This window comes from Cricetulus griseus (assembly GCF_003668045.3).
Source record: "Cricetulus griseus strain 17A/GY chromosome 1 unlocalized genomic scaffold, alternate assembly CriGri-PICRH-1.0 chr1_0, whole genome shotgun sequence".
Lineage (NCBI taxonomy): Eukaryota > Metazoa > Chordata > Mammalia > Rodentia > Cricetidae > Cricetulus > Cricetulus griseus.
Window position 1 is genome coordinate 233,744,849 of NW_023276806.1, and position 141,638 is coordinate 233,886,486.

A 141,638-nucleotide genomic window follows, 5' to 3' on the forward strand; every position below is an offset into this window, starting at 1 on the left:
CGAGTCACCATGTGGAGACCGGGAAAATAGGACACACGGGACCCTTCTCTGCTAAGATAAGACTGAAGGAACCAGCTCCCCTTTTGGCAGCCATAATGGCTGAACACATGCTTCTATGACCTTGTCCCAGACACTAGAAAGTCAGATGCCTGTCTAGTGACAAGGAACCAATCAGAAGTTAGCTGGTGGCGCTATGCTTTACGACCCTGGGTGTGCTTTACAGACAAGCGCACAGCAATGACGTAGAGAGCATAGCAACCACCCTGGGAGGGCCTATGAGCCATAACAACCAGTTGACCAATCAACACAGGGCAAACCCTCCAAGCCTGGAGGCACACCAATCGTGTGCCTGTGTGTACCCCTAGACACGCCCCTTACGCTGCCCTATAAGATCTCTCGGGAGCCCCTAGGAGCCGTCTTTTCTGGCCATCCGCCATGGCGGGTGGGTGAAAGACCCGAGCTAACATGGGGTTAGCTCGTTAAATTACAATAAAGCCTCGTGCAGTTTGCAGCAAGCTCTCGAATCCGCCTGGTGATTGGGGTGACCGCGAACGTGGCCTGGGACCCCGGATACTTGAGTTTTCGGGGGTCTAACAAGACCACGTGGAAATACTTACATTAATAGAAATGGGTTAATAATTAAGACAGAGCTAGCCAATAAGAAGCCCTAGTCACTGGCCAACAATTTCATAATTAATATAGTGTCTGTGTGTTTACTTGGCATGAAATGGCTGTGGGAACCTCATGTTACAAAATGGCACCCAACATGGGGCCCAAAACCATGACCCTGAGATAAAGAGTCTCATGCTCTACTAATTGAGCTAGCCAGGCAAGAACCTTTCATAATATCTATGTATCTCCACATGGTCTTGGCTTACCAGTAGAGCCCAGGCCTCTTTCTTCCTTGGCAGCTACATGGTGTCTCCCTTGCAACTCACTCTCCTTGTTCCTCTTCCCCGAATTCTCCTTATTCTGGTAGCCCTGCCAATACTTCCTGCCTGGCTACATCCTGCCTGTCTATTCATCAACCAATAAGAGAAACAGCTTTATTCATCAACCAATAAGAGAAACATATATTCACAGCATATTACAGAAGGACACCCCCCATCATGCAATATTGGATTTATTCTTCTTTCTTATTTTCCAATCCTTTCTGCCTTGTGTCAAATACTTATACTCCAGGCATTGAACTAAGGGCTGTGAGCAGCTGAGAAGAAAATCTCTGTGGCAGGCTGGGTGGTGGTGGCACACCCCTTTAATTCCAGCACTCAGGAGGCAGAGGCAGGCAGATCTCCAAGTTCTGAGCCAGCCTGGTCTACAGAACAACCAGGGCTACACAGAGAAACCTTGTCTGGAAAAACCAAAAAAAGCAAAAAATGATGGTTTGGCTCTGTGCTCCCCCAAGAGTTGGCTCATCTGTAATAATTGCCTTTTTCTAAACACTGTTGCTCAGCATTCAGTTGACCTTGTTGGGTAGGGACTGTCACCATCAACTGTATTTGCAGATGAGGCATGATGAAAATCACAGGAGCTCAACAAGGCAAGGCTTGAATCTGGGCAGCTGGGTGTGATGGTGTACTGTTTATCATCTAATAAAACTTGCCTGGAGGTAAGAATGCAAGCTTTTTTTCTTAATGTTTGTACATGTGTTCCGAGGGCAGTTTGTGGGAATCAGTTGCCTTTTCTACCATGTGGGTCCTGAGGATTGAACTCAGATCTTCAGCCTTGGCAGCAAGCTTTTTCACCCACTGAACCATCTTGCCAGCCCCTGTTCCCAGTTCTTTCAGGACTCTATTCAGGTCAGATGACCCAAGTCACACTCAGCCCAAACCCATTTTAATGATGATCAGCTGACAGCTCTGAGAGACCCTTGTTGAATTCGGTCGAAAAATCCATGGCCAGAAACCACTGGATGGGTGTTTTCTGGTAGCTGCCTATGTGCACTGGGCCACAGGAAGAAGACATATAGGCACCTGCACACTTATTTGGGATGGGAAATGGTTCAGTCAGTAACATGCCTTGAAAACAGAAGGACCTGTGTTCAATGCCCAGAAACCATTTTTTTTTTTTTTTTTTAAGGTTGAAGAGATACCTCAGTGGTTAAGATTGTGACTGCTTGGCCGGGTGGTAGTGGAGCATCCCTTTAATCCCAGCACTCGGGAGGTGGAGGCAGGAGGATCTCTGTGAGTTTGAGGCCAGCCTGGTCTCCAGAGTGAGTTTCAGGACAGCCAGAGCTACACAGAGAAACCCTGTCTCAAAAAACAAAAACAAGAGTGTGGCTGCTCTCCCAGGAGACCTGGAGCACCCACACCTCTGCTGACAACCATCTGCAGCTCCAGTTCCAGGGAATCTAATGCCCTCTTCTGGTCCCCATGGGTACCAGGCACACATGTGATGCAGCCAAAAGACCCACATGCATAAAATAAGAATGAGGAGCAGAAGGAGGAGGAAGGCTGTAAGTGATCCTTGTAATCCCAGCTCTAGCAAGGCAGGGACCAGTGGATCCTGGGACCCATTACCCAGCCAGCTTCACCTACTTTTTTTTTTTTTTTTTGGTTTTTTGAGACAGGGTTTCTGTGTGGCTTTGGAGCCTGTCCTGGCACTCGCTCTGGAGACCAGGCTGGCCTCGAACTCACAGAGATCTGCCTGCCTCTGTCTCCCGAGTGCTGGGATTAAAGACATGCGCCACCAAGCTTTCAGCTTCACCCACCAGGCCAGTGGGAAAGCCTGCCTCCAACCAATAAGGCGGCAGCCACCTGTGTCCCGAGGGGTCAAAGGGAGCAGTGCTGTAATGGCTGGAGTCCAGCCTGGGTGTGGATTCTCACAGTGACATCTGGACACGGTCCTGTCTGAGATGCCTCCTGTGGATAAAGGTCCAGTCACCCCCATCCCAGTGACAGGCAGTGGGCAGTGAGCATACAGTGTTCATACAGAGTCTATGCATCCTACCCAAACGGGATGTTTCTTTAGTGCCAGCCCCTCCCCCTTTGGTAACACATCCTTCCTCCTCCTCCTCCTCCTCCTCCTCCTCCTCCTCCTCCTCCTTCTCTTCTTCTTTTTTAATAAGACAGGGTTTCTCTGTATTGCATTGGAGCCTGTCCTGGCACTCGCTCTGTAGACTAGGCTGGCCTCAAACTCACAGAGATCCTCCTGCCTCTACCTCACGAATGCTGGGATTACAGGTGTGAGCCACCCATGCCTGGCTAGCCCTTCCTTCTTATCTGCCCAGGAATTTGCAGACACTAAACAATGGATCAAATGGCAGACTTGAGAGGCCTCGGGTAGAACCCGGGGCTGTTTGCTCCTGAGAACGAAGACTAACTCATTGGAATCTTGTATGCATTGCTCTTAGTTTTGGAAAGTGTCTAGACTAGAGCTGGCATGTGGCAAAGGGCCAGCAAATAAGGGCCATTGTTTTGGCCCTGCTGGAAGCCACTAGTGAAGACATAGCCTTACGTTCCTTGGGAGAGAGGGTAACAAGGTAAACCAGTGGACCCGTGGAATGGGGTCTTTTCAGACACTCTGTCATGTGCATCCTTTAGAACAGGTGCCAGGGTGTCACAGAGAGAACCACTGAGCAAGAATGAAAACCAATGGCTGCATCTCAGTGGATGGAACCTTGAAGGACATCACAGGCCCCCAAACCACATTAGCCGTAAGCCCGTTATAAGGAGACTTCTCCAGCGTGGTAGAGTCCTGTCCTATCTCCCCAGTCCTCACTCCCATCCTCTATGACACTTGTCAAAGGTCCAGGCATCCAGCAGTCTAGTCCCTGTGGTATGTTGCCCTCCTCCAGATGACGCTCTCCTCCCCAGAAAGGGGTCCTCCAGGGAGACCCCAGCAAAGTGTAAGGCTCAGCACTGGCACCCCCTTGAGTGAAGGCACCTGGAGGTAGAAGCCTGATACCACAGCTTGACCAAGAACAGCCTTCCCTGGGCCAGGAGGGAAGATGTACCCTGGCGGGGATTGGGGGGGAGTCCTAAGAAGCTGGAGAGGGTGAGAGGATGACCACGGTTTAGTTCACCAGCTGAAGACAGGATTGCCGGGGAATCTGCTGACCTGGGAAATGCAGAGGGGGCTTGTGGTCAGTCCAGCAGGGCCGGCAGGAAGGTGTCCCAGGATGCTTTTCTTAATCACATGAGACAGAAGTGTGCAGGGTGGGAAACATGTCTAATTGTGTGTGTGCTCGCCTATGTGTGTATATGTGCACATGTGTACAGGTACCCTCGGAGACCAGAAGAGGGTGTGGGTGCAAGAACCCTGTCTGCTTAGGAGGACAGAGCTCCAGGCCTGAAGCCCGACTTTGACCTGACCCCATCTGGATGGCAGAAATACCATGCATGTCACCTCCAAATGCTACCTGGTTTTTTTTTTTTTTTTTTTTTTTCTGGCTTCCTTCTGGAGTCCCTCCCACCTGACATTTCCTCAGCGTTGTGGGATACAGAGACAAGCTGGAGAGGTCTGAATGTTAAGTAGAGTCACATATTTTATTTGAGCCTCATTTCTTTGAAGAGAAGGGAGCAGAGAGGAGAGGAGCTGGTCAGCGACAATCTGGCCCAGCTCCCAGAGGCGTGGAGTATGTGCAGGGAGCCAAACACCGGAAGCCTGCTGGGGGTGACGCCTGCAGACAGGCTGCGGAGACAACTGTCAACCTGGAGTCATGCAGCCTGCGAGTCCAGCACCCAGTAAGAAGGAAGTCAGCAGGTGGAGGGTCACAGAGCCAGGACGGATGGCTGGTACCCAGTCTAGGTCTCACGCCCAAGAGATGCCTTTTGGACAGGGAGAATTTGCCAAGATAATCTGCCTGCTATCTATTTCCAGTTCACCTACCAAGTGTCTTCATCGAACTGGGGCGAGTTTGGATGACCATGTGTCTGTTTCTTCTCCGACGAACGTGAATGAGGTGGAACCTGAGACTGGGAGGGGGAAGACCCAAAGCGATAGGCGGTGAAGTAGTTCCGCCAGGGGCTGTGAGACCTTGTCCTCGGCTGGGGCCTCCTCTCTCTCTCTGACACCAGCTCTGGCTCTTCTTCTGTCTCTGGCTCTGTCTGGGCATCTGTGTCAAACTCTGTGTCTATCTCCAGATCAGATTTGGCTTGGATCTCAGACTCCAACTCAGACTCAGGTTCCAGCTCTGACTCCTGGTCCAAGTCCAGGTTCAGGTTTGGGTTGAGACCCAGCCCACTGTTCTTTTCAGAATTCAGCATGGCATCCAGGTCCAGGTCAAACTCCAAGTCATCCTTAATGGGCTTGTGGATATTGATGTAGTTTTGACTTGTACGCTGGGGAGCTTCTATGATGCTACTACCGGTTTTATGTCTTAGATTGCTCAGGTTGCCGTTCTGAAACAACACACATTTTCGGGGGTTAAGACTTAACCAGTGGGGGACTGGAGAGATGGCTCAGTGGTTAAGAGCACTGGCAGCTCTTCCAGAGGACCTGGGTTCAATTCCCAGCACCTACATGGCAGCTCACAATAGTCTGTAACTCCAGTTTCAGGGGATCTGACACCTTTATACAAATGCAGGTAAAATAAAGTTAAATAAATTATAGAAAAAAGACTTAGCCAGTGAATTTCACTTCCAAGCACTCAAGGGATTTCAAAACATATCCAGGACTTAAGTCCTAGAACCAGGGTTTGTTTGTTGCCCAGATCTGCTTCAGATCTGAGCGTTTCTTAGTTCTTCACTATTCTTTGGGTCAACCCCTGACATCTGCTCTTTGGCTTTTCTAGCTAGACGGGATTTCACAAGACCTCTCTCTCTCTCTCTCTCTCTCTCTCTCTCTCTCTCTCTCTCTCTCTCAGTTGCCAACCCTAACACAGTCCAGACATCTAAGGGTCTTTAAGGCTGTGTGCCTCTCACCTTCAAACTTTGGTACCCCTCCCTTAACCCTAGCCATACTAATACCAGGAGTTGCCTGACTCTACCTGCCTCATCCATCTCCATGTGGACATTCTTCATTCCAGATGCAGATCAATGATGCCAGGCCAGGCTCCCAGCTTCCTCTGTGACCCAACTGCCCTCTCGAGCACACTTCTGCTTTATTTACAAACCCATCCCTAGCCAGACTCTAAGCTCCCTGTTGTAGAACAGGGCCAGGTTCTAGACGTCCCCAGTATCAAGATACTTGTGGAACATTCCACAGCACTCACCCCTTCTCTCCTGAAAGAGCTTTCCTTCTTCCTTCCTGGCCTATTATTTCAGGGTGTCTTTTGCTGTCTCCTCAGCCCTAACCTGATGGCACTGTCACTGCTTACTCTATCCTAGCCTATTAGTGACACTTCCCCCAGAGTGCTCAGACATGTGTAATAATTGACACCTAACTCCCCTGCGATGTACAAGGATGCCTGAGGCCTCTGCTGGGCTGAGGCAGGGGTCCTGGATGGACACCCAGGAGCTGTGGCCGTGGAGGTCCTTGAAAGCTCAGGTGCTGGCACAGGGGCAGCCCAGCCTTTCTTGGGACATCTTCACCTCTGACCAGGCAACCCCCTTCCCCACACTTCACCCCCGGCCCTGAGGCTCCAAGTCATCCAACCTTGTCTGACTCTGAGTAGTTTTCCTGTATCACTGTATCAGTTGCATCCATGCTTAACTCTGAGGGCTCAGGCATCTTCCTTGATAAGGCGAACAGCACGGCGTCGTGGAGGCTGAGGAAGAGCTGGGCCTTCCTAATGCCTTCATCAAAGAAATCGTTCTTCTCAAATGACTTGACCACAGAGGCTGCAAACCAAACCCAAACACACAGGCATCATCAGCACCCAGAAGCAGAGCCCCTGGGGGTACAAGACACACATGCTCTCTTCACAGGGCGGAGGGTACTCACTGTGACAGCCTGAGATGAGCACCAAGATGTTGGCATTGTAGAAAGCATTACACATCTGCAGAGAACAAGTGAGCCGGAGTCAGAGAGTCGCATGCCCACCAAAAATGGCCCACCGACCGACTACCTAGGGTCTAGCTCCTCATCAGCCATTCACTTGCTGGGGGAGCCTGTCCCTCTTCCTTCCAATCTCCTAAGCATTTTGTGAGTGGGCCTCTGAGTAGTGTGTCTGGGAACACAGAAACCAACCAGTGCATCTCATGGTGGGTGGAGAGTGATGGGAGGGCTTGCTCAACTCCCAAGCAGGAAATCTATGCCCGTGGTAATGTTTACAGGAGGAAAGCCTCAGGATACATGGGGTGACGATGCTCCTGGGAACTTTCTAGATAGTGGCTACAAAGAGTCACCCTCATTTATAAGTAGACAGATTTTTATTCATGAACGTGTGTGTGAGTCTGTACAACGTGTGCCTGGTGCTCATAAACACCAGAGACGGCAGTAAATCCCCCCGGAACTGGAGTTACAAACGGTTGTTAGCTGCCATGTGGGTGCTGGGAATTGAACCTGCAACCTCTGGAGGAGCGGTCAGTGCTTTCAACTTCTGAGTCATCTCTCCTGCTTCATGCTCTTTATTTTAGGGTAAGTGGAACATAAGAAAGCCCTCTAGCCAGAGATGCACAAAGAAATTACAGGAGAATGAGGAAGCCTAGACTTTGGGATGCAGATGTGGACCGCGGTCTCACAGCTGTAAGGCAAAGGGTCCCTCGCTTGCCTGGATCAGAAAGCTTTCTGGGTAAGTCAGGTGTGGATGCCAGGATAATGAGTGCCTCTGTAAGAATGGGGGGGGCAAGGGGGGTGATGGGGGATGTCCTTCTGTTTGCTGTGAATATATGTTTCTCTTATTGGTTGGTGAATAAAACTGTTTCAGCCAATGGACAGGCAGGATGTAGCCAGGCTAGGAATCCAAACAGGGATGGAGAAAGGTAGCAGGAGGAGTCAGGGAGACGCCATGCAGTTACTGGGAAGTTAGGATGTCTGGGCATTCTCCAGTAAGTCAAGACCATGTGGAGACACACAGATCAATAGAAATGGGTTAAAAATTAAGAGAGAGCCAGCCAATAAGAAGCCTGAGCCACTGGCCAAACAGTTTATAATTAATATAAGTCTCTGTGTGTTTATGTGGGACTGACTTGCTTCAGGACCGGATGGGACAGAAAAACTCTGTCTATAGAGGGAGGTCAGAAGAGCCAGGAAAAGCTGGATGCTCGGAGCTATGAAGCACCAAATCTTGCATTTTTGAAAACAGTGCTGTTATGGGGGCTGCTGGGAGAATGGATGGCAACAGTGTGCCAACCATCAGGCAGACGGCATCTGACAGTGTGGGGTTGAGCTACTCTAAAGTAGCCAGCACAGCACAAGACTAGAGGCAGGCAGCCTGGCCTGCCACAAAGGCCTGTGGTGAGAAGGGTTGAAAAGGAGACCACATCAATACATTTGGATCTTAACAGGTGGTGGGGGCTGGACCTGGTGGAGCACACACTTAACCCCAGCACATGGAACACAGAAGCGGGAAGATCTCTGTTTGCCCAGGTCAGCCTGGTAGGTCTAGACAGCAAGTTCCAGGGTTCCAGACCAGCCAGCGCTACATAGTATGAGGCATAAAAAAAAAAATTAAAAGAGAGGGGGAGGGAGGGAGAGAGAAGAGAGAGAGAGAGAGAGAGAGAGAGAGAGAGAGAGAGAGAGAGAGAGAGATATCTCTGTGAGAGTTCAAGACCAGCCTGGTCTATGACACAAGTTCCAGGACAGCCAGGTGCTACATAGAGAATCCCTGTCTCAAAAAGCAAACAAACAAAAATAGATAAAAATAAAGAAGGGTCTCGGGCCTAAACTCACTAAGAGAGTGATAATGACCTTAGGCCCCCGAATGACCCCAACCGGCCTCTCTGGTGCTGGGATGGAACCCAGAGCTTCCTGCATGCTGGACAAAGGCTCTGCCAGGGAAGCCTTGTCTCCAGCCTTAGGGTGCTCAGTGTTAACTCTCTAGGTAGTGCTGATAAGGACACAGGTGATGGGTAGCGGCCGGGAGCCCACTTCTCTGCACAGCCAGTCACGGGTTTTCCTGCTTTAAAAGGCCTCTCACAGCCTCGGCTTACAGAGGAGCCAGACTCCCTTAAGAGAGAAGGGAACTTCTTCAGGGGTGTGAAGGTTCCGTGAAACAGGACCCAAGTCAGAAGAGGACATGCCCACAACGCTGCCTGTTCTGTGAGGAAGGAGAAGCCTCTCTGAGAGTTAGGGGAGAGAGACCCTGCTGCTACCCCATAGGCGGGGCCAGGAGCAGCGGAAAGGTGGGGCGGGGTGGGGGTGGGGCGTTAGTCCTCCACAGCTGTCCTGGAGTCCCACAGCAGGTGGGACACAGACACTGCCTCAGTGATATCAAGAAGCACCACCCCTCCTCCCCTCGACCCCATTTCTTGGGAAATGATGAATGATTCATGCCTAGGGAATTAACTGCTTGAGTTCAACAAAGGGAGCCTGGCTCATTTCCTTTTTATTTTGACTGACTTTAAACCACTTCAGTGTCCCCATCACTAGTCACCATGACTCACAGAGTTACACTGGGATGGGGGTATGTGTGGCAGGGGATCAGAACCTAGAACCAGGGGGCTGGAGAGATGGCTCAGAGGTTAAGAGCACTGGTTGCTCTTCCAGAGGTCCTGAGTTCAATTCCCAGCAACCACATGGTGGCTCACAACCATCTGTAATGAGATCTGGTGCCCTCTGCTGGCCTGCAGGCAGAAGACTGTATACATAACAAATAAATAAATAAATAAATAAATAAATAAATAAATAAATAAATCTTTAGGGGAAAAAATCCAACCTCACATATTATTATTAAAAAAAAAAAAGAGAGACCCAGAGGCCAGGCCTCTTTGTTACTTACCTGCCTTAGTACAACTGAAGCCTCGTTATCTACATAGTGCACCATGGAGAAATCCAGAATGATGGTGTGGATGCTGGGTGCCATACTCGTGTCTGAGTAAGGGATGATGATGGACCTGGATCTACTCTGTGCTAAGCTTTCGGAGCCTTCAGGCGGTGGGAGGGAACTGTTTCTTGAGGGGTTGCTGGACAGCCAGATTTTGTCCGTGTCCTCGTAGCTCTGCCCTAGATTTTTTTGCGATGTTGAAGACACTGTGTGGGGGACCTGTTCCTCGGATGTGCTTTCTTCAGTCATGGTCCCATTGCCCAGATAGGAGCATCGGATCAGGTTGACGGACGATTGGTCATGCTCCTGTTTGTTTTCGAATCGCTCTATGTAGACAATCTGGGATGACAGAGAAAGGCGGGCCCCGATGAGACTCAACCAGAGCTGAAGTCCCTGCAAAGGCAGTGTGTCCCCGGCTCCCCGGCTCTCCTCGGAAGTTCTACCCCATTACGCATCTTTTAAATTCGGTCATCCCACTATCGCTTCAAGCCTTCAACCAAAGCCATATCATAGCTTGTCACCTCAGTGGTCCCCAGACTCTTCCTCCCAACTGTTTGTATCCATTAGTGACATTCATTAGTCTGTGACGAAGTCACCTTCAGTTCATTCCTAGTGTTATCACAACTTCCTGTAAAGTGCTTTCTTTCTTCCTTCTTTCTTTTCAAATGTCTGTATGTGTGTATGTATGTTTGTATGTGTGTATGCATGTATGTATGTGCCTGTGTGTATTGTACAGCCCATACATGAGGCCGAATTCGTCACATGCACACAGGAGGTCAAAAGAGGGTTACAGACCCCCTAGAAGTGCAGTTACAGGCAGTTGTGAGCACCGAAACCAGGTCCTCAGGAAGAGCAGTAGGTGATGTCACCCACTGAGCCATTTCTTCTCCGTCAGGTTTTTCCTCGGCACCTGCTTGCACCCATGCAAGTCTTTCACCCAGCCTTCTTAGGAATACAGTGGTTCATTTCTGGGTTTAACCTCCAACTGCCTCCCGTCTCCTGAGAGACCCCAACGGCTGATATACACATGCATGGACAGCACCGAGAGTTGGAAATGCCGTGTCGTGCAAGGCCCTAGTGTGGCCTCTGCATGTGGACTTCGATGGTTGCTCTTGTCATTGTGACTGCATTCACGGTCACCATCCTGTCCCTTCTTCCTCACCCCCACAGTGTTGTGCCTGCCTGACAATGTCAGCCTCAGGGTCCTTGCCAAGTCTACTGCTATACAGGACCCTCTGTCTTCCAACCCAACACCAATGCCAGTGTCTCTTGCAGCAGCACAAATCCATTTGCCATGCGGTACCTCTGGATTTCTGAGTTCATGCCACTCTGTTTACCAAAGTTGTCTGAGTTGTTAGGAGCTAAACATGTTCAGAAGATGGACAACTCATACAGTGCTGTGTGTCACTGTTCCTAGTGTACATTTCAAGGTAGGCTGGAGAGCCGGCTCAACACCCAAGAGCGTCTGCTGCTCTTGCAGAGGATTAGGGTTCGGTTCCCAGCATCCATTTCAGGTGGCTCACAATCACCTATAACTCCAGCTCCAGGACATCTGATGCCTTTCTGACCTGTGTAAGAACCTGCATATATACACACACCATACACACACACACATACCATACACACACACACATACACCACATACACACACACACACACCACATACACACACACACACCACATACACACACATACACACACACACCATACACACACACACACACCACATACACACACATACACACTACACACTCACACACACACACCATACACACACACCATACACACACACACCATACACACATACACCATACACACACACACACCACATACACACACATACACACACACACACCACATACACACACATACACACTACACACACACACCATACACACACACTCACACACACACACACACACACCATACACATATATACACCACACACCATACACACACACTCACACACACACACACACACCATACACATATATACACCACACACACTCTCACACATACACACACCATACACACACACACATATATATACACACAATATATATGCATATACACACACATACCACATACACACACACACACACATATATATATATATACAATATATATGCACACACACACACCATACACACACACACACATATATATACACACAATATATATGCATATACACACACATACCACATACACACACATATATATACACACAATATATATGCATATACACACACATACCACACACACACACATATATATATACAATATATATGCACACACACACACACCATACACACACACATATATATATACACACAATATATATGCATATACACACACATACCACATACACACACACATATATATACACACAATATATATGCATATACACACACATACCACATACACACACACACACATATATATATACAATATATATGCACACACACACACCATACACACACACATATATGCATACACACAATATATGTACATACACACCCATACATACATACACACACAAACATATGTATAATCACATAACCATACACATCCATATATATAGATCCATATACACAACCACATACATACACCACACACCATATACACACACCACACACACCATATACACATACATACACACATGCATATACACACACCATAAACATATACACACATACACATACATTCACAAACATATATACCAGTGTGCATGCACATATACACATATATAAATTAAAAAATAAAATATTGCAAATTGTACCATTATTTATCATCTAGAAAGAAAAAATATTAAATTATATGCTTCAATTATACAAATATCAGAAATGTGAAAGATGTTTACTTTGTGATTGAAAAATACACTATATTTATGTCACGTGAATGGAGAGGTGACTCCCTAATTTAATTTTACAAGCTTAGCTATGGACTGCTAAACCTTACAGCCATTCAGTGTGGTATGGTAGCACACATCTGTAATTCCAGGATTTGGGACATCATGGGATGATTATGGTGAGCTTGAGGCCAGCCTGGACCACACAGTGACACCCTATGTCAACAACAACAAGCTGGGTGTGGTGGCATCCCAGCATTTAAGAGGCAGAGACAGTAAGGTCAAGAGTTCAAGATCAGAAAGATATGGAATGGAGTGCATGCCTTTAATTCCACCACTTGGGGGGAGACAGCAGATGGATCTTGGTGAGTTCAAGGCCAGCTTGCTTTACTTAGTGAGTTTCAAGCCAGCCAGGACTACATATTGAGACCCTGCCTGTGTGTGTGTGTGTGTGTGTGTGTGTGTGTGTTGTATGTGTATGCATATATATATGTGTGTGTGTGTTCACATTTACATGTGAGTGTGTGTGTGTGTGTGGTGTATGTGTATGTGTGTGTGTGTGTGTGTGTTCACATTTACATGTGAGTGTGTGTGTGTGTGTTCACATTTACATGTGAGTGTGTGTGTGTGTTCACATTTACATGTGAGTGTGTGTGTGTGTGTGTGTGTGTGTGTGTGTGTGTGTGTGTAATTCAGGGTTATATATATATTTAAAGAATAGCAAGGCAGTGGTGGCGCACACCTTTAATCTGAGTACTTGGGAGGCAGAAGCAAGGAGATCTCTCTGAGTTCAAGGCAGCCTGGTCTACATAGTGAGTTCTAGGACAGCCAGGGCTGCACAAATAAACCCTGCTTTGAAAAATGAGAGTGAGTGGGGGGGGGGGTTGGAAGAAAGGAAGAAAAAGGAAACACACACATATGTGAAACACTTGCCACGCTAACTCTTCTCTGCCCACCTTCACTCCCACCTTCACACGGCACTCTCTCTGCCTCTGTCTGTCTCTCTCGATATCCAGAGTCTACTTATTGCATTCTGTGTGTACATTCATGTGTGTGGAATGGGCTGTGTCCCTGTAAAGGGAATGGCCGTCTATCTTTAGAGGAAGAGGGCGGAGAAGCAGGAGGGCAGGAGAGGCTCACCCTGGTCTCCGGCTCCAGCTCTTCACAGTCACAGAAGCACCGACAAATTTTGTTTTCCGATAAGCTGGTGTAACTTTCATTAAACAGGGTGAAAATTTCTTCTTCCTTAAGAGGTATCTTTACCATACTGACCTGGGGGACACAAGAGGGGTCACACCGGGGACAGGTGGTGGAGAGGGGGCCCCAGGGTGTGAGGGGTGCCTGGCGGACCCTCACCTCTTTCAGCAACTTGTGCTTTAGACTGTACACATTGACAAACGTGATGGAGTTGCAACACTGCAAGATTTTCACCCCGGGGATGAGCAGCACCTGCAGGACAAGGTGAGGCGGTTGACAGGGAGTAAGGACCACACAGCTTCAATGGCTCCTCAGCAACCTCTGGCCTCAGTGGGCTGAGGCGGGAAAATTCCCATACCAATTAATTCCCAGCATGTCTTGCTTCCCCCGCCCTGTCTCTCTTCACTCACCCCCCAGGGTCTCACTGTGTACCTCTTGCTAGCTCAGAGCTAGAACTGCTCTCTGCTTGCCACTGCCTCTGGAGTACTGAGGTCAAAAGCAAGCCAGCACCTCCATACCTGTGACCCCTGCTATGTTGTGTGGACTCTGGCATTTCTCAGTCTTTTACCTAGCTTTCTTCTCCCAGAAGTCCACAGTGAGAGGGCTCTCTGCTGGCTGTCGGGGTGAAAGGACACTGCCTGTCCCCTGGAGCCCCATGCCCCCCATTGCCTGGGAGTGGGCTGCAGTGCCTTGGTGAAGGGCTGGGGCTGAGTTGGCTATTCTTTCTATACCCCCTTCTCTGTGTGTATGTGTGTGTGCATGCCTGTCTGTCTGTGTGTGTGTCTGTCTGTGTCTCTGTGTCTGCGTGTCTTTGTGTCTGTCTGTCTGTCTGTGTCTGTTTGTCTGTGTGTGTCTCTGTGTCTGTGTGTGTGTGTCTCTGTGTCTCTGTGTGTGTGTCTTTGTGTCTGTCTGTGTGTCTCTCTGTGTGTGTCTGTATGTCTGTCTGTGTCTGTCTGTGTCTCTGTGTCTGTGTGTGTCTGTCTCTGTGTCTCTGTGTCTGTGTCTCTGTGTGTATGTCTTTGTGTCTGTCTGTGTGTGTGTCTCTGTGTCTGTGTGTGTGTGTCTCTGTGTCTGTGTGTCTCTGTGTCTGTGTGTGTGTCTCTGTGTCTGTCTGTGTGTCTCTGTGTCTGTGTGTCTCTGTGTCTGTGTGTGTGTCTCTGTGTCTGTGTGTGTCTCTGTGTCTGTGTGTTTGTGTCTGTCTGTCTGTGTCTCTGTATGTGTGTGTGTCTGTGTCTGTGTCTCTGTGTCTGTGTCTCTGTGTGTCTTTGTGTCTGTCTGTGTGTCTCTGTGTGTGTGTCTGTATGTCTGTCTGTGTCTGTCTGTCTGCTGTGTCTCTGTGTGTGTGTGTGTCTGTGCCTCTGTGTCTGTGTGTTTGAGTCTGTCTGTCTGTCTGTCTGTCTGTCTGTGTCTCTGTCTGTGTGTGTGTGTGTCTCTGTGTCTCTGTGTCTGTGTCTGTGTGTCTTTGTGTCCGTCTGTGTGTCTCTGTGTGTGTGTCTGTGTGTCTGTCTGTGTATGTGCAAGTACACTGGGCTATAGGAGGTGCATGTGTGGAGACCAGAGGTCCAGAGGTAAGGTCAGTGTCTTCCTCAGTTGGGGTCCACTGTTTACTGAGGCAGGGTCTCTCACAGAAATCCAGAGCTCCAGGACTCATTTAGTCTAGACACCTAGCTTGTCCCGGGGATGTCCTTTCCTGCCTCCTGAGCACTGAGGTGAGCTCCTCACACATGCGTGGCGCCTGGGCCGGCTCCTTACCTCCCGGTAGTCGTTGACGTTTCTGTAAATGTTGGTATTGGGGATCTGACCCAAGACGAGGATCTTCGTTCTGGAAAGAAATGCACTTGCCTTAGGTCCCCGGGCCCTGTCCTTGCCATGGCTGCCCTCCACTTAACAGAGGCTGGGTACCTGTGCGAGCGGACAGTGATGATGAAGAAAGCAAACGCTAGTGAGATAAGGAGTCCAACGTCTAGTCCCAGAAAGATCACGGAGGAGAACGTCACCATCCAAACAACCTTGTAGGAAACGGATGCAGAGGAGGAGACTGTGAGAAAGAGCAGCACGGAGGCCAGGCCTATCCCAGAGGACTCGGCCCCAGAGGCCGTCTACATGTGCTCTGACAGACTCCCCCTCCTGGCTCCCTTCACTTCTTTCCTGAAATGCCAGTGTCCCTGCATACAAAATGGAGACAATGTTATCTACCTGCCTGCGGATGGTAGCATGGGTTGACACGAGAAATCCCACTGGGAAAGCCAACCAGAACTCATGGAATGACAGTTAAATGTCTGTAATAGTTATTAGGCATATGTGTCTTATTTTTATTTATTTTGTGTAGTGTGTGAACACTCACGTGTATGTGGATAGCTGAGTGTACATGTGTGTGCCTGCATGTGAAGACCAGAGGAACTATACACTTTTGTGTTTTTCAGACTGGCCTAGAGCTCCCCATAGGCTAGTGAGGATCCCCAGGGATCCCCGCTGCCTCTGCCTCCTGAGTGCTGGGATTAAAGGCGTGTGCCACCACGCCTGGCTTTCTTATGTGGGTCCTAGGGTCTTGAGTGGCAAGCACTTACTGATGGAGCCTGGCTGGTTCTGTTCCTTCTGCAGGCTCCAACTCCATCCATCCTCCCCCACCCTCTTCACCCCCGTGGCATCTGTACTCACACAGTCATACTGATCCTGCCTCCACAGATTGGGCAAGTTGTAAATGGTTTGAAGGTAGGGTATCACATTGCTCAAGACGATCCCTGCCAGCACTGCCTGTTGGGCAAAGATAAACCACCTTAACTGCCTTGTTCTCCTTTCAGGGACAACATTTACAATGGAACCACAGAAACAGGGCCTTGCCTCTAGAAACGCCACGTGGACTGTTTTGTTTTTAATGAATAGCACACCCAAGCTCTGACTCCTGGTTCAAATAAAAACCTTTTCCATTTTTCTCTCCTTTCATCTATAGTGTGTCAAGTCCGATGGGCAAGGCCACGCCAACGTCAGACCTGACTGATGCAGCCAGAACAGGGTCCACTGTTGTGCTTTCTGAGCAGGCTCAATGAGGACAATATCAGAAGAAGAAGGCACAGCAGGAGGAGAGTCAGGTTTGGCTTCTTCCCCTCTGCCTTATTTATCTATCTATTTATTTATTTAGACTTATTTATTGCTTTTTTTCCCCCTAAGACAGGGTTTCTCTGTGGCTTTGGAGGCTGTCCTGGAACTCGATCTGTAGACTAGGTTGGTCTTGAACTCACAAAGATCCACCTGCCTCTGTCTCCCGAATGCTGGGATTACAGGTGTGTGCCACCACTGCCTGGCACTTTTTTTAAACCTAATTTTAAAGATTATTTATTCTAATACTTTATGTATATGAGTGCTCTGTCTTCATGAACACCAGAAGGAATCAGATCCCATTACAGATGGTTGCTGGGAATTGAACTCAGGACCTCTGGAAGGGCAGCCAGTGCTCTTAACTGTAGAGCTATCTCTGCAGAGAGCCTGCTACCAAGCTTTTTACAATATCAGATAGGGAAAGCATGTGGTGGCCACGCCTTTAATTCCAGCACTCAGGAGGCAGAGGCAGATGGATCTCTGTGAGTTCGAGGCCAGCCTGGTCTCCAGAGTGAGTTACAGGACAGCCAGGGCTGTTATACAGAGAAACCGTGTCTTCAAAAACCAAAACATTAAATTAAATAAACCAAAACCCAAAACCCAAAACTCAAAAAACAATGTCAGAAATTGCGTGGAAGCATCTTAACTTCACAGGGGTTTGTAGAATTTCTTTTTCCGATGGCCTTGCCCATCGGACTTGACACACTATAGATGAAAGGAGAGAAAAATGGAAAAGGTTTTTATTTGAACCAGGAGTCAGAGCTTGGGTGTGCTATTCATTAAAAACAAAACAGTCCACGTGGCATTTCTAGAGGCAAGGCCCGTTTCTGTGGTTCCGTTGTAACTTTTGGAGACAGGGTTCCTCTGTGTAGCTCTGGCCAACCTGGGACTCACTCTGTAGACCAGGCTGGCCCCAAACTCACAGATCAGTCTGCCTCTGCCTCCCCAGTGCTAGGACTAAAAGTGTTTGCCACCACTACCTGGCTGAATTCTTTTTCTTTTAACCTGAGGCAAGGAATAGCTCCAGGAAATAAGTCTCTCGTCATAAAGCCATGTACAGCCAAGTTGGGTCCTTGCTGACTATTACGGGGAAAACAGTCACTTCATTAAAATTAATTACATTCCTACACAATTTCATTTAAAAATACTTTTTTGTTTCATTGAGACAAGGTCTCTCTATGTAGCTCTGGCTACCCTGAAACTCACTGCAAAGACCAGGCAGGCCAGCAGTCTTCCTGCCTCTGTATACTGGGTGCTAGAATTACAAGTGTATGTCACCATGCCTGATCTGTATAATTTCCATCATTGAAGAGACAGCCACTGCTAAGCTTCTGGTATGTTCTGTGTATTCGGGCATGAACCTGTATTATTACTTAGAGTCACTTGGTTACAGCTGTAATAAATACACATAGTAGAGCTAAGGGTCAGGCCATCTCTCAAACACAGGGAAGAAGACAGACATTGAAGTGGAGACACCCAGCAGAACACAGAGCCAGGAGTCAGTCTGCGGGCCCATCTTCCCATGCTGTGGATGACCAAGAGGCTGCATGACAGCAGACATACAAGGCAGGCAGGCCAAACCTTCTGGAAAGAGCTGAGTGTCTGAGTCGAACTGGCCGTGGAGCTCATGCCTCTGATTCTGGTTCCCTCATTCCTCTCTGAGTCCCCGAGTCAGCTGAGCATACAGCTCAATGAGACGTCATGACTGTGTTTGACCACTTGCTACGAGTTTGGCATGATCTTCTTTCACGTGAATGTATACATGCATTACATACATACATGGATCCCACATAGCCTTATGATGGAGACACTGCTGTGAGTTTGGCTGTCTTGAGTTGGTCCATGAGTTTAAGGGTGCTTGTGCACCTAAGCACAGGCACAGAGGACAGAGACCTCAGAGGTCCTGCCCTATCGCCCTTCTCCACATTACACAGTCTCCTTGGACAAGGCCTCTCACCGAACCGCAAGCTCACCGTTTTCTTTTTAAAAGCTAGGCTGGCTAGTCATCAAGTCTCAGCAATCCTCCTGTCTCTGCCCACCTCCTTCCAGCACTGGGCTTAGAGGTGCATTAGGCCACACCTGGCTTTTCCATGGGTGCTGACTATCTGAAACCAGGTCCTCGTGCTTTTACAGCAGGTACCCTTACCCACCTCCCTGGCTGCAAGATGTTGTTATTGTAAGAAGCAAGACTGGAGCCACCACTGGAGACCAGGAAAAGGCAACTGTTGGCATGAATGCTCTACCAAGATTCCATCTTTCAAGATGTATTTATATGTGAATGTGTGATTGCCTGTGTGTATGTATGAGCCACACGTACATGAAGTGCCTGAGGAGACCAGAAGAGCACAATGAACCCCTGGGGACTGGAGTTATAGAAAGCTGTGAGCTGGCCAGGCATTGCTGGCGCCCGCCTTTAGTCCCAGCAATCGGGAGGCAGAGGCAGGCGGATCTCTGTGAGTTCGAGACCAGCCTGGTCTACAAGAGCGAGTTCCAGGACAGCCTCCAAAGCCACAGAGAAACCCTGTCTCGAAAACCCAAAAATAAAACAAAACGAACAAACAAAAAAGCAAAACCAAACCAAACCAAACAAAACCATGTGGGTGCTGGTGTCAACCCCCTGGCCTCCTTAGCCACGGAGCCACCTCTCCAGCCCCCAGCCCCCACCATTCCTGACTTACTCGAGTCACCCAGTCCCACTTACGTTGGGCATATTGTGGAAGAAGCTTCCCATCTTCACCATCAGGAGCACCATCACACCTGCGCCTACCAGAGATGCAAACTGAGGAGATAGAGCCAGTTGGAGAGAAACCATCAGGAGCAGTGCTGGTCCTTGCCTGCAACTGAGGCCTTCTGTTTGCTGGGAAGTGTGCCGCTTTTTTTTTTTGTTGTTGTTTTCTTAAGAGGAGTTGGGGGTTTTAGGATCTTAATGAAGCATTTAGCACATAGTAGGTGCTTTGTAAGTCACTTTCAGGATCTTAGAAAAGCATTTGACACATAGTAAGTCCTTTGTAACTGTCAGCAAATGCTGCCTGCAAAGTTTTAGTCTTCCCTGGAACCCTTGTCATCGCTTGGAAGTATGGATCTCCTGAGATATATGGCTATATTCCTTCAAAACTTTAGCCTCTCCTCACACAACTTAGAAACCCCACTCCCGAGCAGACACCTTACTGACAGCCCCCAGTTCCACCCATTCTACTTCCTGTGTAAATAAATGCCCCGTCCGTCCCTGTGTTGTTGGGAGCTTTGACAACTTCCCATCTGCAATGGTGTTTCATCTTTGCTTTGCTTTGTACTTGAGACAGGATCTCATGATGTAGCCCTGGCTGTCTTGGAACTCACTCTGGAGACTAGTTTGGTCTTGAACTCACAGAGATCCTCTAGTCTCTGCTTCCTGAGTGCTGGGGTTAAAGGTGTGCGCCCCCATGCCCGGTGTGTTTCATCATTTAAGGCCATTTTGATTTCACGAGGGTGAGAATCTGCCTGCGTGCATCTATTTGCACCATGTGTATGCCTGGTGCTTGAGGAGCCCACAAGAACATACTGGATATTCCAGTGCTGGATGCTTGCGAGTCGCCTGATGTGGGTGCTGGGAATCGAACCTAGGTCGTCTTTAAGAGCAGACATACTCTTAACCACTGAGTCATCTCTCTAGAACCCCAGTAGAGTTGGAAAGGAGTGCTGGGATTACAGGCATATGCTACCATGTGCCCCCTCACAATGACTTTTAAGACAAAGTCTGAGCAAAAATGAAAATGAGCATGAGGTCCAAACCCTTCCCACAGAGTATCTCCACTGACTAGAACATTACAAAGAAGTCAACCCAGACGAAGCCCTTCTACAGACAGCCATGCAGACAGACACACATCTCTTTCCTTATCGGGAAGCACTAGGGATGGGAACCCTTTCCAACACACCTGCTGTCTTCCTCCAGATTTGTCTTGGATAATAGTCCTGGCCATGGCACCGGTAAACACACAACATCTGAAAAAGGAGCTGACCACGTTGCAAAGGCCGATGGCTATCAAATCCTGTGAACAAACAGCAGAGCCTTTGAGCCCACACTTGTGGAGGAATCTGACTTTGAGCTAGAGGTACACTGCTTGGTGAGGCCCTTCCAACAACACTGGGTTGTAGCCTCAGGAAGCACACGGGGAGGACCGATCCAATCTTTTGTCGACCTTACACTGTGTCTCTGCCCTAGCCTCTGACCATAGGGAAGCACTTTCTGACTCCTGCCTTTCCTCTTTCTCGTGACCCCTGGGACTTGCACACGCAGAGAGAGCTCAGTGCTGGCTCTCTCCCTCTACACTAACCTACATGTCTGCCTGGGACACCACTTGCTTCTGTGTCCCTCTTGACATTTCAGGAAAGTACCACTTTCAGAGTAGTTGGAGACTTTTCCTAAAAAAAGTCAAAGCAGAGGCCAAAGGCAGGGCACTGTCATCATGTGCAAGCAGCCTGGTTCTGTGTGTGCTATCTGAGGCACTGGCACCCCAGCCACACGGAAGCCAAAGTCTGCAGGCTCAGCGGCAACAAGCCATAGGTTATCTGCCACTCTCTGTCATCACTGTTTCAACACAGGGTCTCATGTAGCCCAGGCTGGCTTCACTCGCTACGAAGCTAAGGCTGGCCTTTAACTCCTGATCCTGCCTGTGCCTCCTGAGCACCACCCACCTGGTTTAATTCCTTTGCCTCCCTCCATGGTGTCCACACCAGGGACTAATGCTTATATGAGTTCAAGGGGGTTCAAAGTCACACATCCTCTGCTTCTCAGACACCACGTATGATGACAATCCAAATTATGGTCCAAGTGATTCTGGTTAATGGGGAATGTAACCCTCAAGTTGGTAGAGGGCTTGCATGGGAGAACAATCATATCGGAGAACAGGGGCACATGGTCCCCCTCACCTGGTTGGAATTGATTCTGTAGTTGTGCAAGTTGGCAATCTTCTTGCCCAGAGATACGATCAAAAAGGAGCTCACTAAAGATAAAGATATGGCTTGTAAAATAATAGTGGGAAGAATGCCGAAGTCTGGAGTCTCCGGGAACACGAAGCTGAAACACAAGAGTGGAGTTATGGCTGGGTGGCAAGGAATCCCTTACCTCACCTTTTCCTCTCCTTGTGCTAGGCAGGCCTCATGTCCGTCCATCCCCCCCCCCCCCCCGCCTCCCATTTTTCCTTCTTAACAATGAAGGACAGCTGGGCGGTGGTGGCGCACACCTTTAATCCCAGCATATGGGAGGCAGAGGCAGGCTGATCTCTGTGAGTTTCGAGGCCAGCCTGGTCTATAAGAGTTAGTTCAGGACAGCTCCAAAGCCACAGAGAAGAAACCCTGTCTCGAAAACCAAAACCAAAACCAAAAAACCCCCAAAACAAAGCACAAACAAACAAACAAACAAAAACAATGAAGGACAAACAGAGCAATGGAGGCAGCAGGTTGTCCAGACAGCCAACGAACTGAGCCAGGTTACAAAGGTCAGCATCCTCTGTGGTTCTCTGGTCCTAACTTTACCATGAGAGCAAGCAGCAGGTGTGATTGGGGGAAATGTCTCTGCTGTTGAGAGAGTTCTGGGGGTATACTGAAGGTTGCCCCTGCATCCAGGATGCTTTAGAGCTAAGAGGCTCCATGAGTCCTTTCTGTCCACACTCACTGCCCTTCATTCAGGTATATACAAATTCCACCCACACCTTCTCTCCTGCAGGGTTTTGTTTGTTTTGCTTTTAATTTTGAGTCAGAATCTCAGGTATCCCAGGCTGATCTGGAGTTCCTAGTCCACCATCTGTACCTCTGCAGCACTGGAGTTCCATACAGTTGGGCACCGTCAATGCCTGGCTCATTGAACTGTGCACTTTAAAGAATGAATCTTCCCGTATGTCAACAAGGTGGTTAAAGAGCAGTGCAAATGGCTTTATACCAATATTTGATAGTTCAGAATAAATGAATGAAAACTTTGAATGACCCAAATCCACGATGTGTTCTCCGGGAGAGACAGATAACCCAAAGCAGATGTAAGGATCACACAGTATTACCGTTGGTAGCTACTGTCAACTTGAATGATCCAGTCACCTGGGAGATGCAACTGTGGGCATGTCTGGGGGATTCCCTCCATTGCTTTAATTAAGGTGGGAAGATTTGCCCACGGTGGATGGAGCCAGGACCTGCAAAGTCTTGTGATCGCCCACTTTAAGCTCTGCCACCCTGACCTCCCCCAGCATGAGAGGCTGTACACTTGCAGTATACACCGCACTGAACCCTTTCTCCCTCAAGTTGCTTTTGTCAGAGAGTATTTTACCAGAAGAAAGTGACGGAGATGCAATAAGAGTTTGTTTTAATGACAAACAAACTGGGCACGAGCATTTGCCTGTAAAAAACCCAGAACCTGGGAAGAGGAGTTCAGAGGATCAAGAGTTCAACACCAGACTTCAAGGTTAGGCTGCCTAAGATCCTATCTCAAAAATGAACTTTAAAAATAGCACACTTAGGGGCTGGAGAGGCGGCTCAGAGGTTGAGAGCACTGACTGTTCTTTCAGAGGACCTGAGCTCAATTCTCAGCAACCACATGGTGGCTCACAACCATCTGTAATGAGATCTGTGCCCTCTTCTGGGTGCAGACATACATATAGGCAGAACACTGTGTGCATAATAAATAAATCTTCAAAAAATAGCACACTTAAAACTGAATTATAATTAAAACCTTCCTACAGTGAAACCTTCAGACCTACATAGCTTCACTGGTGGATTCTACCAAGTGTGTAGGAAGAAATCATGCCAGTTTTATAGAAACTTTGAGAAATTGAAGACATTATAAGGAAAAGACAATCCCAGCCAATGTTTTTGATGACTATAACAGAAGAGATCTGACCAATGTATAAAATGATAATATAACAGGACCACACGGGGCATGAGAGGGTTAACCTTCAAATGTGCTTAACATTCATGATAGGAAAAGACAAAAAAGGAAGAGAAATCCTGATGGTTTTGGAGCAAGCATATACACACACACACACACACACACACACACACACACACGGTGACACAATCCTTTAAACCTATTTAGGAGCATGGATATGTACCGTCTTTCATTTCTCTATATTTGTGGTAGACTTTTTGTTTTTTGGTGAGCAAATAATAGCTTATCTAATTAAAACTTCTTAGTTCATGCTTAAAGCCTACTTCTCCCTTTCTGTTCATTTATGAAGTTGTGTAAGAAAGTGACGATTCTAAAGAGGTAAATAATAAAAACAGTCTCCAACAATACAGGCCACTCTTTTTCCCTCCTGCTGTTGTCTGTGTCCTCAATTCTTTTTTTTTCCCCCCTTGGTTTTTCGAGACAGGGTTTCCCTGTGTAGCCCTGGGTGTCCTGGAACTCACTCTGTAGACCAGGCTGGCCTCCAACTCACAGAGATCCGCCTGCCTCTGCCTCTCAAGTGCTGGGACTAAAGGTGTGCACCACCACTGCCCTGTGCTCAGTTCCTATCACCAAGTCAGGATTAAATGGACGCAAAAGCTGGGTGTGACGGCACATTTGTAGTCCCAGCACTCGGGATGTGCACGCTGGAGGAGCAGGGATTCAAGGCTGGCCTGAATTACCTGTATATCAAGAGCCAAAACCACCACCAAAAGCAACAAGACAGAAAACAGAAGCATGAACCATGAGTTAAGTTATAGTGTCCAATTTGACCAGTTCCTGCCAGCCATGGACTGAAAAACAAGGAGGGGTGGCTCGGATAAAGAATTTTCAAAGCAATGTTTGAATTTGGTTTTTGAGATGCTTTCTTCTCTGCACGTGAATCCCATGGCGGAAGATAAGCTGACGTGGGGGGCTGTGTGCTCTGGAGGCCATTAAGAATACAGACCAGGGGGAGCCAGAGAGACGGCTCAGAGGTTAAGAGCGCTGACTGTTCCTCTACAGGTCCTGAGTTCAATTCCCAACAACCACATGGTGGCTCACAACCATCCGTAATGGCTCACTGTCATCCGGTACCTTCTTCTGGCATGTAGGCCTACAAGCAGGCAGAACACTGTACACATAATAAATAGATAAATCTTTAAGAAAAAAATCCAAACCGGGCCGAGAGATAGCTCAGTGGGTAATGCTCACTGATGCTCTTCACCAAGCTGACATCCTGAGTGTGACTCCTGGGACAAACGTGGCATAAGGAGGAGAGAACCAGTTCCCACAAGTTGTCCTCTGACCTCCACATGCATGCTGTGGTGTGCACGCCTCCCCCCCCCCCCATGTAAGGAAAAAAACACAAACAAAAAACTCTTTAAAAAGAACGCAAGTTGCTGGGCATGGTGGGACACACACCTTTGATCCCAGCATGCTGCTGGAAGGCAGAGGCAGGCTAGCCTGGTCTACAGAGTGAGTTTCAGGACAGCCAGAGCTGTTACACGGAGAAACCTTGTCTCAAAAAAAAAAAAAAAAAAGAATGTAAACTCACTGAGGATTGGGATAGTCAAATAATTATCATCATAGACTTTAGGATTATACAGAAAGGAGTTTAAAAGTAGGTGTGCCACTGTGTGGGTATATGTCATCTAAATGTGACGAGCCTCAGTTTCCCCCACAAGAAGGCAGAATCCTCTTGCACTACTAAGGGAGGAAGATGACGTCAATATGCTAATGTCCATTCCTTCACTGTCCTTGTCACCGGACTGTCCCTTGTCCTCCTTCCCGTGGTGCATAGGTGGTGTCTCTTCTTAGGATTTCAAATGCAGTTGGCCACCACTGCATTTCACAGGGCCGGCTTCACCATGACTGTAGAAGACACCCTGCCTCTGTTGTCCTGGAGTTCAGCCAGTGACCCCCGTGCCTTGGGATTCCCCTTCTGCCTGTGGGTCAGGACGCTGCAGTCTAGTCCTTTCTCGTCAATTCAAAACGGTCACTGTCTACTCTTAGCAAGAGTCTGCCCTATCGTCATTCGAGAGATGAAACCAAACCCAAGGATTCGTGAGTCCCTCAGAGCTGCCGGCTTATTCAAAGATTACCTACCCGATGGAAACAGAAACGTTCAATGGCAGAGCGGTTGCTGTGCCTGTGAAGAGGTCCTAGCTTCCATCGCAGCACAAGAGAGAGACAGGGACAGGAAGGGAGAGCTGCTGCAACCCACAATTCCCAAGTGTGTGTTGGTGAAGCGGCACTTCTCCCCCAGCACGGACTCTGTCAGAGACGCTACAAAAGGGCTCTCTTGTTACAAGTGCTCTTTCCTGTCAGCCTGGTACCACAGCCGTGTCAGCCCCAAATGAACACACAAACGCTATATTAATTATGAAACTGCTGGCCAGTGACTTGGGCTTCTCATTGGCTAGCTCTGTCTTAATTATTAACCCATGTCTATTAATCTCAGTATTTCCTCTTGGTCTTATCTTACCCGAGAAGGGTCGGGTCCTCTCACCCCTTTTCGGTCTCACATGGCATCTGACTCTGACTTCATTTCCCAGAATTCTCCTCGTCTGGTAGCCCCTCTTATCCTTCCTGCCTGGCCACTAGCCAATCAGTGCTTTATTCAGTAAGAGAAACGTGTGTACAGAAGACACCCCCATCATCCTCTCATTCCAGCTTTTTGGTGATTTTTTTTAGGGGGGAGGGTGGGGGTTTCATGCAGACCAGGCTACCCTTGTGGTTGATGTATAGCCAAGGCTAGCCTTTAACTCCTGATCCTCCTGCCTCCACCTCCAAAATGCTGGAATTACACTATGTGCCTGGCTTTCTTGTTAGGCTCTTGAAAGTTAATCAGACAAGGGTGGGGCTCTGTGAGGCTCATATGGCTTCAGAAAAAGGGCTCAAGTCTCTGGTGTTCTGGGCATCCGGCAGGTGTCTTAGTAAGCTGACAGGCTCTCTTATGAGAAAAGTGAGCAAAGAAGAAACAGAAGACGTGCTGGCCCGTTTATTCACAACCTCTGTTCTACACTTGATATTGGCTGTAAGGGTGAGAACTGACCCTGTGTTCTAGGTAGACTTAGCTGTAGCCAAGTACCCCTAGGGAAGTCTTGAGCCAGGCTGTGTGGAGAGAGGCCTAGAGAGGGCGATGACATGGGAGAGCAGCTGGCCAAGAAGGTGCGCCTATCATCCCAGCACTTTCGAGTTTGTAGCAGGAGGACTGTGAGTTTGAGGCCAACCTGGGCTATATAGTAAGACCCTGCCACAAAAAAAAAAAAAATAAAATAAAATAAAAATAAAAAAATAAAGGAAAAGCGGTCCTGAAAGGTGGGATGATGCCAGTTGGCGGTACTGGTGCACGACTTTAATCCCAGTACTTCAGATGCAGAGGCAGGTGGGTCTCTGAGTTCGAGGCCAGCCTGCTCTATAGAGTGAGTTCCAGGTCAGCCAGGGCTGTTACACAGAGAAGACTGTCTTGAAAAACCAAAACCAGGGGCTGGAGAGATGGCTCAGAGGTTAAGAGCACTGACTGCTCTTCCAGAGGTCCTGAGTTCAATTCCCAGCAACCACATGGTGGCTCACAACCATCGTTATGAGATCTGGTGCCCTCTTCTGGTGTGCAGATATACATGGAAGCAGAATGCTGTATACATAATAAATAAAAAAAAATCTTAAAAAAAAAAAAGAAAGAAAAAAGAAAAACCAAAACCAACCAACCAACCAACCAAACAGGAAGACAGGCTGGCAAAATGACTGACCTATAAGGGATCATGTTAACCAACATCTTGCTGCTTTCTGTAGCCATGCTTATCTTGTTTGTGAGTATGGAGAAGCCAAGAATCTGTCGGGAGTTAAAAGGAGAAGCATATGATTACATTCTGTGCATTGCTCCCAGGGTGAGGTGCAGAGGCCCCAGCACAGCAGAGAATGAAACAAGGGCCGTCCTGACGGGAACATCCAGAGAGGCCTCTGCTCTGATTCTCCAGGCTCCCTCCGGCACTGGAAACAAAGCCCCGGCAGCCCCGGCCTCTGATGCACAGATGGAGACAGAAAGATATGGGGGCTTCTCTCTCCTCCGGCTTCCAGCACAGTCACCACCAATGTGTGTGTCCCAGGTGCCCGCAGGCCCCTCCGCTGGCTAACCAGAACTCCAGGTTCAGTGAGAGTCTCTCAGAAGAACAAGGAGAAGGGGCTGGAGAGATACCCAGGGCTTAAAAGCAAGTGCTTGTTCTTCCAGAGGGCCCAAGTTCAGTTCCCGGCACCCACATGACTGGCTCAGAACCATCTGTGCCTGCTGCTCCAGGGGACCCAATATCATCTTCTGGACCCCGAGGGCACTTATATTCACAGGTGTATTCCCCAACATATGCACATACAGCGAATTTTAAAAAATCTTTTAAAAACTAAAAGAAAAGCCAAGGTAGAGAGCAACAGAGGAAGAAACCTGATGCCAACCTCTGGCCTCTACATGTGCTACATGGGCAAGTGCTCTCAAACACGTGTGTGCATGCTACACACCACACGCATAACACATTTTAAAAACATAGCATTTGGGTAAAGAGTATTGGTACAGCCTGGGACCTATGGTTAACAATAGTGTATGTAGACTTGAACACTAGGGAAGCGATAGATCTTGAATGTTTTCACAATGAAAAGATGGTCCCTGGCCATGGGCTCTGTGTCCATTAGCTGGCCATGGCTCTATGTCTGTTATCTGGCCATGGGCTCTATGTCTGTTATCTGGCCATGGGCTCTATGTCTGTTGTCTGACCATGGACTCTATGTCTGTTGTCTGGTCATGGGCTCTATGTCTGTTATCTGGCCATGGGCTCTTTGTCTGTTAGCTGGACATGGGCTCTGTGTCCATTAGCTGGCCATGGGCTCTTTGTCTGTTAGCTGGTCATGGGCTCTGTGTCCATTAGCTGGCCATGGGCTCTTTGTCTGTTAGCTGGTCATGGGCTTTGTGTCTGTTAGCTGGCCATGGGCTCTGTGTCTGTTGTCTGACCATGGACTTTATGTCTGTTGTCTGGTCATGGGCTCTATGTCTGTTATCTGACCATGGACTCTATGTCTGTTGTCTGGCCATGGGCTCTATGTCTGTTATCTGACTATGGACTCTATGTCTGTTATCTGACCATGAACTCTATGTCTGTTGTCTGACCATGGACTCTATGTTGTCTGGCCATGGGCTCTATGTCTGTTAGCTGGCCATGGGCTCTTTGTTTGTTAGCTGGTCATGGGCTCTGTGTCCATTAGCTGGCCATGGGCTCTTTGTCTGTTAGCTGGTCATGGGCTCTGTGTCCATTAGCTGGCCATGGGCTCTTTGTCTGTTAGCTGGTCATGGGCTCTGTGTCCATTAGCTGGCCATGGGCTCTTTGTCTGTTAGTTGGTCATGGGCTTTGTGTCTGTTAGCTGGCCATGGGCTCTGTGTCTGTTGTCTGACCATGGACTCTATATCTGTTGTCTGGCCATGGGCTCTATGTCTGTTATCTGGCCATGGACTCTATGTCTGTTGTCTGGCCATGGGCTCTATGTCTGTTAGCTGGTCATGGGCTCTGTGTCCGCTAGCTGGTCATGGCTCTATGTCTGTTGTCTGGCTATGGGCTCTGTGTTCATTAGCTGGCCACAAACTCTCTGTCTGTTGTCTGGCCATGGGCTCTGTGTCTGTTGTCTGGCCATGGGCTCTGTGTCTGTTGTCTGGCCATGGGCTCTTTGTCTGTTAGTTGGTCATGGGCTTTGTGTCTGTTAGCTGGCCATGGGCTCTGTGTCTGTTATCTGACCATGGACTCTATGTCTGTTGTCTGGCCATGGGCTCTATGTCTGTTAGTTGGCCATGGGCTCTTTGTCTGTTAGCTGGTCATGGGCTCTGTGTCCGCTAGCTGGTCATGGCTCTATGTCTGTTGTCTGGCTATGGGCTCTGTGTTCATTAGCTGGCCATAAACTCTTTGTCTGTTAGCTGGTCATGGGCTTTGTGTCTGTTAGTTGGCCATGGGCTCTGTGTCTGTAACCCCATAAGTTGAGGGCAGGCTGAGAGTTGGAGGCCAGCTTGAGCTGCCTGGTAAGAGCCTGTTTCAAATAAACAGAAACAAAGGAGTAAAGGAGATCCTATGTGTGGTGGCAGAGGTGCTGACCAGCCTGACTAAACAAAACTATAACATGCCAAAACCTCTCCTTGTGCAAGCAAGTATATAACATTCCTTTTGTCAAGAATGCCTGGGCAAAACCCACATTTTTAAAAAATGAAAGCACATGTCTGATTGAGAAGGTCAAAGCACTTGCTGGGTGCTAGCCTGATGAGCGGAGTCTGATCTTGGGACTCAGTGTGGAAGGAGAGGGCCAACCCCACCAAACTGTTATCTGACCTTCACACATACATTGTAGAACTTATGTGCATGTGTGCTCAACATACACATAAGAATAACAAATTAAAAAATAAAATAACGATAAAGCATTTTGTAGCTAGGTATGATAGCCCCTGGCTGAGGCAGGAGGACTGTTATGAATTTGAGGCCAGTCTGGGCTACATAGTGAGACTCTATTTCAAAATACCAGGCGGGGAAGGGGGGGAGATGAGGGAGGGAGGGAAAAAGAGGGAGAGCAGAGAGACAGAAAGACAGAGACGGAGAGACAGACTTTTACAAAAATAGCATACATTTAAAACTGTATTCAGAGTACAGGAGAGAGGGCTTGGTGGTTAAGAGCACTGGCTGCTCTTGCAGAGGAACTGGGTTCAATGTCCACAACCTACATGGCAGCTCACAACTATCTGTAACTCCAGCTCCAGGGGACCTGACCCCTTTTCTGACTCCTCGGGCACTAGGCACACATGTGGTGCCTTGCATACATGCAGTAAAACACACACATAAAATAAAGATAAATAACTCTAAACAAAACAAAAACCCTGTAGCTGCTTTGACCTGACTCAACATGTTTCTTTTTGACAGAGACTGATGTTATTATAATGTGTTTGTGTATATTACATATGTATAGAGTAGTGTTCATGGAACCAGGAGAGGACTCTGATTCCTGGAGCTGCTGTAGGGTCCTGAACCTCTGGAGGCAGGTCCTGGGGCCTGAACTCAGATCTTCCAGGAGCAGCAAACACTCTTTTTTTCCTTTGTGGTTTCTTGTTTTGATATGTTTGTTTTGTTGCTGTTTGTTTTACTTTTGGAACAGGGTTTCTCTGTGTAGCCCTGGATGCCTGGAACTCACTCTGTAGACCAGGCTGGCCTCAATCTCATAGAGATCTGCCTGCCTCTGCCTCCCGAGTGCTGGGATTGAAAGTACAGCAAACACTCTTTTTTTGTGTGTATGTGGGAGAGGGTTCGACACAGGGTTACTCTGTGGCTTTGGAGGCTGTCCCGGAACGAGTTTTTGCAGACCAGGCTGGTCTCAAACTCAGAGATCTGCCTGCCTCTGCCTCCAGAGTGCTGAGACTAAAGGCGTGCACCACCAACGCCCGGCTACAGCAAGCACTCTTAACCATCTTCCCACCCTCAATTTTTGTTTTATAGTATCTTCTTTGCCTTCCTAGATTATATGTTTTATGCTTTTGTTTGTTTGCTTGTTTTTCAAGACAGGGTTTCTCAGTAGCTATGGAGCCAGTCCTGGGTCGCTTTGTAGACCAGACTGGCCTCAAATTCACAGAGATCTGCCTGCCTCTGCCTCCTGAGAGTGGGGATTAAAGGAGTGTGCCACCACAACCCAGGCTTATGTTTTTTTTTTTTTTTTCTTTTTTTAAGTGAGTATCTGCAGTCACTCATGGACACCTACCAGGAACAGCTCCATGGGGAACTCGATGGGGTACCGGTTGAAAGAGATACGGATGCATTTGTTGATCCTGAGAGCCACCACAGCGGTGAGGAACAGCAGGATGCTGGTGGAGTTGGCTTTGGGGAGAGCTATGCAATAGTTGATTATGTTCTGAAAGAAGAAAACATTGCACAGACTTCCTTAGGGACATCACAGTGGCTGACGTCTAAAAACAGGCATTGTTCTCAGCAGATTCAGGAGCAATGAAGAGCTGCTGGGCCCACTGGGCTCTACCGGGGAACACTGTGTGGTTTGGGTAGCTTTCCTCCATGCTAGGGATTGAACCTGGAGCCTCACTCACATTGGGAAAGTGCTCTCCCACTGCACTATGTCTCCAAAGCCCTCTATTTCATCTTTTTGACATGAGGTCTCATTAAATTGCCCGTGCTGGCCCTGAACTCATCTTGAAGCTCAAGTGGGCTTTCAACTTGAGCTCTTCCTGCCCCAACCTCCCAAATCAGTGAGATTACAAGCCTGAGCCACCAGACTTACTTGGTTTGTTTATTTGTTTGTTGTTTTTGGTTTTTAAAGTGAAGAGTAGATACTTAAAAAGGCAGTAAAGTTGAATGAGAACGCTTTGTTTGTTTTGTTGTGGCCTTGTGATTACAAACATTTGCCTGCCTCTGCCTCTCAAGCACAAGAGTCCTATTGTTAGTCTGCCCACTACTATTTCTCAGGCCAGGCCTGTTCTTCTGCTGAACTTCTGTTTCACTTTTGCATCCAGGGGCTACTTACACCTCTGTATATTTAGGGTACAAGTCTGGCATCTGATAGGGAGAGTTATGAAATAGTACCTTCATGATGAAATTTAATTTTTTTTTACATTTAGTTCCTTAGTATATGAGTGTGTGAGTGTATATGTGTATACCCAACTTTTAGTAGTCATTCTCTCCTTCCAGCAGGCAGGCTACATGGGATGCAGCTGAGGCTTGCACACTTGCTGGCAGTCAATTTTGCCAGCTGAGTCATGTCACTGACCTAATGGCCAATTTGTTGTTTTTTTTTTGGGGGGGGGACAGGGTTTCTTTGTGTGGCCCTGGCTGTTCTGGAACTCTGTAGACCAGGCTAGCTCTGAACTCAGAGATCTACGTGCCCTGTCGCAAACACAAGGGGGGGGGCTGGAGAGATGGCTCAGAGATTAAGAGCTCTGGCTGTTCTTCCAGAGGTCCTGAGTTCAATTCCCAGCAACCACATGGTGGCTCACAGCCATCTGTAATGAGATCTGGTGCCCTCTTCTGGCCTGCAGGGATACATGCAGACAGAACACTGTAGACATAAGAAATAAATAAATGAAAACGCTGAACTGAAGAGGCTGTTGTGTGTGAGCACATGCTCCAGCCTGCTTCTGCAGTTGGCCAAGACCCTGAGTCTACAGGAGATGGAGTTAGTTCAGGGCCCCTCTTATCCTTTTGGTACAGGCAGAAGTTTGCCTACTCGGGGCCCACTTTTCTTTCTAAGTCAGAAGAGGGGTGTGTGAACTCTGGGAGGGGTTTGAGGTTACTCACATAGAAGAAGGAGATGGGACCAGCATGGAAACTGATCATAATCCCAAAGACACACGTCATCTGGGCCAATATGATGTGCAGAGCCACCGCAGCCAGGTAAGCACTGATGGCAGCCTCCGGCAGGTATGTGGCCACAAAGCCCATCCCCATCATACCCATTGACAGCTGTGGGGGTGGAAAGAAAAGGAAAAACAAAGAGACTCAGGTCACTGTGCTGGCCAGTTTTATGTCAACTGGAAACAGGCTAGAGTCATCTGAGAGGAAGGGACCTCAATTGAGAAAATGGCCCGATAAGATGATAGGGGTGTCCCTCTGTGTACATGTTTCTCTCATTGGTTGATGACTAAAACACTGATTGGCCAGTAGCCAGGCAGGAAGCATAGACAGGGCACCAGACTAGGAGGAGAATTCTGGGAAGAGGAATACAGAGAGAAGCCGCCAGGGAGATGCCATGAAGCCACCGCAGGAGTGACAGGTCTGGGTATTCTCTGGTAACATAAAGCCATGTAGGAATACATACAGTCGTAGTTATGTGTTAATAAAGAGAGAGCTAACCAGTATGAAGTGTGAGCCATCAGCCAAACCATTTATATTTAAGCCTCGGTGTATTCATTTGGGACTAAAGGGCAGCAGAACTTGGCAGAACAGAAACTTAAGTCCACAATAAGTTCTGGTTGTAAGCAAGCCTGTAGGGCATTTTCTTAATTAGTGATTGATGGGGAAGGGCCAAGCCCATTGTGGGTGGTGCCATCCCTGGCTGGTGGCCCTGGGTTCTATAAGAAAGCAGGCTGAGCAGGCCATGATGAACAAGTCAGCAAGCAGCTCCCCTCCATGGCCTCTGCATCAGTTCCTGCCTCCAGGTTCCTGCCCTGTGTGAGTTTCTGCCTTCATTTCACTTCTATAATAAACTGTTATATAGAACTATAACTGAAATAAGCCCTTTCTTCCCCAAGGTGCGTTTGTCATGGTGTTTCATCACAGCAATAGTAACCCTAACTACAACAGTCATCAAGTCAGCAATAGCATCAACTGGACTCCCCAGGAGCCCCAGGGACTCCGCTCAAAAAGACCAGGGGAACCTTGGAGAACTCCCCAGGCACTCTTTCCCCGGTGAACGGGGGTCCTTGGGCATTGACTCAGAGGTTCCCAGAAAGCATCAGCCCATGCTCTTGTTTGTCTTCTGAAACACTGGCAGCTGTTATGTTCTTTCCCTGGACTCTCTGCCCCCTGGATGGACATGGAGGACCAGCAGCAGAAGACCGACAGGGATGAGGCTCATCTTTTCCGAGGCCTTGGGTTGCAGCCCCTCTCACCTCTGTGAGGAGTGTGGTATTTCACAAAGGAAAAGACAGCAGAGCGAGCTAATAAGGAGAATCTGATGCGGTGGTGCACACCTGAAGCTCCGGCACTCAGGAGGTGGAGGCAGGAGGATCAGGAGTTCAAGGTCATCTGTGACTACATAGTGGGTTCAAGGCCAGCCTGGGCTATGGGAGACCCTGTCCCAAAACAAACACACAAACCCAAGTGCCACATCAAACTTCCTGGCCTTGTGACTCCTGTGTATTGAGAATGACTCAAGGGGGGCTGCCATGGTGGTGCACACATTGTTATGTTATTGTTATTGTTATTGTTATTGTTATTGTTATTATACGTGTAGTGTTTGGCCTGCCTTGTGTCTGCTGTGACCAGAAGAGGACTTCGGATTCCCTGGAGCTGGAGAGATACAAGGTTGTGAGCTGCCAGATGGGTGTCAGCAATGGACCCTGAATTCTCTGCAAGAACAACAAGTGCTCTTCATCATTGAGCCAGCTCCCCGGCCTCGTGCATAAGCCTGTCCTTTTCATTGGAATTTCCCAGGAGAAACCAGCTGTTTTTTTGAGGTGCTTTTCCTTTGTTCTGCTGTTTAAGGGACGTTTTCTCCCCTTTGCCTTTAGTTTTCAGAAGTTTAGCTATAATTTATCTACAGGTGGATTTTTAGTGTTTTTCCTACTTAAGAGTTTTTTCAGGCTGCTAAATTTATACATTTATGTATATAATAAATGTGGGGAGTATATAGCTATCATTTTATAAAATACTTTTCAAGTAGGTCCTCATTCATTCATTCATTCATTCATTCATTCATTTGAATATCATTATGTGGCTCAGGCTGGCCTCAAACTCCTGAGCTCAGGTGATCCTCCGGTCTTGGTCTCCCTACTGGCTACTTCCAGACAGAGGCGGCCCTCAGAGGCACGCTAAAGTGCCAGTCCTCTCTGTCTACACAGAAGTTACCTCACTGGTGCTTCCAATGTGACAGGCTCTTGCTGAGTATCTCACAAAGTCTTTTCATTTGATCCCCTCAAGAGCCTTGCACAACACACCATTCCCATTTTACACGCAAGAGGGCTGAGGCTCACACAAGTGTAAGCATTTCCCCAAGCAGTCAGCTCACAGATGTGGGTGCTGTTCGCTGAGGCAGCACCTTTGTGGCCTTCATGGCTCATGGGGAGATCAGTGAGAATCCACGAGGGGGCGGGTCAGTTGGAAGGGTAGAGAGAGTAGAGGGTAGAGTCTGAAAGAATGGCTGGCTGGCGTATGCTGGGGGAGCTTTAGGTGGTCGGCTCTCAGAGGGCATTGGTGGCACCACCAGAGCAAATGTGGGGACTTTCCTTCAGTGCACTTCTCGGCATTGCAGAGTCACTCTGTCCCAGGTTCTCTGATGCTGGTCAACCCAGAGTTCAGCATGTGACACCACCTTCTTGTCTCAAGGCTAGAAAGAGTGATTTTAAAAGGGGAAAACCAGGAATGGTCTCTAGGCCCCTAGATTCTCTTCTTTCTTAGAAAGGACTGCTGAGAATGGTATTCTAAGTCCTGTGGGCAGTTTCGGAGGCAGGAGACGATGCCTGCCTGAGAAGACTATCTGTACACTCTCCAAGTGCTCAGAGAGAAATCACCATGACTGTGGACACTTCAGTCACAGGAGGGGCCTCACTGTGCCCACACGCCCAGCCAGAGGGAGCTAACATCCATCGTGAGCAAATGGCATTCCCTGACCACTCACATCCCCCAAAACCGGAAGCAAAGAGCAGGCAGGAAGTGGGACTGGATGACAAAACATCCAAGCCTGCCCAGGAGCCCAATTCCTCCATGGGGCTCTGTCTTATCAAGGTTCCAGAGCCTTCCAAAATAGTGCCGCTCACTGGGGAACAAGTGTCCACTCCCAGGAATCTTCATGGGAACAGCTCACATTCAAACCATACCAGGCCCGCCCTTTCTTTAGGTTTTTTGTTTTGTTTTGTTTTGTTTTTTCGAGATAGGGTTTCTCTGTGGCTTCGGAGGCTGTCCTGGCACTCGCTCTGGAGACCAGACTGGTCTCAAACTCACAGAGATCCGCCTGCCTCTGCCTCCCGAGTGCTGGGATTAAAGGCGTGCGCCACCACTGCCCAGCCGTTCTTTAGTTCTTTAAGAACTCAGAGGTTCAGTGCCTACCTGAATAACTCCAGTCAGGAACGTCATGCTTGCCACTACACTTAGGGACCCATTATAGTTCACGTAGAAGGTCGGCTGAGAAAAGTCGTCCTTGACAAACGTTCCCAGGATCAGATGACCATTGTTGAATGGCCTGTCTTTCAGGACATTGATCAACAGAGCGCTCACAAGGAAGAAGGGGCCTGTGGGAGAAGTTTGGGAGACAGATTGCAAGTTTAGAAAAACTGAATAATAATAATGTTGTTGTTGTTATTATTAAAGAACCATGACTGGTTCCATCCTCTTTTTATTTTTTTTTTAGATTTATTTGTTTACTATGTATACACTGTTCTGTCTCCATGTGTGCCTGCAGGCCTGAAGAGGGCACCAGACCTTGTTACAGATGGCTGTGAGCCACCTTGTGGTTGCTGGGAATTGAACTCAGGACCTCTGGAAGAGCAGTCAGTGCTCTTCACCTCTGAGCCATCTCTCCAGCCCACTGGATTATTATCGTTGTTGTTTAACACATCTTCATTGAGAAGGAAGAGAGAGCAGGGATGAGAATGGGGGTTTCACAGGCAGAGCTGGTGGTCCAGGAGTTTCATGGACCCTGGGATTCAAGCACAGACCAGCTGGAAGTTACCGTCAGCCTTAGCCAGCAGGTCTGCACCTACAGACTAAGTCAAAAGAGGATGGAGGGCTGGAGAGACGGCTCAGAGGTAAGAGCACTGGCTGCCGTTCCAGGGGTCCCGAGTTCAAGTCCCAGCAACCATCCGTAATGAGATCCGATGCCCTCTTCTGGCATGCAGGCAGACTACTGTATATATAATAAATAAGCAAATCTTTTTTAAAAGATAGGCATCTTTTTTAAAATTTATTTATTTATTATGTATACAACATTCTGCTTCCATGTATATCTGCACACCAGAAGAGGGCACCAGATCTCATAACGGATGGTGTGAGCCACCATGTGGTTGCTGGGAATTGAACTCAGGACCTCTGCAAGAGCAGCCAGAGCTCTTAACCTCTGAGCCATCTCTCCAGCCCCTAAATAAGTAAATCTTAAAAGCAAAAACGAGGATGGAACCAGGCATGGTGGCACACACTTTTAACCCCAGCACTCAAGAGGCAGAGACCTCTATGAGGTCAAGTTCAGCCTGGTCTACACAGCAAGTTTCAGATTAGCCGGAGCTACACAGTGAGACCCTGTCCAAAGTGGGGAGAGGGGAGGGAGGTTGTCATGAGTGTCACCAGAATAACAGGAAGAAAATTACACCCAGTGCTCCTGAAGGCTTTGCCAACGCAAGGTGAGATGAATTGGCTTCAAGTGGCTTCATTCTGTACTCGTGTTGACATGCACACACCTGGGAACAAAGGTAAGCCTGACCTTTAAAGCCCTAATCCACATTACCCACAGTGCTCGAGCATGACCGTGAGAATGCTTAGGAACTGGGACTCGTGGGAGCAAAGGTGCTTTCTTCATATTCAAATGGAAAAGAACGCATAACGTGTTTGAGACAGGCATGCGCAGATGCCCTTACTGAAGCAGATTAACACCCCGGGTCTAGAGGCTGGGGTGGAGGCCAGGCTGCAGGCAGCCCTGGAGGAGAAACTGACAACAATACTAACTGGTCTCTTCGGTGAGGGTGCAGTGGGAGCCTCTCCAAAGAGCAGTTTTGATTCCTATGCAGGTCTGCATAGGTTCAGTAAATCTTCTCGTTATACGACCTTAGCTAGTCTAGTCACTTCTAAGTTAGTGGACAGACTTCTGGCCCAGGGAAGTGTCTATCCTGTGGATTTCAGTGTTTTGATTACTATGACAGTTTTCTTATTGTAAGTTAACTAAGCTGACAGATTATACTGTAAGTCATGAAGTTTCATTGTTAGGGATCCAGCTGATGACAATCACTAGAGACTTGAGGTTTAAGATTTATTTATTTTGTTTTGTTTCATGTGTACGGGTGTTTTGCCTGAATGTATGCTTGTGTACTGAACATGTGTGTGATGCCCATGGAGGTCAGAAGACAGCATCAGATCCCCTGGAACTGGACTTATAGATGGTTATAAACAGCCATGTGGGTGCTGGGAAGTGAACCTGGATCCTCTGCAAGAGCAGCCAGTGCCCTTGGCCTCTGAGCCATCTCTCCAGCCCCACAGCTGATTTTTAGAGGTACTCAAAGCTAAGGATAATTTTAAGTCTCCAACAAGACTTCAGACTTGGACTTCTGAGCAATGGTGGAACTGTAAAGACCACGGAGAGAGACTCTTTGAGAAAGACAGAATGAACTTTGTACTGTGGGACAGTTGTCGGTCTGGGGAGCCAGGGGTTAGGATGCTATGCTTTGGTCTCAAATGTTCTCTAAAAGCTCATATGTTGAAGTCTTTGTGTTCATGCCACTGGAAGTGGATGAAATAGGTCCCTGAGGACATGCCCTTGAGGAGTAACTCATGTCCCCCGCCCCACGTGTGTGTCTGTGTGGGTATGCATGCTTATATGTCTATGTGTGTGTACACACACATGTGTACATACGTATATTCATGTGCATGCATGAATGTGTGTGAATTGTCTGTGTGCTCATGTGTACGTGTTTGTGTGTATGTGCACATGTATCTGTGTGCATATGTGTACGTGTTTGTGTGTGTGCGCACATGTATCTGTGTGTATATGTGTATGTATCTGTGTGTGTGTGTGCTTATGTGTTTGTGGGCCTACCTGTGTGCACATATATGTGTACAAGTGTGTGCATGTGTACATGCATACACGAATGTGTCTGGGTCTGCATGTGTGTGTGCCTGTGTTTCTCTGTGTGTGTGTATGTGAATATGTGTCTCTCTGTGTGTGCCTGTGTGCCTGTGTGTGTGTATGGCTGTACATGTGCTTCCTGGCGGCCACAGCGAGTGAGTTGCTTTGCTCCACCACACACTTCAGACCATGATGCTAAGCTTTGGGACAGCCCAGAGACAGTGGACCCAAGTGACATGGACTGAAGCCTCTCAAACCCTGAGCCAGTGTCGGCTTCCCTGTTTAAGCTGATGCTCCCAAGCACTTCCCGTGTGCTGACTGAAAGCTGACAAGCACTGGTTGCCAAGCAACAGACATATAACTGACATATCATCTGGCTCCTGTGGCTCCATCATTGAACTCACCGATGGACATTTGATGACATGATCCAAATATCACATAAATGACTGAAGAGCAGAAGGCAGCGTACGTGACGTTGAGAGGAGGGATCAGCTGCCTTGTCAGCAAGCTGAGTGTCAGGCCTGAAAAGCAAAATAACTCAACTGAGGAAAGACAGTAACTTGGCTTTGAAAGTTACCTTAAGCGGAGTGGCGCGGTGGTGGCGCACACCTTTAGTCCCAGCACTGGGTTGGCAGAGGCAGGTGGATCTCTGTGAATCTGAGGCCAACCTGGTCTACAGAGCGAGTTCCAGGACAGCCGGGGCTGTTATTCAAAGAAACTCTGTCTTCAACAAAAACAAACAAACAAAAGTTAAATAAAGGCGGCTACAAATGCTTAGACCATATGTATGTAGCTCTTTACCGTGTCCTAGTTTCCAATGTGCTTTTGTATTTCAGGGTCTCATACAGCCCAGGCTGGCTTCAAACTCACTGTGTATCTGAGAGTGACTCTGAACCTCTGATCCTCCCATCTTCACCTCCCGAGTGCTGGGACTACAGGTCTAAGTCACTGTGCCAGTGTGTGAGTGCTGGAGACGGAGACCGAACCCCAGGGCTTGTGAATGCCAGCAGACACTTTACTGCCTGAGGTACAAGCCCTACATCTGAGCTCTCTCGGTCTCACTAAGTGGTCCTAACACTAGCACAGAAAAGAGACCCTGCCACGTGGGCTCTCTAGCTCCAGCATCGTGGCACAGTGTTCATCCCCTCGCTGCTCTAGGAGGCCTGGGGTGGGGGCTGGACAGAGGGCTAAGCACTGCAGAGCACGTGCTGCTCTTCTAAGGGCCTGGGTTTGGCTTCCAGCACCACGGTTTGGCAGCAGACAACCTCCTGTAACTCCAGTTCCAGGGCATTGGATGCCTCTGGCCTCTTGGAGCACCTGTACTAACGTGTACAGACATACACATACATACATAAATGAAAGTAATAAAGAAAAAGGGCAAGCCCTGGGAATCCTCCAGGCCCAAAGACAGAGGTGGACAACAAAGCAGAAGTCACACAAAATTCACTTGACTTCAGGTTGCCAGACACAGTCTATCTTCAATATGCTAACCACCCCAGTGTCTTTTCTTAGTGTTTATATACAGGGCTTTAAAAATACTCACTTATGCTGAGGGTGGTGGTGCAGCACTGGGCAGGCACAGGCAGATGGATCTCTGTGAGTTCAAGGCCAATCTGGTTTATATAGTGAGTTCCTAGTCTACGCAGAGAGGCCTTGTCTAAAACAAAAACAAACCACCCAAATTCTTGTTTATTACAGTGTGTTCGAGCTTGTGTATGTGTGTGTGCGTGTATGTGTGTGTGCGTGCATGTGTGTGTGGGGGGGGGTCAGAGGACAACTTCATGGAGTTGGCTCTTTCCTTCCATCTTTCCATGGGTTCTGGGGATCGAACTCAGACCATCAGGCTCGCAACCCCAGGCAGTAAGCTCTCTCCCAGCTGAGTTATATCTCCAGTCCCCTGTCTGTTGTGGAATATTAATTTAACTGGGCAAAGGCTGTTACATTGGTTTATGCTGTGGAATGTTACTTTAATATGTGGAGGTGTGTTACATTTGTTTCTGGTGACTTTGTTAATGCTGCATGTGTTTAATTATAGAAAGATGTGTTATATATGTTTCACCTTGCCAGCCTAAGGCACCTGATTGATCTAATAAAAAGCTAAATATCCGCCAGGCTGTGGTGGCGCACCCTTTTAATCCCAGTATTTGGGAGGCAGGGGCAGGCGGATCTCTGAGTTCAAGGCCAGCCTGGTCTACAAAGCTACACAGAGAAACCCCGTCTTGAAAAATCATTAAAAAAAAAAAAATTCGAAACATCCAGTAGCTAGGCGGGGGCTGAGGGTGGGATGGGGAGGGTGGGATTGGCAAGACTGGCAGACAGACAGAATAAGTAGGAGGAGAAAGCTAGGCTTGAGAAAGAAGGGAGTATAGGAAGAAACGGTAACGGTAAGGATGCCATTCCTGTGTTTCCCTTCCGGCCACGCAGCAGAGCTGCTTGTCCCTGAGAGTGGCTGAGGCACAGTGGGTTAGCTTTGGTAAGAAGGCTTTGCATCGCCCTTACCTTGGGGAACTTGAACAAGACCAACACTCAAACCAGCAAGTAAGTCTCCCAGAAGCCAGTCCTTGAACCGGTACAAACACATCCACTCCAGGAAGGGAAAGACCGTAAGCATGCATCGCAGGAACTTGTGCCATGAGCAGCTGGGAGAAAGAAGAACAGAGACTCAGTTAGGTTCTCCGGAGAGACTCCCCCAGCCAAGTAAAGGCTCAGGGGCCCTTGTAGTGCAGGTTCTCATCAGCATGGCCCATGTTTTAACATACTGGACTAAGGTATTCTTTGCTGTGGGACTAACTGTCCTATGCTTAGCATCCCTGGCTTTTATCCACTAGATGTCAGCAGACTTTCCTCCCCTGGCTTAGAGAACCAAAAATATTGAGAAATATCCCCAGAGGACAAAACCACCAGCAAGAATCAGCAAGGTATGTCTGGCAAGAACTGAGACTCACATGCCGGGGTACAGCCAGTTCTATGTTTTTATTGGCTGTTTGGTGAGAGTCAGACTTCAAACTTACCTACTTCTTCTTTTTTGTTTTCTGATACAGTTTCTCTGTGTAGCCGTGGCTGTCCTGGAACTCGCTCTGTAGACCAGGCTAGCCCTGAACTCACAGAGATCTGCCTGCCTCTACTTCCTGAGTGCTGGAATGAAAGGCTTATAGTAGGAATGAACTAGTATCACTGTCTTTTCATAATAACAGTGTTTGGGGGGCTGGAGAGATGGTTGAAGATACTTGTTGCTCTCCCAGAGGACCTGGGTTCAGTTTCCAGCATACACATCATTGCCCACAACCATCTGTAACTCCAGTCTCGGGGAACCCAGTCCTTCTTCTGGCCTCTGCTAGCACCACACACACACATGGTGCACACACATACATGCAGGCAAAATACTCATACACATTAAAAAGACAAAACAAAATGTTTTTTGTTGTTATGAGATCAATGGGATAGCTGGGTGGTGGTGGCGAACACCTTTACTCCCAGCACTTGGGAGGCAGAGGCAGGCTGATCTCATTGAGTTCAAGGACAGCCTGGTCTACAAAGTGAGTTTCAGGACAGCCAGGACTGTTACACAGAGAAACCCTGACAGAGGACATCCTTCTGTATGCTGTGACTATATGCTTCTCTTATTGGTTGATGAATAAAGCTGTTTCTGCCAATGGACAGGCAGGGTTTAGCCAGGTGGGAAATCTAAAATTTGGAGGGGGTACTGGTGGTAAAGCGCTTGCCTAGCATGCAAAGAGCTCTGGGCTAAGTCTCCAGCACCACACAGACCTGATGTGATGTACGCGTTGCACGCCTATAAACCTCAGTACTCAGGAGGTGGTGGCAGGAGGGTGAGTTCAAGATCATCTTTGGATACATGGAGACTTTGATGCTAGCCTGGATGACATAACCTGTCTTTAAAAAAAGAAAGAAAGGAAGGAAGGAAGGAAGAAAGGAAGGAAGAAAGGAAGGCAGGCAGGCAGGCAGGCAAACATTGCCAGGTATGATGGTACACTTTAATGCTAGCACTCAGCAGACAGAGGGTGGCAGAGTTCAAAGCCAAACTAGTCTACAAATGGAGTTCCAGGTTGCCAGGGCTACACTGTAAGAGCCTGTCTCAAAACACCAAGCAACCAACAGACAAGAAACACAGCACAAGCACCACCACCATAACAGAAACAAATTCGTGCTCTATAAAGTTAGTGTGGAAAGCTGAGTTCAGTGGCACTGCGGATGGAGGCTGAGGCAGGGGGATTACTCGAGCCCATGAACCAACCTGGACAGCATAATGACACCCTATCTCAAAACAAAAAAGGAAATGCCACTGTTGCTGAGACCAAGTAACTCTAACAGCAGCTTTAGATTATCTAAAGCAGGGGTTCTCAACCTTCCTAATGCCGCGACCCTTTAACACAGTTCCTCATGCTGTGGTGACCCCCAACCATGAAATTATTTTCATTGCTACTTCATAATTGTATATTTGCTACTGTTATGAATTGTAATGTTTTCCGGTGGCCTTAGGTGACCCTGTGAAAGGGTTGTTTTACATCCCCCCAAAGGGATCTCGAGCCACGTGTTGAGAAACACTGCTATAGGTTTCACAAGGTAGGTCACAATCGACTGATGGGTAAAAACCAGTTCAGCTTTAAATTGCCTTTTGCCATCTATGCTTTGGCATGGACTGGCAGCAGACTCAACGGTTTTCTTCATGTAAACGTTGGGCTAGATAACAACAAATATAATTTTACCATGTGCACCACTAAAGTGTGTGTTCAGAAAAGAGGTGATTCCATGTATCTAAACATTTTTAGACTTACTCATTTTATGTGTGTGAGTGTTTTGCCTGTATGTATGTATGTGCACCAAGTGCATGCAGTGCCCAAGGCGGCCAGAAGAGGGCACTGGATCCCCTGGAACTGGAGTTATGGATGGCTGTAAAGCACCATGTGAGTTATGGGACTGCTGAGCCTCTGTCCAGCCCTGGCCTCATGCATTTGTCCCGAATGACCGGAGCATCTCTAAGGTGCATAAGGCCAAGTAAGTAGGAATGACTTTCCCAAAGTCATGAGCAGAGTTGGTCAGGAAATTGTGTCTCCTGACCCCTAGCTCAGTGTTCTAGCCTTTCTACAAACCCTGAGCCCCCTGCTGACAGATGCTCCATTCTGCTGGAGCGGCAAGGCCACTGGTCTGGGAGGAATGTTGAGTTGCCATTTTCACGTAGGTCGCTGGGTTTGAGGTAGGTGTACGATTATCATCAGAGAAAATGGTCTTGACGCACCTGTCCTAAACCCAGAGCATGGTTCCGGGACAACCCGTCCCTTTGCCTGGTGCAGTGTTCCTTCCTGGACGTGTGCGTCTGGCTGAGGACCACTAACCCCCCAGAGTCATCAGGGTAAACTGAAGTGGACAAGGGGTGAAGAGGATCTGAGCTGCACAGAGCCAAGGAGGGAGACAGGTCAATGGAGAGCTGGGGGGGGGGAGACATTTAGGGAGAAAGCCTGATTTAATAAGTGGACTAGGGATACAGCACAGGATGAAGACCTGGGTCTGAGTTCCCAGGACCAGTGTGAAAGCCAGACACACAGTGTCAACACTTGTAATCTCAATGACCCTCCAGGGAGATGGGGTGGGGGGAGATTGGGGGGCTAGAGACAGGGTCCTCAGAAGCAGAGCAAGCCTGGCATATGCAGTGGGAAACAACAAACACAATCAGCATCTCTAAGGAGGAGGAAGGTAAGGACCAACACCCAGGACGCACACGCGCACACAGATGCACACACACGTGCACTCACGCACACACTCGCATGCACACCAAGGAATGTGTGTGGCCTGCTGGCACACATCTGTATCACTAGCACTTGGGAGGTAGAGAATCAGAAGATCAGTAGTTCTGGGCCATCCTTGGCTACACAGTAAATTTGAGGACAGCCTGAGCTACAGGACAGCCAGGCTCACACAAACAAGACCGTGAGGAATATAATGGTTGGTAAGAAAGCACAGGGGGGCATTTTGACTTAAAAGGGAGCATGGGGGGGGGCTGGAGAGATGGCTCAGAGGTTAAGAGCACCGACTGCTCTTCCAGAGGACCTGAGTTCAATTCCCAGCAACCACATGGTGGCTCACAACCATCCGTTATGAGATCTGGTGCCCTCTTCTGGTGTGCAGATATACATGGAAGCAGAATGTTGTATATATAATAAATAAATAAAATTTAAAAAAAAAAAGGAGCATGGGTAGTTTCGAATCAAGAAGAAAATGAGGAAAGAGATAAGATGTTTTTCTGAAGAAAGGAAGAGATAGAGTTGATAGATTATTTTATTTACTAAAGAAGTTCCTCAAGACCAGAAAACCAAAACCACTTATCTAGTGTTTACTATTTCCTAGACATTAAAAAAATATTCTTTAAGTCCTCCTAATAGATGGAAGCAGGTGCCATCATCACTCCCATGGCACAGGAGAGCTAGATAAGTTACCTACAGCCACACAGCTGGCAACAGCAGAGACCACTTCCAGAGGAAGCATGAGACAAGAGCCATGCCTTCAGGGCCCTACTGCATACAGTGCCCTGATGGCCAAGATCCAGAAGATGCTGGAAGTGGGAATATGAAGAGAAGAGAAAGAAAAAAATTAAGAAATAAAATATTTTAAAAACAGAAGCTGGCCAGGTGATGGTGGCACACCCCTTTAATCCCAGCACTCGGGAGGCAGAGGCAGGTGAATCTCTGAGTTTCAGACCAGCCTGGTCTTCAAGAGCTAGTTCCAGGACAGCCTCCAAAGCCACAGAGAAACCCTGTCTCCAAAAACAAAACAAAACAAAAACCCTAAAAACAGAAGCTGAGACTCAGAGCATCTATGAGAGCTCACGGGAAGGGCTGGAAAGATGACTCAGAGGTTAAGAGCCTGGAAGAGTCTTGCAGAGGACCAGAGTTCAGTTCCCAGCACCTTTGTCAGGTGGCTCACAACCGCCTGTAGCTCCAGTTCCTGGTGGCCTAACGTCCTCTTCTGGCCCCAGGTAGAGGTCAGATAGGTTGAAATAGCCTTGGTAATAATTGTTTACAAGGTTAATTTATGTGTATGTATCTGTATGCTGGGGTCTTTGCCTGCTGAGTGCTAGGCTTAAAGGCATGCACTACCACACCCAGACCTCAAATTAAAATAAAAAGGATGCCCACAGGAAGCAGACTCCTCTTATTTAAGTGTCTAGATGGAATGTTGGAACAGGTAGAGGTCAGACAGGTTGAAATAGCCTTGGTAATAATTGTTTACAAGGTTAATTGAAGTTATGAAAAGACAATCATTTTGTCTTTTTGTCTGCTTGCACGGGATTGTCGGGGCCGAGCGCAGGGCCCTGCGTCTGCTCTGGTGGGAAATGTCTCTCTTGACACACATTCTCTTTTGTTGTCCGAGGCAGAGGAAGTCAGGGTGGTGACACAGAAACAGAGAGGGGACATCCAACTGCAACTTGCACAAGGCAGGATATGAATAAAGGGAGTGGAACATGTGAGGCAGAGGTGTAGGGGACTTTGCTATCAGCAACTGCAGGCCAGATTGCGACAGACAGGCAGGGGATGAGGGGCAGATAAGGCCGGATGTGGGTCAGGATGGAGATCACACAGGGTTCTTCACCTCGGCTTAATGGACCCTGGAGGTCTTACATGCAGAACTGAGGTGAATGTAAATTGTGGGAGCTAGACAGTCATTATTTTCACTAACTTCTGGCTGAAATTTCATATTTCCTTTATTTATGGGTTTGTTTGTTTGTTTTGAGACATCTTGCTCTGTAGCTATCTGGCATTGTATGTAATTTACACTGACCTCAGACTCATGACAATCCTGCCTCAGCCTCCCTGGGGTTATAGGCATGTGCCACCGTGACTGGTTCCTTTGATTAGGAATATTAATTATAAACCAAAGTAGAAGCCCCAGAACTGAATGCTGTAACCACAACATTACTGTTGCTATAGATATCTTGAAATTTTCCATTCCTTACTTCCTTGAAACTATGGTTTTTACTATGGTAGTTACTAGATCCAAAGATAGATAGATAGGTAGGTAGGTAGGTAGATAGATAGATACGATTTTGTTTGTTTGTTTTTGAGATGGGGTTTCTCTATGTAACCCAGGCTACCCTGGAGCTCACTCTGTAAACCAGGCTGGCCTCAAACTCATAGATCCTCCTGACTCTACCTCTGAGCACTGGGATCAAAGGCGTTCATCACCACCACCTGGCTCACTAGATTTTAACACAACTGTTTTTCCTTACAATTTTATCTGTTTTTTTTGGGGGGGGGGTTGAGACAGGGTTTCTCTGTGGCTTTGGAGGCTGTCCTGGAACTAGCTCTTGTAGACCAGGCTGGCCTCAAATTCACAGAGATCTGCCTGCCTCTGCCTCTCGCCACTACTGCGTGGCTTATTTATTTTTTATATTATTGAAGTACTGAGCACAGAGATGATTTAAGCAGTTGAGAATTCAAGACCAGCCTGGGCAAGTTAGCAAGACCCTGTTTCAAAACAAAAAGTAAGAAGAGCATTGGATGTAGCTCACGAGTGGGAGGCCCCAGATTCAGTCTCTAGCTGAAAGAGAAAAGAAAAAACAAAAAGAAATGAAAGAGCTACGGTATAAAATTCTTAGGCTCAGACAGAGATTGAATTTTTATCAAAGTGTAATCTTTGCAGGGCTGGAGAGGTGCCTCAGCACCTAAGAGCACTGGCTGCTCTTCCTGAGGTCCAGGGTTCAGTTCCCAGCACCTCCTGTCTGTGACTGTAGCTCCAGGGGATCTGATCCTTCCCGCCTCCACGGGCACCTGCACTCACATGTACGTACCCACATACAGAAGCTCACCCTACACAGAGTTAAAAATAATGAAAATACAGTTTTTGTTTGTTTATTTTCTGAGACAGAGTTTCTCTGTGGAACAGCCCTGGCTGACCTGGAACTCACTCCACAGATCAGGCTGACCTAGAACACACAGAGATCTGCTTGCCCTGGTCTACAAGAGTGAGTTCCAGGACAGTCTCCAAAGCCACAGAGAAACCCTGTCTGGAAAAACCAAAAATAAATAAATAAATAAATAAATAATAAAAATAAAAAAAAAAGAAGAAGAAGAACCGAATATCCAGAATATTTAAAGAAATCCCCTAACTCAGCCTTGTGGTAGTGGCCCACGCCTTTAATCCCAGCACTCGGGAGGCAGAGGCAGGTGGATCTCTGTGAGTTTGAGGCCAGCCTGGTCTCCAGAGAGAGTGCCAGGATAGGCTCCAAAGCTACACAGAGAAACCCTGTCTGGAAAAAACAACAACAACAATAAAAAAAAAAAATAACAACAAAAAATCCCCCAACTCAATGATAAAAAGGGGTAAAAGAAATGAAGACTTTTTTTTTCCTCTGAAGATACAAGAGTGGCCAATACACACAGGAAAAAACTGCTCATATCTTCATGAGAAAAACATGGACCAAAATAAAAAACAACACAAGACACTACCTCCTACCTGTTGAGATGGGGCTAATTCAAAAGACAGAGTGCAGAAAACTAGAATCCTTCTATAGCTCTAGTGGGAATGTAAAACGGGGCCAGCACTCTAGAGATTAATGTGCCAGCCCCTCAAAAGTTAATGAATGAGGTAGAGAAGCCTGTTATCCTAGCCTTCAGGAGGCTGGGGCAGGAGGATAGTGAGTTTGAGGCTAGCCAGGATTAATAGTAAGACCCCCCATCTCAAAGAAACAAAACAAGAAGAAACATGGAGGGTGGGGAGCCCACTTGCCTGGCAAAGGACCTGCTTCACAAGCTTGAGGCTGGCTTTCAGATCCTCAGTGCAGGAAAGAAGAAAGAACCAGGTGGGCAGTGCAGCCTGAAACCCGAAACTGGGGCTCCCTGCAGCTCGCTGCTCAGCCAGCCTGCTTAACCCAAGAGCTCTCCGTCCAGTGTGAGACCCTGCCTCAAACCTTAAGGTAGGAAGTGATAGAGGGAGACGCTTGACATCAGCCTCTGGCCTCTGTGTTTGTGCACACACGTGTGCGCATCTACACGGACATGCGCGCACACACAGGTGCACATAGGACTGACATATGACCTGATAATTCTACCCCAGGCAGGGTCCTGAGAGCACTTAAAAAAAAAGGCATTGAAATGGATCTGTGCCTACATCCATGGTAACATTATTCTCAGAGGCCAAAAGATGGGAACAACCCAAGTGTCCATTAATAAACGGATAGATAGGCAGTGTGTAAGAAACACAAAGAATTATTACTCTGCCACAGAAAAAAGGAAGTGTGCTGGCACTTGCTATAATGTGCATGAGCCTTGGAAACATGATATTAAATGAAACAAGCCAGACACACAAAGACAAATGCTTGTGGTTCTGCTGGAATCACAAGGGGCAGGCAGGTTTGTAGCTTAATCTCGCAGAGGCAGACTCACGGGGGCAGAAGCAGGGGTGGGGTGAGAGGCAGGGAGCCATTGCTTAATCAGTACAGAGTTTCTGTTTGAGGTGATGAAAAAGTTATGCAAACCAACTGTGGTGGTAGTTGCACAATAACAATTATGCCATAAAAATCCCACACTTAAAAATGGTCAAAGCAAAGCCGGGTGGTGGTGGTGGTGGTGGTGGTGGCAGCAGCGGCACACGCCTTTATTGCCAGCGCTCGGGAGGCAGAGGCAGAGGCAGGTGGACCTCAGTGAGTTCGAGGCCAGCCTGGTCTACAAAGTGAGTTCCAGGACAGCCAGGGCTACACAGAGAAACCCTGTCTGGAAAAACAAACGTAAAACAAAACAAAAAAGGTCAAAACAACCGGCTTGGTAGCATATATCTTTTACTATAATTAAAACACACTGGTGCGTAGTACACACACACACACATAAACACACACACACACACACTAGCAGCCTGAGGAGACAGCTCAGTGATAGAGTGCTTGCCTAGCACATGTCCATCTCAGTACTGGAGATAAAATGCTGGTGGTGGTGAGCACCCATGGACCTAGCACTGGGAGGGTGGAGGCAGGCGGGTCAGGACTTAAGGCTATGCTTGACTCCATAGGGAGTATGAGGCCAGTCTGGGCTATATGAGACTCTGTCTTGAAGAAGAAGAAGGAGAAGGAGAAGAAGAAGAAGAAGAAGAAGAAGAAGAAGAAGAAGAAGAAGAAGAAGAAGAAGAAGAAGAAGAAGAAGAAACCTAATGGAAAGAAATTATTCTGAAAAGATGCCCTTTCACTCTGTCAGTTTGCTAAGAGGTTCGTGGCACAGAAACAGGCTGAGAATCTCTTGCTGGTCAGGGTTGGGAGTCAGGGTGTACACTCTGTGGATGGCCAAGATGTGGCTGTTAGAAGGATTTCTTTGTTTAGTCCGTCAGAGCTGTCTACCTTTCTGTGGGACTACTAATGGTAGTTGGTGCTTTATTACATTAATTTAGCACAGAGAGGAATAGAAAACAGCTTTGTAGAGGCATTTCTCTCTTTCCACAAGGTGGGTCCCAGGAATAGAACTCAGGTCCTCAGGCTTTGCAGCAAGCACCTTTACACACCCACTGAGCTATTTTTGCCTGCCTTGATTGAACAACGTGTTTATTAAATATCATCCTGAGATACTTCGGGAGGTCTCTATGCCTACAGTGACTGGATTGTGACTAGTCTTGCAAAGTTTCAAGGGCTGAGAGCTTGGTTCCGATGGAGGCCATGTTTGGAAGTAGCAAGTAGTGAAACCTGGGCTGCAGGAGCCCCTCCCTCATGCCTGGATCCAGCTCCTGTGGGGCTGAATTAGCACCCAGAGAGCAGGCTTTCTGAAGTGAGCTGCCCTATGGCTTGGCCACTTGGCGGCTTCCTTTTCCATTTCTCAGCTACATTGTGGCACAGCAGGGTGTCCTCACCAGGATACCAGCATCCATAAGGTTTGGCCCCATTGGCTATCAGAATTACCAGCCAAACAAACCTTTTATTTACAAGTTACTCAGTCTTTCGTCTTTTGTTATAGTGGAATACCAGAAAACAGGCTAAAAGACAATGCCAGAGAAGTTATAATCAGAGGACTCTGCAAGACACACACAAACATAGAAACACACACAAACATAGAAACACACACACACACACACACACACACACAGGCACACACTCACAGAGACAGACAGACAGGCAGGCAGGCAGGCAGGCACACAGCCAACAACCAAAAATCACACAATAAACAGCCTGGTTCTGAGAACAGGAATCCAGAGAAGGAAGACAGAGAGACAGAAGTGAGCTGCAAGAGAGTCAGGTCAGCTTTTGCTCCTGCCTGGCTTGCTGGCCACCGAGAGGCTGAGGACACGCACCGGCACTGGACATGATGCTTGAAGGTGGTGACATTGATGTCCACATTTCCGGAAGTGGCAGCCTTCCTCCTGTGCTCCTGCTGGAAATTCTCCTCATTGTACACATTTCGCTTGACATCGTACACAAAGGGGATTTGCCTGAATCTGCTGCCCAAGTTCTGGATGCTCCTCTCTGATTGCATCCTTCCTGGATGAGCTGGAAAGACGTCAGGTGAAAAACAGGCATTAAGGCTGGTGAGACGGCTCAGTGGTAAAAAGGTGTTTGCTGGCAAGCCTGATGACCTGTGTTCATCCAGGGCACCCGCGTGGTAAGACTACTGACTCCTGCAAATTGTCCTCTGACTTCATATACAGTCTGTGGCAACACATGCCACTCCAACCACCAAATAAATAAATTCAATAAAAAAATATTCAGGGCTGGGTATAGTAGCATATGTTTATTAATCCCAGCACATGGCAAGCAGAGACAGAAGGATTTCTATGAGTTCAAGGACAGACTGCATAGAGAGATCCTGTCTCAAAAGATAAGCACATTTTTAGAAATTTATATCATTAGCACTTTCCTTGATTATTTATTTATTTGTTTGTTTATTTATTATGCATACAGTGTTCTGCTTGCATGTATCCCAACAGGCCAGAAGGGGGCACCAGATCTCATTATGGATGGCTGTGAGTCACCACGTGGTTGTTGGGAATTGAACTCAGGACCTCGGGAAGAGCAGCCCGTGCTCTTAACCTCTGAGCCATCTTTCAGAGGTGTGAAAACCATCACTTTCACACCACAGTGATTCAGCCACAGCCACGGTTTAAGCCCTGTCCCGTAAAACAGATATCACATCCTAAGACCACGGAACCTAGAGCAACACTGATGCTCCCAGCCTGGGGAACGGGAAAGAACGCCCTGAGCAGGTGAACTGAGACCCAGCTGAGGCGGGGGAGGAGGAATGGCTGTTTCAGGGACAGGACTCAACACAATGAGAGATGATCTAAGGAAAATAATTAGAAAGACCCGAGTCATGCCAGCTTTTAACTGGGAGTATGGGAGGGGGTGTCTAAATGTGTTCCTAGAGGAGGGCCCCTGAAAGGACTCTGCAGGGAAAGGCGCCTGCCACCACACCTGAGTCTGATCCCCGGGACACGTGTGGTAGAATGAGAGAACCGACTCCCACAGTTGTTCTCTGACCTGCACTCAGCAGTGTGGCCTGCCTGCATCTATGAGCACACACCAAACAAGCTTCACTGTTCCTAGAGGGAGCTGGGTGTGATGGCACACACCTGTAATTTCAGCACTTAGGACACAGAGGCAGGAGGGTCAGGGGTTCAAAGCCAGCCTCTGTTACATAGCAAGCTCGAGGTCAGCCTGGGCTATATGAGACCCTATTTCAAAATAAACAAACAGAACCACGCGTCAAATAAAAGTCCTTTCCACAGGGTCCTGGATGTGTGACCTGACCTGTCCTGGACGTTTTAGTTATCTGGAGTCTGAGCAGGAGTCATGTACACATGGGATATACTTGAGGAGACGGAGTCAGAGACGCTGTCTTGAGCTGTATGGTCCAGCACGCTGAGCCGCTGGCTACTAAATTTACTACTTAAATGTAACTTTCATTAAGTGAAGATTTTAAATGCCCTTCCCCGCCCATTTGCTACATTCAACATGCTCCACAGTGGCTCACCCACATGGCTCACACATGGCTCACACACAGCTAGTGACTTCCCACCTGGATGGTGCAAATACAAAGCCTTCTGTCAGTAGGGGAAGCTGATCTGAACAGTGCTGGAGGTGGAGAGGCCAAGGCCAAAGGACCAGTCAGAGACCCTCAGTGTCACACGAGTCTAGGGACAGGTTAGTAGGTCATTTGGAAAAAACAGGAAAGAATGAAACCAACCGACCAACCCAACAAGCAAAGCCATGGAGCAAAGGTGGAGAGACAGGTGGAATGCTGCCTGTAATGTCTGGTCATATGTCTGCCTGAAGCACCCAGGGCAAACACATGACTTCTTTATTAGTTTCGTTAGAAGTCTCAGGAATTGCTCCAACTCCGTGACTCTCTGTATATGTGTTTGTGTGTGTGCATGTATGTGTGTGGTGTATGTGTGTCTGTGGCGTGTGTGTGTGTGTGTATGCATGTGTGGGGTGTATGTGTGTCTGTGGTTTGTGTGTGTGCATGTATGTGTGTGGTGTATGTGTGTCTGTGGCGTGTGTGTGTGTGTGTGTGTGTGTGTGTGTGTGTGTGCGCGCATGCATGTGTGGGGTGTATGTGTGTCTGTGGTGTTTTGTGTGTGTGCATGCATGTGTGGGGTGTATGTGTGTCTGTGGTGTGTTGTGTGTGTGCATGCATGCGTGTGGTGTATGTGTGTCTGTGGCATGTTTGTGTATGTGCATGCATGTGTGGGGTGTATGTGTGTCTGTGGTGTGTTTGTGTGTGTGCATGCATGTGTGGGGTGTATGTGTGTCTGTGGCGTGTTTGTGTGTGTGCAGGCGTGTGTGTGTGTGTGTGTGTGTGTGTGTGTGTGTGTGTGTGTGCATGTGTGGGATGTATGTGTGTCTGTGGTGTGTTGTGTATGTGCATGCATGCGTGTGGTGTATGTGTGTCTGTGGCATGTTTGTGTGTGTGCATGCATGTGTGGGGTGTATGTGTGTCTGTAGTGTGTTGTGTGTGCATGCATGCGTGTGGTGTATGTGTGTCTGTGGCATGTTTGTGTGTGTGCATGCATGTGTGGGGTGTATATGTGTGTCTGGTGTGTTTGTGTGTGTGCATGCATGTGTGGGGTGTATGTGTGTCTGTGGTGTGTTTGTGTGTGTGCATGCATGTATGGGGTGGGCACAGCGGCAGCGGCGGCAATAGCAGCAGCAGCGTGACTCTGGTACAGAGCAGCATATAAGGGTGCTATGATCTAAGCTAGTTATCTTGCTGGTCTTGGCTTTTTTAGTTTTTGAGACAGGATTTCACATAGTCTAGGGGGCCTTGAACTCCAATCCTCCTGCCCTATCAACCAAATGCTGAGATTACAGATGTATGTCATCATTCATGCCTTAATTCTTTTTTTTTTTTTTTCTTTTTGTGGTGGGAATGCACTTGAAGGCCTCACATGCTAGGATGCTCTACCCTGAGCTGTGGTCCCAGCCTTTAATTATCTTTAATCAGGCTCTCACTGCTACATTTAGAACACTATATTAAAACACAAGCACTTTAACCCAGCTCTTTCACAACTTCCACTGTCCTTATCCATCCATCCATCCACTGATTGATTCAAAGAATCTCCATTTGGAATATTTAAATGCAAAAAAAAAAAAGGTAGCCTGATATATAAGACCCAACAGACAAGAAGCCATGAAAACTAAGGTGTGAGAATGTCTTTCACTGATATAGTCATCTTTCAAGTTTCCTGTACCATTAGGCAAAGTTCACTTCCAATTTTTAAAAACAAGCGTGTGTCCAGGCGTTGGTGGTGCCGCCTTTAATCCCAGCACTCGGGAGGCAGAGTCAGGCGGATCTCTGTGAGTTCCAGGACAGCCTGGTCTACAGAGCCAGTGCCAGGACAGGCTCCAAAGCCACAGAGAAACCCTGTCTCGAAAAACCAAAACCAAAAATACAAAACAAACAAACAAACAAACAAAAACCAAAAACAAGCGTGTGTAATCCCAACCAAAACTACTCATTGCCTGTGACTCTCTCAGTTTTGATGGAGACTGTGCAGGATATGGCAAAGGTGTCAGCAAACTCCGTTGTGTAGTGGCAGGAGATAAGTGAAGGTGACAGCCCTCCAGCTGCTGACCACAGGTCACATAAACACCGGACACCTTCCTTTAGTGTTGCCAAGGGACAGATACTCATCACTGGGCAGAATGGAGAAGGCAAGCGGGGGCCCAATGCATAATCCATAAATAGGGATTTGACTGGAAGACAGACAAGGGGGAGAAGGGTGGAGCGCAAGATTCCGCCAGGCAGAACAAGGTGAGCAAAAGCAGTGAGGTTTGAAAGGATAAGGAGTCCTGGGCTGAGGCCCCGTGAGGACAGAAGGGATGGAAGTGGGGAGAGGCCCACAGACAATGAGAGGAGAGAACTTTGAGAGGACCCGGCCTGCAAAACCCACTTTGTCTCCTGCTGCTGTTTCAGGCTGCCTTTCTATCCCAGAGAGACGTTCCAGGGACTACCTCCACCCCTCCTTCCCTCCCTCCCTCCCTCCCTCCCACCCCCTCCATCCCTTCCACCCCTCCCTCCCTCCTTCCTACCCACCACCCCTCCCTCCCTCTCTCACCCCTCCCTCCACCATCCACCCACCCCCTCCCTCCCTCCCTCCCTCCCTCCTCCCTCCTCCCTCCCTCCCTCCCTCCCTTCATCCACCCATCATCCATCCATCCACTCGTAGCGCAAACAATCCAGAGTGCCCAGGACCCTCTGGGCCCTGCAGGTGACCCCACCAGCCCCGCCCTGGGACGCTCCGCTGCCTCTGGGCTCCCGGGCTGCAGCCAGAGCTCCCGATGGCTCCGGACCGAGGCTCACCTGGTTCCCGGTGGCGGGCGGGAGTCGCAGACGCTGGGGTCAGACTGGCTGGAGGCGGACGGACGCGGAGGCCGGCAGTTCCGAGCCGTTGCTGCAGAACCCGCGGGCGTTCCGGGGGTGCGGCGGGTGACGCGCAGGCTGGCGTGGACGGCACCCGGGCCAGGAGAAGGGTACCCGGCTGCGCAGCACACCCGGGCCGCGGGCACCCTGGGCATCCTCGGAAACGGCCTCTCCTCTGCTCAGACGAACGCAGAGAGGCGCGCACGGTCACGTTTATCTTCAGCTTCCAAGACGGGGGGATGCTTGACCTCTCGTGGGAAGTCGAGCCGGGGCCTCAGGTCAGCAGGTTTGTCTCCAAGCTGCGCTGCCAGAACTCGCTGCCCCGTTCCCCATGCGCCCGGGCGGGGATTAAGTCTTTAAAATTCTCTGAGTTCACATTCTTAGGAGTCTCCAAAGTTTCCTTTAAATCTCTACAGTCGGGATGGTTCTCATGGGCAGGAGTCAGGCTCAAACCCCAGGAATGGGTTTTGGGTGTTTCAGAAAAGCAGCCCAGGCTGCCTGCTAGCTACTCATTGCACAGCAGAGGCTGGGCTTCCTTCCAACTGCTGGGGTCACAGAGAGTAATAAATATATATTTATTACATTTATTTATTACATATATATATTTATTACATATATACATATATATTACATATATATAAATATATATAAATAAAATATATATAGTGTGTGTAAAATATTCATATACATTATATTCATATATATATGGAAGAGGAGACCTTCCTGGAATACAATGACCTACCAGCATGTGTGTGTGCATGTGTGTGCGCACATACGTGTGGTGTGTGTGAGCATGTGGTGCATGTGTGTGCGCGCATACGTGTGTGTGCGTGTGTGTGCACGTGTGTGCGCGCACGTGTGCGTGTCTGTGTGTGCATGTGCGCGCGCGTGTGTGTCTGTGTGTGCATGTGCGCGCGCATGTGTGTGTGTGTGGTGTGTGCATGTGTGTGCGTGCATACGTGTGTGTGCATTGTGTGCGCGCATACGTGTGTGTGTGCATGTGTGTGTGTGTGTGTGCATGTGTGTGCGCGCATGGGTACATACGTCCCTGTCCCTTCCAGCACAGGAATCGAACCCAGGACCTCGCAAATGCTACGCAGGCCCCGAGCCCGGCCGGCCCGGCCCCTGGAATTTGCTTCTGAAACGTCCAGGGCGGCTCTTCAGCCTGAGAAAACTGAAGGGGGCTCCTGGGCGTCTGGAGGGGCGGCCTGGGCTCCGGGGCAGGGGCAGCGAGCGTCCGTCCATCAGTCCGTCCGTCTGTCCGTCCGTCCGTCCCTGGGCAGCCAGGGGCCGGCAGCTTTGCCGCCCTGGCGCCAGCGCTCGCCCAGCCGACCACAGCGAGGCGCGCGCGGCACGCGCTGCGCCCTCCCCGTCCGCCCCGCGCTCCTCCCCGCGCTCCTCCCCGCGCTCCTCCTCTCCGTCCGCCCCGCGCTCCTCCCCGCGCTCCTCCCCGCGCTCCTCCTCTCCGTCCGCCCCGCGCTCCTCCCCGCGCTCCTCCTCCCCGTCCTCCTCCGCCCCGCGCTCCTCCGCGCGCTCCTCTCTCCCGTCCGCCCCGCGCTCCTCCCCGCGCTCCTCCTCCGTCCTCTCCATCCTCCCCGCGCTCCTCCTCCGAGAGCCCCTGCCCCGAAGCCCTGCCAGCCCCGCCCGCTCCGTGTTCTCGCGAGAGGCGCCGCCTCCGGCGCGCTCGCAGCGGCCCCTCCCACGGGCGGGTTCCGTATTGGGTAAGATCCCGGCGGGGCGGGGCGGGGCGGTCGGACGGGGCGGGGCCGTGGGCGCGGGCGGGACGGGGCGTTGTTCTCGCGAGACTTCCGCGAGAGGCTCCGGTCGTTGCCGGGAGGAGCGCGGCGGCCGGAGCCAGCCCACGGGAGCCCGGGCGGGCGGGCGGCGCTGCAGCGCTGCGAGCGGGAGTCGTGCGGCGTCGGCGCGGCGCGGCTGCAGCGCAGCGGCGGGAGCAGCCTCGAGCCGCACAGCCGGCTCCCGCGCGTGCCCGCGGCTCTGACAGGGGCCGCGGCGTCCAGCCAGCCCCGCGCGGGCGAGCGGCGGGCGAGCGGCGGGCGAGCGCCGAGGACAGACAGCGTGCGGCTGCAGGCAGCGGCCCCGGCCGCCGCTGGAAGATGTCTCAGGAGAGGCCCACGTTCTACCGGCAGGAGCTGAACAAGACCATCTGGGAGGTGCCCGAGCGCTACCAGAACCTGTCCCCGGTGGGCTCGGGCGCCTACGGCTCGGTGTGGTGAGTGTCGCCGGGCCTGGGGTCCGGGGACGCCGGAGCCGGCGGGGCGGCCCTGCCTGCGTGCCTGCGTGCGAGCCTCCGTGCGTGCGAGCGTGCGAGCCTGAGGCCCGGCCTGTGCCCGCGGCTCCGCGATGCGCCCAGCGGCAGGAATTCTGCCCCGGCCGGGCCCTGCACCCCTCACTCACCCACCCGGGTGCAGCCGCGCGGGCTCCACCCTGCGCCCCTCCCGGGCTCCCTCCGCAGCCCCGCAGCCCCGGGAGAGCGGGCGAGCCAGCCGGGCGGAGCCTCTGCGAGGAGCGGCAGGGCACACAGCCTGACCCCGCGACTGCGGTCACCGGAACGAAACTTGCAAGAAAAAAAAAAAAAAAGCGCTCCCTTCCCGGATTTTTGTTTTTGTTTTTTCCTTTTTCTTGCAAGACTCCATCTGGAGGGGGGACAAATCTGGCTCCGGAAGCGTTCTTTGGGAATTAGCACATGAATTAGCAGCACCCCGAAGAGCCTAGAATGCTGACTTTATCTCGGCGAGCGCGGTGCCAGCTTGCGTGCTGTGTTTCCGATTCGGTTGAAAGCGTATTTCCTTTTCGGGGCGGGAGGGTGGCAGCGCCTGCAAGGACGCCACCGCTCGCCGCTTAGTCACACACCACTGCTCATTTCAGTGTTGCTCCACAAATCAGTTTTCCCATGCGGGCCACAGGGACTCCAGATCAAGTGATCGGAGGTGTAAATAGCTTTTTAGTTGAAATAATTCCTGGGATGCTTTTCTTTAAGTCCCTTTGAAGATTTGTAGGGGCGCGCTATCAGCTTGCTTTTTTTTTTTTTTTCCCAGGGCTGAGGGACGTGGCTTTGGTGAGAGCAAAGGAAACAATGTTTCTCAGCTGTCATTCACACCGTGATTCTTGATTCTTTGTTGTTCATTTGAGACTTTGTATGTCCCTGGCTGCCCTGAACTTCACTCTTCTGGCTGGCCTGGAATAAAGGCTTTTACCACCTTTGCAAGGCCCTGGGAGTGGGTTTCAAATTAAATCCATACTATAAAATATCCACTCCAGAAGTGATTAGGAACTCTCCAGGGTTCATACAGTGTCTTTTAGGCTTAGTGTCTTCTTAGAGCTCTGGTTCTTGAGGTTCAACAGCTTAGCTCTTCACGTGCTTTAGTAATTTATATACACTCCTGTTTTCGAAGGTTTGTGAAATGGTTTGTTTTGTAACAAATTCCAGGGTTCTGCATGTGTTAATCTTTAGGTATGAGTCCTGTGTTACTTAAAGTCACACCATGAATTTCCTGTTTGGTAGAACCTTCTGGGTAATTGAGATTGTGCAATAGTGTCCAGCAACAGATCATATTGCATTTGTTGGCGCAAGCTGCTTAAGTTATGTTGCAGATGGCACCAACCCTGACGTCTTTCTCCCATGTCTACAGAATGGCAGTTCACACATCTGTCATGTGTATTTGCGACTGTTATCTTCATTCTCTAATATTTAATAGCTCATTAGCATACCTCAGTCCGTCATTCCTAATTGTTAGAGTATCAGGCTTTGCTTTCCATTTGAATGTTCAGGGAGTGGTGAAACAGAGTATCTCCACTGTAGGCCATCTGGGTGGGTGAACTTGCAAGGTTTCCTATGGACACTGCTGTCCTGGCCGAAGAGCCAGGTTTGCAATGAAGTTCAGTGGTGAAGTGCCATTAAAACTACGCTCACTTCCTCTGGTGCTGTTCTTTTCTATGAAATAGAATTCAGCACCACCTCACAGTTGGAAAGGACTTGTACCAAACAGCTTCTTAAAAGTAGGTGATACAGGGCAGGGCGGTGGTGGCACACACCTTTAATCCCAGCACTGGGGAGGCTGAGGCAGGCGGATCTCTGTGAGTTCGAGGCCAGCCTGGTCTCCAGAGCGAGTGCCAGGATAGGCTCCAAAGCTACACAGAGAAACCCTGTCTTGGTCTTGAAAAACCAAAAAAAGTATGTGATACAGGACCAGTGATGTAACTCATACTACAGCCCCTGGTCTTGCATATGGGAGGCCCTGCATTCCATCCCCAGCAATACACAAACAACACAAAGCAACTCATTAGCAACTCATTATGTATAAAATGTAAAAAGGTATGCAGCAGGAAGCCTTCTGTTTCTGTTCCCCAGCCCTGTTTTCTCTTCCTTCAGTGACAACCGCTATTCGGTTCCTTGCATGTCTTTTTCAGAGACGAAGAGTTTGTACCAGAGATGTAAGGTGTAGCCTATAACCTGTCGATGGGGGAAAAGACAGCTGAAATTGTACATGATGACTGAGCAAATAACTCTCTCAAGTTATTTGAAGCTGGGTTTTTTTTTTTTTGAGGATTTATTTATTTTATATATGTGTGGGTATTTTGCTTACACACATATATGTGCACCCCATGAATGCTTGGTGCCATGGAGACCCTGGAACTGGAGTTACAGACAGTTGTGAGCTGCCATGTGGGTGATGGGAATTGAACCTGGGTCCTCTACAGGAGCACTGACCACTGAATCATTTCTTCAGGCCTAAAGTTGTGTTTTCAGTTAGCTTTTTGGGTACAACTGAAAACACCTTTTGAATTTCTTTCTTTTCTTTTTCTCCATCCCCCTCCCCCGCCCCCAAGACAGGATTTCTCTGTGTAGCCCTGGCTGTCCTGGGACTCTCTCTGTAGACCTGGCTGGCCTCAAACTCACAGAGATCCACCTGCCTCTCTGCCTGACTAGGAGAATTAAAGGTGTATGCCACCATGCCTGACTTCTTGAAATTCTTTTTTAACCCACTTGGTGGCTTGTGTTCCCATTCTCCACTCTGATCCTCCGAGACAGTTTGATATCGGAAAACAGTGATGTCCATTTGAATGCAAGTGACTGAGGGGGATTCAGACTGAAGCCTTGAAAGGAGAGAAGGCAGTCCAGTTGGCAACACTGGGTTACACTTATAATATCACAGCATTTTTTAATATGGCTTATTGAGCTGGCCCTGAGGTCTCTGGATAAAGGAATCTTGGTATGGGACATGGTACACTTTGATGTGTAGCGCTTTTTTTTTTAAGCTCAAGCCTATATTTTAATTTGCACTATGTAGTGAACAGCAGTGACAAAAAAGTAGCGCTCTGTATTGTGCAGTAACCAACTATGAATCAAAGATCAATGAAAGACCAGAAAGTTGAGGGCTGATAGAGCTACACAGTATCTTTCTTTCAAAAAGAGCAAAAGGAACTAAACTAAGTCTTCAAGTTTAAGGAACTTTGTTCATTGTCTGTAGAGGGAAATGAAGCAAAATTGTCTAAGACCACATTGTTGCAATGCATTGATTTTGTGGTTTGGGACATAGGGGAAAATCTCTGTGGTGAATTTAAGGAAATACAAACAGGAACTTCGGTGCCTTCCCTCTGGGGAAGGGGTCTTTCTAGGCCCTTGCTGAGCACACTTGGACACTGCATTGGGAGTGAGGATTGAGAGTCACTTCCAGATCATCTGTAGCCATTTGTTCGTCAGTATTTATTACATACCACCAAGTAGTGGCTGGGTGCAGAAGACAGTTCGCTTTGTCATCGGACTTGCAGAGGAATGAGTTTAATGGTTACATTTTACCGGTTGCTTACTGTGTTGTAGGCATGGTAATGTACAACTTATGATTGTCATGTAAACATGTAACTAAACATGGTAAGTTCTTTTAAGAAACCAACAATTCAATGAGCTCTAGGACAAGATTTTTTCGAGTAAAAACAACAAAAAACAAATAAGGCTTTAAAAAAAAGTATTAATAGCCATTAATCATTAATGAGCCAGGGTAAAAGCAAAACTCCATGGTTAGGTATGAAACCATGAGTTTCTTGACCCTTGACCAGAGAGAAGTCTGGTCTTTACTTTCTTAGTTGTAATAGCTCACGCCTCTTCTCTCCCTGCCTTTCTTCCTGCCTTCCTTTCTTCCAGACAATCCGATGGCCATGAACTCTTGATCCTTTTGCCTGAGGCTCTCTAGTGCTAGTACCACAGGAGCTGCTTTTAGCTGACACTACTGTCTTTGTAACTAAAAGCAGAATAGTTACCTGGATGTTACTGGTCTTAATAAGAAACCTTTAAATACAATTAGTAACTCCTAACCAAAAGTCTGAGGCCAGCCTGGCCTGCAGAGTAAAAATGAAGCCCTGTCAACTCAAGAAAAACAAACATGCAAAAACACCCACAGAACATGGTTACTGAAAGAGGGTGCGTGTGTGTTTAGATCGATTTATTTTTATGTATATGGGTGTTTTGTCCCAATGTGTATCTGTATTCTTGTGTGCTTGGTGCCTTCAGAGGCCAGAATGGGGCATGTTATCCACTGAAACTGAAATTACAGATGGTCATGAGCCACCATGTTGGTCCTGGAACAAACCCCAGGTCCTCTGGTAGCCAGTGCTCATAGCTACTGCACCATCTCCTGTTTTACTCTTGGCCTTTTGGAGGGGCCTGCCACCCAGCTCCCTAATACATCACACACGGAGTCTTATTTTTTTCTTATAAACACCGGGCCTTAGCTTGGCTTGTTTCTAGCCAGCTTTTCTTAACTTAAATGGCTCCATCTATCTGTTGCCTCTGGGCTTTTCTCTTTTCTTACTTCTGTATATCTTACTTTCACTCTTACTCTGTGGCTGGCTGGGTGGCTGGCCCCTAGTGTCCTCTCTCCTTGTTCCCTTGCTTCTCTCTTCCTGAATTTCCCCTGCTATTTATTCTCTCTGCCTGCCAGAGCCGCCTGTCCTTTCTAACCTGACTTGCTATTGATTGTTCAGCTCTTTATAGACCATCGGGTATTTTAGAGAGGCAAAGAATCACAGTTTCACAGAGTTAAATAAATGCAACATAAAAGAATGCAACACTCCTTTGCATCATTATAAAATAAATGTTCCACAGCATAAACAAATATAACACACCTTAAAATAATTTTCCACAATAATCTCTCCAGTTGCTGCCAAAGGTTCATGGTTTGTATGCACTGTAGAGAAAGACTGATTAAGTGTTCAACCAAGCTAGCTATATAGTTCTGTTTTTTTTTTGTTGTTTGTTTGTTTTTTGTTTTTCCCCCGAGACAGGGTTTCTCTGTGTAGCTTTGGAGCCTATCCTGGCACTCGCTCTGGAGACCAGGCTGGCCTCGAACTCACAGAGATCTGCCTGCCTCTGCCTCCCAAGTGCTGGGATTAAAGGCGAGCGCCACCAACTCCCAGCTTATATAGTTCTGTTTTATTGAATTCTGTTTTCACTCACAGCTTATCACTGGACCCCAGGCATCTCAGATCTGCCACTTTTGATATTGCTTTTGATTGCCCTTTAATTCAGCCTCAGAGATGATCTGTGTTGCTTTTGCCTTCTGTGAGCAACATTGTGAACTGTACTGAGCCCCTAGGATTTAGTACTCAAATGTAGAGGAATTCTTTGGACTTTAGTGGCACTTTCAGTGTGATTCTGTAGCCTGTCAGTTATTTAATTGAGAGCATCACCAGTTACTCCTTTTCTAGTTCCATGGAGGCTGATTGTGCCTCTCTTTCCTTTTGTATTGTTAGTGACTGCTCCCAGGGTCTTGTGCATGCTAAGCACATTGTCCACTGAGCTTCACTCCAGCCTCCAGGCTGGCATTTTTAACCTAATTCTGTGGGTGAGCTGGGCTTACTTAGAGGAGACACACTTGCCCGAGCAGCTTTGGCTTTGGGTCTGGGGTTCCCATCACTGTGGCCTGTTGAGGTTGTGTGGTGACTTTTGCAGTAGAGTTATGATCACTGGCAGAGGTCTGTACAGTGTCACTGTGCAGCTAATCTAAAGGGTAACAGCAATCCATTTAAGTCATGTACTCCCTCACAACTGACAAATCAAAAATGAAATTAATGCCCAGATGAATTTTTTTTTTCATGAAAAACTAGGTAGTTCTCATAGGTGACTTCTGGATTTATGAATATCATTTATTTGGAATTTATCAGCGTGTACTTTTGGAAAGACCAACCATGTTGTATAAAAATAAAATAACTAAGCCTTGCTAGGCTTTTGAAAATACATCAGATTTTTATTCATTGTGAAATTTGATACTGAGCTGATGTGTCTTATCCAAAGGGTCCAGCTGCTGTGATAACAGCTCCTCTCAGTATCATGTTCCTGACCCGAAACACAGGGGTTTCTGCTCAGCTTTCTCATGGATGTATGTGCAAATTGTGTACATGCTTTTTGAGGAAACAAGACCAGAACTTTCTTTACACTTGAATTTTTTCTAAGTTTCAGTTTTAGATGATTGATCTTTGCAAAGTGCTTTATAAGCTAAGCACATTATAGTGAGGATTAGCCAATCTTCCAGTGTACAAGCCTTTAAGAATTTGTTATAGGGAAGAAAAGATAGTGTTCTGTAAAATACACTTTACAGGTTGTTCCAGGGTTCTGAGCATGCTCCCATCCCAGGCTGATGGTGAGACCAAGTAGTATGGATGAGTCTGTGACGGTCCCTAAGTTCCTGCCTTGGGGAGGTGGAGAGATTGTGGTGACTTATAAAAAGGTACAGCATTGTGGGCTCATCTGTCTCTCCTGGGACATGGCTCTGTGTGTAGTGTGGCTACTTCACGGTGGGGCTTGTTCTTCAGGTACAGGGTATGGGATTTTAACGAAGTACAAAACACTTGCCTTTTTGGAACTGTGCTGTGGTGACAGTGGGGGGAAAATAAGCCACACTTATGGTGCCAGAGGATAAATGTTACTGGGAATATGAAACATGAAAGGGAAGGCATAGAGTGGCTTAGCTTTTTTTTTTTTTTTTTTTTTTTTTTTTTTTCCCTTCCTAGTGCTGACGAACCTAGGTCCTTGTACATCTACTGTTGGCCATCCTCTGTTGCTCTTGTGAGCAAAAGGATGGTGGTGGAAGTGACAGGAAAGACCTAAGCTAAGGGGTTGGACATCGTGGGGTAAGAAAGTAAGAACTTTATGGATTGAAAGATTAACACAAAGACCCTGTGCTATGTGATCATCTCTGCCAGAGCTGCCTGAACCTGGAAAGCAATCAGGAGGGGAGGGCTTTGCAGCTGGTAGGGATCCTGTAAGGTGTAAGGACCTGCTTTTATTCTGAGAAGGGAAGCTAAGGTGGGTTATAGACAGGAGAGCTGGGATTTCACTCCCCAGTTTTTCATTTCTGTTCCTTAATTGACAGAGGTATTGTTTGTGGTTTAGGATAGCACAAGACAGATGGATCATTGCAGAGCTCTGTCCTATGCCTGAAGCTCTCGTTCCCCAGTCCCAGAGTGCCAGAGCCCTGGAAACTCAGGGTGCTCCATTCCAGCTCTGTAAAGGACATATACTTGCTTCAGCTTTTTCACAGTTTTGTTGCCAAAAGGTACAAAAGGGAGCAAAGAGATTAGCATTGAGAAAGGAAGATGAGCGGCGGCTGGAGGGTTGAGGCCCCCCCCCCCCTTAAGTTGCTTTTGTCTTCCTTGGGGTATCTGAGTATTTAAGATCCCATTTATTTTGTTCTTTGGACATGTGTCTGTTTTCTTTTCCTCTGCCTTTCCCTCATCATGTTACCTGACATTGATGTTTTTGGCCATGAGGTTCCAAGAACTGTTAACTTGACTAGATGGGACAGAATAGGCATCTAGAGATACCTTACAGCAGCTCTGTTCTGCCCTGTCTTGGCTGCCTTCATGTGAGCTCCTTTCTTGGGCCTCTGAAGCTGTCCCCCTTTACCATCTGGGTGCAGAAAGTAAGTTCTTGCAAACACAGATTCCCATGGCAACACAACAGAAAGCTATTAGAACGAATGTTTATTCTGTCTAGACCTGCTGTCTGACTAACTGTAGGCCCTGAACATGTTTGCTCCTGTTGCATTGAAAGATGTGGTTACAGATTTCCTTGCTTCCCTCAAAACCTCTTAAGTCTTGCCACTGTGCTTGTGACATGGAGGAAGATGTGTGTGTGTGCTCTACCCCAAAGTCTCCAAGCTTGCAGTCCACAGTCAGCATACAGCACACAACCATACCTAAAACACCAACAGCTGTCCCTTTGTTGTCATAAATCCATTCATTTAGCATTGTTTATAAAGGTCAAGAAAGCAAAGGGACTGGGGAGATAAAGTGCTTGCATGGAAGCATGAGGACCTGAGCTGGATTCAGGATACCATGCAAAAGCTGAGTGCGGCACTCATGATCTCAGCGCTGGGGTGCAGAGTCTGGCCACCTAGCCTAGCCTGGTTGGTGAGCTCCAGGTTTGGTGAGAAAGCCTGTCTCAAAACAAGGTGGAAGACACCTAAGGTCAACCTCTGACCTACATACAAAAGCAGGAAGGGACCCAGTTGCTTCAGAAGTCTCCGTAGCTCTTTTCTTTTTTTGCATCTGTTGTGTCTGTTGTCATCTCAGAGCTACCATTAAATTTCTAGAGAATCTTCTGTCTCACGTTCTGTGACGTTGTAGTAGCTTGTCACATCTAGGGCAGCTTGATGCCAGGCTATGTATTGGAAATCTGTGTCAGAGAAGCCTTTCCATCTGGTGATTCAGATCTGGAAGGGCAGCATGTGCCCACAAGAGGTCAAAAGCCAAAACAAAACCTCTTTTGATGTGTAAAGGCTCTGGGAGGCTGTTTTAGTAGAAGAGGGTGTGAGTGTAATTGGTCTAGATCCTGGGTCCTTTGCTCTCTGTCCATTTGGAGCATTGTCATGTGCTCGTAATTATGCTTTCCGTAACGCTCAGCTTGGGATGTCTGGCTTGTGCAAGTACTGAGTTCATCGTGTATTTCTTCATTCCTGTAGCAGATCTAATTTAATTCCCAGAAATAATTTCTTTATTCTTAGTTATCTGTGGTAGCTGACTCTTCCCCCTTTACCCTCCCCACTTAAACCTTTTATTTAGGGCTTTTGCTAGCTTGAACCTCCTTGAACTTAGACTTAGGAACACATAGTTTCTATTTATGTTTTCTTTCCAGTCTGCCAGTTGCTTATGAAGACTTTAGTTCTCTTTCTCATCTGCAAAAAGGAACAAAGCAAAGCAAAGCCCTACTCCCTAACAATCATTGTGTTAAATTGCAGTGAAATATTGATTTGACATATTGTATTAATATATTTGTTATTCCCTGATTGTGTGTGTTCTCTGTGTCTGTGTGTGTGTGTGTGTGTGTTCTCTCTCTCTCTCTGTGTGTGTCTGTGTGTGTGTGTGTGTGTGTGTGTGTGTGTGTTCTCTCTCTCTGTGTGTGTGTGTGTGTGTGTGTGTGTGTGTGTGTGTGTGTGTGTGTGTGTGTGCGCGCGCGCGCGCTCGGGCATGTATGTCTGTGTGTGGAGGCAATAGGTTAACCTCAGTTATTGTCCTCTGTCACTCTCCACATTATTTTTTGACAGTACCCCACTGAATCTGGAGCTCATGGATTGGTTAGACTAGCAGGTCAGCAATCCCCAGGAACCTTCCTGCTTCCACCCCCAACTGCTAGGGTTGATTACAGGCACATAGCATCATACCTATTTTTTGTTTGTTTGTTTTGCTTTTTGTTTTTTATATGGATATTGGGATCAAACTCAGGTCTTCATACTTGCTGGTGTAATCACTTTCCTGACTGAGCCATGTCCTCAGTCTCTGTCATCCTGTCATTTGATGCTACAGTTTGGCTTGCTTAGGTTTCCGATTCCTTGTGTAGTGTTCTAAGTGCCTTATGGTTGAATGGTCTCTTTTGAAATAAGCAATCTCAATGTTAATTGATACTGATACCAGGCAAAAGGGTTGAAATGTAACAAATTAGAGTGTGTGTCTGTTACTTCTTTGAATCCCCAAACTCCATGTACATCCTGTAACATAGGGTTCCTCAGTCTGTGGACATTCTGGGTGGGCTGATGCTTTGTGGTGGGGTCTGACAGGGTACTGGATGTTGTATATTTATTTAACAGCAGTACTATCTCCTAGTCTTAAGATTTATTGAAATTTCCCATTGTGACAGCCAAAATTGTCTTTCAGACATTGTCTTATGTTCGAGGGGCAGGTCTAGGGACACAAGAAGCATCCTTAATTGAAAACATTTTACACAGCTGTACATATTTAGAATAATTGGTCTTGAGTGAAAACTAGGGGCTAACTTGTCCACTTGAGCTGTCAGCAAGGAGGAATGCTTCCTTCTTCCTTCAGTATGACCTTCGTTACTTACAGGAGAACACTGGCAAGGTCCCAAGCTTAATGGATGGGACAGCTGGCATAGAATGCATGGCAGTGACCACGTGGGTAGCTGTAGATGTTGTGAAGAAACAATGCATGTGAATAACTTGTGTTTTCTTTTTGTCATGACCCACTTAGGGTTTGTAAATGTTTCTGGAAAAGAAAGCTTATTCAGGATATTAGCATTAAGTTCAAACTAAAGGTAGTGTTTTCCCCAGCGTCTTTGGTATTTCCTGGCCCTTTCTCTCCTATCTTCTTTCAGTAGATAACATTTTCAAAGTCCTAAAAATAGAATGTTCAGGCCAGCCAGGCCTATATAGTGAGACCCCATCTTAAGTGAAATGAAATGTTAGAAAAGCAAGAGCTTGCCAAGTAAACAAAGAAACAAGTGCTAGCAGCTCATATCACCCTGTTTGTTGTCTGACAGAGGCTGGATATATAGCCCTCGGTGGCCTGGAACACAATGCAGACTGGCCTGGTCTCAGACACACAGCAGTCCTACCTCTTCCTCTGCCAGGACTACATGCATGCTTTAGCTACATTTTGAAGATTCTATTTCATATTTTAGCCTTTAAAATATTAGACACTAGGGGTGGGCGTGGTGGCACACGCCTTTAATCCCAGCACTTGAGAGGCAGAGGCAGGAGGACCTCTGAGGTCAGGGCCAGCCTGGTCTACAGAGCGAGTGCCAGGACAGGCTCTAAAGCTACACAGAGAAACCCTGTCTCAAAACACACACACACACACACACACACACACACACACACACACACACACACACACACACACTCACACACACACACACACTCACACACACACACACACACACACACACACACACACTCACACTCGCGAGCGCTCATAGGGTGAATTTCTTAGTAGTCATGTGATCTCAGCAGTAACTGAGGAAAATTAGCTTTGTTCTTGATTTAGAGTCTGTTATTTAGACTTATGTTTTAGTGTTTTCCTGAATTGCATGTGGTAGTGCTTGAAGGGATCTGATGTGGTGATAATGAATTCTGTATTAGGATATGCAGCTTTTAATGTTTAATGCTGTGCTCTCTCCCTCCCTCCCTCCCTCCCTCCCTCCCTCCCTCCCTCCCTCCCTCCCTTCCTCTCTGTCATCCATCAGACAGTGTTCAAGGCTTACCAGTGTATCAGAGAAGCAGACTGGTGGACTATATGCACACACTGTGGACATACACAGAGTGGTGCCATTGTGGGTTATAGTATTTAGGATGCTTTCATGGAGGAAAAGGTTTTGAGAATTATTCGGAGAGTTGAGTGAGCTCCTCATTGGGAGCATGAAAGGGAGCACACATTTTGAGATAGTTGATAAGTGAACAGATGTGAAGAGGACCAGCCCCACCCAGCTGTGGTTCTCTGTATTTCAGTCACTTGTGAAACTTGAACTATACAGATGTTTGAGTCTTAGCCCCAGAAGTCAAGACTTAGGTAACTGCTTTTAGAATAGTCAACCTGTATTCCTGGCTAGCAAGGCAGAGAGCTGTTCCTTGACACGAACCAAGGAAAGGAGCAGTGTTGAGCTTTCTGTCTGAAGCGCAGGCCGGGGCTGAGTGGAGGAAGCAGAGTGGTGCCCTGTTGCAGTCTGCAGCAGTTTGTCTACAGACGCCTGTCTGTCTGACTCCCCAGCCTTCTCTATCCTTGAGGTCAGGAGTGATCTGTCTTTGGCATGTGTTCATTATTTTTGTTTTATGTTCGGGTCACGATGAGATGCCAAGGATACAGACAGCTCTGCGCCCTCTCACAGCCTGGAGGAGGGAGCACGCATGTGGAGTATGGTGGCTTTGAGCTCAGTCTCTGCAGGATTGGCTACAGTGTATTGCTGACTATAGTATTCTCAGGTTCCGTGACACTACCGGTATCCATAGAAACAAATGATCAAGGATTTCAAGGACTCTCGATTACATTTTAATAATCTTCTCTTTTTACTGTTACTTTAGAGATATGGTCAACTTCCAGTCTGAGAGAAAGAGATATAAAAATATTGAAGGCTTACTACTTGGAAAGTTCCATGCAGAAAACTGCAGGTACAAACTTATGGTTGGATGTTGATTTCAATTTGGAATATTTAAAACTGAAGTACTTTCTGGGGCTAGAGAAATGGCTCAGTCAGTTGTTAAGAGTGCATCCTGTTCTTGCAGAAGATCCAAGTTCTGTTTCCAGCATTGATGTTGGGAAGCTTACAACTCACTGCCTGTAACTCCAGCTCCAGGAGGCTCCAGGTGTGGCACTCACAGACACAAATACGTGATTAAAAATAAAAATGAGATTTTTTTTGTTTTGTTTTGTTTTGTTTTTTCCGAGACAGGGTTTCTCTGTGTAGCTTTGGAGCCTATCCTGAAGCTTGCTCTGTAGACCAGGCTGGCCTCGAACTCACAGAGATCCACCTGCCTCTGCCTCTGCCTGCCGAGTGCTGGAATTAAAGGCGGCACCACCATCGCCCGGCAGAAATGTGATGGTTTTAAAGACTACTGGCTTCTTGTAGTTTATAAAGCACACTCCACGTACTTAACCTTATTTGAGCCTCATCCCAGCATTTCGAGCCAGGCAATGCTGGGGACGCCCTGTGTTTCTATTTGGAAACAGGCATGTGAAAGCTTTGTCTGGGAGCACCTGCTAGGACGTTCCACAGCCCAAACTGGAACCATCTTTTGACTACTGATTTCTTGTCTGTATGGCATCTCACATGTTTAAATTTGTTACGTGGAATTTTCTAAATTGATAAAAACAGATTCTTATGTAGAAAGATATATTGGACAAGCATAAGTGTTCCTTGCCTTGCATTGGTTTTGTTTTGTTTTTTTTTTTTTCCCAAGACAGGGTTTCTCTGTAACAGCCCTCGATGTCCTAGAACTTACTCTGTACACCAGGCTGGCCTCGAACTCCCACAGATCCTCCTGCCTCTGCCTCCTGAGTGCTGGGATTAAAGCCATGCACCACCACCTCCCAGCTGTGTTTGGGTTTTGTTTTGTAACAAAGTTGAAGTAGTCCCAGGGTTCCTAAAACACCCATCCACTCACTCAATGTCTTGAGGTAGCAATGGTACACTACTACAGTATACATGAGCACATGGCTTACTGAGAAGGACACTGTCGTGCAGCATTGGGAGAGAAAGTATCTGACTGTTTATCCGAAGCCTGGGCAAGGTCACATCAGAACTCAGTTCTTGCCATTCACCTTCTCACTGTCTTAAAGTGTGTTAGAACTAAATTTGGAGACCATCTGTAGTCTGATTAAAGAATTAATATGTGCCGGGCAATGGTGGCACATGCCTTTAATCCCAGCACTTGGGAGGCAGAAGCAAGCTGATGTCTGTGAGTTCCAGGACAGCCAGAGTTGTTAAACAGAGAAACCCTGTCTTTAAAACAAAACAAACAAACAAAAAAACAAAAACAAACTACCCTTTCAAGTTAAAAGAACTAGACAGTGCCAGACCAGTATATGGTACATATATGAGTGGATTTTATTCTTTCTGTTTTTTTTGATGATTTAAGGATTTTTATAGGAATTTCTGCTTTTGGACATTCATAATTTAGGGCAGAGCATATACTTCCTCTTTTTCCCAAATACTGCTTTGATAGGGAGAGGAAACAGGAGCCTTGGAAAGAGCATTTTAGTGTGTGGAGCCGGGATATGAGCAGCCTTTGCTGGAGAGTGAGCAACACATGAAAACAGTGTCTGAATAATTCCTGCATGTCCCTTACATCTATTGTGTGTTTCATGGGAGTGTGTGCCCTAATGTAGCCTGTGACTCGAGAAGCAGTGAGATGGTCATTGAGGTGGCATCTGATTATGTGTGTGAGCAGCTAGTGTGACTACCTATCAGTAACAGGGGGATTGGGTAGGCTGCCTTATCGAGAATACTTCAGATCATCTGGTAAAATGAAATGTGACTGTGGTTTCAGGATCTAGGTTCCAGATTAACATATGGTGATTATGACTATGTAAGTGTCTTTCAGAGGAAGTGTAATTGCTGCTAACTAGTGGTTTCATTACGTCGGAAATGCAGCTTCTCACTCTGCTAATGGCCTCCTTGAGAGAAGGAAGCTTGTTTTTGTTTTGTTTTGTTTTGTTTTTATTCTGAGAATAGCTGGGTGATAAGGGTCCCAACACTTGGGAGGCAGAGGCAGGTGGATCTCTGGGTTGGAGGACAGCCAGGGCTATACAGAGAAACCCTGTCTTGAAAACCCAAAACAAAAGAATCAAAGAAAAAAGAAAAAAAAAATCTGAGAATAGGAACATATACAGTTCAAAATGCTAAAAATCTGGGATATATTAGACATTTCTTGTGTGTGGATACAGAATTTCCCTATGATAGGGTCATTTTTGCTTTTGAACTTGTTCTTTGCCCTTAGTACATCCAAGAATATGGAGTTCTGCTGATTGCACAGAACAACTGATTGAATGTGTGTGACATGAGACTGTGCTAGACTTTAAACTCCTCCTGTTGGATTTTCAAGTTGCTTTTGGTTTTCTTGTGACCAGGCTGCAAAGGACACATACTTTGAACCCCACTTTGTGTCTCTGTCTGTGTTTTGAGACAAGGTCTCACTCTGTAGCCCAGACTGGCCTTCACTACATTCTGCCTGTCTCTGCCTTCCAAGCACTAAGATCATAGACATGAATGGCTAGCCCTAGCCTCAGAGACTGTGTGTGTGCGTGTGCGCGCTTGCGCATGTGTGTACACGCGCGTACACGCGCACGAGCTCATGTTTACAGGCTCACACTTGTGGATAGATGTTAGTTCTCTCCTTACACCATGTGGTCCCCGGGGGGGGGGGGGGGGTTAAGCTCTCAGGCTTGTCAGCCAAAGTTCCTTTACCCTCTTATCCTTTACCCGCTGAACCTTCTCACCAGGCCTTAACATGCATGGTTTTTATTTTTATTTTTATGAGACAGGGTTTCTCTGTGAAACAGTCCTGGCTGTCCTGGAACTCACAGAGATCCACCTGCTTGTCCCTCTTCCTAGTGCTGGGATTAAAGGTGTACGCCACCACACCTGGCAATATATATGTCTTGAGAAATGTTTAACTGTATGTTGGCTATTTTATTGGGCATTCCTGGAATCATGTATATTTTGTTACCACCAGGTAAATGGTAAATCTTGTGACATTGGCTGTTACATTTGCTGTTTCTTTTCTTTTTTTTTTTTTTTAAGATTTTATTTATTTATTATGTATACAGTCTTCTGCCCCATGCCAGCAGAGGCACCAGATCTCATTCAAGGTGGTTGTGAGACACCATGTGGTTGCCGGGAATTGAACTCAGGACCTCTGGAAGAACAGTCAGTGCTCTTAACTGCTGAGCCATCTCTCCAGCCCTTGCTGTTTCTTTTGTATAAATAAAAATAATACAATAAACCACGAGTGGTGGTGTCTCTAATCCCGAACATGAGTGACTAGCATGAGGATCACAAATTCAAGCCAGTGTAGACAACTTAGCAAGACCCTGTCTCAAAATAAAACAAACTGGGTATGCAGCTCAGCTTATTGACCAACACTTGTCTGGTATGTGTCCAGCCCTGAGGGGACTGTTCAGAGCCAATTGAGGAAACTGAGGTTTTTCTATATCTCAAAATAGTTACAGTGTAAAATGCTCTTTGGTATGCTTTTTGTTAAGCAGTTCTGGAGAATGTCGTGTGTGCAGGAATTAAGACAAGCCCTTTGTACCATGATGGTGAGGGAAACAGAGGCACAGTAATAGCAGACATTATTAATGTCTGATATTTGAGTTTTATAAAATTAAGGTTTTATTAAACCTGCCATAAAAACTAGTACCTTAGATTAGATACAAACATCTTCTTATTTTATATATGAGGTTGATAGAATTTAATTAACTTCCTCAAGATTATATGGTTATTAAATGGCAGAGCTGGAATTAAAATCCAGATAGTCTACCTCCAGAGCCCAGCCCTTGTTTAAACTACCTGATGGATGGTAAATAAACATATAATAGTCATTGTGATTATGTGGGCTGCTGGGTCCCGGTGAAGCATCTGTCACTGTCACACACTGGCCAGCTAGTGGAGTCAGACAGGTGGAGTGTGCATCCCTTGCTCTGAAGTCTCCCGTTTGTCCGGCTGAGCTGAACTTGTATGTGCAGTCACTCCTGCGGGTCCTCCCTGCTCCCAAAAGGTTCATCCCAAGGACAGGACAGTTACAGTGGCTGCGTGAGGCAGGCAGGGCCCTCAGGGTGGAGGTTGAGGAGCCACATTGAGTAGGAGCCATGGCCATTTCCCACTTTCAAACTAGTTTAGAGAACTGAGTTTAAAGAGTAGTAAGGACTCACACTGGAAAAGGAAGGTTGTCTTCTTAGGGGCTATGGAAGCACAGAGCATAAAGACTGAAGACGCACTGAGTGTCTGCCTCAGGCCAGGTAGGCACATCTCTAGGGAGGTGACTAAACCAGTATTGAAGGATGAAGATTTAGTATGGGGTGGATTAGGGGTAGGGGTGAAGGAGCTATAGTAGCAGCCTGTCTGAGTAGTTTAAGGAACTGAAAGAAGCCAGCACACACAGAGTAAGCCTGGGGTGGGGGAAGGTCATGTCCTGATGGGATGGGCAGTAGGACCAGGCCATCTCGCGTGAACTCTAGGCCACACTAGGAAATGTGCATCTTATTCTCTACACCAGGAAAATGCCTTGAGTTTAAAACAGTCATAGTTGATGATGATGATGGTTTTGAGATAGGGTTTCTCTATGTAACAGCCCTGGCTGTCCTGGAACTCACTCTGTTGAAGAGATGGATCCGCAGTCCGTAAGGCTAAGGTTTCTTTATTCAGATAAACACCAGCCAAGCGCAAACCAAAACGTGCCAGGGGCAGCCCGGCAGCCAGGCCAGAGAGAAGGGTCCGCGTCACCTTAGACTTCCCCTCACCACACCCTCACAGGTGTGTCCCGGCAAACCTGTCCCGGCTACTAAGAGGCGGGGCTACAGTGTCTCCCTACATTCTGTAGACCAGGTTGTCCTTGAATTCACAGACGTCCACCTGCCTCCACCTCTGGGATTAAAGGCTTGTCCCTATTTATTATTTTGAAATTCTCTCTCTCTCTCTCTCTCTCTCTCTCTCTCTCTCTCTCGTGTGTGTGTGTGTGTGTGTGTGTGTGTGTGTGTGTGTGTGCTCGCGTGTGTGTAAGAGTGAGAGAGAGAGAGAGAGAGAGCAAGAGTAAGTGTGGAAGGCAGAGGACAACATGTAGGATTGAGTTCAGTCATCAAGCTTGGTGGTAAGCACCTTTTCCTGCTGAGGAAGGGTGGCATTCAAATGTCTGTCTGGAGCAACTGGATGGACATCCATTGACCTGGCATAACAGTGGCAGGAGAAAACAGCTATGGAAGTTCTCAGTGCTCATGTGTCTTCCCCCAGGACTGCCTGCTGTGCGGCTGCCTAGGAAAAAGGTTTCAGGAAGAGATGGGGCTTTGGGTGGGGTCTTAAATTTATAGATGGCATTTAACTTGAAATCATGGGCTGTGGGGTTAATTTTCTCATCTCTGTGACCAAAGATCTGACAGGAGTAGTTTAAAGGAACAAAGGCTACTTGGACAGGGTTCAGCCTGTGGTTGCATGCACCCATAAACTTGAGCAGGTCATCTTTGGGACAGAAAAGATAAGATGACCAACCCATGCAACCTCCTTCTAGCTAAGTTCCACCTCTAAGTGCAAACATAATTTTATATATATTTAGCCGGGTGTTGGTGGCGCACGCCTTTAATCCCAGCACTCAGGAGGCAGAGGCAGGCGGATCACTGTGAGTTCGAGGCCAGCCTGGTCTCCAGAGTGAGTGCCAGAATAGGCTCCAAAGCTACACAGAGAAACCCCGTCTCGAAAAACCGAAAGGAAAAAGAGAGAGAGGGAGGGAGAGAGAGAGAGAGAGACGTTATATGTGTGTGTGTGTGTGTGTGTGTGTGTGTGTGTGTGTGTGTGGTGTGTGTGTGTTGGGGGAGGGTCATTTTTGAGTTGGTTTTCTCCTACTGTGTGAGCTCCGGGAATCAAACACGGGTTGTTAGGCTCAACCCTTACCCACTATCTGGTTGGGCCCTCCCACATCCTAAATTTTTAAGACTCTCTCAAGCTAGACATGGTGGCACATCTGTGGTTCCAGAGGTAGGGGCAGAAGGATCAGGAGCTCAAGGTTATCTTCAGCTATGTGGTGAGTTTAAGATGTCACAGCTGGGCATCAAGAGTTTAACACATGTGCCTGTGGAGGACAGTCCATGTGGGTACAGAGGAGGTCATCAGGAGGAGAAGTACACAATGCAGAGAAGGTCTAGAAAGCCTGTAGAAGCGTTGATATGGGTGTCTATGGGGATCAATAAGAAGCTGAAGTGGCAACCATGCCAGATGCTAATCCAGAAAAGTGGTCACTATAGGCTGGGTCCCGGGGCCTCTGGTCCCAGAGTATGCTTTGAACAGCAGGGGTGGCGGTTAGGAGCTCTTGTGTAGTATATGAAGGACGGGTCTGAGAAAATACAAACCATTGGCCTCTCTTCAATTTCTGATGTTCAGCTCTATCTAGGATTGTGGTCAGGCATTTTCTTAAATCCTCAGGTGAAGCTAACATGAATGGTTCCCATATCTTGAGAATTTGGAGATCCATAAGCTTTAGAGACCTTTTTAACTATGGTGGGGAGTCATCAAAAGAAGTTAATGAAGATGGGAAATTTCTAGAGCATATTCTGAAATGAGTGACCCAGAAGAGAGATGGTTTTATAACTCAGTGGAAGAGTGCTCACTCTCCATCCACACCCCTGGATTCAATTCCCAGTCTGTCTCTGTCCCTGTCTGTCTTTCCGTCTGTCCCATCTCACGAGAGCACACACACGCACACTCACCTGCGCATGCACTGGTACGTAGTGTGATCCAGTATTACAAGGGAAGAAAGGGGGTGCTGAGGAATGTCACTGAGAAGATGTGGGGAGGCTTCAAAACCCTGTCAGTCTGGGGTTTTGATCAGAGGGGACACCTTAGAGTGAGAGAGGCTTTGGCGAGGGGCAGCTGGGACACAGGTGTGGACAAAGAGATGGGGAGTTCCCTTTGGTAGCTTATATTCTCTCAAGGAAAGGGGTGTGAGGGTGGGGGAATTGAGAAGCAGAAATATCAAGTGTTTATTTTACAGTAGAAAATGACCTTATGAAAAAAGTAGCACTGTTTTACAGCATATTTGAAATTATGTTCAGAAGTGAAATTTTTCAACCAGTCTGATTATACATTGTTTTTTTCTTCAACCACAGTTACTTGAATTTAGACATGGGTAATTAAGTGGTTGGGGTCACCTTCAGTTAGACTTTATCCAAGGGAAGGGTACAAGGGAGTGACTATCACCATTGAGCAATTGGGGGACAGGAGAGACAGTGAGGATTAGGTTAGCAGCTCTGCAGTAGTCTAGGTGGATGAAACTGAAGAGTAGGAGGAGGTGTGGGGGTGGGGAGGGTGCTGGAGCCAGAGGGGTGGAGTTTCCTGAGAGGTCAGGAAACAGGACATTGGTTTTTGCCCTCTCTTGGATGTTGTAGCTGCCAAGAATGTTGACAAGAGTTGGGAATGGAAGGGTTCTCTCTGATAGGACAGACTTTTGGTGGGTGATGGAAAAGTCTAGTCAACAGATAACATTACAGAGCTGAGAGTTTCAGAGCAGCAAGCAGGGGTTTTTGGAAAGCAAATGGGAAGTCGTCGCCTTGAATTTGTGCAGAGACACATGGGCTCCAGGGAAGGGCCTATGCAGAGAGAGCGCCCTCTGATGGCAGGACTGTAAGAGAAGTGTCTGGTTAGCTTACTGACCCAGAGAGGTAGACAGGGACTCCTCAGAAAGGCTGGAAAGTTCCAAAAGTGTTACACAAATCAAATTGACAGTTAACGAGTGGGGATCCATGTAGATTTGATGGTGACTCCTGGAGTAAGGGCAGAAAATTCTGAGCACAACATCCTTAGCTAAGGGCGGTGCTGCACTGGCGTCATGGTGCTGTTCTCCCATCTGGGTTTTATTCTGTGGTCACTGTATCCATCACTGTTATAAAAGTTCATTCTCTCTGCCACCACCCCTGCCCCAGGGCTTCCCACTGTACCTCAGGCTGTGAAGTGCCCAACACTTTGGAAGAGTTTGTTCTCCCAAAAGCAGGGTGGTTTCTGAGGCCTTTCCTTTGACCAGCATCTAGAAGCAAGGCAACAGAGAGGCCTGGGCACAGGGTACATACAGAGACTATCAGTGTGTTGTCTCCTTTGGACAGGCTTCATGAAGTTCATTATAACATAGCCACACCCATTTTGTAGGTTCTTCTCTGGCTGCTTTCAGGCAACAATTGCAAGCTGAGTGTCAGGGACCTCAAGCAGGGTCTGGAGAGTCTAGAATACTACTCTTTGCTCCTCTCTGGAGAACACTTGCCATGCTGATGTAGACACAGAAGAGACAGAAAGAAGCATGGAGATTTAATTGGAGCCTTCTCTGGGCAGTGGGTGATGAGTCATTGTAGTCTCTATCTTAGTTTCTCTTTGTGGTTTTGTGTCCTGCCACACGTTTAACTTGGAAACGAAATAGCTCTGAAAGTGTTAGCAATAATATTTGAAGCACTTTTAATGGTGGCCTTTGTTGTCCTCCCTCCTTAGTGCTGCTTTTGATACAAAGACGGGCCATCGCGTGGCCGTGAAGAAGCTGTCGAGACCCTTTCAGTCCATCATTCATGCCAAGAGGACCTACAGAGAGCTGCGCCTGCTGAAGCACATGAAACACGAGAATGTGAGTCACTCCCGTCCTTGTGTGTGCTACTGCAGGTAGATGCACGCGCGCGCACGCACGCACGCACGCACTGTCAGCGTTGCGTTGGTGCCGTTTGAGTGCTGCTGTTTTGGTGTCATGGGGCTGTTGGGAAACCTGAGGACAGTGGCGGTGCCTCTTTATTCCCAGAACTTAAGAAGCGTATATAGTTTTTGTGCTGTGTGTTTGCCTGCTTGAGTTTATGAGTGTCGTGGGGCGCGGGGTCCTGGGAGCCAGAAGGAACTGGAGTCCCAGGTGCTTGTGAGCTGCCGTGTGGGTGTTTAGAACCAAACCTGGCTGTTCTGCAAGCGTAGCCAGTGCTCTTAACGGCTGAGCCCTCTCTCCAGCCCGATAGCTTTCTTTGTTTTGTGGCATGTGTGTGTGCATGTCCACATATGTGTGTGAGGTCAAAGGACAGCTTGTGGACTTGGCCCACAATGGTTTGCAAATCAAGTTCCAGGGGATCTGATATCCACTTCTGGCCTCCTGTGCTTCACAGACATAACATGCAAGCAGAATACCCATACACACAAAATGATTTTAAAAAAAAATTAAGAAAGATGGAGTTTTATTTTTTATAAGTTTTTAAATTATGTATACATGCTTGTGTACATGTGGAGGTGCCATAGAGGATAGAAGAGGACATCAGATCCCTGGATCTGGAGTCTCAGATCCTGGAGTCGCCTGATGTGGTTGTTGAGAACAGAACTCTCTCCCTTGGAAGGATGACTGAGCCACTCTGCAGCCCCAGAAGATGGGTTTTAGTTCTGTGCTAGTGCTTAGCACTACTCTGTCTTTGTATTTCAGGATGATCAGATTCTAGTAGCAAAGGCCCCGTGCTCAGATATTGGTGGTTTGCTTCTTTTAAAGGTTTGTTTGCTGTGTGACACAGTCTCACTATGTAGCCCTGGCTCGATTGGAACCACTGAGCCGCTCCAGCTTTGTTTCTTGTTTTTGTTTTTTTTTTTTTTTTTTGTTTTTTTTTGAACAAAGGCACATGGTTGAATGTCTCAGTTTTCTTTTCTTTGGTGTGAAGGGGAAATGGGAAAAGACCAGAAGACTTATGCTTAATGTAGAAATCGACTCGCCTTTCAGACTAACCTGCAAACATTTATTAGGCACCTAAAATGTAAAAGCAGTTTTATGCAGTAAAGAACGAAGACTTGGGCCTGGACAGATGCCCTTGTAGAAGTCCCCAGGACTACATTGGTTGACTCACAACTGCCTGTAATTCTAGTTTCAGGAGATCCAGTGCTTCCTCTGGCCTCTGAGGATATACACACATGCACACCCACTCACGCTCACACACAACAAAACTTTCAGCAAGTTTGACTGGCCTCCAAAGAGAATAGCAACAGCCATAACCAGGCTCTTAGAGACTATAACAAATATTCAAAAATCTAATGGTAGCAAGTGACAGAGATACAGTCACTATGTGGGAAAACAGAGCTAGAAAATGTCTTCTGTGACTCTAAGCAGAGTCAGCTGGCTTGTTCTTGACTGAACTCACAGCCATGCTCCCAACCTGAGAAAGGCAGCCTTCCTGCTCTATCCTTAGCTTTCTGCACACTTAGCAGAGAGCTTGCTTACTTGTCTCCAGGGACTGTATATCTTGAAGATTGTCTCAGGAGCCCGGATCTGACCTTACTGTGAAGAGAACGAGGTTGCTTATGTAGGTGCCAAGTTTAGTAAAAATGTATTATTTCAGACGGGCAACTTGTGGACCATTGTAGGCTAATTAGAGATCTTTGCTGTAAAGATCCTTTCTAAGAATTTGACTTCTAGTTTACTGCTTACTGGCTTGCTCAGCCTGCTTTCTGATAGAACCTAGGACCAACATCCCAGGGTGGCACCATTCGTATCAATTGTCCGTCAAGAAAATGTGCCCACAGGCCAATCTGATGGGAACACTTCCTCAGCTAAAATCCCCCTCTTCCCAAAATGACATAAAAACTAGCAAGCCTAAGTATTAAAAACTTGGCAAGAGTCAGAGCTTTTCCCTGTTGTCTTTTTCAGGCTTCTGGTTCTTATGTTTTTCTAATCATTGGAATGACTTAATTTTGCTTTGTTTCAAAGACTGCTACGAAAAGTAGGTTACTCAGGAAGGTTGTTTGCATGAATTGCACTTTATGATTCTTTTTTTGACAAAGGGTTTCACATAGCCCAGGTTGGTCTCAAACTCACAGTAGCCAAGGATGGCCTTGAACTCCTGACCCTCTTGCCTTCACCTCTAAAGGGCGGGGCCTATAGGCATACATTACTGCTACCAGCTCTTTTTTGTTTTTAAATCATTTGACCTAAATACCTGCTCTCAAGAATGTCATCTTGAGACTAATGTGGCAATAGTATCAATATGTTAAGGGAATATTTGGTGGCCTTAAGAAATACTGGGTTTGCCTGGCAGTGGTGGCACACACCTGTAATCCCAGCATTGAGAGTGGCAGGACGATCATGAGTTCAAGCTAGCCTGGGCCGTATGAGACCTGTCTCCACATCCCCAACCCTCAGAAAGAAGTGGCGTGGGTAGCACGTCCGTGCTAAGCACGCTGGTGGAACTGGCCTGGAGTTAGCCCTCTTTCCACCACAGACCTGATGGGCACTGTCGGAGTCCACTGCTTTCCTACCGTTTCATTTTTATGTGTTCTTGCAGGTCATAGGTCTGTTGGACGTGTTTACACCCGCAAGGTCCCTGGAAGAATTCAACGATGTGTGAGTGAATCTTTTGCATTTGTCACCTCAGCTGGAGGGTGGGGATGAGCAGCCCACAGAACTACCCAACAGTATTCAGACTTCAGGAGAGCTTTCTGTCACTCTGGGCTCCTGGGGTGGGGGCGGGGGTGGGGGAGCACAGAAAGTAAATATGGTGTGTGGTGCATTTTAGCACTTTCATCATTTCAGGCACAGTGTGGCTCGTTTAGACTATAATTTTTTTTTCCTAAAATGGCAGTCCACATAGATGTGTCCCTCTCTGATCCCTCATGGGTGGGGGAGGTGACACTGAGGCTATATGTTGATCCTTGAAAGTTTTTGTAATGGGGCATATGGCACACTCTCCAGGTTGGAAAAGATTTCTTCCAGTCTGGTGCTGGAAACTGAGCCTGGGAGTCCCAGGAGCCAGAAGTAGAGAGTCAGGGGAAATAAAACAGGAGAAGGGAGAGGTGTGTTAGTGGCCAGTCACCCTGAAACACCTGGGCCAGAATCTGCCAGGGTGTAGAGAACTAACTCTACAGAATGCACCTCAGAGGGGGGCACTCTTCTGATGGCTCCTGTGGCTTGTCCATTCTTCATGAATGCCTTCACAGGCTGGGTGACATTTGTGAGAGCCAGACAGAAGCCAGCAGGTGTCCTGTGCAAGACCAGCCTCCCCAGCACAGCAGCTTTCCTAGGATGTTTAACTCCCTGTATTATTTTCAACTTGATAGACTGTAGAATCACTGCTGGCCTCTGGGCATGCCTGAGGGATTGTCTTGAGTGAATTAGTAGATGTGGGAAGAGCCGTCTAAATTATGGCTGGGATCGGAGACTGTATAGGGCCGAGAAGAGCAAGCTGAGCAGTATGGTCTTAGCTCTTCTCCAGTTGGTTGCTGGTGCCATGTGGTCAGGTGCCTGTGGCTGTGCCTTCACTCTGATGAACTGTACGCTGTGACTGTGAGCCAGATACAACCTTCTCCCTTAGGTTGCCCTATCCTGCTTTAAAGACACACTGTGCTGTAAGAAAAGAAATACTCGGAGGAGGGATGGGGGTGAGGGGAGGGAGAGGGAGAAGAGACTTTCATGTGAAACAAGCCTGTTCCCTTACTTGAACTAATAAATAAATTTAAAAAAAAAAGAAAGAAAGAAAAATATCTTAAGCACAGTTACACATTTGGTCTTGTTGGGATTCTGGCATTCCTAAGTGGAAAGGATGTTTATTGTAAAAGCAAAACAGAATTGGAAGTCATTGCTGCTCTTCCTGAACTTCCTGTGTTAGTCAGCTTTCTTTCTCTGACACCATGCCTGAAAAAAAATTAGCTTATGTAAAGAGAAAAGAGGTGATTTTTACCTCGTTCTTTTAGAGGTTCCAGGTCATAGTTAGGTGGGCCCATGGCTTTTAGGCTTCTGCTAGAGGCACCAGGTAACAATGGTAGGGAATGTTGGTCTAACAAAAATCACTCATTCTCTGGCTAGAGGGGGACCAGGATTCCAGTTTTCAAAGCCACACCCCTGATGACCTAAGCCGAGTTTTCACTGCTCCTAAGAGCACCCTATGGGGGTTGAGGGTCACTCACCGTCCAGATTATAGCACTTCACACCCAATGCTCCCAGTGCAAAACCAACTTTTCTCCACTGCTTCTCCCACAAAACAAGCAGGCAGATGTTTTCACCTGTGTTACCTTTGTAGAAAAGGGGAAAGGGAAAAAGAAAGGGAGAAGTGAATGGCCACGGTGGGGTAGGAGAGGAGGAGAGGCGTGTTGGCCCGTGAACAAGAGCTCAGCAGCCACATTAACCTGACCCTGCAAATGAGAGTCTAAGAAGCAAATACAGAGAAAGACTGGCAGTAACTAAGAGTGACAGGCTGTTCCCGCAGCCTTGTGTCAGTGCCAGAACAGAGGCTTCCAAGGATTGCCAGAGGCTCCACACATAGCTGAGCACAGACCATGGAGCCCTGCTGCAAGCTGTGGTTGGAAAAGAGACTGTTGTGGAATCTAAATGAGGAACAAATGCTCCTGCAGGGTTTCTGTGACTGACTTTGGAAAACACTGGAGTTGGGTCTGAATTTTAACCTAAGGTTTTTGATGAGGATAGATAAACTTTAACAGAAAAAAAAAAAGATTTATGGACTAGCAAGTATTGTGCTTTGTTTAGTTGAGCATCCTAGAATAGAAAATGGACACTGAAAAGGCCTTAATGATGGCTGTGTCATTTTGAAGGGTTTAATTTTACTGACTGTAGTTTTATCCCCCATAGGGAAGCCCACCAACTACCAGTGTGTCCCCCAAAAACTAAAGTTGCATTGGTGGGTTCAACAATTGCATGACTGTGGCAGGGGCACCTGTTTTCTGTTCACCTCCAGCTGGGCTCTAACCACTCTTGGTTTGTTGTTGTTGTTTTGTTTTTGTTTTTTTCCTGAGACAGGGTTTCTCTGTGTAACACTTTGGCTGTCCTGCAACTTGCTTCATAGACCAGACTGGCCTTGAACTCAGAGATCCACCTGCCTCTGCCTCCCTAGTGCTGGTGCACCACCACCACCTGGCCTATGGGGTTTTTTGTTTTGTTTTGTACATTTTTTATTATTTTATGTGTATGTAAGTGGCTGTGTGTGATCCCTAGTGTCTGTGTACAGCTTGTGCTGGAGCTGTTGGTGGTTGTGAGCCACAGTATGTGTGCTGGGCAAGAGCAGCAGCCTGTATTCTAACTCCTGAGCTCTCCCTCATCCAGCTCTTCTGTGAACTGAGCAAGCAGCTCTTGGGTGCTGCCTGGTGAACACCTCCAAGACAGCTAGAGCATGATCTCCCTGGTAACAGTGGGACCTGAGATTTTGGTTAGGAAAGTGTTTGTTTACCTGCTGACTTTGAGTGATGTTGATAGCAGTCAACAGTTAGCACCTGTCTGTAATCTCCAGTCAGTGTAGAGCACACCCAAGAGAACACACTTCTGCAGTACAATCACAGGGTGAATGTCCCATGTTACTCCTCTGCTGCGTATGCCAGAGCCAGTGTCCACTGAGAGAAAATGGGCAGTCAACAATACAAGCTGGGTACAGAGTAGGCTCTGATTTTGATATGCATTTTCCATGCTAATTAGCAAAAGCTGTAATTGCCTTTCAGGTGTACAGCTGATTTTTGTTTATGTTTTTCCTGTTTGTGCCTTTATGTTTCAGATACAGCTTTTCATTTAATCATATGATTCAGATTTTTGCTTTATCTGTAAGACCATGTATACCTTCAAGAAGGGAACCGTAGATTGTGTGTTTTGTGCGTGACCAGCAACCTGTAGGCACTGGGATGACTTGGGAAATGAGCACATCTAATTTTGACTACTGTATGACGTGGTTGGGCAGGTGGCACATTTTACAGACACACAGACGGGAGATCATTTGAGCCCTTCTCTAGGTGTTCTCAGTTATTGCCTGTACTGTTTGCCAGTGTAGGTTTCATTGGTGTGTATCGTTGCAAATATTTACAAATGCAGAAAGTTTCAGTGGATGGTATTAAAATCAAGTCCAGAAAGAGCTGCTATTTCTCCTAATCATTCTTTTTGTTTGCTTGTTTGTTTTCCCCTATAGCACCAGGTTTTTCCAGGTAGTCTCCCATCCAAGTACTAACTAGGCCTTTAGCTTCCGAGATCGGGTGCGTTCAAGGTGGTATGGCCATAGACCTCCCAACCATTCTTAACCAAGCTGAGTAGGCAGAGAGTTCTAGAACTCTTTTTGGGGACAGTTTCCTCAACTTTGAAAAGAACTCTCTTGTCATGGGTTAAGTGGAAATGAGTCTTCTAAGTCACTTACTCCCTGTTTTATAGCTTCTCAACCCTGATTTCTTACTTTCATTTCTTTGTTTCATTCATTCATTAGAGACAGTGGCTCACTATGTATCTCTAACTGGCCTGGAATTCACAGAGGTCTGCCTTCCTTTGCATTTCTGCTTCACTCTTTATTAGTTTATTTTTGAGATGGGATCTCATGTGTCCCAGGGTGGCTTCAAATTCACTGTGCAGCGAAGGATGGCCTTGAACTCCAGCTTCTCCTGCCTTCTTCTCAGTGCTGGGACAGCAGGCAGGAACCACCATGCCTGGTGTATGCCATGCTGGGCATAGAACCCAGGGCTTCCTGAATGCTAAGCAGTCACTCTGCTTTGTTCATGAAGAGACATGGGGGCTTGTATGCACAGCAGGGTTCTCTGACCCTCTTTGTGATGAAAGCCACTGAGCAGTTGATACTAGGCTGGCCTTGTACCTGTGGAAAGTGCAGTCCCCTGATGAGCTTGAGCGTTCTGGTTCAGTTAGCTAGAACTGAAGACTTCTGGGTTTGCTTTTATGGATTCTATGCAGTGTTTGAATAACTACCTCTGCCAGACAGAGTTCTCATCCTTGAGGAAGATGGCAAATAAACATGGTCTGTAATCATTGAGTTGAGATTATTAATGGAGAAAAGCAAATTTTAAATGAATACATGTTTTGTAGTGTGATAGATTTGGAGAGGCTACCCTCCCCCTATGACCTGGCTCTGCACGATTTGACCTCATGTGACTCACTTTTTACTTGTGTCTCTGTCCTTGTGTTCTTCCTCTAATACAGACAACCAACCATGTCCCCAACAAAACCTCTGCCTGGTCTCCACCATGGCTGAGCTCTCCACAATTGCTGATTGACTCTTTTTCCCTTCAAATCCCATACTAACCAGGGTCTTCTGATCAAAGCTTGTTCCCTGTGCTTCTAGCTGAGCTGTGACCCCCAATCACTGTGTTCCTTGCTCTGCTTGGTTCTTTGCAAATGTTGTCAGCATGTGTTTCTGTTTGCTCCCTTGTAAGTCTGTTAGAGGTTGCTTTCCTGCATTCCGGGGTTGTTAGCATTTGGAGCAGCTGCAGGCCCTGCAGGTATTTGTGGAAGAAATGAATGTAAGAACTATCAGGTATGGCTGCCCACCCTACCCAGCTGTGGAATGTCTCCAGAGAATGCTGTGCAAAATAGTCCCTGAGCTGTTGCTGAGTGGCAGTTGGAGAGACTAAGAAAGGAGAGCCGGCTGGCCAGATGTCCAGAGAGCTGAGGGTGAGGTGCTGGGTGGGACTCTAGCATGGGGGGGCATTGTGGCGCTGGAGCTGGGGAAGGCCCAACATCATGGTGTTTCCAGCACCCACACAGCGGATCTCAACTCTGTGACCCCAGTTTCCAGAGACCCAGTGCCCTCTTCTGGCCTCTGAGGGCACCAGGAAAACACATGGTGCACAGACATACACACAAAGCACTAATACACATAAAATAAAAATAAACCTTGAAGGAAAAAATCCAGATGTGTACTGGGGGAGAACTGAAATGAGAGGGCGAGACCAAAGGGTCCTGGGCGTGGAGGTGGGGCTAGGGAAGGGATGAGAAGCTTTGCTTTTATGTGGTGTGGCTTCCAGTGAGCTCCCTCCCCGGCTACCACGCCCACAGACACTGTGTAACATCCAAGGTTTAATTTTAATTTTAGCAGATGTAGTTTTTCTCCTGAAACCACATTAACAGGGTCAGAACTGGATGAATGTAGCGATTGAAAACCAGGTGCTCTTCATTAGAAGGTGCTGTCAGCTTCCTTCTGTTCTGGATTCCTGGCAAACACTTCCTTTGTTCATAAACATGGCCTGCCAGGCAGTGGTGGGGCACACCTTTAAGCCCAGCACTCAAGAGGCAGAGGCAGGCAGGTTTTGAGTTTGAGGCCTGCCTGGTCTACATAGCAAGTTCCAGGACGTCCAGGACCATGTAGAGAAACCCTGTCTTGAAAAACCAAAACAAACAAAAACCAAAAACTATGGCCCACTCAAGTGACTGGAGCTAAAATGTGCAGACCATCTATGGTATTAACTGGGTTTTAGTAGTGTCTCAGCTTACAGAGAATTTGAACATAAACATTGTCATCTGACCACACTGTGAGGTAGATTTGTCATCTCTGAATGTCAGGTGAGGAAACAAATTGAAACCTTTATATAAGGCTGAACAAAACTGCTTCCTTCTGTGTGCCCTGTCGCTCAGGTCCTGTTACATGTCCAAGGTCATAATTGACACTGCTGTGTTCTGTCCTGTCCCAGGTTGCTTGTGGTCCCCTTGCTCTAATTGCCTCCGCTGTGGCGTTTTGCCCATCTTCCTCTCATCTAAACTGAATGTCTCCCACTGCTGCACTCTTCAGGCCCAACATCTGTGGCTGGAGCGGCCCCACCCTCCTGCTGTCCTTCTGTATTGTTGGTACCATGGTGTCTGGCAGCATGCTTGGGGCTGTGTGTCTTTCCTCCACCATGGACAGTATGGATATTTCAGAATAGTGGTCCAGGCTGGGTGATGCTGATAATGTAGGTAGTAATCTGTGCTTCGTGTGAGAACGGTGTGCTGTAAAATAAGCTTTCCGAACTGCCATCGTGACTATTGCATGGTTCTGCCCCTTGTGATAAAGCTCTCTAGTCTATCGTGTTCATGCACATAAGAACCTGAGCATGCATGTCTCCAGTGAAACACTCCATTATCCTGTCTCACCAGTACTGCTCTGAGTTGTCTGGGCCCTTGTGGATGCTTTATGTACTACACAGCACAAGGCATGACCCTGGTGGCTTTGAACATGGTGCACACCAGTGATGAGGGGCTTATAAAGGAGGGAATGGGTAGCATGCTAGCTGACTGTAGCAAAAAAAGGAAGGCAGGATTAGGAGTGGTAAGCCCCAGCAGTGGCGTGGCTTCAGATAGGCACAGGTCTTCTTAAGGATGTGGAATTTGTGCAAAGTATTCAAGTCGTAGAGGGAGGACAAGATGGCTCAAGGCACAAGCCTGACCTGGCTTCTATCCCTGGAACCTTGTACCCCTTGTCCAGGTAGAGAACCGGTTCCACAAAGTTGTCCTCTGACCCCCCCACTAATATTAATATATATATATATATATATATATGTTGTAAAGGAATTCAACCCATAGATATCTAGGGGAAGCATGTCCCAGGCAGAGCATCAGTCAGTGCAAAGATCCTGAGGCAGAAGTCTGCATGCCGTGTCAGAGCTAGCGTGGGAAGCCCAGTGTACAGGTCAGAGGTGACTGGGCCAGAGAACTGGTCTGGAGGCATTCTTTGTCTTACCCTGGGGGAGGGTGGGAGGGCGTATGATCTGCTTTGTACTTTTGAGAAGAAGCACTCTGCTCCTGTGGGGAGGACTGGTGGTTGGATTGTGAGCTCCTGAGGCTGGTTTAAGATAGAGAAGATCTTTGTGTAATTGCTTTGGATAGAGCCGGTGGTGTTGGAGATTTCAGGCTAGAACAAGAGGGTTTTGTTTTGTTTCGTTTTGAACCTTCATTGTATTGTGCTTTCAAAAGGGGGAATCTGGACAACCAGGTATCACCCAGGCAGGACTTAGTAACTAGGAGACTCTGGGACAGGACTCAGTCTAGAGTCCTAAGAATTGTCAACCCTGAGAGTCCAGTGCATCGCCCTGATTGGTTTCATGGGGGGATGTCTGAGGAACTTAAGTTCAGAGGACACCACCTTCACAAGACAGGCAACATTGAAGATGTGAGGTCGTCTTTTGGGCCTTTAGCTTATAAAATAATCTCACCTAATCTTTTAAAGATGATGTATTAGATAGCTCTGTAGCTGCAGTAGTGAGCTACAGCCTTCCTGACTTCCTGATAAGATCAGCGTGTCTTCTCCAGTGTCATTAAGTGTACTCGACAGGACTCTAGTGGTGCCCCTTTCCGGTTGTCCATCTTGCTTTCATGGTGCTGGGGCGGACCAGGCTTGACCTTCTAAGTGAGTTCATCTGCATTTGCCCTTCACATCCTGCTCATGGATCTGAGAAGTGACCTGTCTTCTGTAAACAGTAACTTTGGGTGCTGCTTGCTCCTGTCCTTGCGGTATGAGTTGCTTCGGTGCTCCTTCCGTATGTGAGCTGAAATTTGATACTTGTTGGTCATGGATTGATCTTGGATCTTGTGGCAACAGCATGGAGTGAAATAATAATTCTGCCATAAACAGTGCTGTGGTTGACTTTGTTGTATGCTAAGAGCAGTGTGGTGTTCCTTCCTATGGAGACAATTGTATGCATGTGTGTGAGTAAATTTTCTTGCCACACAGCATGCATGAGGCCAGAGGACTACTTATAGGAGGAGTCAGCTCACTCTCCACTGTGAGGATCCTGAACATGGAACTCAGGTCATCGGGCTTGGCAGCTGCCTTTGATTATATTCTATAAGGCTTGGAACACCACTGAAATAAAAACTACCCTGATGAAAACACTTCAGAGAGTATAATTTACTCTTTATATGTTTAAGAATTGCTTTATGTGTATGTTGGAGGGTGTGTGTCTGGAGTTACAGGCAGTTGTGAGCACCTGACATGGATTCTGGGAACAGAGTTCAGGAAGAGCAGGAAGTATTTTCACTGACGAGCCATCTTTCCAGCTCCCTAATTTACTCTTTAAATTGCATGTAGAGCTCTTTTTTTTTTTTTCCCTTAAGGCAGTATAGGCATGCAAGTTTTAGGAAATCAGCTAAAATCTCACTTTAAAGTCACAACTAGGTCAAGGCTTCATATGCTAGTAGACCCACCTGAGCTTTGTGAGAAGCAGCTGAGCTTTCTCTCATGGAGGAGAAATACCTGCCCTACTTACAAACTCAGCCTTGTGGTTCTGCTCTGCTCTTTATGTCCGAGTGCGGGCTGCTTCGGGTCTGAAATCTCTGTGGCAAACCTGCTGGACTTGAATGCAGTCACTCCCTCATCATCTCCCACATAAAGGCAGGGTTACTAGTCAGCACCACACCTGTGGGAAGCTCTGGACCGCTCTTTCCTGTTCCCGTTTCCTTTAAGGTAAATGCAAGGGTAGTGCCAATAAATAGCCTATTGCGAGTCATTCCTGAAAAAAGAAAATTACACTTTGAAAAATCCAAGACCTGTTGTAAAACCTACAACATAGGGCCAAAGAAATGACTCATAGGTTTAAGAGCACTGGCTGCTCTTCCAGAGGACCCAGGTTCAATTCCCAGCACCCACATGGCAGCTCTCAGCTGTCTGTAACTCAAGGTCCAGAGGATCCAATTCCCTCACACAGACATGGAGGTCAAACACCAATGCACATTAAAAAACAAACAAAAAAATCCTACGGCCAGGCATTGGTGGTACACGCCTTTAATCCAAGCCCTCTGGAGGCAGAGGCAATCAGATCTCTGTGAATTTGAGGCCAGGGTGGTCTACAGAGTGAGTTCCAGAACAGGCTCCAAAGCTACAGAGAAACCCTGTCTCAAAAAACAAAAACAAAAAGACAAAGGGATAACAAGATTTACAATGAGGTAGAAATAGGATGGTGAGCTTGCAAGTCTGTGACCCTTTATTATGTGTGTGCAGTTAGTTATACTGGTATTTCTCCTACAAAAATAAGAAAAATGATGGGCTTACCTAGCATTTCTGAAGCCCTGGGTTTGAGCTCCAGCACTATTGTATTGCTTTGAAGAGATTCCATGACCACGACAACTTACAGAGGCAAGCATTTGATTGGGAACCTCTTACAGTTTTAGAGGGTTTTTAAGAGGGTCCATTATTGTCGGAGGAGATGGGTGGGGACCGTGCTGGTGTGGGCTTTTGAGTTTACCTGCAGTGACACTTTCTCCAACAAGGACACACCTCCTATCTTAGTTAGGGTTAATTTTTCTGTGACAAGCCACCATGACCAAAAGCAACTGGGTGGGGGTGGGGTATTTCTCTCACAGTTCCATATCATAACAAGCAGTGAAGGCAGGAACTCATGCAGGAGCCTTGAGGCAGGAGCTGATGCAGAGGCCATGGAGGGTGCTGATTACTGACTTGCTCTCCATGGCTTGCTCAGCCTGCCTTCTTATAGAACCCAGGACCACTGGCCCAGGGATGGCACCATCCACAATGGCTGGGCCCTCCCCATCGATCACTAATTAAGAAAATGATCCACAGGCTTGCTTATAGCCCGCTCTTTCTTTTTTTGTTTTTTTGAGACAGGGTTTCTCTGTATTGCTTTGGTGGTGCACCACCAGTGCCTGACTTATAGCTCGCTTTTAAAGGAGGCATTTTCTCAATTGAGGTTCCCTCTTCTCTGATGATTCTAGCTTGTGTCAAGTTGGCATAAAAGTAGCTAGTACACCTCCTCATCTTTTCCAAACAGTTCCACTAACTGGGGACCAAGCATTCAAATACATGGACCTATGGGGACCATTCTCCTTAAACCACCAAAGTGACGTCCGTTATCTAGAAAAGAGGAGAAAGCAAAGCTGCTTACAGTGGCTTGTAATCTCCATCTTTGCTGTTTCCTTTTCGACTCCGTCTTTTCTTTACAGGACCTGGGAAAGTACACAGCAAGCAGGAATGGGTGTAAGAGTGGTGAGATTAGATTACCAACTTGCAGGTGGCAATGTTGAAGTTTTGACTGTCATTGTGCTTCCTGGGTGGTCTTTCCTGCGTCGGGATGTAACTCTGCTTCTGTTTCTAGGTACCTGGTGACCCATCTCATGGGGGCAGACCTGAACAACATCGTGAAGTGTCAGAAGCTTACCGATGACCACGTTCAGTTCCTTATCTACCAGATCCTCCGAGGGCTGAAGGTACAGGCAATAGCAGTGTCTGCCATGTGGGGAAATGTATTCTCCCTTCTTTCCTGTCCAGTCAGGACTTAGAACAGACAGTTTTTCTTAAGGGAAACTTAGAGGAATTACAGAATCAACCAACCCTGCTGCTCTTGTGTTTCCCAGGCTAAGGCTGACTATATATAAAAGAAGTCTAAGTATTTATGTCATCCATCCCTTTGATCCTTCAGTCTGAATATCTGAGAGAGGGGGGCTGTTAGCTGCATTGGAAAGTTAGTAGCTTCTTAATACACCCTGGTATCTGCCTCGTGAGATATTAAGGCTTTAACCATTCCTCAAGCCTGTGCTGGCCTCTGTTCCCTCTCAGGACTTGAGAAAGTAGAGGAAGGAGGACCACGTTGGGCAACATAGTGAGCACCAGACGTCCAGGCTTGTGCAGTGAGATCTTTGGGGGGAGGAGTGAGTGCTTTAGAATGAAACCACCTTTGAAACTTAGCACATCACAGCTCTCCCTGAGGTCATCATCGAGAGGGAGAAGGGGGTGGCAACCCCTGTGGATGGAGTGTAAGGAACTGTGTAGTGACCACCCACAGGGAACACCACCAGTGTTTAGTGGCTGAGGGAGACCACTGCAGACGAGCTACAGGACATGACGTGGGAAGGCTGGAGATGGTTTTCATTCAACTGACTGTCTTCTCTTTTGCAGTATATACATTCAGCTGACATAATTCACAGGGTATGTATTGTGTCTTTGATGGTGATTTTGATGGTTTGGGTGGGGCTAGAAGAGTGGCATCTGGTTGAGATGTGAGCCTTAAGTTTAACTGTTGAAGTAGTGATTGACTGCAGCTTTGCTCTCAGTGTAGACTGTGTCTCCCGTGAGGTCTCCATGTGTCTGCATCCTCTGCACCCGTGGGTAGGGTACTCACTGTGCATCAAGTTGATGCCGTTCTCTCTGCTTGCATCGTAGGACCTGAAGCCTAGTAATCTAGCTGTGAACGAAGACTGTGAGCTGAAGGTGAGACAGCAAATCCCTTGAGTGTCCCTTAGAGAAAATGATTTATAAGCCATTACTTTGAATCTGAAAAGCCATTTGTCCTCAGGAACATCGGACTGTGGAACTTTGAACTGCAGGCTAAGCAAGCTATTTAAAGGACCTTGGGAGTAGATTTCGGTAGCACAAGCGTTAAATCCCAGCACTCAGGATGCAGAGGCAAGCAGATCTCTGAGTTTAGGCTAGCCTGATCTACAAATTGAGTTCCAAGACAGCCTGAGCTACACAAAGAAGCCCTGTCTCGGGGTGGGGGGAGGGGGGGAGAAAAGAAAATTAGAAATGTAACATGTTGCTGGGCGGTGGTGGCGCACGCCTTTGATCCCAACACTCGGGAGGCAGAGGCAGGCAGATTTCTGTGAGTTCGAGACCAGCCTGGTCTACAAGAGCTAGTTTCAGGACAGCCTCCAAAGCCACAGAGAAACCCTGTCTCAAAAAAAAACAAAAACAAAAACAAAAAAATGTTAATTCTAGTAAAGAATGTCAATTAAACATTCCTGGAACACTCATTATTAGTTTTCTAAAAAGAAAAATGGCAAAAACTCAGAATGATTCAAATAAGACAGAAGTGAATTGGCTATCTGTAAAAAGTACGCAGTAGCTGGGCGTTGGTGGCGCACGCCTTTCATCCCAGCACTTGGGAAGCAGAGGCAGGTGGATCTCTGTGAGTTCGAGGCCAGCCTGGTCTCCAGAGGGAGTTCCAGGATAGGCTCCAAAGCCACAGAGAAACCCTGTCTGGGGGGGGGGGGGGGGGAGTATGTATTATTATTATTTTTTTTTTAATGAATTTTTGAAAAAAATAACAGAGGGCTGGAGAGAAGGCTCGTTTCCCAGCACCCACATGGCACTTAACTGTCCAAATCTAGAGGATCTGATGCCCAGACATGCATGCAGGCAAAACACATATACATGAAATTTAAAAATGGAAAAAATGTAATAAAGTAACCCATATTTTAAATTTACCTTTTTTAGGGTTCTAATGTCCATGTAACTACAGTTATGACGTAGTAATCTCCATAAATTCAAAAGTTCTGAGTGTCCCCCCCTAGTGACCCTCAGCCCTAACCCTGATTTCTGACTCTGAATTACTCTTTTACAGAGTTTCACATAAGTGGAGTCACACACATTACTGTTACTAATGTCGAGCTCTCCACCTGCACTGTGTGCTTCAGTATTTTCGTCTGCTGCTCACACAGACGAAAGCACATCCACAAGCACACTGACCCTTGTAGCCTGCCTTCTGTTGACAGGCACTTGACACGGTTCTGGTTTGTGATATGCCCTGTTGTGCACATCTGTGTGGGTGTGTGTTTTGTTACTCTTGAGTGGGGCGTGTGCTTTGCTGGCAGCTTTAAAACCCTTAGAGCACGTGTGGTACATTTTAAGTCAGGACTGCAAGGCCCACTTAATGAGAGTAACACTGTTTTCTCTGCTCCTATTCCTGACTTCTGCTCTCGCCCTTAGATTCTGGATTTTGGACTGGCTCGGCACACTGATGACGAAATGACAGGCTACGTGGCTACCAGGTGGTACCGAGCTCCTGAGATCATGCTTAACTGGATGCACTACAACCAGACAGGTGATGATGCTCCAGCCTCCTTCCCCGGGCCTGGCCCAGCAGAGGGAGGGGCACTGCTAACATGGCTCTCAGATGACTCAGGGCTAGGTCTTCACCACAGGAGGGGGTTGACACTCAGCATTCCTGGAAGATCCACTGTTCACTAGTAAGAAGGGTTTGCCCTTTTGTGAGATGCTTGTTGCATTTGGCTTAATTATATTCTGACTTACATGACTATGGAGCCCTTTATTGAGTGACAGTTTTACTAAGGTTATTTATTTCTATAAAAATGATTGCTGAGCCTCAGGTATCTTTTAAGTGTTAATTTGTATCGTTCACTCCCAATTAGAGTCCAGTTTATAGTCCTGAATTTGATAGAAACCATTTCTATGCTTGTATTCTCCTTACTTATTCCAGTGGATATTTGGTCTGTGGGCTGCATCATGGCCGAGCTGTTGACCGGAAGAACGCTGTTTCCTGGTACAGACCGTATCCTTTAATGCGTTTTGGCCGGCTTCTCATCTGTGTTCTGCTGTCATAGATGTGTGTTTCCCTTACTTGTTTGTGGGAAGACTCAGGTATTGCTTTGGGGGTGTGTCCTCTTATTGAGTAGTGCACCTTGCCAAGCAAACAAGCTTAAAACCCACCTGTTGTCTTTTTGCAGCAAGTCCTTATTAACAAGTTTAGTCTACTGCAAACACTTAGCAAGTATGCACAGCCACCTGAACCTCAAAGGTACCTTGTTCTCATTTGTTTACGTATGAAAAGGCTGTGGCCCCTGTACTGTGCTGACTCCTGTCCCGTTTGTGGCTTAACAACAAATAGTAGAAGCCAGAGGAGAGAGGCCCCTGTTGTGTGCCTTTGTTTTCCACACAGCATTGTCCCTGGTGAGAGCCAGGCCCACTTTAGTCTCACTCATACTTAGCACCATCTAGGTTGTGAGCACCACACACCCTTGCCATCTCCAGGCACACGTTCCATGGTTTGTGGGAACTCCCATCAGCCCTTCTGGGGGAGGACATTTAGAAGGGAATGTTAAAGCAGTTGTTTAAAATCAGTATTCGGGAGAGGTTTTACAAAACTGCTAAGGGTTCTGGTTGGGCTCTAAGGAACGCCACAGCAATGCGTGCTTCATCATCTAACCGCAGGGTTAGCTCTTGCCTGACACGCCTGAGTCTGTAAGCTCACTCGCTGATAGCTTGAGCTGCCTTTCTCCAGGGACTGTCCTGACTTCTGCTAGACAGTGTCTTTCATGAAGTGGAACCTCTGCTCCTCAGGTAATGCTGTCTGCTCCTCTGCGTGCTACTGGACCAGAGTCCAGCCTCCCGTGCTCAGCTCGCCCTGTCACTCTCCAGTCGGGGACTTCAGCACCCAGAACATCTCCCTTCCCTTGGGATTTTGGTTTCTTTGTGTTACAGTCCAGGCTAGGAGGATTAAGAGGTTTGTGACACCCTCACGATGCCCTCTGTTCTCTTCCTTCCTTGTGCTGTCTCTCCAGCTCCCCTTTGGCTAGTCCCAGACACATATTCTTTCATAAACAGACAGCAACATCTGTAGGGAAACCGCAGTTCCTCACTTTTGTAGTTCAGGTACTCACGGGTTTGGGGCCCAGTCCCCGAAATTTAGATTTTAGCTCTTTTACTTGGAATTATGTGGCTTTGAGCAAGTTTTACAACCTTGGTGTTTCTCGGTTTCCTTAACGTAAGATGACATTAGTGCCCAGCCCAGAAGGTGACTGGGAATTCAGAGACAGGGCCACAGGCAGTGCTAGCAGCATCGTCATCCGTGGCCGTGTCAGCCACTTGCCATGGCCACAGACACCTGAGGGAAAGAATTGAAAGGAAGAAAGATTTATTTTGGCTCATGGTGAGGCAGAGCATCGTGGTGGCGGGGGTGCATGCAGAGGGGTCTGGTCATTTCGTGGGGGCCAAGAAGCCAGAGCCCGAGTGAGAGAGGAGGAGGAGGAGAGGGGAGAAACCAGGGACAGCACCCTTCTAGGACACATTCACAGTGACCTGCTTCCTCCCACCAGGCCCCACCGCTTAATATTTCCTGCAACAAAATATCATGACCAGCTGGAGACCAGACCTTCAGCAGGAGGGAGACACTTAAGGTCCATCCCTAGTCTCTGAAGGCCGCACTTTTTTATAGTGCAAAATGCATTCCGGCCATGTCCAAGAGTCCAGAGACTCAAGGCAAACTCTGATCTGCTAGCCCCTGTTAAAAATAGATTATATGCTTCCAGTATTCAGTGGTGTAAACATTCTCATCCAAAAGAAAGGAAGGAGCAGACCAAAGCAACATGAAACACGGCTTTCAAATTCTGTAGTTTCAGGTCCCTCATTGGGAGTCTCAGGGTGGTGTGAGCTGGGCTCCCTGGGGCTCGGGCAGCCCAGCTCCTGTGGCCTTGCTTGATGTGTGAATGTGGCCCCTCTCTTGGCTCACTGCTCTGTCACAGTCCATGTTCTGGGTACTCACATTTCTGGAGCCTCTGGCATCGTCAGCTTCACATGAATCATGCTGTCAGGCCACTCGCAGGGCATCCAGCCCTGGTGTACATAGCCAAGCTTCCCATGCTTCCCTTGGAAATCTGGTGGATACTTCTGCCACCCTGTAATTCTTGGATTCTGCATGCCTCAAAACCAGCATCATGTCAGCGACACCAAGCTCTGTTGTCCTAGGAAGGCACTTCCCAACCAAACCCTAGTTAGTGGGCAGGGAGTGTTGGAGGTACTGTTTTCTAGGGGTGTTTTGGGTAAGTTTACATGTGTATCCTTGGCCTACACTGGTTAGGGGTCTCCAGTTTCCAAAGGTCTCTGGTCATTTTCCTGTCTTATCTGTAGGAAGTTATGTTTTATTTGAGCCAGTCTTAACTTTGTAGCCCATGCTGACCTAGAACTCAGTGCGGACTCAACCCCACATTGCTCCTCTTGCCTTGGTCTCCAAAATACCAGGTGACTGTGTCTGGGATTCAGGACTACCCAAGCCCTTTGGAACTCAGCTCCCACCACCCTGAGCCTCCAGTGATAGACCTGGAACTATGGTTTTTATGCTGTGCTGGGCCCGGAGCCTAGAGCCCTACGCATGCTAGGGAAGCACTTTACCAGCTGAGTCACAACTCTAGGCCCCGGCTGCTGTCCTGAGTAGAACTAGGAGTTAGCCCACCTGGGTTTAGTTTAACTGGGTGAACTGAGTTAGTTTAACAGACTGCTTCCATTTTTCTTAAGGTCTTGATGAGTCAGGAAGTTCTCCTCGCTGTCCTCTCACTGATTTCTAGAGCGCTTTTCAAGGCCTCTGGGTCATGCTGGTTCCACAGCAGATGTCTGCAGGCTGCTTGCTTCCCTACCAGGGTTCAGTTTCCTCTGTGTGTATGTGTTTGCCTCTCTTTAGTCACTGTGCCTTTGGAACTGGCGGTCTTAACTGCTAGCTGACAAGTGCCCGATGGGACTTTTTGAGGCCTTGTGGATGTGTTGTGTGAGTGTTGTCCTGTATATGTGAGTCATAGCCATGAGCCTGTGTGGTTTAGGTAACTTGACGACTGATTTGATTTTTGTGAGGAAGTGTAATATAATGTAAAACTCACTACTTCAACTCCATTATGATAAAATTTTCATTAACAAAATTAACCAACAACTGTAACTTAACAGCATTAATTACATTCATACCGGATAATCATTGCCACTGACCACTGTGCTTGTGACTCTAGATGACCCGTCCATCTGGCTTAATAAGAGTGTTAATAGTAATTGTGTAAAGAATAAGCTCTTCTCTAGAAGCCTGACTGACTGTATGTCAAGTGAGTTCAGCTGACAGAGCTTAATAGCAAAAGAGGGAGACTGCAGACTGTCTTGCCAGGTGGAATCCTAACTTTTTCCAGATAACACCAGTTTGAAATGTGTGAGTCAATATTGGAATCACTGCCACCCAGTACTTCAGCCTAAGAACAGTGACTTGTGTAGCCTTTTCCTCATGTGTATCCAATACAGACAATATATTTTTCTGCCAATGATTAGTCTTAGTTTGGGGTTTTATTGCTATGAAGAGACACCATAGCTATGACCATGGCAATTCTTATGAAGGAAAACATTTAATTGGGACTGGCTTGTAGTTTCAGAGCCTTGGTCCATTATCATCATGTTGGGACACGGTGCTGGAGAAGGAGCTGACAGTTCTTCATCTTGACCGGTAGGCAACAGGAAGTGAACTGCATGTCACTTAAGTGAACTGGGCTTCACTTAAGCATAGGAGGCCTCAAAGCCCAATCCCACAGTGACACACTTCCTTCAGCCAGACCACACCTCCTCCAGTAAAGCCTCACCTCTTAGTAGTGCCACTCCCTATGGGGGCATTTGTTTTCAAACCACCACAGCTTGTTATCGTCCTTTCCAGTGTAATCAGGTAAATTTCCTTCATGCGTAAAAGCCCTTCCCCCACTATAATGGACATGGTACTTTTAAGATGTGAACTGTGGTCTAGAGAGATGGCTCAAAAGTTAGGAGCACTGACTGCCCTTCCAAAGGGCCCATGCTCAAATCCCAGCATGATGGTTCACAAATCATCTGTAACTCCAGTCTCAGGGATCCAGTGTCTTTTGGTCTCAGAGTGCATGTGGTACAGATAGGCTCACAGGCAAAATGCTCATGCTTATAAAAATATTTTTTTAAAAAGAAAGACATGAACAAGAAGGTGCTGGGGCTGCTGGGTTGCACTCACACGCCTGTGTTGCTGCTGTGACCTATATAATGTCTTCAGTGAATTAAGTCCTTTCTTCTTTCCCTAATGTGTTATGGAAAATTGCAGACATAGGAGACAATAGTCTCACAAACCCCATGTCTGCTCTGCCCAGACAGTGAAATGTGGTTAGTTAAACAAACCCACTAGAGCACCCACCATGGCATAGCTGCCCACTGCTTTCCATTGTTGGTTATATGTCCTCATTTTTGTTGTATATGCTAGGCAGATACTGAACACTGAGCTGTATCTCCAGAACTCTTCCTCTTTTTTGAAAAGAAGTTTTATTGCCAACCCTGAAAGCAGCCTTCCAGCACTCAGGAGGCAGGGACAGGCAGATCTCTTGAGTTTGAGGCCAGCCTGGACTATAGAGTTGAGTTCCAGGACAGCCAGAGCTACATAGAGAAACCATGTCTCCAAAAACCAACAACAAAGAAAAGAAAAGCATATTATAGCAAGTCTCCAGGTCAGCCAGTGTTTGTCAGGCAGGCTGCACCAAGCCAGGTGCTGAGGCCATGGTGCTACCCTCCCTGCCTTCAAAACCAGAGTGATCAGGCTGAGCCCACAGCAGTGATGGGAGTGACTTGGACAGAGGTCTCCCTCTGATGGAAAACAAGGAGAAGTGGGTAATATAGGTGTAAATAATTACTAGGGAAAAAAGTCAAGCATGAATTAAATTGGTGTGCACATGCTGGTAACCCTAGGGATTGGAGGGAGGAGATTCAGGAGTTCCAGGTCACCTCAGCTACATAGTGAGTTTGGGGCCAGCCTCAAAAAAGCATGTCCAGAAAGACTTCCTGTTTGAACAAGACTTAGAAATGTAAATAAGAGGAGAAAAGGCTTCACTGGGGGGAGTAGAGGCTGTCCCTCTGTAACACACAAGGAGGCTTAGAAATGCCTGGAATGATGGCTGTGAGTTGAAGCAGTGAGCCCATTCGAGGATAGTAGTTTGAGAAGGGCAGACAAGGGAGAAGGTCTCAGAAAGGCTGCTGCGGGTCCTTCAGGGCGCTGAGAAACAACACAGACTCCACCTTCCCCAAGGGGAAATGAACTGGCCTTTCTTCCTCAAGAGTCAATGCCGCTGGTTAGGAGACCTGTGCTCAGCCCCTTTATGGGGTTCTGAGGCACACACTGTAAAACCACCTGTCTCCTCCTGTTACACACTTGCAGTAGCGACTCCAATCACGTTTCTGTGGAGTTCAAATGTGAAAGGAGGTAGATGTGTGTAAATTGAGTGACTGTCTGCAAGGAAGACCCTTCATCTGCCCCTGAGTGAGTCGGTGTCCTCACCTCCTGTCCCCACCTGGAGAAACCAAGCTTCAGCTTCACTCTGCAGCGCCTCATGTTTAGCATTGGCAGTGAGTGACAGGGGTTGTTTTTGTTTTTAGCCATTCTAACTTTAGAAATACCTTATGTGGGTGGACTTGCTTCTACTTTGCCTCTGTTTTCTGTAAGATGCAGTTGCTGGGTCTATTGGGTCATCTTTTCTTAAAGGGTAGATTAGTGACTGTTGCAGGCTTTGTGAACTGTGAAAGTGGCTGTAACCAGCGTGGTAACAACCAACGCACAATCTCCTCGAAGTCCAGGAAACGTCATGTATAAAACAGGCAGTGGCTTTGCCTTGCTGCCTCCTTTCTAGAATTTTCTTCTGTTTAAGCAGATTTTTTTTAAGGCAAGTTGCCATCTTATTGCATAAGCGGTTCCTGTGACTAGGCAACTGTGGTTTGCAGAGCTGTTCTCGTTTTTTAAGACATGCTATCTTGCCTATAGGTGCAAGCCAAATCAAGAATATTTTCATCTACTCTATCTGCTCTTTAAGTGTTGTGTGTACCTTTTATGTTCCAGATGGTAATCTAGAAATTAGGGTTAGAACATGGATGATGGTATGCATTTTGTCATCCCAACATTTGGGAGGATGAAACACAAGGACCCTGGGTTTAAAGCTAGCCTGTCCCAAGAAAGTAACTAGGGATAGATAGATATCAAGTGCACTCCCCTCCTTTCTACCTGTGAACTTGATGAAGAGACAAGGCACAAACACACAGACAATTCCCAATGCAATCCATGGTGTCATCAACACAGTGCTCAGAGAGAATAGGGATGTTTTTATGCAGTGTCAGGATGTTGGGAGGGGATTTTAGGGTGGCGCATGGAGAAAGGGTACCGTCCTGCAGAGCCTGGTGAGGTCAGATGACCTCCTCTTCCTCCTCCTGATCATCATCATAGATTGGAATAAGCTAGTTAGATGGTCACAGAAAATATTAAAAGCCATTTTTAAAGGTATTGTTTTCTCTGACTAAAGGCAGTGATCAAGAAGAGTGTTTGGTCTTCTGGTAGGCACATGCTCATTTGTTCTGAGTGGGTAAGCAAGATGCTGGATACCAGAATGGCTGTCCTGTGCCCTTTACCTCAATGCTTAAAGCATTTAGTGTGTGAAGTTTGCTAAACCTCTGTGTTCCTTTGCATTCATAAGGTGGAAGCCTGGTGTACTCAAATTTAGTGACAGAAGCCACAGTGTGCCCTCTGCCGGCTGGCTGTCCCTCATGTTCTGCCTTGTGGAGAGGGGAGGTGGGCCTCCAGAGGGCAGACTTTGGGATCAGAGCAGGACTCCCAACTGTCAGATTGCAATCTCCTTAGGTGAAGCCTTAGGGGAACAGTCACAAATAGACTGCTTAGCTGTGTGCTCTGCTGCTGTTCCTGCAGCTCTCTGCTTGCCAGGCTCTCTGCTTAGCTGGCTCCTGGTGCCTTGGAGGGTGAGGTAGGGTGGAGTGGAGGCTGGGCCCGTGCTCTGAGCACCTCGGCCTGTTTGTTTTTCTCTGCTGTCTAAAACCCACGGTGGCTTTACTGCTGTATGATGTTGACAGTTGTGTGTGTGTGTGGTGACATTTTACTGTGTATGATGGCGTGTGCGTGTGCGTGTGCGTGTGCGTGTGTGTGTGTGTGTGTGTGTGGTGGCATTTTGAACTTGGTACAAGAGGAGCATGTCTGCAGCCCTGCAGAAAGAAGCCGGATCCTCCTAGGCTCTTTCACCACATTGGCCTTGTTTGGGGTTTTAATTTTCATTGTTGGATGTTTTGTTTGTTCTGTTTTATTTTGTTCATCATTGTTTTTGTTCTTCCACTTTTATTTTGTCCCGACATTTTCCTTTATAGTCCACCACTAGATATTGATCAGTTGAAGCTCATTTTAAGACTCGTTGGAACCCCAGGGGCTGAGCTTCTGAAGAAAATCTCCTCAGAGTCTGTGAGTTGATGCCTTGATTGTAATTACTGCCCTATCCGGGAGCCTCTGCCACTTACCTCCGTCACTCTGCACTTTGACCTTTGAATGTTTGTAAGCGTGTGTGCTCTGTGTGCTGACTTCTTAAGTGTATGTGTGTGTGCACACATGTGGGCCTGCATGTGCCTGCTTGCATGCATGAGTGTATTATTCTATCTTTATCTGGGTGTGGACTCAAGATCATGGGAACCCCTTGGGGGCAATTGTATGCTAATAAAATTGAGAGTTGAGATTCCAGTTCATTCCAAGAGATTAATGGGAAATTGGTGTGTCTGCTCCTGAGCCTGCCATCTCTCTGAAGTTTGCCACACACGCAAGACTCTTGACTCTCTGCTGAGAGCCTAATCTCTGAGCACTGGCCATGTCGCAGTCTGACCTCCTCTCTGAAGGGTTGCCTGCTCTTTAATTCCCTCGAGGGGCACCTTCTGTGCACGGTGTCTTCCCATGGGGCTCCTGTCCCTACCCTCAGACCACACACAATCTTCATCCACTTCAGACAGTCTGCAGATGGCTCTGAGCTCCTCCAGGGACCTTGGTCCATACAGTGACTAGCATGAGGGGCCACTTGGAACTCATGCTTTTTCCATGGAGGCCCTAAGAAGGTGACTCTCGTTTACTTGGCCATGATTTTTTTTTTTAACTCTTGGTCCCTTTCTGAAGCCAGAAACTTTGATGAAGCTTGGAAAGCCCCTCCTTCTTCTCATTCCCTCTTAGGGAAATGCACTGAGGAACCACGCCCCAGCTGTGGCCTCCCGTGTCCTCCAACCACTTCTCAGCACAAGGGCCCTCTGCCCAGCTGGGTAGCAAGAGGCAGTTTGCTTGTTCATCGCCTTGCCTGAGAAGATCAGGACCCAGCACCTGCCGCCTGGCTGTGCATAAGGGACTAGGGCTCAGGACACCTTGGAGTTTGTGTTCTGAGGCTGTAAAAGGAGGCGCTGGGCCCGTCTCACTGTGTCTCATTTACTTGTTTAAGATGGGGAAGTGAAAACACAGAAGCTGAGACTTGCCTGAGTCCTGCTCTGAGTCACTGGGCAGAGGCAGTGGGTCCCAGATGTTTTCTGTTGATGTGAGTTAATCATTGCCCCATGCAGAAGTATTGCCCACAGCTGAAGCTGGCAAGGGAGAGCCAAAGATAGGAGGGGACATTCAGAAAGGACAGGGTTGGGGTTTTGTTTTAGTGTGTGACAAAGAACAGATGATAAGAGGACATGGGGGGCAGGGTGGGGCTTGAGAAGGAGCTTGGCTAGATAGGGAATAGTGCTGAGCGGCCCATTCCTTCCCGGCCTGAGTATTACTGTCAGCACCTCTGAGTCCTTCCCACTCCACCATCTGCCTTGCAGGTATACACTGCTTGCTAAAGATTCTGAAACACACATGGGAAAGCTAATATGTACCCATCACTAACCCATCACTTATGTTTAAGAAACAGTGCTGGATATGTGACCTAATAATGAGATGTCTTTATCTTAATATGAAATGGTGGACACATACATTCCACAGTACTAGTGCAGCCCTGGGCAAAATTAAATCAGGTACCAAAATAAACATCCTCTCAAAAAAATATTGTGTTAAGTATAGTAATGCAGCTGGGCGTTGGTGGCGCACGCCTTTAATCCCAGCACTCAGGAGGCAGAGGCAAGCTGATCTCTTGTGAGTTTGAGGCCAGCCTGGTCTCCAGAGCAAGTGCCAGGATAGGCTCCAAAGCCACACAGAGAAACCCTGTCTCAAAAAAACCAAAAACAAAAAAAAAAAAAAGTAAAGTAATGCAAAAGGAGCTTTTTCCCTGAATAATTGTCACGAGGGGATCAAGGTAGTTTACATGTTTAAAAGTGTGGGCAAGATTGTCTTAATGTTGATGATACCACCCAACCTGGGAATCTCAAGAGCACACGATGCTGTGTATGACGGCATAAGCCTGTAACCCAGCACTAAAAGTCAAAGGCAGAAGGACTGAAGAGTTTGAAACACCTAGGTTACATAGCAATTTTGAGTCCAGCCTGGGCTAATTTGTAAGACACTTTGAAAAAAACAAAAAAAAAGCCGGGCGGTGGTGGCGCACACTTTTAATCCCAGCACTCAGGAGGCAGAGGCAGGCGGATCTCTGTGAGTTCGAGACCAGCCTGGTCTATAAGAGCTAGTTCCAGGACAGCCTCCAAAGCCACAGAGAAACCCTGTCTCAAAAAAACCAAAAAAAAGAAAAAAGAAAAAAAGAAAGAAAAAACAACCAAGTGTTAAGATGTAGCTGAGTTACATGAACAAGGCCATGGATTTCTTCCCCAGAACCCATAGGGGTGGCAAGCTCATAATGAGTCAGTACAGTTTAAAAAACAAACAAACAAACAAAAGCTGAGAAAATTTAAAAAGAACGCCATTAGTAAAGACTCATAGTCAACAGAATGCTGTGGATGCTTCATTTCTCCCAGAAAGAATGGAACGGTGAAGCCAGCATTGACACCCACACAGGATCTGAGTGGCCAAATGCTGGGACGAATTAAATAGTCAGATGGAGGCCCCAGGACAGAACTCATCTGGTGTCCTGGCACCTAGATTACCCAGGGAAAGAAGAAATCACAGCACTCAGAAAGCAAAGGCCTGCCTCTTGTTCCCTGTAGAAGCTAGTCTTCCTCGCCCTCAGCTAGGAGGGGGTCTGATCACCTGTTAACAGAAGCAGACGAAACCAGATCCTGTACGTGCCACTCCCAAGGAGAGAGTTGGCAGGACTTGGGCATGTGAGACCTAACTGAATTCTGCCTTGGCTGGTTCACTCTGTGACCCTGTTTGTTCTTTCTCTTATCATGCAGAGTGTTGTTTAGTATGTAATTATCTTGAAGGTAAGTCTGTAGTCTGCTAGAAGGAGCCAGTCGTCTTTGGGCTCAGGTAGAAGAAGGGCAGATCTTTAATAGTAATCTGATGTCAAGCAGGACTCGGCACACTTGAGCTGTCGTGGAAGCAGCATTCAGGGAAGCCACAAAGGAGTGACATTATTTGGCTTGGTGTTTACTAAAGATGAGACTTGAGCTGAAGAATGGATTTGATACTTCAAAGAATGGAAAGGAAGCTCACTACATTGTGTTAAATTTAAAATACTATCACGCTTCTCTCTTGAGAGGAAGTGTGTGATAAGCCGGCGGTGGCTTCTTAGATTTTAGAAACTATAACCTATAACTGTGTTGCTCTAACCACCTTATGGTTAAAGGAAGTTTAGAGTTGACCAGTCATGTGAATAAGGGCACTGAGATGGCTCAGCAGCAAAGGAACCTAAGCTGACTCCTTAGAGGTCCTCTGACCTGCATGCATGGGCGGTACGTGTGCCCTGCAGGCAGGGTCCCCCCACACACACACACACACACACACACACACACACACACACACACACACACACACACACACAAATGTAGTAAGGGAGGAAGTTTTGCCCCTGTTAGATAAACACAGCATTTTGAACTTTCTGTTCATTGAAGTTAACGTGTTCACCCATAAGTATGGAATAATTGTGGCATGCTCTGACACTTGTCACCAGCCTGTGGCTTCTGTTTTGCTTTTGCCATCAGCTTCCTAATGTACCTTCTTCACTTACCTATATGTTTATGGCATGCTTTCCCCCCCCCCCCAGACAGGGTTTCTCTGTGTAGCTTTGGAGCCTATCCTGGCACTCTCTCTGGAGGCCAGGCTGGCCTCGAACTCAGAGAGATCCACCTGCCTCTAGAGCCTCCCTAGTGCTGGGATTAAAGGCGTGTCCCACCAACGCCCGGCCATTTTTTTTTTTAATCTTTTAATGAGACATGGTTTCTCTGTGTAGCCCTGGCTATCCTGGAACTGACTCTGTAGACCAGGCTAGCCTCAAATTCACAGAGATCCAACTGCCTCTGCCTCCCGGATGCTGGATTAAAGGCGTGCTCCACCACCGCCCAGCTGTGGCATGCATTTTAAATGTACCATTGCCAATGTCTTTGAGACTTGGCATAGCTCAACACTCCCAGTGTCTCAAGTTGTAGGAGGTGTGACTCCTAGAGAGCCTGTGCCACCAGCACTCAGCCTCTGCCTCAGGTGGATCTATTGGATATTTTAGTTTCCCAGAGTTTAGTCACCATGGACTGTGGTTTTACCACTGTGGCAAACAGGTTTTGGCTACTGGTACTAGAAAACAGTTCTCTGACTGGCATCCTGGATTAAGGAGCAGTCTGCTTCCAGGGAACTACTTAGCATTAAAGTTGACCCTTAGGGAAAATCTAGTTTTCATGTCTGCGTGGCCACTCACTGGCTAAATGCCTAATGGCTCCTGCTCCAACAAACGAATGGCCTGGGGTAGGTGGGAAATGGAGTTGTTTTGTTTGGGGATGACTTTTTGACTTTAAGAACAAAACCACAGCTTGAGCTGACTTTTGCACGGTGTGTTTACCAATGCCCTTGACTAGGCACCTAAGACATTAACCAGCTTCAGCAGATAATGCGTCTGACGGGGACACCCCCTGCTTATCTCATTAACAGGATGCCAAGCCATGAGGTGAGAGCAAACAGCACATTCAGGGAGGTCTAACTCAGGCCACCTTCTCACTGTAGGGTCTAATGTCACCTGATTATTGCATGTGCCCTGGGGACTGCTGGGGCAGTGACTGGCTGTGTGCTAGCAGGATGTTGACATTTGGGATAAAATGTCATGCAGACTGAGGCAGCCACACAGAGTAGGCTTGTAAGTAGGGATGTTTGGTTTCTGAATCTTGTGCTTGAGCACTGTATGTCTTTGTAGGTGTCTGTAGTTAGGGTGTGCAACAGCTTCGTCCCAGGTGCATGGGGCAGAGTCCATTAGCTTGCTTTCCTGTCCATCCGTTTTTTAATGACTGAGAGAGGATTGTATGCAGCACACACTATAAAATACCTTATGCTAATTAGTGTGCTGTAGAAAGACAAGCAATTCATAATAGATACAAGCCTGCAGTAAGTTTCAGGTTCTTCAGTTCATACCATTTAACCTAACTCCAGTTTATGATTGGAGGACCCTTAGCATTTTGGGAAACCAGGTTAGCAAACAGACAAACCCTTGGCAGCCTTGTTTGCATTTCAATGTACTTGTTTATATTGAAGGATGGCTTCTCTGGGTGAGATGGGTCTTCTTACCTCTCTCTTCCTTCCATTCCTTCTTCCAGTCTGCATGGTTACAACCATGTGTATTTGTTCCCATAACTTTTCAGATTACAGTGAGTCTCTGCTGCAGGGCTAGCTCTTCTTTAAACTTAGCTGGTTAGGAAGGCAGTGCTGGAAAAGATTTAGAAGTCAAGGTTCTGTTTTTAAGCTTCTGACCCTGTGATCGGAAAACTAATGGAAGGGTAGTTGATTGGTTAGCAGTCTCACCCATGTGAATAGAACTGGGGGAGACAGCGAGACTAAAGTCAGTGATCACAAATAGAGGCGTTAAGGGGCTGGAAGAGTAAGTCTGACATTAGCATCTGAGACAGTGATCCACACCGGAATGGGGCAGGCCTCAGCGCAGCCACTGGGCTGCTTGCTGACACTCTTTGAGCGGTCATTCTGAAAATCCTTGTTTCCACAGGCAAGAAACTACATTCAATCCCTGGCCCAGATGCCGAAGATGAACTTTGCAAACGTGTTTATTGGCGCCAACCCCCTGGGTAAGTTGGTCACGTTCATTTTGTGAGGTAAATTGGGGACTTGAAGTTTTGTTCTTCTTTAAGTTTATTTTGGGTCTTAATAAATGGCTGTTAGTGTCTGTGCTGTCACATTTAAACAAAAACCATACGATGGGCTTGTATATTTATATGGTCATGGAGTATGGTGGTGGAAAGGACAAGTGCAGCAAAGAACAGAAAACAGAAGGGAGTTATGGGAGCATGAGGAAGAATGAAGGAGGTCTAGAAGCCAGCCACGCTCCTCACAGCTCCTGGGGACGGGTGGGGCCAGGCTGAGGACAGGATGCAGAGGCACAGATGGCACTTCGTGCCCAGCACTGGGTGCTGTTGCCCTCCACTCTGACAGGCTGGCTCTCCCGCCTTTCCTCTTCTCTCGGCCCTTCATGGCCGGAACCAGCAGCCTTTTCAGAGTTAATTTGTCATCTCAGCAGTTAAGAGCACTGGCTGCTCTCCCAGGGGACCCAGGTTCAATTCCCAGCACCCACATGACAGCTCACAACTGTCTGTAACTCCAATTCCATCCAGGTAATCTGGCACCCTTTACACAGACACACATGGACATAAAATAAATAAATCTTAAAAAAAAAAAGATGTGTTTTGCCTTAGTTGAAACTCCAGTTACTGTTCCTTAAAGTTGGAGGCTAACCCATGCTTCCGATGGCCCAGGATGGTTTGCTGAGGCTCTGGTTCCTTGCTCCGTGACAGTGGAGTAGTCGTCCCAGAAAGAAGGGCCAGACCACAGTCTCCCTGCAGTAGGAGGGGAGTGCAGGGGTGTAGCCGCTGGCGTGCTCCACCTCTTCATATCCCTGCAGGTGTAACTGTGGACCTGTTTTTAAATCACGGCAATTGGTAAGTCTGTGTGGGTCATATCCCTGGTTCTGGGATATGGTTCTAGAATTAGTTGTTGTCTTTGGAGAGCTAATGGCCATGGCAGTGGCTTCAGAAGGTGGGATAGGCAGGTGCTGTTTCCCTTCAAGAATGTCATCCATAGCCACAGTACAGAAACGTGGCTGTGGTGATCCTGTAGCTGGAGAGGTGCCCGAACTCTTGGAGGACTGAGTCCAGCCTAAGCTGCCTCACTCTGGCCTCGGGAGTGCAGGGTACTGAGGGTTGGATTGGGTCTGTGGCCTCCCTGGCATGTTCTCACTGGGCCTTCTGTGACATGAGTGAGCTACAGTGCCCAGGTAGCGGTGTGTGAGGTGTGATCTGTAAGCTCTCCAGATGTTAGGGGGATAGAGAATGAGGCTACCCCTCGCACCTCACATTTCAGATGCACACTGTTTGACTCCCTCTTATCTGCCTCAAAAGGATTTCTTCTGCCTTTGATGGAAGTCACACACATCCTGATATGTGTCCCTATTTAAGCACAGACGAGAACCAGCTCCCATGAGTCAGTCCAGACTGCTGGGGAGTAAAATCTGGTGCCCAGTACAGCCTGCTCAATCCAAACACGCAGCGCATTGCCAAGTGCTGGTGGCAGAGGGAACATGCTGTGACCCATAGCTAGTCGTCCCCAACTTGCTAGCTGAACCACACAGCAGTGATATAAATATTAACAGCCCTGTTTTCAGTCACTGGCTTCGAATCACTGCTATTCTCAAAACACCTGAGAGCTCCACCGCCCTTTGATCTTAGTGTTGGCGTCTATGGAGATCCTTGAGATGTCTTTTCCTTGCTTCTGACCTGTTCTCATCTAAGTGCATTGGTCCTAAGATAGTGTAACTTTTTAAGGTAGGGTGGCAGGCACCCACCCATTTGTGTTCAGTATGAAATCAACAGATTTGTAGATGAACATGAAAAGAATATCTGTCTATTCAGGCAGTTCAGCCAGTGCCTCCCAGAATGCTGGGATTACAGGTGTGCACCACCATGCCCAGTGTGTACACTGCTGGGTGTGGAATCAAAAGCCTTGTGCACACTTGGCAAGCACTCTACAAGTTACATCCCAGCCCCTCTTTAAAGCGTGAGGTGACTCATGAATCTGAGCCCACATATGCTTATTTGCTGTTTCCTCTGTACCCTCAAAGCTTGTGCTTCTGTGGGTGACTGTGGAGTTCAGGCTGCAAGATGCATGATCACTCTGATAAGCAGAGGGACATCACCTCTTCAGGAAGCTTTTCTCCTCTTTAGCACCCACAGCCTTCCACTGTGAAGAAATTATCTGGGGCTGGAGAGAGGACTCTTCCAGGGGACCCAGTGCCCTTTTCTGGCCTTCTCAGCCAGCAGGCATGCACTGCTGTGCTCATAGAACTAAAAAGAAAGAACCCTGGGGTCTGAGAGCCTTTCTGTCTCGTTGATAACTGCTTAGGATGGCTTTACCCAAGCAGAACATCCTCCTCCTCAGAATTAGACAGCTCTGTGCCTCCGTCTCTAATGAGGTCATCGCTCTGGGGAGGGAAAAATCAGTAATGCTGAAACCATTATTGAAAGTAACTGATACCAGGAACCAAAATATTCCCCCAGATTACTCACTTGGGGAGAGAGGGGAAAGATCTCAAGATGCCAGTCACCTTTAGCTCCACTGGCTATTGTGCCCACCAGTTCAGAACATCACCTGGGACGTGTTCTTGACCAGTGTGCCTGACATTGTTCCTACCGAAGACTTAGGTCTAATTCTGGCTTTTGATAAATGTAAAGAATATAGGAAGCGGGGTGGGGAGGGGTCCATCCATCAGAGCACAGAGAAGCAGTGGCAGCCTGTGATAGACGATGGCTGCCCGCCTGCAACACATCTGCAGTGTCTGTCGTCAGAGGAGAGCCAGTAAGAAGCAAGGCTGGTGATACAGCCTGTCTGTATCCCAGTGTTGAGGAAGATGTGTTCAAGACCATCCTGGGCTACATAGCAAGGCTGAGGTCAGCTGGTTTCAGAAAGGCTAGAGAAAAGAGAGCCCCATAAGGAAGTCCCAGTTTGAACAAATGTAGGAGACAGCTGTGATGGAGATGTTTTACCACAGACAGGTTTGGGGTTAAAGACAATGTTCTGGTCACGCAGGATGATGTCTGTGTGCTGAAATATTTAGGGTATAAAGTGTCATCTCAATAACCTTAAAACAACTCAGGAGCGACACAGAAATAATGGGGGAAATATGTCAGATGTGGACTGACTGATGCCCCTGCATGGGTCATGGGTGCCCCTCCTGCTTCTGTATTCCAAATTTTCACAGTGAAAGTCTTAAGGATCAGATATCTTTATGTAGTACCTTTTCTTCTGCGACCCTCTGGGAAGCCTTCAATTTGCTATTGTTTGACATTCTGGGTGAATATTTATATTATGCTAGTATGTAATACTAATATGCTAATATAGACTACAATCAAGCTACCTGCCTTGTAGATGGTCTTAGCTGTCGACCTCCAGGCTTTGGCCATAGGGGGCCTCCATTCAGTACAGTTCATTCAGTTGTCACCGTGTGGCCCTGACACTGGAAAAAAAGTTTGTTCACAGCCTGGTTTGGGGGAGTAGATTTTGTTTTGTTTTTGTTCATTTGGAGTGTTTTGTTTCGTTTGAGTTTTTTGAGACTATGTAGCCCTGGCTGTCCAGGAACTCACTCTGTATTTTTCCTCTTGTGTGACAGCTGTGGACCTGCTGGAAAAGATGCTGGTTTTGGACTCAGATAAGAGGATCACAGCAGCCCAAGCCCTTGCACATGCCTACTTTGCTCAGTACCATGACCCTGATGATGAGCCTGTGGCTGACCCTTACGACCAGTCCTTTGAAAGCAGGGACCTCCTTATAGATGAGTGGAAAAGTAAGTTCAAAGGCAGGCTAGGGTGGGTCTCAAAGGGAGCTTGGTTTCAATCTATTCTTGTTTGGTTGCTTTGTTTGTTTTTTGAGCCAGGACTTTTCTCTGTGTTAACAGTCCTAGCTATCCTGGAACCAGCTCTGTAGACCAGGCTGGCCTTGAACTCACAGAGATCCGCCTGCCTCTGCCTCCCAAGTGCTGAAAGGTAGGTGCCACCAACGCAGCTCATTGGACCGAGGGCCTCACACGTGCAACACTCGTGTTCTACCACTGAGCCACATGCGCAGCCCAAGAACTTATTTTTAAAAATATTTTCTGGGCTGAGCAGTGGTGAGGCACACCTTTAATCCTAGCACTTGGGAGGCAGAGGCAGGTGGATCTCAGTGAGTTTGAGGCCAGCCTGGTCTAAAAAGCAAGGTCCAGGAGAGCCAGGCCTGTTATACAGAGAAACCCTGTCTCAAAAAACAAATAAGAAAAAATCTTTTCCGGGTGATTCTCACTTATCAAAAAAGGCTTGGGAAAATAGGGACTCATCAGTGGCAGCCTAGTGTTGTGTACACACCTGTGGGTCAGCACTCAGAAAGTGGGTTAAGAGTTTAGTGTTGCTGGGTGTTGGTGGCGCACGCCTTTAATCCCAGCACTTGGGAGGCAGAGGCAGGCGGATCTCTGGGTTGGAGGCCAGCCTGGTCTCCAGTGCGAGTGCCAGGATAGGCTCCAAAGCCACAGAGAAACCTGTCTCAAAAAAAAAAAAAAAAAAAAAAAAAAAAGAGTTTAATGTCATTCACAGCAACATAGGTAGCTTGAGGCCAGCGTGGGCTATATGAGAGTCTGCCTCAGTAAAGCCCTTGTGAACAGTTACTGCCAGCTCACTAAACTTACAGCCCGGGCCTTCAGGGCGTGTGTTCCCTGATGGAGTGTGTAGATGCTCACAGTGCACAGCTCTTCACATTGACACAGAGCTTTGAGGGGCGGGGGGGAGGGAGGGGCTCACTCACAGCATCTCTTCAGAATAAGTAGGGTCCGATGTATTTTCAGTTTTCCAATTGAGTTTTTATAGCTCACCTTTGGCCTCGTTAGGGGCTGCCTGGAATGGAGTCACATCTCCCTGTCCAGTGTCAGATTCCTTCATAAACCACAAGGCCAGCTCTCCAGTGAGACCCCAGAGCCAGGACTGTCTTCCACTGCGGTGCAGATGCCACACTGCTCTGGGCAGTGACGAGTGTCTGCAGGCAAACACAGCGCTGTCAAGTCTCACACCTTGCCCTTCTTTCCTGTCATAGGCCTGACCTACGATGAAGTCATCAGCTTTGTGCCACCGCCCCTTGACCAAGAAGAAATGGAGTCCTGAACACCTGGTTTCTGCTGTGTCGACCCCACTTCTCTGTGAGGGGAAGGCCTTCTCATGGGAACTCTCCAAATATCATTCAAGTGCCTCTTGTTGAAAGATTCCTTCATGGTGGAAAGGGATGCATGTATGCGTGTAGTGTCTGTCTGTCTGTCTGTCTGTCTTTGTGGCTGGAGTCACTGTGCTAGCAGTGACATCGTGAGTGGTAGTGCTTTCTCAGTCTGGGCAGGCAGATGGGAACTGCTGTCTTGTTAGGGGTATGCTAAGTGCAAAGTAAGAAATGTTAAGATATCCCTGTTCCTAGTTACACTTTTGCCACTCTGGCTTCTCCGGTGGCCCCACCTTTACCATACACCACAGTGGCACAGACAGGCCATCCCCCAGCCATGCATACAGAAGAGACCAGCTGGCTCCTGAGCTCTAGCCTGTGATTGGCTTGCTTAGGATGGTCCTCAGAGCCTGACAGGTGTGTTCAAAGCCGGCAGTCTGTTTGTGCCTTAAACAGAGAAGGACACAGAGAACCGCAGCTGCTCATGTTCTGAGCCAGGTGAACGCACAGGGTTGGTGGGTAGCCAGTGGTGAGCAAGAAGAAACAAGACAGCCTTCAGGGAAGCCGCGCGTGTGTGTGTGTGTGTGTGTGTGTGTGTGTGTGTGTGTGTGTGTGTACTTGTATACTTGTGTACTTGTGTACGTGTGCAGGAGCATGTATGTGTGGCCGCCCTCCCTCTCCCAGGAGCAAGCGGAATCTATGCTTACCCTTCACCTCAGTGCAGAGGTCCCCAGTACCAGGCGCAGGTTCCTGCCTTCAGCCGCTTCCTGTGTGCTCTTCACATCTGGCAGAGTGCAGGTGTGTTTGCATGCTGTGCCCTTGGAGCTTCCACAGCCCCCTTGTCTGTCCTCTTCGGAAAGCCCTGGGACTGCCAGGCATGTGGGGACTTGCTGGCAGTTCCTGTCCACGTTGCCTCCGCTGATGCCATGGGCACAATACTGCCTCCTCACTCCAGCGCTGCTTTGTGTTGAACACAACTGATCCTCCAGGTGCTTGTGGTGCAAGGAGATGCAGGACAGACAGACAGACAGACAGACAGAGCACCTGAACTCTTGCCATCTGACTGTCACCAGTTTGGGGAGGAAAAGAGGCCTCTCCTAAGAATGTCCCCAGCTCTGGAAATCATGCTCCCCTCACTTGTAATAATCAGCTAAGGAATCCTGAACCAAAGTGAGGAACAAAGGCTCATGAGGCCGGGACTCCCTTCACTGTCTTTCTCAAAATTGGGTTGTTAAGAACAAAACCAGGCAGGACCAGTGGCGCCCGTGCTCAGAAGGGTCCTCCCGGCAGCTTGACACTGACTGGTTCTCCGTCTCCGTGTTGATTTGGGGAGAAATCAATTTTGTCTTGGGATTTTGTATGTTATAGGAATCCTTAGAGAATGTGATTCCTTCTGATGGGGAGACAGGGCAAATTATTTTAATGTTTTGTATTTTCACCTTTATAAAGATGAAATCCTCAGGGGTGAAGAACTGTTTGCATAATTTTCTGAATTTCAGGCACTTTGTGCTGTATGAGGACCCGTATATTTAAGCCTTTTGTGTAGTAAGGAAATGAAAAGCCAATTCCAGTGTTGGCCGCGACAGGTCTGTATTAGGTCAAGGTGTCTGCACTCTCAATCAGTGCAGGGTCATGCATGCTCCAGGCGGGAAGGGTAGGAAAGACCCTGGATCGTCTGGAGCCCAGCAGGATGCAGGCTGGCCAGGCCTTTCCACCTCAGTGTGCAGTTCAGGACCTCACCACCCCAGGAACATGTATCCCGGAGGCCATGGCTGGTTATGAAGGCCAGTGTGTGGTTTCCAACTAAACTCTGCTCGGATTACTTACTTTATTGAAGTTGTGTTTGCACATGTGACCATGCTGTGGTAAGAGGCCCTGCTCCAGGGCCTGAACTCAAGGGAGCTGACAGAAGAGCTCCCAGCATCCACAGCGAAATGCTGCCATCTCCCAGTTTCTCTATCAGAAGACAAGGGAATGAGGGAACTGCTGTTTTGTTTGTATTCATGAACTTGGCTGTAGTCCCATATGCCATAGGATGTCAGACAATACCACTGGTTAAAATAAAGCCTATTTTTCAAATTCAGTTGGTTTCTCAAGTTCATTCCATTCCTCTTGATTGTGGTGTTTGCAGCATGGCTTGTCTTGAACTCACAGAGATCCACCTGCCTCTGCCTCCCGAGTGCTAGGACTAAAGGCGTGCGCCACTACTGCCCGGCCAGCTTCCATTTTAAATAAAATTTAAAAGTTAAACTTAAAGGCTGGGGGGCTGGGGGTAATGGTATGTGGCAGCCCACGCCTTTAGTCCCTCCACTCTGGAGACAGAGGACCCAAATTTGATTGCCAGCACTCAGTTCCAGGGGATCCAGTGCCACTGGCCTCTGGTATCCAAGGGCATATGTACACACACTTACAAGTCCTTTAAAAGTCAGATTTTACTCAAAGTCTTTTCCCCCACCGTGATGCCCACTTTGATGTGGGGAAGACAATTGTCTGCAATGGCTACCACCTACCTGGTGCCCCTAGAGCAGAGCCTCCCAGTGCCCATTGCTGGAGGCCGTTCCCAGGCTAAATGCACCTTTGGACAGCTCCCTGACTCATTGCTGACAGGCAGTGGGGTTTTACAGGAAAGTCCAAGGCCTGTGTGTCCTGGGTGTTGCCTGGACCTGCTGAGCTGGCAGGTGTCTGCCACTGTGCCACCAAGACACATCTCCCCTGGGCTATTGCTATGGCAGAGCCTCCATGGAAGACTTGTCACCCGATGGCTATCTGATAATGGCTGTGACAGCACTGTGTGGAGGGTGTCCTCACCTACACATACAGGACTCATAACCCCATCCTGAACTCGGAGGCCGCCGCTCTCCAGGCTCCAGTCATCCATGCTTGGTCCCTGGGTTTCTGAGGCTTGTTGGAGATCACTGATGGAGGACAGTCATATGACTTTTTCTGCTTTTTAAGATGTATTTTTATTAAGCCAGTTGTAGTGGCACACACTGTTAATCCCAGTACTTTATAGTCAGAGGCAGGTGGATCTCTGAGTTCAAGACCAGCCTGATCTACAGAGCGAGTTCTAGGACAGGCAGGGATACACAGGGAAACCCTGTCTCGAAAAACAAAACCAAACAAACAAAACCTCCCCAAAACTGTAAGGGCTTCAGAGATGGCTCAGCTGGTAAAGGTGCTTGCCCTCAAGGCTGATAACCTGAGTTTGATCCCTGGGATTCACAGGATAGAAGGAGAAAATTGGCTCTTGAAAGCTGCCCTTAGACTTGCACACAGGTGGCTTTCATGCTCCCCACACCACAGAATAAACAACTAAACTTCATAAAAAATGTAGTTGGGAGCCGGGCGTTAGTGGCGCACGCCTTTAATCCCAGCACTCGGGAGGCAGAGGCAGGTGGATCTCTGTGAGTTCGAGGTCAGCCTGGTCTCCAGAGCGAATGCCAGGACAGGCTCCAAAGCCCTGTCTGGGGGAAAAAAAAAATGTAGTTGGGATCATAAATGCATGATGTTATGATGCCAGTAAGCTGTGTCAGAATGACTGAGGAGCTGCTTCCGCCCTGGGAGCTACAGTCATTTCCAGGTAGAGGGAATATGTAAATGGAGAAGGAACTGAAACCCAGAAACCACAAGGTTAATGGATTTGTTGAGGATGAAACTGCAGGATTCTGTGAGGCCGGTTGCTGGCAGGAGCCAAACCTGCTGTCCTGCTCCAGCGTGACTGCCCTGGAGTGCGGACAGAAAGCATCACCTGTACCAATAGACCATCGACATCACAGCAGGAAACACCAGCAGTGTGTTCAGACAGGATTATTTCATAGCCAAGAAAGCAAATGAGGTGCAGCCAGTGGAGCATGGTGGCACAAGCTGGAATCCTAGCATTTGGGAGGCTAAGGCGGGAGGACCAGATGTTCAGGGCTAGCCTAGGCAACATGGAGAGACATGATCTAAAATACACACAGAGAATGTATCAGGGCTGGAGAAATGGCTCACTGGGTAAGGGGGCTTGCTGCCAAGACTGACAACCTAAGTTTGATCCTCAGAAGAATCTACAGGGTGGAAGGAGAGAACTGACTCCCAAAAGTTTGTCCTCTGATCCCCCGCCACACACACACGCAAATGAATACATTAATTAAAATGTAAAAAAAAAAATCTAAATCATAATAACAAAGGATTTTGCCTTCTTTGCCCCTTATTATCTAGGCGCTATTAGCAGGGACTATTAGCAGGCCTGAAAACTCTTTGGATTATCACCCTTGATCCTAGCATATAGGGGACGGGGAGGAACCAGGGAATAAGTTAAACATCCTGCGGACCCAACATACAGTGGTGTCCGAGCTGAGGAGCCAATAACTGGACATGGAGGTGAGGGCCAGCAAGATGGTTCAGTAGGTAAAGGTGCTTGCTGCTAAGCCTGAGGACCTGAGTTCAATCCCTGGGACGGGGGTGGGGGTGGGGGGGTGCGGTGGGGGGGAGATTCTTGCAGGCTATCCTCAAGGCCCCGTATTGCAACAGATCAGTATTCCTTTGCCTCCTCTGTCTGCTGGAGCACAAGCATATGGCACCTGCCCCTCACCCTCAGCGCCCTGACCAGTGCCCAGCCACCCCGAGCAAACAACACACTGCCAAGTAGTCAGGGACCTCAAGGACAAAGGAGCCACTTCAGCCTCCAAAAGTCGTACAATGCGGACTTTTATTTATTTATTTATTTACTATGTTTACAGGGTTCTGTCTGCATGTATCCCTGCAGGCCAGAAGAGGGCACCAGGTCTCACTACAGATGGTTGTGAGCCAACCATGTGGTTGCTGGGAATTGAACTCAGGACCTCTGATGAAGCAGCCAGTGCTCTTAACTGCTGAGCCATTTCTCCAGCCCCAGTGTGGACTTATTTAAAAACTCACAGATCAAGCAGGGCGGTAGTGGTGCACACTTTTAATCCCAGCACTCAGGAGGCAGAGACCGGCACATCTCTGTGAGTTTGAGAGCAGCCTGGTCTACAAAGCGAGTTTCAGGACAGCCAGGGCTGTTACACCCTGTCTCAAAAAAACAAAAAAACAAAAACAAAAACAAAAAACAAACCAAAAAACCCCAACAACTCACAGATTGTTCCCTTTTAAAATTTTTTATTTGCTTGTTTGTTTTCACAGATCATTCTTAAGTCTGGGTCTGCCGTACCCTAAATCCTCCAGGAGTCAGAGGAGGAAGGAGCTGTATGTGCAGGTTCTAGGGACTCCAGCAGACTCCGGCTATTGAGCCAGACTGTGGGAGCTAGGGGTGTCGTGGCCCTAGCAAAGCAAAGGAAGGACATTCCAGACAGGAGCAAACACCCAGGGGTGGTGACAGCCCAAGGAGGGGTGCTCCAGGCTGAGTAAGAAGGAGGTGGGGATGGAGGGTGTGGGTGCCAGGAAGCCAGGGCCAGAAAGGCAGAGGCTGCTCACTGAGGATGAAAGAAGGTGGGCCTTACCTCCAGGCACCTGGGAGATGTAGGGTGGGTATTACCTGGCTGGCCTCCTTCCAGGGGCCCAAAAATAGATGAGGTGGCCTCTGGTTGTGAGAGGGAGTGGCAACTCCCTGTCAATCAAGATGCTATTCATTTTCCTTTCTGGTTTTCGCAGGTGTGTGTGTGTGTGTGTGTGTCAGTGTGTGTGTTAGTGTGTGTGTATGTGTGTGTATGTGTGTGTATGTGTGTGTCAGTGTGTGTGTCAGTGTGTGTGTCAGTGTGTGTGTATGTGTGTGTGTATGTGTGTGTGTATGTGTGTGTGTATGTGTGTGTATGTGTGTGTGTATGTGTGTGAGTATGTGTGTGTGTATGTGTGTGTGTTAGTGTGTGTGTGTGTGTGTGTGTGTTGCTTGTGTGGGGGCACAGTGCACATGGGAGTGTCTGCACGTGGATGTCCAAGACTTCTTGAGTCAAATTCATCCTTAATCTATCTTGCGTCTTATTGGTTGGAATTGAGGAAGTCTCTCACCCAAATGCTGCTCTGGCTAATCCCATCCCCCTCCCCCCCCCCCCCCGCGCCCTGCCCCGTCCCTCCCACCCCCACCACAGTTGATTTACTCTGGAGAATCTCCACCTTCCTAGAATGCAGTGGGCAGCCGTGTCTGCTTGTTAGTTCATGTGCATTCTGGAGATGCCAAGGGTAACCCTATGCTTGGATGTGTTAACCACTGAGCAAGCTCCCCAATCCTCTTTGCTTATTTTTGAGATGTACTTGCTATATTCTCAGCCTGTCTCAAACTCACTGTGTAGCCCAGGCTGGCCCTGACGATCCTGGTTCTCCTGTCTCCACCATCTGCATGCTGAGACTGTAGGCATGTGCCCCCTCGCCTGGCTGTGAGATGTTCTTTCTGTCTCTTCTAAAGTGCTTCTCTAAAAATACATATATTTAGTAGTGGGGTGGGGGGGCAGTTAGTTCTTTCCTTTCCATCTTGTGGGTCCTGGAGAATGAACTCAGGTTGCCAGGCTTGGTGGAGAGTGCCTTTATCGGCCGAGCCTTCTCGCTGGTCCTCATTGCTGTCTTAATCCAGGGCCGTGGCTTGGTCTGGTGGAGCTGGTGAGGTGGGGTGTTTTCACCACAGCCACTGACACATACACTCTGCCTCCACGCTCCTCTAGCCCAGAGCTGTCTCCCAGCCCAGCACTGGCTGTCTCCACAGGAGAAAAAGGGGTCCAGTCATGAGACTTGAATAGTAATGAAAAGGGGGGCCCACGATTATGAAGCCGGATGGAACTTTCTGGAAAGTGAGTACAGAGCCGGATGAAGTCAAGACAGCTACTTTTGGATTCCCAAAGGAGAGCAAGGTGTCCCTTCCCAAGCGTGGCTGAGCAGGGTCACTAGGAGGGACTCTGGAAAGGATGACCAGGATGGACCCTAAAATTCAAACACTGACCCTGTGTGGTTACTATCTCTTCCAGAGGACTCAAGTTCAATTCTTTCTTGTTTTTATTTTTCCCAGACAGGGTTTCTCTGTGTAGCCCTGCCTGTCCTGGAACTCACTCTATAGGCCAGGCTGGCCCCAAACTCAGAGACTCTCCTGCTTCTGCCTCGGAATGCTGGGATTAAAGGTGTGCACCAGCACCTCGGGGCTTCCGAGTTCAATTCTCAGCACCCACATTAGATGGCCCACAACTGCCTGTAACTCCAACTCTGAGGGATCCAGCAGCCTCCTCTGTGGGCACCCCACCCCCTCCTCACACACATAAGTAAATTTAAGTTTATAAAAGACTTATTTTATTTCTAACTACCTGGGTTATGTTGGGGCAGGATATACGCAGGTGCCAGAAGAGGCCAGAGGCATCCAATCTCCCGGAACTGGAGTTCCAGGCACCTGTGAGGCAGGCACCTCGTGTGGGTGCTGGGACCCAACCTTGGGAAGAGTACCAGGTGTTTCTAACTTAATGACTCATCTCTCCAGCCTCTAGAATGTTTTTTTAAGCTAGAATACCTTCCTTTTACTCATCGACAATTTCCTATAGAGGTATACATATGTGTGGGCATGGGTGCATGTGTGTACATAAAATGTGTCTTGATTGAATCCTCCCAGCTCGTCCCCTCTGCCTGCACACCCTCTCCATTTTTATCTATTTATTTATTTATTTTGTAGCCCGCTGACTCCAGTCAGTACAGCATGCTGGAATGTTGGCCCATCGTGCTGGGTTCATGGTGTGCAGGTAACCATAGCTATTGTGTTCATGAGTGCAACCATCATGGCCTGTCCAGAGGACAGCATTCTCGGCACTCTCCCCAATCCTCCGGCTCTTCCATTCTCCATGCTCCCCGAGCCTCGGGAGATGGAGTAGTTGGTGTAGATGCCCAGTTTAGGGCTAAGCACTTAACAGTCACTCTTGGCACTTGCACCAGTTATGAGTCTCTGCATTAACCGCTGTCCACGGCTAAGAGAAGCTTCCTGGGACAATTTCGTCAGCTAATTAATATATGTTAATACTGCTCTGTTGATGTTTATTAAGCATTTATACATTCACACATATATATTTATATTCACACACACACGTATATATTCACAAACACACACACACACACACACTCAAAAGATGATGTAGCCAGAGAGGCTGTCTGGACTGTCTGACTTATCTAAGGCCACAGAGCCAAGAACATGATTCCAGAGCTGCAGGCAGGGTCACAGCTGCCAGGCCTGCTTGGTCTCTTTGACCCTGATTGAAGACACAGATATTTCCCTAGAAGGAGTGGAGCAGCCAGAACCAGTGACTTCCATCCTGGAGATGCGTGTTGTCACTGAGGTGACTGGCAGGGCACACGGGACACTGGGCAGCGTCATAACCCCCATGGGCATAGCTGGCTGGTCGTGTGAGCTGGCACAGCCTCAGGCAGGAAGGTAACACATCAGACGCAAAATGACAGCTACACAGTGCTACCAAAAGCTCCGGTGATAAAGCCCCACCCACACCCACCACTAATGGGTGCTACTAGGGTTCTTGGGAATTGGCACCAGACAAAGACCTGACCCTCCTGAACCCAATGTTCTAGCCCGGAGGAATAAACAGCACACACAGAAAGGCTTGGGGACAGTGAGGCCAGGCAAGGCCGGTGGATTGTGGCTGTGTCCGGTTTTGCAGGGAGGGAAGGAGTACTTCCAGTGAGGCCTGAAACTCTGCAGATCATGTGTCAATCATCTCAACCTCCTCTGTCCCTGGCCAGGTGGACCGTGCTGTCCCAACTAACAGGTGACAAAGCCCAGAGCCATGCACCTATCTGCTCAAGGTCACACAGCTGCGAAGGGTGAGATTCAAACTCAGCTGTGACCTGGTCCTTGACAGGAGTAGGCCCAAAGAGTGTGGATGTCCTGGGGGTTCAGTGGGGCACACCGAAAGAGTGTGGATGCCCTGGGGGTTCAGTGGGGCATGGGGTCCAGAGCAGACACAGAGGATACTGCTTTAAGGTGTTTTTTTGTTTGGTTGGTTTGGTTTCGGGTTTTGGTTTTTTTTGTTTGTTTGTTTGTTTTGTTTTTTGTTTTTGTTTTTCGAGACGGGGTTTCTCTGTGTAGCTTTGGAGCCTATCCTGGCACTCACTCTGTAGACCCCGCTGGCCTCGAACTCACAGAGATCTGCCTGCCTCTGTCTCCTGAATGCTGGGACTAAAGGCGAGCGCCACCAACGCCCAGCTGTATTTACTTTTTTATGTGCACAAGTGTGTGCACTCCATAGCATGTGAGTCAGAGGACAGCTGGTGGGAATTGGTATTGTCCTTTGACCACGTGGGTCCCAGGATATCAAACTCAGATCCTCAGGCTTGGATGAGGTGCCTTTACCTGCTGAGTCCTGCTTTCCAATGTGCTCATGACTTTTCTTGGGGAAATACAGAGAGATGTCTGTTCCCCTGGGCAGGGCACAGAACAACCAGAGTAAGGGTTCCAGGCCACATCCAGCTTGACAGAGCAATGAGTTTATTGGGGTTACTTGCTGGAGTGTGGGCGACGCAGGCACAGCACCACAAAGTCTGTCTGGGGGATGACTCACGAAGGCTGCACATCTGAAGGCCCCTCAATTATTTATTTATTTATTCATTTGTTTATTTAAGACAGGGCTTCTCTGTGTAACATTCTTGGCAATCCTGGCAATCCTGGCAATTTTTTAGACCAGGCTGGCCTGGAACTCACTGAGATCCACCTGCCTGGGATTAGAAGCATGTGCCACCACCACCTGGCTGAAGTCCCCCTCTTAAATCTTATGGTATCTCTAGCTCCCAAGACTAAGCTGGGGGCAGCAGGGTAGAAAGTGCCATGTGAGAAGGCCAGAGTCTTCCCTAACCATGATCACCACGACACAGTTTTGTTCATTTCCTCGTCTTGATTTGGGGCCAGGGAATTCTGAAGGTCACCATGGTGTTGGCTGTTCCACGAAGCCAATGGCAGGTTTTCCCTGGAGGGAACAACAGCCACACAGAACCAAAGCTTTGCCGTGACTGCACCAAGAGAGGAGAGGACCCCTATTCCAGCCAGTGGAACTTTGTGCCCCAAACCTCACTTTGGGAATTGGAAAAAAGGGACCGAGGGCTGGGCATGCGGCTCAGCTGAGCGAGAATGCACTTGGCCGTGCACAAAGCCCTGGCAATCCATCCTCAGCAAGGCACAATGGGGCTTGGTGACCCACTCTTGGAATCTCAGCACTGGAGAAGTGGAAGCAGGAAGACCAGAAGTTCAAGGACACCCTTGGTTATATGAGTTTGAAGCCAGCCTGGATGGCATGAGATCGGTCAATACACAGACATGTCTCAGGACAGATCAAAGCCACCGAATAGTGACACCACCCCTAGGTGCTCCCCAACGGACCCCATCTAAACACACAGTACTGCCTCCAACCCAGTCATCTGGGTATTCAAATGGCACCCCCTTCCTTTCCACTTGAACCCAGAAATCTAGAGTCATTACTGGCTATTTGTGTGCTGGGAACTTAAAGAAGGGATGGAGAGCTGGCTCAGCGGTTGAGATCTCTTCAATTCCCAGCACACACAAGGCGGCTCACAGGCGCCTATAATTCCTATTGCAGATGATCTACCTCCCTCTTCTGGTCTCTTCAGGTACTGCACACATATGGTGTACAAAACACCCATACACATAAAAAAATAAAAATGAATAAATTTTTTAAAGAAAAAATGGCAAGAATTTACTGAACAGCAACGGGGAACAGGCAGGGTGCCTGGGGACTAACAGTGACAAGGACACTATCCAGACACTCAGAGGGGACAAAGCTGGTAAAAATGACAATAAGTTGGACCTGCCTGGGACCACATCTTTCCAGGACTGGGCAGAGGGCCGTGAGGAAGTGGCCAAGGAGATGGGGAGGCAGTGCTCAGATGAACAGTCATTACCAAATTTCTCCACCAGGAGGTGCCATAGACTAGCAGGCTGGGGAGGGCCTCATCCGTTCCCTATTCCACTCCTTGACACGACATCTGGCTGAACCCAGTTGTTAAATACCAGCAATTTCATACAGCTGAGCCCAATACTGTAGCTGTTTATATGGTTTCCATCTGTTTCCCCTCTGGAATTTTGTTGTTGTTGGTTTTGTTTTGGTTTTGGTTTTTTGGTTTTTTCCAGACAGGGATTCTCTGTGTGGCTTTGGAGCCTATCCTGGAACTTGCTCTGTAGACCAGGCTGGCCTCGAACTCACTGAGATCTGCCTGCCTCTGCCTCCCGAGTGCTGGGACTAACCACCTCCCAGCCGGGATTTGGGTTTTTTAAGTGCGTATGTGTGCACCTGTTTGTGTACACACCTGTGAAGGCCAGAAGTCAATGTGAGGTGTCTTCCTCAATTAATTTCCCCTTATTACTTTTTGAATAATTTTTTTAAAATTTGAGTTTATGTCCCTCTTGTCTGTATGTGCTCCACAACATGCAGATGCCCAAGAAGGCGGGAAGGGGCGGTCAGATCCCCTGAAAAGTTATAAGCGGTTATGAACTGCTGGAGATGGGTGCTATGAATGACCTTGGCTCCAACAGCAGGAAGTGCTCTGAGACATCTCCTCAGCCCCTTCTTGAAATTTTTAAAAATTTACATTTTCTGTGTGTGTGTGTATCTGTCTGTCTGTCTGTCTCTCTCTCTCTCTCTCTCTCTGTGTGTGTGTGTGTGTGTGTCTGTCTGTCTGTCTGTGGTGGAAATGCTCTTGACACCACACAGAGGTCAGAGAACAGTTTTTGAGTTTGTTTTCTTCTCTCACTGTGTGGGTCCTAGGATCCAGCTCTTGTCGGCAAGAGCCTTTACCACTGAGTCATTTTTATTTTGAGACACGATCTCTCCCTGAACCTGGAACTCCAGGGTTTGACTGGACTAGCTCTCCAGCAAGTCCCAGACAACCTCCTGCCCTCAGGGCTGGGATTTTAGGTGTGTGCCTCCATACTTGGCTTTTTCCTGTCAGTGGTGAGGATTTATCTCAGGTCCTCATGCATTTATATGGGGTCCTAGTTAGGGTTGTTATTGCTAAGAAGAGACACCATGGCCACTATGACAACTCTTGTAATGGAAAACATTTAATTGGGGTGACTTCCAGTTCAGAGGTTTAGTCCATTGTCATCACAATGGGACATGGTGGCATGCAGGCAGACGTGGAGCTGGAGAAAGGGCTGAGAGTTCTGCATCTTCATCCTTCACACACAGCAGAAGGCGTCTGCCATACTGGGGATTACTTTGAGCATGTGACCTCAAAGCCTGCCCCCACAGAGACACACACTTCCTCCAACAAGGCAAACCTCCTAATAGTACCAACCCTTTGGGGACCTTTTTCTTTTAAACCACCATACATGACAAGCATGTTGCCCACAAAGCCACCTCCGGGATCCTCAAAAAAACAAACAAACAAAACAAAAAACAAACAAACAGTGTTGAATGAATCTGTGAACAAATCCTTGCACCAGGTATTTGGTTCTTGTGTTTAACAGGGGAGTTAGATGTGAGTTGGATTGGAGCCCACTTGTGACATTGGAAGGGCCAAGGGGCTGTACAGAACTGCACTTGCTCACTGTCCCCTGGCAGGGGGTAGGGTGGGGGAGTCTGAATGGTGCCTACCGTGCTCCAGGCCCCAAGTTCAGCATGTCTCTTTCACTGTTATTCTCTGGGAACAGAGCTGGTTTCTGTAACCCTGCCCCCAAATTACCTAGCCTAGCCCAGAGCTTCCCCTAAGTCCTTAACCTCCTGTTCCCAGCCCCCACTGGTATATGCTCTCCTCCAAAGAGGTATAAATTCAACCTGCAGAGTTGAAATCCTGCCCTACCGGCTTGCTGTAAGAACCTAGTTTGCCTGTACTTGAACTGACATGTTCCTAAGACTTTTACAGTTGTCCCCTGACACCTGAAAAGGAGTCCACTTACTATTTTCCTGCTCTGTAATGGAGCCAAAGTGATCCATGTTTGGCAGCACTTTCCCAGAGAGCCAGTGAGATGGGGGAGGATGGGTGATGCTCTTAATTGACAAGTTGGAAGTGGCAGGTCCCTCCCCCTCCCCCTCCCCCTCAGCCAGATGACTGAACATTGGATGTCCACCTTGTGCTGTCTACACAGAGCGTTACAGGATAGCCAAGGATATGTAGTGAGACCCTGTCTCAAAAAACAAAAACATTGGAAAATTTAAAACAAGCCAGGTGGTGGTGGTGCACACCTTTAATCCCAGCACTCGGGAGGCAGAGGCAGGTGGATCTCTGTGAGTTCGAGGCCAGCCTGGTCTAGCAAGCAAGTTCCAGGACAGCCTCCAAAACAATACAGAGAAACCCTGTCTCGAAAAAACGAACAAACAAAAAATGTAAAACAGGTGGTTACCCTGAGGACTCTAGGCTATCACACCACAGAGACATTGCTACTCTAGTCACAGTAGCCAGGAAATGGGGCCAGCCTCCCTGTTCATCAGATGAATGATAAAGAAAACGTGTTACATAGGCAGGGTGGAATTTCATGCGGCCATGAAGAAGAATGAAGTCATGACATGGGCCAGACAGTGGATAGAATTGAAGGTCATTATACTAACTGAAGGAAGCCAGACCCAGAAACACAAATACCACAAATTTCTCTGAGGATCCTAGATGCTAAGCTGTATCAGTGTGTGTGTGTGTGTGTGTGTGTGTGTGTGTGTGTGTGTGTGTGTGGTGGTGGTGGTGGTGGTGGGAAAGTAGGTTCCTCACTTCTAGAAGGAGGCCATTGAGAGTGGAAGGGGAGGTCTTAGGTGAAAGCAGAAGGGGTGTATGGGGGAGGGGAGCCATGAGGAGAAGGGCATAGAGAAGAGGGAGGGATGTGGAGAAGAACCAACAAGAGCACACTATGTATGCAATGCTGTAATTAAACCCATTCTTTTCTTTGCTAATGTAAAAAGCCCAAATAAAATAAAGGCTGTTTCAAAGTGGGAAGAAACAAAAAGGTCAGGGAAACATCTCAGTGAGCAAAGGTACTTGCTGCAAACGCCTAAGAGCCTGATGTCTGGAACCTAGAGAAGGCTGGCTACAAAGCTGGAGAGATGCTACAAAGCTGGAGAGATGCTCAGAACCAGGGAGACGCTCAGAGCCAGAGAGATGCTCAGACTAAAGGTGTGAGCCACCCCTGCCTGGCTATATTTTGGTTTCTTTCTTTCTTTCTTTCTTTCTTTCTTTCTGTTTATTTTATTTATTATGCATGCAATGTTCTCTCTGCATGTGTGCCTACACGCCAGAAGAGGGCACCAGATCTCATTATAGATGGTTGTGAGCTACCGTGTGGTTGCTGGGAATTGAACTCAGAACCTCTGGAAGAGCAGTCAGTGCTCTTAACCTCTAAGCCATCTCTCCAGCCCCAAGACAGGGTTTCTTTGTGTAACAGTCCTGGTTGTCATGGAACTCGCTTTGTAGATCACGCTGGCCTCAAACTCACTGAGATCCACCTCCCAAGTGGTGGGGTTAAAATATTTTTCGTACAGGGAGGGAAGGTAAATTTGTCTGGACATAACCTCACAAGCCAAGGAGCTTCTACAAGCTCCTATGCATCACCTGTTTTACAAGGGCACTCAGGTCAGGATGGGCTAAGACTCTGGTCTAGAGTCACGCAGAGGGCAGTGCCAGAGCTGGGGATTCAGGTCTCTTTCCAAAGCTGGGTCTCTGACTTTCTGTCCCCACCCCCACCCCCCCAAGTACTGCAGCGTGTTAGCATTGACAGGGAGGGGAACTGAGGTCCTTGGAGCTAGTGGAGAAGACTTCAGCTACCATGATGCCCTTGCACTCCTCTCTCCTTCTCTCTCCTCTTCCTCTCTTCCTAGTCCTCCCCTCCTCCTGTCTCCTCCCCCTCCTGACCTCAGTGACTCCCCTCACTGGATTGAAGGCAGTTCCCTCCAAGGCTGCCAGGCTGCTGAGTAAACCCCAGCCGAGCAAGGCCCAAGGTGAAGGCTATTGTCAGCTGAGTCTAAGGCCTGAGTCACTTCCTGACCCTTGCTCAAGTGGAGTCCAGAGTGGCCAGCTGTGCTGGGGGAAGACACTCCTGGGCCTGGAGGGCTTTCCTGGGTTCCTCACCTGGCTAGCCTCAGCTCTACCACACTGCAGAGACTGAGCGCCTTTTCTTCTCTCAACCCCGAAGGGAAGCCTGTCTCAGGGCGTACTCTCATGGCCTATGTCTGGCCCTAGCATCTGGCTTCCAGAAACATAGTTCCTTAACCCAGAACCACAGACCCAAAGGGTCTCAAACTCCCTCCCACTGCCAGCCCTTCCTTTGTCTCCGGACCAATGAAAGAGACAGGGCAGGAAAAGAGTTGCAATGAGGGAGCTGTAGCCTTACAACCAGCCCAGGTAGTTTGGAGACACCCCTGAGCCTTGCTGGCAGGAGCCTGGGCTCCAGGGCTCCCTTCCTCACCCAGCTCTGCCCTTCTCCAGCCCTGTGACCTTGAGCTAATTACTTAACCCCTCTATGCCTGTTTGCTACTTCTCTGGTGAGGATGTTCAGCCTTACTCACAGTCTTCTGCCCTGGAGTGGAATATGTAAAACACTAATGGCAGGCACATGTCAAGCACGTATGTTTATTAGATAATTTTTTCACACCCAATGGGCTGGCTCTCTCATTCTTATACAAGCTTTGATACGTCCTTGAAGACAGATGCCCTGCCCACAAGCCATGTTGAATGTTTCTGTGGGGCTGTTCACCTGAAAATGATCTGCAGACAGTGGGGGAGAAGCGGTTGGGCAGTTTGGGGTCTGTGGTGAGCCTGACAGGGTCTCCTGGAAGCCTTCCTCCTCTGACAACGAAGCCAGCTGGCCCCACTCCGAGAAGCCAGGGAGGGTGGGTCACGTCCACAGGGCATACGTGAGCTGTTCTGCCAGAACACTCATGACTCAGATTGAGAACAAGATCGTCCTGGGACCACACACACAAGACAGTGCCATTCATGTGCCTTAGAAATCAAGCAAAAAGTCTATACTCAGAATTGATTATCTACTCTGAAGGTAGAGGCAGGGGAAGGAGTTAGAGACCAGCCTGGTCTACATAGAAAGTTGTTGGCCAGCTACATAGTGAGACCCTGACTCAAAACCCACCACCACCAATGACCAACAACCACTGTTCCCTGGATATTGAACCTTCATGAATCCTGGGGATGGTGGAATTAGCTGCTGTTGGCTCTGGGTGTAAGACACCAGACTTTTCATGGGAAGAACAATTTGATGCCTGAACTTTGTTTCAGAAAAATGGGGAAGGAGGGATGATAGATTCTGAGCCCTGGTCAAAGATGAACCTTGGGATCTGGGAGTCTTAAATTATTTTTCTTAAAAAGAAAAGAAATGGGGGGGTTGCGTAGAAGGCAGGTGGGGGAGGGAAGGGGATGAGAGGAGAGACGGGAACCTGTGATTGGTGTGTAAAATAAATGAAACAAATTTATTTTTTTTTAAAAAAAGGGGCTGTTGGGGGGTGGCAGGGAGGAGGGGAGGGAGAGGGAACTGGGATTGACATGTAAAACAATCTTGTTTCTAATTCAAATAAAAATAATCTGCAAAAAAAGGGGGGGCGGAAGTTGGTGGCGCTCGTCTTTAATATCAGCACACGGGAGGCAGGGGGATCGCTGTGAGTTCAAGGCCAGCCTGGTCTACAAGTTGAGTTCCAAGACAGCCAGGGCTACATAAAGAAACCCTATCACAATGAAAGAAAGAGAGGAAGGAAAGGAGGCAGGGAGGGAGTGAAATCTAGGGCCACAGGAAGTCACTTATAACCCTGTGATTAGGGTTCTTTGTTGTTGCTGTATTAGTGTTTTGCACCCCCTTCCCTTTGGTTTTTTGAGACAGGGTTTCTTGGGATTAAAGATGTGTGCCACCACACCCCCTTTTTTTTCTAAATTTATTTATTGTGTATAAAGTGTTCTGCCTCCATGTAGGCCTGCAGGTCGGAAGAAGGCACCGGATCTCATTCAAGGTGGTTGTGAGCCACCATGTGGTTGCTGGGAATTGAACTCAGGACCTCTGGAAGAGCAGGCAGTGCTCTTAACCTCTGAGCCATCTCTCCAGCCCCCCCCTTTTTTTCTTTATTTTTAACTATCTATATAATGACATAGGTGCTGAGAGACAAACTCAGTACAGGCTCTTAAACTTCTCCATCTTCAAGGTTGCTTGGAGTCAGGGTCTTTCTCTGTAAACTATGCTGGCCTCCAACTTGCTTTGTAGCCAAGGATGGCGTTGTTTTCCTCCCTCTCTCCATCCCTCCCTTCCTTCCACCTTTCTTCTCTCCCCATGCCTTCTCTCCCTCCTTCCTCGGGGCCTCACCCAGTCTGGTCTCGAACTCACTACGGACTGAATGACCTGGACTCGAACTCATAGTATCCGTCCTGCCTCTGCCTCCCCTACAGACCTGAGCCACCAAGCCTTTCTTGCATCTGTGGGGTTTTATTTCTCAAACGACCAACCCCGCCGCCCACCCCCTGCTCTTCCTGCAGGGCTGGAGGGATCCAGGCAGGCTGGCAGGGACCCCCTTCCCGCAGGGCACCCCGCACCTGCAAGCAGGTGGCTGGCGGGGCCTGGGGCCTCCGCTGGGCATGGGCGGAGTCCGGAGCGCGGGCGGGCGGCGGGGCGAGCCGGGGCGGGGACGCACCTGGGCGAGGCGGCAGGTGCGCCGCCCCCCCGGGGAGGAGCGGGCGCGGGAGGCGGGAGGGGACCGCGGCGGGACACCCGGCCCGGAGCCCGCGGGCAGCCACCGCCGCCGCCGCGCAGGGCCGCCACCACGGGGTGCGGGATGAGCCTCATCCGGAGAAGGGGTTTCTACAAGCAGGACATCAACAAGACGGCCTGGGAGCTGCCCAAGACCTACCTGGCGCCGGCGCACGTCGGCAGCGGGGCCTACGGAGCTGTGTGGTGAGACCCGGGGACCCCGGGAGGCGGAGGAGCCGCGGCAACCCCTTGGCAGCCTCCCCGGGCTCACCCGGCGGCACTGGGGCCACTGTGGGTGGAGTCGCGGCCGAATCTGGTTCTCCGAGGCTGTAACTTGTAAAAGGGACCTCGGAGTTCGTGGGACAGATCCCTGCGGCTGCAGAGGAGGCCCCACGAGGGGAACTTGCCAAACCGCAGAGTAGGGACTCCCCCCGGCCTGCTCCGTATCCTGCCAGCATGGCTTGTTCCTGATCCTGCCCCGCTGCCCCTTTCTCGGCGTCCCCTCTGCGACACTCTCTCTCTCTCTCTCTCTCTCTCTCTCTCTCTCTCTCTCTCTCTGCCTCTCTCTCTCTGCTCTGTCTCTCTCTGTCTGTCTCTCTCTGTCTGTCTCTCTGTCTCTGTCTCTCTCTCTCTCTCTCTCTCTCTCTCTCTCTCTCTCTCTCTCTCTCTCTCTCTCTCTCTCCTGGCCCCCGAGTTCCTGAGTGGAAGCAGCCAGGGACAGGGAGGGATCCCGGGTCTGGGCTCCTCGCGCAGCTCCTCGCCCTCACCTGCCTGTGACCCCGCAGCTCGGCCATCGACAAGCGGACCGGGGAGAAGGTGGCCATCAAGAAGCTGAGCCGGCCCTTCCAGTCCGAGATCTTTGCCAAGCGCGCTTACCGCGAGCTCCTTCTTCTGAAGCACATGAACCATGAAAACGTAGGATGCGGCAGGGGCATGGATGTGTTGGGGATCAGGGCAGCGAGAGAGGCCCAGGAGTGGCCTGCCCGGGGTCCTGGGTGCAGGGCCACGAGAAGGAGTCTCCCTCGCTCCACCCTGGCTTCTCAGCTCCTTATCCCAATGAGGTGCCAGGTGCCAGGGCCTGCCCTGCCTACTTGCCAGAAAAAGCACTCACTATCTTACTGTGAGGATGAAGTCGGCATGGGAAACTTTATAATTGTTTCTGTGAGAACTCTAGTCCTGCTGGTTCTGGAGACTTCAGCTAATGCGGTCTCCATACTGGGACTCCAAGAATGACAACAAATACTGACTGTAATGCATGCCAGGCATGTTTTATGCAAATGCTGGCTAGCTTATATAACCCTCAACACATACCATCCATGGCACAGATGGGGAAACCGAGGCACAGTTATGGGGCTCAGCAGCAGCCATTTGACCATCCTGTCTGGTGGACACAGCCAGTGGCCCAGCTGTGGACTAGGCAGAAGGGCTGGAGTCCGTGTCAGGTAGTGATTTCAGAGCCTTGTACATCATGAGCTCTGAACCCTGTCAGCCAGTCTCTCCCCAGTGGCCTCCGGCTGTGAGGTGGGGCGGTCGGGCGAGGAGGCTTGCCCCTGGCTCTGAACTAGCCCTGTGGCAGGCAAGGACAGACTGACAGCTGGAGACCCAAGGTCCAAGGCTGGAGCTGAGGTCAAAGGTCCCAAGGCCTCCCATCCTCCCCTCCTTTTCTCCCCATTGACCCTCATGATTTGTTAGTTGAGAGTGGGTTTGTTCATCCAGTGCCCCAAAATTTGGGAGCAATGGGCTGACTGTGTGCTCTCAGCCTGACTTCCTTTTCTGCCTGGGCCTCCATACTGTTTCCTTGCCAGCTGGGGCCACCTTCTATAGCAGGGGGTGACCAGGATGGTGGCCCTGGGTGGCTGAGGCCCCGGGGAGTAGGGAGAGAGGTGATGGCAGTCCAGCCTCACTGGTGACCCTTTCCCCAGGTCATCGGGCTCCTGGATGTCTTCACCCCTGCCTCTTCCCTCCGAAACTTCCACGATTTGTGAGTCTGGCTTCACTGGGTTTGGGGTATTGTCGGATCTTAATGGCAGCTTGGGAATATTTGGGGGGCGGGCAGCTTCTGGGGTTGGGTGGAAAGGGCACCTCATGCCTCTGTGCTGTGACATTGAGGTCCTCTCTGGAGAGGTACCTCAGCTTTGGGTGGAAGGACTGTAGGGTGCCTGGCTCTCCAGGGCTATCTACACAGCTACTATACTTGTTACCTGGCCCTGCTACCATGAAGAGGACTGCTGGTCCTCTCAGGGTGTGCACTAGCCCCCTCACCAATTCCTAGGGGCCAGGTGTGACTTTGGACCTCACAGGAAGTGGGGGTGAGGATCAGGTGGGCCTGGACAATCTGGCTAATGGAGTTTGGCTGTTATAAACAAGCAGAACATTTGGTTGCAAAGTGTCAGGTTTTGCCTGCACGTGCCTGGGCATGGATGAACGGTTTGGATGATACGGAGAACTCGGGGTGAATGGCAGCCTAAAGCAGCCTCCATCGAGCTGCTTCTCACCCCACCTCAGTGCCACAGAGGCTGTGGAAATGTTTTGGTGTCTTGTGCTGTGTTTAGACAGGATCTCTCAGGTATCACAGGTTGACCTTGAAATTATGATCCTCCTGCCTCCAAATGCCAAGTGCTCAGATCCCAGGCATTGGTGCCAGGAATTGAACTCAGGGCTTTTGTCATGCTAGGCAAGTGTTCTACCAACTGAGCTGCATCCCCAGCCCAACAACTATAAGCAGGATTTTGGGGGACGACTGTCTCTCAAGTTTGGGGATGTGGCCAGTAGCTTTGAGAAAGGAGCAGGAGCACCTGGGGAGAAGCATCAGTGTCAAGGACCGGACCCCGACTTTGATCTACAACAGTGTGGGGTGTGGAGGGCAGATCTGAGACCCACTCGGGCAGCACTCACTGAGAGGGGTTGTTGCATCTGTTTGGACATGGCGGCTGAGGGAGGTTGGTGCAGGTGATCAGGGTTCCAATTCAGGAACCCAAGGTGGAAGAACAGACCTGGAGGGAAAGATGACGACCTCCACCTCGGGGCCTTGTCTCCTACAGAGCCTTTGAAACCGTAGGAGAGGGGAGCACCCATGTAGACCGTGGGTGATAGCTGAAGCCCGGGGACAGGTCATGGCAAAATGGGACACAATGATGTTGATCCTGAGTCCATGTTTACTAGAAGGTGAGCAGATGGAAACTGGTGAGGCAGTTGACACTTAGCAAAAGGACACATGGGGGGGGAAGGAGTCTGTTCTCCGGATGGTCACTGGTGACCTTGATCCCAGCCGTTTAGGACAGAAGCCTTCTGCATGACAAGGTTGTCAGAGACAGTGTGTGAAGGCAGTGGAGAAAGGGGATGGGGAAAACTATTTCTCCAAGGTTGGAGAATGAAGAAAGGCTAAAAGATTTATTTTATTTAAAATTGTGTGTGAAAGAGAGAGCGAGCATGAGTGTAGGTGCCCTGAAATTACAGGCAGTTGTGAGTTGCCTTATGAGGGTGCTAGATCTCGAACTTGGGTCCTCTAGGAAAAGCAGCCAGTGCTCTTTTCTTTTCTTTTTTTTTCCCTTCAGTTTCCCTTCCCTACACGGTTTCTCTGTAGCTTTGGAGCCTGTCCTGGACCTTGCTCTGTAGACCAGGCTGGTCTTGAACTCACTGAGATCCACTTGCCCCTGCCTGCCGAGTGCTGGGGTTAAAGGTGTGCTCCACCACTGCCTAGCTGAGGCAAGTGCTCTTAACTGCTGAGTGACCCCTCCAGCCCTCAGCAATAGCATACAGAAGCAAAGAAGCAGGCAAGGAGATATACATACACACGCAACCCTGGCAGTCAGGAGGCAGGTGGAGCCCTGTGAGTTTTCAGCCAGCCTTTTCTACATATTCAGTTGCAGGGCAGACAGGCCTACATGGTGAGACCCCGTCTCAAAATCAAAGAAACGGTGTGTGAGTGTGTGTGTGTGTGTGTGTGTGTGTGTGTGTGTGTGTGTGTGTGTGTGTGTTCATTCACTTTAGGGGACTGGGGTGTAGCTCAGTGGGTAGAGTACTTGCCTAGCATGAACAGCCCTGGCTCCACCCCTAACTCTGAATAAACTGGGGATGGTGGTGTATGCCAGTGATGCCAGCATTGGAGAGACAAAGGCAGGAGGGTGGAAAATTCAAGACTATCCTCAACCTCGTAGTGAACTAGAGACAAGTCTGGGATACTCATCCTGTCTCAAGAGGGAAGGAAAGAAATATATATTATGGTGTGTGTGTTAATCTGTTGCTTTTTGTTTGTCCTGCACTTTGCCGTTACCACCTTGAGTCACAGTTCCGGGTTGTTGACATTGACCTGTTTCAAAATCCCACTTGAGTGCTTTAATAGCACAGGCCCCTTCTTCCTCTGCCTGCTGAAGATTGCTTCCTGCTGCCTTCCTGGAAAGACATATTTTGTAGTTAGTGGAGCCTGCTGGGCTGGGCGTGACCCTCCTGTGGGAGAAACTTTTGGATGGAAGCAGAAGCAAATGCTGGCAGATACTGCTGGCTCACAGCTGGTCTGTTTGGGGAGCCGGGCGTGGAGGAGGGCAGTGCCAGGGTACCTTTGAGGAGTGTGAACACAGCCATCTGGTTTTACTGAGTATGCTTCAATGCTGGTGCTCACCCTGAGCTCCGCCAACCAGGATGCTGTGGCAGGGGTGCCGGGTAAATCCTGGCTGTGTTCGTGTGTGTGGAGCCTCATGTGTGTATGCAAGTATGCCTGTATTTATGTGTGTGTGCATCTGGTCAGAGGTCAGAGTAGTATTGTTCCTCAAGCGCTATCTACCTTGTTTTCTTTTTTCCTTATGGTAGTTTGCAGGTGTGTGTGTGTGTGTGTGTGTGTGTTCTCGTGCGTGCGCTCCTGCATGAGTTTATGTGCACCATATGCTTTCAGGTGCCCACAGGGTCCAGAAGAGGGTATCAGATCTTCTGAACTGGACTTCCAGGTGGCTGTGAGCCTCCTGATGTGGGTGCTGGGAACTGAACCTGAGTCCCCTGCAAGAACAGGACGTGCTCTTTACTGCTGAGCCATCTCTTCAGTCCCTCTCCTTGTCTTGTGAGGCAGGGTCTCTCACTGGTTTGTCAATTAAGCCAAGCTGGCAGGCTAATGAGCCCCGGGGATCCTCCTGTCTCCACCTTCCCACACTGGGATTACAACCGAACCCCATCACACCCAGTTTTTGTACGTGGGTGCTGCAGCTTGAACTCGGGTCCTCGTGTAAGCGAACACTGTGTCAGCTGAAGCATCTCTCCAGCCCTGTTTTGTGTTGTCATCGTTGTTTTTCTGAGACAAGGTCATGTTGTGTAGACCAGCCTACCTGGGCCTCAGCATGTAACGCAGGCTGAACGTTAACATGTGCAAATCCTCCCACTTAAGCTCTGCAAGGGTTGCGATTACAGGCATGACCCATCACACCTGACTCTTCTTACGCCTTCTTGCCTGGTGTTGTGCCCACTTCTGCCCCTCTGGAGTCACACCCGGGCCTGTGGGAGGCTGGGCCTGTGGGAGGCTGGGCCTGTGGGAGGCTGGGGACTGTGCTAAAAGCCGCCTCCTTCCAGCTACCTGGTGATGCCCTTCATGCAGACTGATCTGCAGAAGATCATGGGGATGGAATTCAGCGAAGATAAGGTCCAGTACTTGGTGTACCAAGTGCTCAAAGGGTTAAAGGTGAGTGTGGCCTGCATGGTGGCCAAGGGCTGCTCAGTGCTGAGACTCAGCCCCTTGGTGGGAAAGAGGAGGATTTGAGGATGCTGGCATGGAAGCTGGTGCCCCGATTCATCTCTCTCTCTCTCTCTCTCTCTCTCTCTCTCTCTCTCTCCCTCTCTCAGTACATTCACTCAGCTGGTGTCGTCCACAGGGTGAGTACTTCCTCTATCGTAGTTCTCAGGGACCCTGGAGTCCTTCCACAGTGTGTGGGGTAGGAACTGGGTGGCTGGCCAGTCAATTGGGAGCAGTACAGTGACAGTTCTCAGGGACATGGACTGAGGATGTCTCAGCCTTGAGAAGGTGATGTAGTAGAATGGGGGGGTAGGAGAGACACTTTGGGGAGTTGCTGCCACTGAGCGCTGTGCTGGCACTTTAGTCTCTCAGGACAGGCACATGGTGGAAGAGGATGTAGAGTCCAGTGTCATTTTGCAATTACGAAGCAGGCCTGGAGGGGAAGTAAAGTGGCCCAGCTGCTGTTGCAATGCAGTGTGCATTGTGTGCGTTGTGTGCGTTGTGTGCGTGTGTGTTGTGTGTGTGTGTGTGCATGAAAGAGAGAACTTTCATGCACGAGAGAGAGAGAGAGAGAGAGAGAGAGAGAGAGAGAGAGAGAGATCTATGAGAGATCCAGCACCAGCTGGCTCGGGTTCAGCCTGGTGCTCCATCTCTGTGCTCCCTCCCAGGACCTGAAACCAGGCAACCTGGCAGTGAATGAAGACTGTGAGCTGAAGGTGAGTGGGTGGCAGCGTGTCCACCACGGGTGGGGAGGTGGATGGAATTTTGGGTGAGGTGGGTTTTGTCCCTGGGAGCCCTTTTCCTCAGCCAGCTCGTTCTCCCCGTGTCCCTTGAGCCGTAGATCCTGGACTTTGGGCTGGCTCGGCATGCAGACCCCGAGATGACCGGCTATGTGGTGACCCGCTGGTACCGGGCCCCTGAGGTGATTCTCAGTTGGATGCATTATAACCAAACAGGTCAGTGGTCAGTTGCCCAGGTTGTTCCTGGTGACCTTCTCTAGAGAGCATCAGGCGTCCACACCCCCTCCTCCTTTGCAGTGGACATCTGGTCTGTTGGCTGCATCATGGCAGAAATGCTAACGGGAAAGACACTATTCAAGGGGAAGGACTGTATCCTTTGCCAGAGCAATTGATGTCCATCTGGGGACCCTTTCCTTCAGGAATGATATTTAAATGTGGCTCAGTGTGGCAGCAGGATAAGCTTCCTCAAGAAATATGTATTTTATTTTTCAGACAGGATCTCACTATATAGCTCTGATTAGCCTAGAACTTGCTGTGCAGTTCAAGCTGGCCTCAAACTCACAGGGCTCCTCCTGCCTCTGCCTCCCGAGCGCTGGGATTAAAGGTGTGCGCCACCATGTCTGACTTACTTTATTTTTCATTTTGAAACAGAGTTTCCTGTGTCTCAGGCCTCACACTCATCATGTAGCCAAAGATGACCTTACTCTGCTTCTCTTCCTGCCACCTCCCAAGTGCTAGGGTCACAGATGTGGGTCACCATTACTGGGCATGGAACCCAGGTTCCATGCACGCTAGGCAAGCAGTCTTCTGAGGCCCAGCCCCTAGAATGGTTTTAAAGATTTCATTTTTGTGAGTGTATGTGTGTGTCTGTGTGAGGGTATCTGCATGGGCCTTTTATCCCAGCACTCGGGAGGCAGAGGCAAGCCAATCTCTGAGTTCAAGGCCAGCCTGGTCTACAGAGCAAGTTCCAGGATAGGCTCCAAAGCCACAGAGAAACCCTGTCTCGGAAAAAAAAAAATGCAGACAATCATATGGTAAAAAGGAGTTCTTCCTGCCCCCACCTCTGCTAGAAATCCCTCAGAAGCAGATGGGGAGCTCTCATGGGCCTGGCAAGTGGAGAGACAAGGGGCTGCCCACCCAGCTCAAATGAAGAGGGAGCAGGGGAGGGTGATTTGGCAGGATGAATCTCAGAAAGGCACACCCTGGGCAACCTTCTCCTGACTTGGGCTGTCGGGAAGTCTTCCAGAGACCTGCTCCAACTGTCCCAAGCCCTGGCCATGGTTAGATGGGGCTGGAGCCAGGAGTATCTGCCAAGCTGGCTAGAGCAAGACTGAGGGTGGGGAGGGCAGGCTCAGAGCACTGAGAGCAATGCTGTGCCTTAACTGTCTGCCAAGACCTGGACCAGCTGACCCAGATCCTGAAAGTGACCGGGGTGCCAGGTGCCGAGTTTGTGCAGAAGTTGAAAGACAAGGCGGTGAGTGGCATCTTCCCAAGGGGTCCCTTTGCCCTGGCAGACCCTCCTGTCCTCATCCTATCTTGGATTCCCACAGGCCTTCAGCCATTCTTTTTCCTCCCAGGCCAGAGCATGGAGAATTCTGTTTTTCTGTCTTCCAGGCCAAATCCTACATCCAATCTCTGCCCCAGAGTCCCAAGAAGGATTTCACCCAGCTGTTCCCACGTGCCAGTCCCCAAGGTGAGTCCTGGTCCCATCCCAACGGCCATCTATCCCAGGCCAGGCACGATGCTCATGGTCATGTCCCTGCAGCCGCAGACCTGCTGGACAAGATGCTGGAGCTGGATGTGGACAAGCGTCTGACAGCCGCTCAGGCACTTGCTCACCCCTTTTTCGAACCCATCCGTGACCCCGAGGAGGAGACGGAGGCCCAGCAGCCTTTTGCTGATGTCTTAGAACAGGAGAAGCTCACCGTGGACGAGTGGAAGCGTAAGAGAAGCCCCCACCGGACTCCTCCTCAGCCTAAGGGGGTGGGCACACCTGTCCTCCAGCCCAGTCCGTCTCCAGTAGGGTTTTCTCCTGCTCCGAGCGGGTTCCTGCTCCACTGTCTGATGGGTGGGCTCTCTCTGCCCCCACACCTAAAGCACCCACTTCCCACAGAGCACCTCTTCAAAGAGGTCTCCAGCTTCAGTCCCATCGCCCGGAAGGACTCTCGGCGACGGAGTGGCATGAAGCTGCAGTGACCATGAAGTCCCACCCGCAGCTGAGCCTGAGGACTGTGACAGGATCACCCTCTGCTTCAGGACCAATATTTCTTCTCACTACTTATATCTCAGGGCTTATGGGGATGTGGCCTCCTGAGCAGACAGAAGTGTCTTTCAGTGGCCTAGGGGTCAGACCCAGAGGAAGCAGAATTCCAGCCTGCTGGGTTTGGGGTGGGGAGTGGGGTGGGGACTTGTGATTGTAGCAGGCTGTATTAAAACTCAAGTGTGGGCAAAAGCCTGATGTGGGGTCCTTTCCTTCCTGGAGGGATGGGACTGAGGATGTGTGAGCCAGGCTGAGAGCCACCACAGTGACGGGCGAGGTCTGCTTCTGGGGTGGAGGCAGCACAGAAACCAGGACAGATGTCTTCCCTCACATTGCTGGAGGTCAGAAGAGTAAAACCAGGGTGCTGGGAAGGCCGAGCTCCCTCAGAGACTGCAGAAAAGAGTCAATCCATCCTTCCTCCCTTCCTCCCTCCCTCCCTCCCTTCCTCCCTTCCGTCCTTCCTTTTTAGCTCTGCTGGCTAAAGAACCAAAGTCATCCTCAGCATTTTTTTTTCAAGGTAGGGTTTCTCTGTGTAGCTTTGGATCCTGTCCTGCAAATTGCTCTGTAGACCGGGCTAGTTTTGAACTCACAAAGATCCGCTTGCTTCTGCCTCCCGAGTGTTGGGATTCTCAGTATTTCTTTTACACACACACACACACACACACACACACACACACACACACACACACACACACGCACACTTCTTAAAGACTGGCTACATGTAGCCTAGGAAAGCCTCAAGTCCACACCTCCCCCTCTTTGAGACTCACTATACAGGGTCTCACTATACAGCCCTGGCTGGTCTGGAACTCAGAGATCTGCCTGCCTCTGCCTCCGGTGTGCTAGGATTAAAGGTAGGCACCACCACACAGCTGAATTCCCTTTATATTGAGACAGCATCTCACCCTCTAGCTCAGGCTAGCCTGAACACACAGCATTTTTCCTACTCAGCTTCCCAAGTGCTGGGATTGGAGGTCCATCCTTGGCAGTTCTTCCTTCTGACCTCTGCACTCGCCTTCCACAGGCGGCCTGGCTTCCGGTGTATGAGTAACTCTTCTCTCAGATTTTTCTAAGGATGCCAGGCATGGCCCTTGCCTGCCTGAAGTCTCAGGAAACTGAAGATCTCAAGTTACAGGTCAGGTCAGCCTGGGCTACACAGTGAGACCCTGTCTCAAAACAACAACCGGGGGTGGGCCTAAAACAGCAACAGAGTGGCAAGGTTTGGAGTTAGGCCCCTTCTAGCACGACGCCATTTTATGTCAGCAAAAGCTTTCCAAATACAGTCTTACCCTGAGGTTCCAGCGGGATGTGAATGGGGGGATAGTTACTTGCTACAGATGAGCACAAAGGAGGCCACTC

At 48.4% G+C, this 141,638-nt stretch overlaps 3 protein-coding genes across 8 annotated transcripts; 2 read left to right on the plus strand and 1 right to left on the minus strand.

The window, feature by feature from the left end:
• Positions 1 to 4,462: 4,462 nt before the first annotated feature.
• Positions 4,463 to 57,048, minus strand: Slc26a8 (solute carrier family 26 member 8). Of its 3 annotated transcripts, XM_027389047.2 has the most exons (20): positions 56,130 to 57,048; positions 51,622 to 51,817; positions 41,842 to 41,981; positions 39,747 to 39,863; positions 36,621 to 36,802; positions 33,153 to 33,317; positions 31,609 to 31,758; positions 27,594 to 27,676; positions 21,858 to 22,005; positions 20,864 to 20,977; positions 19,651 to 19,728; positions 16,512 to 16,607; positions 15,756 to 15,862; positions 15,606 to 15,675; positions 14,013 to 14,105; positions 13,797 to 13,928; positions 9,764 to 10,147; positions 6,826 to 6,880; positions 6,538 to 6,722; positions 4,463 to 5,342 (listed from the first exon to the last, which is right to left on the minus strand). In XM_027389047.2, exons 2-20 carry the CDS (start codon positions 51,801 to 51,803, stop codon positions 4,827 to 4,829), a joined length of 2,997 nt encoding a protein of 998 aa, XP_027244848.1. In that variant the 5' UTR covers positions 51,804 to 51,817; positions 56,130 to 57,048; the 3' UTR covers positions 4,463 to 4,826. The 3 variants fall into 3 exon arrangements, with proteins under 3 accessions (XP_027244848.1, XP_027244850.1, XP_027244849.1); XM_027389049.2 differs by lacking the exon at positions 27,594 to 27,676 and having other exon boundaries at positions 19,651 to 19,706; XM_027389048.2 differs by lacking the exon at positions 27,594 to 27,676 and having other exon boundaries at positions 19,651 to 19,712.
• Positions 57,049 to 58,125: 1,077 nt separating this feature from the next.
• Positions 58,126 to 116,044, plus strand: Mapk14 (mitogen-activated protein kinase 14). Of its 4 annotated transcripts, XM_027389052.2 has the most exons (13): positions 58,282 to 58,419; positions 70,514 to 70,600; positions 79,168 to 79,297; positions 81,966 to 82,024; positions 92,470 to 92,581; positions 93,270 to 93,299; positions 93,534 to 93,581; positions 95,079 to 95,193; positions 95,590 to 95,661; positions 103,067 to 103,146; positions 108,731 to 108,809; positions 112,400 to 112,573; positions 113,848 to 116,044. In XM_027389052.2, the coding sequence occupies exons 2-13, from the start codon at positions 70,518 to 70,520 to the stop codon at positions 113,913 to 113,915; spliced, it is 1,050 nt and encodes a 349-aa protein (XP_027244853.1). In that variant the 5' UTR covers positions 58,282 to 58,419; positions 70,514 to 70,517; the 3' UTR covers positions 113,916 to 116,044. The 4 variants fall into 4 exon arrangements, with proteins under 4 accessions (XP_027244854.1, XP_027244852.1, XP_027244851.1 ...); XM_027389051.2 differs by lacking the exons at positions 70,514 to 70,600; positions 103,067 to 103,146 and adding an exon at positions 107,607 to 107,686 and having other exon boundaries at positions 58,133 to 58,419; XM_027389050.2 differs by lacking the exon at positions 70,514 to 70,600 and having other exon boundaries at positions 58,137 to 58,419.
• A 15,607-nt stretch (positions 116,045 to 131,651) lies between these two features.
• Positions 131,652 to 140,215, plus strand: Mapk13 (mitogen-activated protein kinase 13). Its single transcript, XM_027389054.2, has 12 exons — positions 131,652 to 131,770; positions 132,352 to 132,481; positions 133,489 to 133,547; positions 137,120 to 137,228; positions 137,390 to 137,419; positions 137,948 to 137,995; positions 138,121 to 138,235; positions 138,317 to 138,388; positions 139,414 to 139,493; positions 139,634 to 139,712; positions 139,785 to 139,961; positions 140,133 to 140,215. Exons 1-12 carry the CDS (start codon positions 131,652 to 131,654, stop codon positions 140,213 to 140,215), a joined length of 1,101 nt encoding a protein of 366 aa, XP_027244855.1.
• The last annotated feature ends 1,423 nt before the right edge of the window (positions 140,216 to 141,638 follow it).

Excerpts from the sequence above, each read along its gene's own strand:
- Mapk14 (XM_027389051.2), top strand. The coding sequence starts at position 58,304 with ATGTCTCAGGAGAGGCCCACGTTCTACCGGCAGGAGCTGAACAAGACC. Across the intron at positions 58,420-79,167 it reads GGCGCCTACGGCTCGGTGTG|TGCTGCTTTTGATACAAAGA; the intron begins GTGAGTGTCGCC and ends CTCCCTCCTTAG. Across the intron at positions 107,687-108,730 it reads ACAGGATGCCAAGCCATGAG|GCAAGAAACTACATTCAATC; the intron begins GTGAGAGCAAAC and ends TTGTTTCCACAG.
- Slc26a8 (XM_027389047.2), bottom strand. The coding sequence starts at position 51,803 with ATGCAATCAGAGAGGAGCATCCAGAACTTGGGCAGCAGATTCAGGCAA. Across the intron at positions 27,677-31,608 it reads TCCCCATGGAGCTGTTCCTG|ATTCTTGGCTTCTCCATACT; the intron begins GTAGGTGTCCAT and ends AACTCCCGACAG. Across the intron at positions 15,863-16,511 it reads GGCAGGATCAGTATGACTGT|GTTGTTTGGATGGTGACGTT; the intron begins GTGAGTACAGAT and ends GTTTCCTACAAG.
- Mapk13 (XM_027389054.2), top strand. The coding sequence starts at position 131,652 with ATGAGCCTCATCCGGAGAAGGGGTTTCTACAAGCAGGACATCAACAAG. Across the intron at positions 137,996-138,120 it reads ATGAAGACTGTGAGCTGAAG|ATCCTGGACTTTGGGCTGGC; the intron begins GTGAGTGGGTGG and ends CTTGAGCCGTAG. Across the intron at positions 138,236-138,316 it reads GATGCATTATAACCAAACAG|TGGACATCTGGTCTGTTGGC; the intron begins GTCAGTGGTCAG and ends CCTCCTTTGCAG.